This window comes from Carettochelys insculpta, chromosome 29 (assembly GCF_033958435.1).
Source record: "Carettochelys insculpta isolate YL-2023 chromosome 29, ASM3395843v1, whole genome shotgun sequence".
Classification (NCBI taxonomy): domain Eukaryota; kingdom Metazoa; phylum Chordata; order Testudines; family Carettochelyidae; genus Carettochelys; species Carettochelys insculpta.
In genome coordinates, this window is record NC_134165.1 from 5,454,532 (window position 1) to 5,593,889 (window position 139,358).

General features: G+C 52.4%; 5 protein-coding genes across 13 annotated transcripts in view; 3 read left to right on the forward strand and 2 right to left on the reverse strand.

Annotated features, from left to right (window-relative positions):
- Nucleotides 1-148, forward strand: part of LOC142003328 (volume-regulated anion channel subunit LRRC8D-like) — a 2,346-nt gene extending 2,198 nt beyond the window's left edge. Inside the window, exon 1 of the mRNA XM_074980197.1 lies at nucleotides 1-148. This exon is cut by the window's left edge and continues 2,198 nt beyond it. Within this exon, the coding sequence (XP_074836298.1) occupies nucleotides 1-148 (148 nt within the window).
- A 5,067-nt stretch (nucleotides 149-5,215) lies between these two features.
- On the forward strand, nucleotides 5,216-75,937 carry MAP2K7 (mitogen-activated protein kinase kinase 7). Of its 3 annotated transcripts, XR_012642743.1 has the most exons (14): nucleotides 5,216-5,356; nucleotides 22,269-22,316; nucleotides 40,542-40,686; nucleotides 41,264-41,330; nucleotides 41,943-42,056; nucleotides 42,598-42,717; nucleotides 42,970-43,077; nucleotides 43,600-43,779; nucleotides 45,467-45,547; nucleotides 47,721-47,863; nucleotides 50,126-50,171; nucleotides 51,800-51,933; nucleotides 73,842-74,064; nucleotides 75,816-75,937. XR_012642743.1 is itself a non-coding variant. In XM_074979425.1 (13 exons), exons 1-13 carry the CDS (start codon nucleotides 5,233-5,235, stop codon nucleotides 53,182-53,184), a joined length of 1,401 nt encoding a protein of 466 aa, XP_074835526.1. In that variant the 5' UTR covers nucleotides 5,216-5,232; the 3' UTR covers nucleotides 53,185-64,296. The 3 variants fall into 3 exon arrangements, 2 of the variants coding, with proteins under 2 accessions (XP_074835526.1, XP_074835527.1); XM_074979425.1 differs by lacking the exons at nucleotides 73,842-74,064; nucleotides 75,816-75,937 and adding an exon at nucleotides 53,094-64,296; XM_074979426.1 differs by lacking the exons at nucleotides 22,269-22,316; nucleotides 73,842-74,064; nucleotides 75,816-75,937 and having other exon boundaries at nucleotides 51,800-52,768.
- Nucleotides 75,880-86,612, forward strand: TGFBR3L (transforming growth factor beta receptor 3 like). Its single transcript, XM_074979423.1, has 17 exons — nucleotides 75,880-76,011; nucleotides 77,074-77,207; nucleotides 77,635-77,813; nucleotides 78,224-78,337; nucleotides 79,183-79,351; nucleotides 79,733-79,892; nucleotides 80,489-80,633; nucleotides 81,088-81,277; nucleotides 81,692-81,873; nucleotides 82,021-82,182; nucleotides 82,496-82,585; nucleotides 82,754-82,927; nucleotides 83,336-83,656; nucleotides 84,366-84,510; nucleotides 84,978-85,067; nucleotides 85,332-85,442; nucleotides 86,342-86,612. The coding sequence occupies exons 2-17, from the start codon at nucleotides 77,132-77,134 to the stop codon at nucleotides 86,494-86,496; spliced, it is 2,463 nt and encodes an 820-aa protein (XP_074835524.1). The 5' UTR covers nucleotides 75,880-76,011; nucleotides 77,074-77,131; the 3' UTR covers nucleotides 86,497-86,612.
- An 87-nt stretch (nucleotides 86,613-86,699) lies between these two features.
- LOC142003437 (uncharacterized) lies at nucleotides 86,700-91,280 on the reverse strand. Its single transcript, XM_074980395.1, has 6 exons — nucleotides 91,229-91,280; nucleotides 89,933-90,121; nucleotides 89,500-89,699; nucleotides 88,074-88,217; nucleotides 87,794-87,959; nucleotides 86,700-87,334 (listed from the first exon to the last, which is right to left on the reverse strand). The coding sequence occupies exons 1-6, from the start codon at nucleotides 91,278-91,280 to the stop codon at nucleotides 87,120-87,122; spliced, it is 966 nt and encodes a 321-aa protein (XP_074836496.1). The 3' UTR covers nucleotides 86,700-87,119.
- Nucleotides 91,281-103,165: 11,885 nt separating this feature from the next.
- Nucleotides 103,166-139,358, reverse strand: part of EVI5L (ecotropic viral integration site 5 like) — a 71,782-nt gene continuing 35,589 nt past the window's right edge. For all 7 annotated transcript variants that reach the window (XM_074979574.1, XM_074979575.1, XM_074979579.1 and 4 more), the window contains 8 exons: nucleotides 134,608-134,748; nucleotides 124,266-124,394; nucleotides 117,333-117,473; nucleotides 111,211-111,369; nucleotides 110,268-110,414; nucleotides 109,625-109,720; nucleotides 109,326-109,421; nucleotides 103,166-106,223 (listed from right to left, as the gene is read on the reverse strand). In XM_074979574.1, coding sequence (XP_074835675.1) covers nucleotides 105,900-106,223; nucleotides 109,326-109,421; nucleotides 109,625-109,720; nucleotides 110,268-110,414; nucleotides 111,211-111,369; nucleotides 117,333-117,473; nucleotides 124,266-124,394; nucleotides 134,608-134,748 — 1,233 coding nt within the window. In that variant the 3' untranslated portion in view covers nucleotides 103,166-105,899. The remainder of the gene's footprint in view (nucleotides 106,224-109,325; nucleotides 109,422-109,624; nucleotides 109,721-110,267; nucleotides 110,415-111,210; nucleotides 111,370-117,332; nucleotides 117,474-124,265; nucleotides 124,395-134,607; nucleotides 134,749-139,358) is intronic.

Below are 139,358 nucleotides of genomic sequence, written 5' to 3' on the forward strand. Positions count from 1 at the left end.
AAACCCCTTAGAGTGGCTCCCACGTGAGCTAGGCTGCTGCCCCCTGCTGAAGGAGCCAGGGCTGAGTGTGGAATGGGCTCTCTTTGAGACGCTGCCAGCCCATGTGAAGCAGAAACTCACCACACCTGTCTCTGTTCCGTCCCTGTGAGGCCTGGTGTGTGGATGGCTGGGGGGCCTGTTATGCCACTTCTCTAGCTCCAGGGCACAGAGCAGAGATCTCAGTAGCACTGAGTGGATGGAGTCCAGGCACCGAGTCTCTGGAGGACTTGCCAATATGCAGCCTCCTTGTCTGCGTGGCTGTGCCCATGTTGGGGCTGACAGGTGCTGCACCATACCCACAAACCAGAGTTTAGCCCCCACCCCAGCAGTGTGACTGGCCCACCCTCCTGGCTCCCCTGCGCACCTGAAGGGAGACAGGGCAGCCCAGGCTGGGGGGGATGAGCTCTCCCTGCAGAGCCCAGCTCCAGGACGCCTCTCTGGACAATGGGGCTTAGGAGGGGCAGGGAAGCCCCAGCTGGAAGAACAGCTGCCCTGTGCAGCCATAGCCAGGCATGCAGTAAACCCTCGACTTCACGGTCTAACCGGGGAGGGGTGCCCCTTCATGCCGAAAGCCCCGTAAATGCGAGGGTTTACTGTATGCACCCAAGTGCTGCCCCGGCCAGGCTTCCCCAGCACCCCCTCCCCAGAGCAAATAAATGAGCAACTCACCAAAGCCACCGCCATCACTGGAGCTGGTGCGGCCGGAGGAGCCACCAGGTGCACCCCCTACAGGGGCAGATGGCACCATGTACACGCCCCACCCCTGGTGTGGGGGAGCATGGGGGCGGCTCCCGTCACAGGGCGGCTCCACCCACAGCAGCGCCTGGTGAGTCCTGCTTTGCAGGGAGGGGTTCAGCAAACTTCAGAAACAACGTGGGGACTGGGGGGTTCCCAAAGTCCCCACATCGGGGCCTGCTATATCAGGGTTCCTGTACCTGTGGCCTGGAGGAGGAATGACCCCTTCCCCCAAACACCCTGGGCTCCCTGCCCCTGGATTTGAGGCTGCAGGGAGGATAGAACCCAAATCAGCACAGCCAAGCTCCTTACCCCTCTCACTCCATGGGACGCTGGGCCAGAGGAGGCTCCATTAACCAGTGTGGCCACCAGCCCCTCAACATCCACACAAAGAAGATAGGAAGTGCCAGACTGCATTGCAGCAACGGGTCCCTTCAGCTGGGCTCCTCCAGCAGCTGACATCAGAGGCTCAGACGTGCCCCTAGTGTAGACATAACCAGACCCCGCTAGAACTTTCTGTAGCTCCTCTGGAGGAGAGGCCATGTTTGTAATTAGCCCAATCAGACATTGCTGCATTCACACCTGCAGGCACTCGGCCAGCTGGGCCAGCTCAGGCAGGGCACAGACACCTCATTCCCATCCTGCTGAGTTCTGGATCCACTTTTTCCAGCATCACCTCCATCCCCTCTGCTGGAGGAAAGCACCACACTCATAAGAACATAAGAATGGCCATACTGGGTCAGACCAAAGGTCCATCCAGCCCAGCATCCCATCTGCCGACGGTGGCCAATGCCAGGTGCCCCAGAGAAGGAGAACAGAAGACAATGATCAAGTGATTTATCTCCTGCCATCCATCTCCTGCCCTTGTACTGAAGGCTAGGGGCACCATACTTTATCCTTGGCTAATAGCCATTTATGGACCTAACCTGCAAAAATTTATCAAGCTCTTTTTTAAACCCTAATAGAGTCCTGGCCTTCACAGCCTCCTCGGGCAAGGAGTTCCACAGGTTGACTGTGCGCTGTGTGAAGAAAAATTTCCTTTTATTAGTTTTGAACCTACTACCCATCAATTTCATTTGGTGTCCCCTAGTTCTTGTATTATGGGAAAAGGTAAATAATTTTTCTATATTCACTTTCTCCACACCATTCATGATTTTATACACCTCTGTCATATCGCCCCTCAATCGCCTCTTTTCCAAACTGAAAAGTCCCAGTCTCTCTAGCCTCTCCCCATATGGGACCCGTTCCAAGCCCCTAATCATCTTCGTTGCCCTTTTCTGAACCTTTTCTAATGCCAATATATCTTTTTTGAGGTGAGGAGACCACATCTGCACGCAGTACTCAAGATGTGGGCGTACCATAGTTTTATATAGGGGAAGTATGATATCTTTTGTCTTATTATCGATCCCTTTTTTAATAATTCCTAACATCCTATTTGCCTTACTAACTGCCGCTGCACACTGCGTGGATGTCTTCAGAGAACTATCCACTATAACTCCAAGATCCCTTTCCTGATCTGTCGTAGCTAAATTTGACCCCATCATGTAGTACGTGTAATTTGGGTTATTTTTTCCAACATGCATTACCTTACACTTACACTTACACTCACACCTAGCCTGCTCTGAGCCAAGGCTTACTATGCCCCAGCCCTTCTTAGCCTGGTCTTCTCCAGCCTGACCCTGGCTTTGTGGCCCTGGGACACAACCTGTCCCCCCCGCCATTATGCCAGGCTGTGACCTGCTGTCTCTGCATTCTGCTAGGCAGCAGTTCCCAACCTTTTCCAGACAGGGGCCCATTTTGACAATTCAGGAAGACTTGGTGACCCACGGCAATTCAAAATGGGTGAGGGGAGCAGTGCCGAAACAAGCTCATTTTGTGCCTGAAACAAGAAAACAAAATAGCACCCCCTCATGTTTATCTGTTCATAGTAGTTATTTCATAGACAAAGGGAAAATACATGAATAATAATAAAATAATAACACTACATTTATGAAAGTTAATTAGTATTTTATCATAGTTGATCTGAGCTGTGGTGGGGGAAATACCCTCATCCCCAAACTGCTCCCACCCCTGCTCCCCCAGCTGAAACCCCACTCAGAGGCTGGAGGTGGTCACATTCAAGGGTTGGGGGCAGACACACTCGGAGGCTGGGGGGGAGATACAAACAAAAAATGAAAACTGACAAGTCAGCTCCATGGAACAGAAAGGGGGGAAAAAGGGGGGAAGGCAGGAGGGGGCGTAAATTACTTACTGCAAGTGGCTTGCTTGGGATGACTATGAATATCGAAGGTGGAGAAGCTGCCTTTGTAATGTGTAATTGCTTCTCTATGGATGGAGATAGTGGCTGGAGGTGGCAGCGTTAAGGAGCTGCAAGTGACTTCTTCGAGAGCCACATGCAGCTCTGAGCTGCTGGCCACCCTTAACAAATCTAATTGTGAATCAGGAATAGTGACAGAGAGATAGCCGTGCTAGTCTGTATTCTATTAAAAGGAAAAAGCTGTCACGTAGCTTTGTTAGTCTTTAAAGTGCTACATGTCCGCTTTTTTGTTTTAATGTGACTCATGTTTGGGCCCTGACCCATAGGTTGTGAATCCCTGTGCTGGGGGTACATCAGGTTTCTTTGGAGCTCAGCTTCCTGACTCAGAGTAGCTAGGGAGGCCCATAAATTGCAGGACTTTTTAGGGATTCTCCAAGAGCCAGCAGGCTGGGGTGGTGATGGTGCAGAACTCACAGACCAGATGGGTGTTGGAGTGAGGCAAAGGTGCTAAACTGGGGAGTGCTGGGGGAGAAGCTAGGCCCCAGGGTGGCTGAGGAGGAAGATGGTGGAGGTGAGCTGGGTGCAAGTGGTGGGGAGGAGAGTGGGAAGGGCAAGTCCCCAGAATGGGAGAAGTGGAAGGAAGGAGCAGTGGTATATGTGTGTGTTGGGTGGGGGAATTCGGAGGAAGGAGCAGGGTTCCTAAAATGAGTGAGGAAGAAGGGGACAGGGGCAGGATCCCCAAACTGGTGGAGATGGAGGAAGATGCAGGGGAAAGGGCTGGGTCCCCAGTCTAGGGAAAGGAACAGGGTTGCAGGGGAAAAGCAGAAGGAGCAAGACCCTAGGCTGGAGGAAATTGTGATGGTGGGGAGGATATCCATGGTGGGGGAGGAACAGGGGAAAGAGCAAGGTCCCTAGGCTTGCAGGAGGAAGGATGGGGGAGGAAGAGAGGCACCTGGAGATTACAGTGGATGAGAGGCTGGATATGAGTCAATCGTGTGCCCTTTTAGCCAAGAAGGCTAACAGCTTTTGGAACAGCATTTCCAGAAGATCTAGAGAAGTTATTATTCCCCTCTACTGGGCACTGGTGAGGCCACATCTGGAGTATTGCATCCAGTTCCGGGCCCCCCAGTATAGAAAGGATGTGGATGCATTGGAGTGGTCCTGCGGAGGGCAAAGAAAACGATGAGGGGCCTGGAGCACATGACCTATAAGGAGAGAGATCTGGGCTTATTTAGTTTGCAGAAAAGGAGAGTGAGGGGTGATTTGAGAGCAGCCTTCAACTTCCTGAAAGGGGAGCTCTGAAGAGGGTGGAGAGAGGCTGTTCTCAGTGGTGAGGGACGGCAGAACAAGGTGCAATGGTCGGAAGTTACAGAGGGGGAGGTGTAGGTTGGTTTTTCGGAAAAACTCTTTCCCCAGGCGGGTGGTGCAGCACTGGGATGCGCTGCCTGGAAAGGGGGTGGAATCTCCATCCCTAGAGGTATTTTAGTCCCGGCTTGACAAGGCCCTGGCTGGGATGACTTAGTTGGGGTTGATGCTGCTCTGAGCAGGGACTGGACTCGATGACGTCCTGAGGTCCCTTCCAGTTCCATGAGATGTGTCTCTCTCTATTGTTATATCTATAAAAAGGGGCTGTTGGGAGAGTGGCAGGGCCCCCGGGCTAGGGAAGGGTGGGGGAGGGGCGCTCTCTCGGCGCGCGGTGGGGGATGGGAGGTTCATCCTGCAATTCCTCCGCCCAGCTAGCGAGGAGCGCGTGCGCATTAAGAGCTGCCCGGGACGCACCAGGCCTACCGAAATGCACGCGAACGGCCACAGGAGGGCTTCAAATCGCATGCGCAGTGGAGTCTTCGAAGGGCTCCCAGGGACGCGATGCGCATGTGCGGTACGTTTGAGCGGCACCTGCAACGCGAGTACTCTGCCAGCAGATGACGCTGCGTGATCATGGCAGTTCCTTGGCTGCCTGAGGGAGTCGATTCAACCGGCAGGGGGCGCTATCGAATAGCTGATCGAGAACGCATGCGTGCCAACGTACCTCCTAGGGTGGTGGGTGTATGGCGCGGTTACGGCGGCGCCGCGGGTTCAATTCTGCGCCTGCGCAGCTCAGCTCCGAAGGCGGTACGGCGGCTCGGCGGGCTCATTCTACGCCTGCGCAGTGTGGTGTTTGTGTATTCTGGCTGCGAGGCGGTGCTGGCTGCGGGGGGAAGATGGCGGCGTCCTCGCTGGAGCAGAAACTGTCCCGCCTGGAGGCTAAGCTGAAGCAGGAGAACCGGGAGGCCCGGCGGAAGATCGACCTGAACTTGGATATCAGCCCAGCCCGGGCCCGGCCTAGTAAGGGGGGGGGTCCTGGGGTGGAGCCTGAAGGGGGGAGGGGTCTGAGCTCTGGGGGGTGAGCTCGGCGGGGTCTGGGACGGGGAGGGCCCCGATGACAACAGTGCGAGCAGAGGAGCCTGAGGTTTAGGAGGCGGGGGATGGTGGGCTTGAACTTAGGGCGTGGAGCTTGCAGGGGAGGGGCCTAACGGGGGGCTGGGAGGAGCGGGGCTTGGGGAGTGAAGGGGCGGGGCTTGACCTGTGAGTAACAGTTGGGAGGGGTCTGGGGGGGTGACAGGTGTGGGTGTGCGAGAGGGTAGCCAGGTATCGCGGGGCGGTAGGAAGAGGAGGGGGTTGGAGGAGGTGTCAGAGGGTCCTGCGTTGGGGGGGAGTGCGAGAGCGTAGACAGGGGTCACAAGGGAAGAGGTGGGAAGAAGATGGGGTTGGAGAAGGTGTCAGAGGGTTTTTCGTGAGGAGGGGATGAGAATGGGAATCTGAGGAAGGGATGGTCCCTGGGGAAAGGGAGGGTTGAGGCTACATAGATTGGTTTTTGGACTCAAGCAGCACCATGGGTTGGAATAGAGAGGACTGGGGTGGGGACTAGTAGAGACCCCTCTCTTGGTGACTTAGTAGTTTTGTTTGCTAGGGAAGGAGAATAGGTGGGTGTGGAGTTTCAGTTTTCCCTGTTGGGTGGGGAGCAGGGAATGAGCGGTGGATGGATGATCTGCGGTGTCTCCATGTTCTGGGAGAATAGGGAAAAGTGAGGTGAAGGGTCTTCCCAAGGGGCTTAGGAATACGATAAGGCAGGATTGTTGTCTGCTGTATAGGCGGAAGAGGGAAAAGTGGGACTGGAGTGTTCAGCTAGAGATGACAAGAACCAGTGTTACCCTTTACCACCAGGTCTATACAAAAATGGGAAGGGAAAGACTGTTGGCTGTACAGGGTTAATAAAGAGAGAGTGAGTTGTTTGGGTTGTCTGGTAGGTGGCATCCAGTTTGTTTGGAGAGAGAGGATGCGACCAGTCAGGTCAACATTAATGAAGAAAGTGCATTTGGGCTGGTCATTTACTGAGGCCTTAGAATAGAGTTTGTGAAAACTGATGGGTGTGGGAATGGAATAGATGATACTTGATGGTGGTTATGGAGTCTGATGTTTAATGTTTTGAGTATGCAGTGATTTGGGTGGAAATTATGGTCTTTTGTCGTGTTGTCTAGCACCTCCACTAGGCTGATAGCATGTCGGGAATATCTGTTTGTGCTCCCATGTGTATGCAGGCTGATTTGCAACACACTTGAATCAACCAAAAGGCAGATGTCAGTCAGTCAGCACAATCATGGGATAGTTAGATGTGGAAATGTTTGTGTCTCCTTTCTGCCTTTGGTTCAGGCTAGTCACCTGCAGAGGAAAAGCAGTGTTTACCCCAGATGCCTAGTGTGTAGGAATGAGGGTAGGAAGCGTGTTCTAATAGGAAATAAGGCAAGTGTCCTGGACTTGAGGAGACCTGAGTTCAGTGACTGCATTAGGCACAGGCTTTAGTCTCTTTATGTACCCAGTGGCTCCGTTTCCCATCTGTAGTACGTGGATAGTACCACCTTATTTGACTGGGCTTCTGTGAGGATATAATCTCTTGTGTGAGTAGCTTAGATGTAATAGCAATGAGGGCTTTTTAAATAATTAGAGGATTATGTACTTGAATGGTTACAGGGTCATATAATTAGTCCCAACAAGCCTTGAGAGTGCTAGATTCTTCAGCTGGCTCAGCTACGTATCAGGTAATAATTTTTGGAGAAATTGCAGGCACTTGGCAGCTGCTTTACTTCTCTTCCACCATGGAACAGAATAGGTGTCTCACCTTACCAGTCAGTTTAGCAGTTACCACATTGAAACTGTCCATTGGGTGCTAATCTGAGTGCATTTTGTTTTAAGCAATAGATGAAAAGAATAACTTTAAGATTATCAATAACAGCCTCAGAAAATCATAATAGGAATTTACTATCTAATAATCCAACCTACTTGCCCAGCCTTATCGTGGTGATTGAAAATTCTATGTGCCCCTCAGCAAGAAGTTGATTTTTACAAGGCTGGTCTGTTTGCACTATATGTATGCTCTGTTTGAGAGAGAGATTTTAAAGCTTTTGCTAAGCTACAAAGGAACAAGGTAAAAAATTATAGATTTTCTGGTGCACATCCCTGACATATGAGACCTGATCTTGACATGGCAGTGAGCATCCTGGATTCCCATTGCTTCAGTGACAAGTAAAGGCACTTGTTACCTTGGAATCTCAGGCTTGTTGTTGGCAGTCGGCATAGAGTGGGGGTGTAGGCCATTCTAATGTCAGTAGGACAAGGATTCCTTGTTGTGGCAGGTTTTGAATTGTGTTTTCATTCCATATTGGAACACAAGCAAAGACTTTCCAATGTTTTTTTTGAAGGTGTCTGGTTTTCGATCAAAAATTGAGATTGTTTTATGCAGGGAAGTTTTTTAGCCCACAGCTCTGTAGGTTTAGGTGTAGAGGGGAGAAGCACGTATGTGTCTCGTGCTAGTTAGCCTGGTGGTTAGGGCATTGAGATGGAATGTGGGAGGCCTGAGTTCTCTTCCCTGCTCTACTTAGTAGAGAGTAGAGTCTTCATCTAAGATCTTTTTGAATGAGATAGAGTGAGGACTCGAACCTGGGTGTCCCAGACCAGTGCTCCAGTCAGCAGGTTATAGAGTGTGAGGGTCTCTGTCTTTCAAGTCCTGGGTCAAAAAACCTTACAGATGATTGTCAAAACCAGTACATCTCTGCAAACTATTTCAGCTTTGATGGCTGTTTGGTCAAAAATGGCTCCATTCTATTTGAGTTGGACCATCATCATTTCACCTCTTGTATAAAAGATCTGTGCTCTGGTGAAGTGGTAAATGAGATGATGTCTAAGATGTATATCTGCTTGGGGCACTGATGTCTAGGCATCTAGACCTAGGCCCCAAAAACTAAGGATTCCATGGTTCTAAATCTAGTTTTCTTTAAGGTAAGCTAGTCGCTTCTCCATACTTATTTATTTATTTTACTATTTTAGTGGAAGTAAGAGATGATCCTTTTTGTCAAGAGACATCTTTAGATGTCAGAATGCTCGGTAGAGAACATTGCTCAATTTTTTGAGACCACGGTTAGGGGAAAAGCTCATGAGCCTATAAAGGACTAGAAGGCCATAGGCACCAAGAAGAGGAATTATTTATGATGCTACAACTGGACATGACATGGAGGAATAGACTGAATGGTAAAGGATCTGTGAGCCTTTGCAACAGTCTCACCAAGGAAAATTGGTAGATTGACATTTACACTAGGTTGGAGAGAACCCTGCTAAACTTACTGTAGGAAGCAATCTTGCATTGGGACCGCACTGAGAAAAGATAAGCAGCACCCTATTGGGGCTTTTATCCTGCTTGGAGGAAGGACCAAAATCCTTTAGTGAAATCTGTGCTAGTTCTAACTACTTACTTTCTCTTTACTACCACCATTGTGTTCTGAAAGAAACAATCCACCAACTGCTTCCTCAGAGATATCTAGCCTTGCTGCCTGGGCTGCTACTTTCCTTTAATTTGTGCTGTTAGACTGCAAGAGCAGGGAGGCGTTGCTGTGTCCTGCTTTTTTGAAGCTCATAGGTGTGTTGTTTCCCTGGAGGACTTGGATATTCAAATATTCCGGCTCTATAGCCACCAGTTAATATGTCAGTTAATGGAACTTGCCAGGTATCCAAGTGCCAGATAACACGGTTTTTACTGTAATGTTGAGAAGTAGTGTAGGTGGGCTGTTAAGCTTAGGTTTTGATGCTGGCCAGCTGGTGCTTGTCTTCGATTCCTTGCCTTGTTATGTGAAGGAACTGGAAATGCTAAGATAGGAATTACTGCTGTAATTGTTCAAGAAGCTCAGCAGAAGGGTTTTCATGGAAATGTCTGAAGAGCTCTCACTAAGCTCACTTAACATAGGCAATGGGTGCATCCTTTTCTAGGCACTGTTGATTTGCTGTGATGGATCCACCATTCAAAAAAGCTTCATGTTCAGGGAGCTCTAGACCCCTGCCAGAATGCTGATCTTGAAGGGTTCCTAACCAGAACAGTTGTGCAGATTGGTTGTGGACGACAGCCATGATAGTGGGTTGAGCTGCCACAGTATCCAGGGAGAGTCTTGAAGGAATAAAGAAAACAGATTTGGTCCTTAATTCAGGTTCTGCAAAAATAATACAATTTTTGGCTTAAAATGCAGTGGTAACTCTATAAACGATTCATGTCTAAACATGAAATGTGTGCAACCCAAGCCTGAGAATCTGCTAGTAACACAGAATATAATTGCTTTTTCATTGCCCGCTTTGAGTTAAATACAAAAACAATCACCATAAATATTGACAAGTAAATTGGACATTTAAAAATCATCTCACTTGCTATAAGATCCAGTAATGTTAGTGACAAAGAAAGAAAGAAAGAAATTAGTTTATTTACCAAATACAATTTTTAGAGTATTACTTATATTTCAGTGGCACTTAAATCCCCTAACCCAGAAGGGGCCTCATTATGTTGGTTTCTGCTCATAAAAATAGCAAGTGACAGTTGTTGCCCTGAAGAGTTTATCATCTTAACAGTCAAAGGTAGATTGTGAAGCAGAAGCATGTAGAGGGTAAGTGACAGGGGCAAGGCCAATGGCAGAGCTACAAATAGCTAGGTGTTGTGATGGCCAGTCCATCCACTGTCCACTGCACCATACAGCCTGGCTGGATCATTTTGCATAGAGAATGTAATACTGCCTCCCGATGTGATATTTGAGAGTAGAAGGCCGTGTCTACGCTAGCCCCAAACTTTGAAATGGCCACGCAAATGGTCATTTTGAAGTTTACTAATGAAGTGCTGAAATACATATTCAGCACTTCATTAGCATGCGGGCGGCCGCGGGGCTTCGAAATTGATGCGGCTCACTGCCGCGTGGCTCGTCCCAACGGGGCTCCTTTTCGAAAGGACCCTGCCTACTTCGAAGTCCCCTTATTCCTATCTGCTCATGGGAATAAGGGGACTTCGAAGTAGCCGGGGTCCTTTCGAAAATGAGCCCCGTTGGAACGAGCCACGTCAATTTTGAAGCGCCACGGCTGCCCGCATGCTAACGAAGCGCTGAATATGCATTTCAGTGCTTCATTAGTAAACTTCGAAATGGCCATTTGTGTGGCCATTTCGAAGTTTGGGGCTAGTGTAGACGTAGCCTCAGACAGTAAAAAAAACTATGGTTCGGGTGGGCTTTGCGTATACACCAAACTCTTGTACTGCACACAGTTTTTAGACACACTTGTCAGTACTGGTGTTGAAGTATTTTTGGTGATTATAAGGAAAAAAAAGTTACAAAATCTGCTATTAAAGTGTGATAGTTTATTTTTAAATCAGAGAAGAGAGTTTTCCTTCCTTTTTGGGTAGCAAATATCAGGATGGTTCTTGCCTTACTCTTGTCCATTTAAATTTAACCAAATAATGTTCCTTTTGTAATGGACACAATGCCTGTGGTATCTTACAACCTGACCCATCAGAAAAAGACAAGAAAAGTTATTAGATGGAGCACATTCTGTATGAGAGAAGGTAAAAAAGACATGGCACGGGTCAACTCAGAAAAGAGCTGAGAAAAGAGGGATATGCAAGAGGTCTATAAGAGCAGGATTTGTGTGGAGAAAGTGACCAGAGAAGTGTATGCTTATCCCTTCATATAACACAAGAGTCGGGGTCAGCTGATGAAATTAATAAGCAGCAGTTTTATAACAAACATAAGAAGTACTTCTTCACACAAGGCAGAGCCAGCCTATGGAATGCATTTTCAGGAGGTATTCTGAAGGCAAAAGTATAAGTGAAGTCAGAAAAGAATTCTGTAAGTTCATGAAGGCCAGTCTCATCAATATCAGAGAGGTAGCCGAGTTAGTCTATATCTTCAGAAACAACAAGTTCTGTGGCAATGTATAGACTAAGCGATATTTTGGAGCATAAGCTTTCGTGGGTAAAGACTGAAAGACCATGGGCAAAGACCATGAAAGCTTATGCTCCAAAATATCTATTAGGTTCATCAATGTGTGTTAACCCAGAAGGGGAGGGACAGACCCCATGCTTGGGGTGTCTCGGAGTCTCTGACTTTCATAAGCTGGGGCTGAGTGAGAGGCATGGATCCCTCAGTAACTGCCCTGTTCAGTTTATTCCCTCTGAAGCATTTTGCATCAGCTTCTGTCAGAAGACAGGATACTAGGCTAAGTGGACCATTGGACTAACCCAATGTGGCCATTCTCAGGTTCTTGTAAAGATCGGTATGAGTAGACTCTTATGCCCCTGTAAAGTTTCTTGGATGGAACCAGTGCCTTAGAGAAGTAAGAGCCTACTCAGCTCACATATGGAAAATTTTCCAGCTCCCTAGGGAAGCCTGTGGAGGGTTGGTCCTTGTGGTATTTCGCTAATTTTAATTTACATATCTCAGATTTGGAGCTCTGCTCCTTTCCTCATGAACCTTGTGCAGTCTCATAATTCTTGTTGGGAAGTTGTCCCCCTCACCAGTCAAGCTAAGTTGTCTTCATTTTCATCTCATGGCTTCTGTCTACTATATTGAATTCCTCCTCTCCTCTGATGGGCAAACCATCTTTCCCCCTTCATTGTCTTGTAACTAGGCTTCCCTATTGAGTCCACTGGTGTGGATCGTGTGTATTTTCAACCTTTCTCTACTGTATGGAGTGTGGATCTCCTGATGGGATTATCTGGGCATGTCTCATGTAACTGATTCCCTGCCAGTGTAGTGTCCTCGATGGCGCCTTGGTTTTGCCTGGTCTCTGCCTTTGGCACACAACAGTTTTATCCTCTGAGAATGGAAATGATTCAGTCTAACCTAGGTTATCAAGTTCATACGGGGTAACTGGATAGAAATTAATGTCCTTTGATAATCGAGAGGCTCAAACGAGACTCAAACGGTCTCTCTCTCCTTAATCTCTATCTGTGACTCAAAGGAACATCCTATACACTCATCCTTCACTGTACGAGCATAATTGGTTCCCAGATTTCTGCTTGTAGGCAAAAACTCATAAGAGCGACACTAAATTCCCATTAAAATACATGTAAAAGTCTCTAATTCGTTCCGAGGCCTTGTAATTTGACATAACCAGTTGAATTTAGGTACTTTTCTGATGTATTTGAATAGTTTGGCACCAGAAATAGAATGTAGTGTACATATGTAGAGCAGGGGTTTCCAACTTATGGCTTGGAACCCAAACATGGGTCCAATTAGATTTGTTAAAGGTCACCAGCCTGCACGTGGCTGTTAAAGAAACCATTTTCAGTTTCTTAACACTGCTGCCTCAGGTGGATATCTATCAGTAGCAAAAACTGCTGGAGATGGCAGCTGTCTCTATCACTAGGGATAGCAATTGTGATATGCCTAGGTGCTGAAACCTTAACACTTGAGTTAATTTCTGGGAGCAGGAGGGCTGGGGGAGCTGTCCATCCTAGCAGCTCCAGTGAAGAGGCATGTCTAAGTCTGGAGCTGTTGAGAGATGTGGGGGCAGGGGGTGGTCTAAGACTGGGGGAAGTTTGGGGCTGCAGAAAGAGTCTAATACTGGGGGCGGTTTGGGGCTGCTGGTGGGGTGTAAGCCTTGGGGCAGCTAGGTGCTGCTGGGGGACTCTGTGGCTGGGTGTGGTTTGTGGCAGCTGGTGGGAGGGTCTAAGGCTGGAGGAGGTTTGGGGCTGCTGGGTGGGTTTAAGGCTGGAGGCAGTTTGGGAGTGTGGGGGGGGGCAGTTAAAACCTGACCGAGGGTGAGGTCTGCAGGGCGGGCAGGGGGTCTAATACAGTAAACCCTGGAGTTACTTAGGGGTTGTTCCTGCAACCCCTGCATAACTTGAATTTTCCTGCAAGAGGAGTGGAGCCAGGAACCACCAGGGCTGGTCAGTTTCCAGGCTCCCAGGGTGGCAGGAGCTGGGAACCAGGGGCAGACTGGTTCCAGATTCCCCATGGCTTGGGGGGCCAGGAAATTGATCAGCTCATGGCTGGTCAGTTTCACGTTCCCACCATTGCAAGCTAAGAGCCTTCTCCCTCTCTTCCCCCAGCTGAAGGGCTGTCAGACAGCGGCATGTCTGAGGGAAGGGAGGGAGAAGGCTTCAGTTGTGGGTCTCTCCACCCCCAGCCCAGGACCCCACAGCTGCAGCTGAGCCAGCAGCAGGGCATGGGTCTCCCTGCCCCCCAGCCAGGGACCCTGCTCATAAAAGCAGGGGAAGTTCACTCATATAGTGAATAAAAGTAGTGAATAAATATGTTCCTTGTTTTAGCGAGTACTCTTAAGTACTGAATGAAAAAAGATGGGTGTATCTACTTTGGGTTCAGCACACACAGTGCTTTAGAGTCCAACCCCAAGGATCTTCTGACAGATGTGGCACGGCATTATTTTGCTAGTCTTTAAAGTGCTACTTGACTGCTTTTTGTTTTGATAGCAAAGGGCTGTGTAGGAAAGAGTGAGGTGATGTTTACAGTCAATAAGGGGGAGCTGCTGGTGCACAGTAAACCCTGTTGGCTCTAGCCACACCTTAATATTAGACTAAATGAATTAGGGAGCATTATGAACAGCTTGTGAATGTCATCTGCCTCTCCCAAGAGAAGCTGGGCCTGCAATAGTTTGCACAATATTGATCAGTCTATAGTGGGTGGGCAAAATAAGAGTTCAGATCCAGCCCCCAAGCATTTTTCTCTGGCCTGCGCAGCTGATTAGCAGATCGTGCATGCTTATATTCTGTGCATCACACACAAAGTCACCCCCCCCCACTAACTCCAAAATTTGGGGAGTGACCCCTCTGCGAAAATTATTGCCCTCCCCTGATCTTTAACAACCTCCCCCAGAAATGACTCTGCTTTTCGGTCGCTCTGTTTGTTGTTGTCTTTTTTTCCTCAGACTGAGACTCTTGAAGTCTTGAGTCCCTGAGACTCTTGAAGAAATGCTAGATTTAATTGTATGCGCGATGGCGGGGGCTGGGGTAGGAGGCTGGCTGCTGCTGCAACCCACATCCTATAGCTTTAATTCTTTCCGGGCCAGCCTGTTGGGCTGCTAAGCTGTGTTGCCTGTGGAGCATGGTCTGTGCTTGAAAGTGAACAGAAGCATTTTGCTGGGCCTAATCCAGCAGCCTTCACTCTGGTGAGTAATCCCACTGAAGTCAGCAGGGTGGCCCCCTCAGTAAAGCGGGGTTTATAGGCTCAAGCTCACATCTTAATAGGATAGTAACAGAGAGAAAGCCGTGCTAGTCTATATACTATCAAAATAAAAAAACAATCAAGTAGCACTTTAAAGACTTAAAAATAATTTACTAGGTGAGCTTTTGTGGGACAGACCCCGCCCCCTTCTGCCCCGCTACTCTCTGATTTGCTCACCTTGATAATTTTTTTCTGATTTGTCCACCTTGATTCCTGTTTTTGGTTCTCTGTGCCTTAAATATTGAGTCTATTCTGGTATGGCTGTGGTCTGAAGGAGTGGGTCTGTCCCATGAAGGCTCACTTAATAAATTATTTTGTTAGTCTTTAAAGTGCTACTTGACTGCTTTTTTGTTTTGATCTTAATAGGATGGGTGTGTAAACTGCTGCATTTTAGAATCTATCAAAGGGCTTATTAAACCACCCATTGCTGAGTTCAGTTTTATATTTCTCCTTCCTCAGTTAGCTCTTTTTTAAAGCACCACAGCCCAAATTCTGCGACCCGGTGGTAGGTAGAGTGCCCCAGAGGACTTCTCCCTCCATGTAAATTCACAGTCTAAAACAGGCTCCTCACTGGGATAGTCCCTTCTGCTGTGGGGTTGAATTGAGTAAACCAGAGAGAAATGTGCTCTGGTGAAGAAACCGGAAAACAAAAACAAAATTCAGCCCAGGGAGTTGCTTGAGAATTTTACCTTTGTTTATTTTTTAACGTCATTTTCTCAGTGAAGTATTTTTCTGAACATAACATCAGTGAGGAAGGTATTATGAAACATCAGGTTCCGATTGTTTTAATCGCACAGCAATGCTAAAAGAAAGCTGTGAGAACATTAAGAGACTTGTTAGGTCTATTAAGAAACAAGTGGAGAATTAGCCAGCTGTCAAAAAGCATACAGGGGAAGGGAGAATGGGTGGAGCCTGTTGGTGGAATTGTTGGCTAGCGAGGAGCTGGGAGTGAACCGTTAGAGGATTTTGGTTTATTAGACTCTAGGAGCTGCAGGGAGGTAGGTTTGATATTGTGTCTTTCTTTATGAAGTTGGCCAGTTTATTTTACTTAGTCTGTGTTTTATTCATGTCAAGGGTGGTTTAGGAGCATAGGAGTGGAAGGATCCTCCTGGGTCAAGAAGTCCAGTCTTCTTCTGTTGCAAGCATATCACCCTGTTCATGAATGCATCAAGCTCCATCATAAATCTAATTAAGCAGTTAGCTCCCTCTACCCCTTTTGGAAGGCTGTTCCAGGCTGTCCTTATTTTGTCACAAGTGTGAAAGGCACTGATCAATGCTGCAAATGGCTGCTCTAGTGGTCACCATGAGTTTTTTTTCTGACTGGGCTGGCCTAGTGTTCAAGGGAAGGGTAGAAAGCAAGCAGTCAAAATGGGCTGAAATAACTAAATTATTCTTCTGAAGTAAAATGTGAACATTGCCAAGAGTTGTTAAGCAACAAGGGAAGAGGGATTGGAAAATTGGTTTCTCTGGATTTTAAGATCAAATGTCCTATTGAACAAAACTCTTGCTATGAAATGGAAGAACAGAAGGTGGATGAGCTTGATCCTTGAGCAAAACTTTGAGGCTGCTGGTATCAGGATGTAGCTACAATGCTTGTGTAAGTCCCTGCTCCCGTCATTCACAAGTGATTATACCTTGTAGTTTGGGACAAGGGAAAAGATCATTGTGACTGCGGCCTAGCAACTGTTGAACAGCAGGCAGTCTTTCTTTGTGCTATAGGTCAAACGTCTCTCCTCCGGCACCCTCAGAACCTGACCATTGGTGGACAGAAGAATTTGCCAGGCCACAGGTGGTCAGTATTGTCTAGCACTTTATCAAAACTTTCACTACTTACTGGGCTCTTAGAACACATTTAGTGGTAAAGTACAGCTAAATAACAGCACAGAACACAGAGCCAGGACTGGTGGCTGTAAACAAACCTTATGGGACCATGAGAAACTTGGCCACACCAATGATAAATGGTTGTCTGGCTAACTAAAATCATGCTGGATTATGAATGTTGCTGGATGAGAGAGTTCCAGATTCGAGAGATTCAGCTTGTAGTAATAGTGCCTGGACCTATAACAAAATGAGCAGGTCAAAGAAATGATTGAAACAGTTTGCCCTGGATATATGCTTTCTAAAGATGGAAAGTGGCAGGTTTGTTACTTGACCTTATGGGTGAGGAATCAGGGTAGGGGAGAGGGGACATGAGAGAAGGAGCTTAAAAATAGGTTGGAGCATAAGCATAAGCTTTTGTGGGCAAAGATCCGTTTCAGAAGCAGGTCTTTGCCCGTGAAACCTTATGCTCCAAAATATCTGTTGGTCTATAAGGTGCCACAGGACTTGTTGTTGTTCTCGAAGATACAGACTAACACGGCTCCCTCTCTGATAAAAATAGGTTGTGAACACTTCTTCCACAGTCTGTGCTCCTAGCCATGGAATATCCCCTTCAATAGTTTGCAAATCCTGTTTTACTTTTGATCCCTCCTTGAGATCCAGAGAGGCCTACAGGAAAATGCCAGCTCCTAGATTCAAGGAGCTTAGTCTGCTTACTTTAATAAAGAGAAGGTGAAGGGGTGACTTGATCACAGGCATTAAGTATTTACCTTGGGAATGGACAGTTGATAATAGGCTCTTCGAAATAGCAGACAAAGGTATGACATACATAAGGAGTAAATGTTTTTCAAATGTGAGGGTAATTAACCATTGAAACAGTTTACCAAGGGCTGTGGTGGAGTCTCCATCAATTTTTTCTTTTAATTACAGACCACCTTTGCGGACAGTGGGACCAGTACAGCTTGACCATTCATTCCAGTCCATGGCTTGCTTTTCCAAGCCTGGCCATGGTCCTGTGTGTACATTCTGTCATCTAGGGAGTGTTTGGCCTCTAAGTCAGGCTAAGGATGTTAACCAGTAAGCATGAGGCTTACCAGTTAATTGTTCCTTGTCTGTTAACTCTGCCTATGGTTAGCTGTGCTGAGCCAGAGCAGCCCTGGCCATGGAGGGGCTGGCAGGCTGGGTGGCAAGATGTAGGTTGAAATGGTAAACTGGTTTACAGCTATCATTTAACTGGTTAAGTTTTAACATTTCTAGGTCAGAGTGACCTTGCTTGGGTTTCCATTGTTTATTTTCTCCATGACTGGCAATTTCAAAATCAAGTTTGAATTTCATTTTTAAAGGATCAGTTCTACGTCAAAAGGAATTATTTGGGGGAATTTCTGTGGCCTGTGTTATACAGGAGCTCAGACCACATGATCACAGTGGTGCTTTCTGGCCTTGGAACCAGAAGACAGAAGGCCTTCAGAGATTTTTTTCTCTTGATTTGTATATTTCTTATTTACATATACAAGAAATCAAACCAACATAGAGCCTTCCAGCTGTGTGCGCATCTGGCCTAAGTTAACCCATGTTTATATTCCTGTTTTTTAGCTTGTGGGTTGTGGTCCTGCCTACCATAAGAATCATGGGCCTGCCCCACCCCCCAATCATGAGATTGGTGTAAAAAAATTTGAAATTTGGGGGAAAAATGATGTCGAGGCTTCTTATTTGCCTTTTGTTTCTTAAGCTGTTTGGGGGGTGTCACATTTTTCAGCCCCCCCCCCCCCCCGCAACTTATTTTCTTAAAAAGTGGGAGTGGAGGCTATCTGGAAAACACATGATTCAGGAGCAGAGCTTGACAGGACACTACAGGACAGTTACAGGATCGGCAAAGGTACATTTGTTGCATTGTGGACTGTAAGTTCTTTGGGGTCAGGGACTATTTTCACATTCTTAGTACAGCATCCAGCAGAATGGGACTTCGCACCAGTGTGAGAGCTCTACCTGCTACTGTAGTTTAGCGGTAGCTGCTCTACTGCAATTCTGACAAGCATGTCAGTTTCACTGTGTGGAAGCAGCAGAGGCTAATGTGGGGTGTTTGTACTAACCATACAGCTTCTGCTGCTCATGGTAGCAGGAGAAGCTTCTAGCCCACCCCCTTCCCCGGCTATGATTTTGGCCGAGACATTAAACAGCTGCTGACATCTACTTGGAGTACCACTGAGAAGTGACTGTTGCAGTTGTATTCAGACTCAGTAGTCTATAATCAGACATCCCTCCACCCCCTTTATTTTCAATGCTGCAGACTAAGCCTGGATTCTGAGAATAAACCTAGATCCATTCCTTCTTGGGCATCATCTCCAGACACACAAGACAAGTGACTCTAGTTGATTCCTGTCTGCTATGGGTTCCCATGGGGCTGCCACCTGGAGCTGGGTTATCCCCAAGCCCTCGACTGACCAGCCTGGGCTCCGTCTTGCACTGTGCTGGTGTGGCGCTTCCACCAGCATTCACATCGATAAGGAAATATCTAGGGGAACACCAGCTGGTGTATGTGAGCCAGCCGTAGAGAGATTATAGCCAAAATGTAATCATCAGCTTCCCCGCCAAGGACCCCAGAACAGTACTGTCCTGTCCAGTTCCAAACCCAGCCAGTATGAGTTTGCCTCCCCCTCATTTTTTGAAAAGAAATGGAACAGCCCCTCCTAGCTGAGGTTCTCATGTACTCCACTCAGGAGATTACCTAGTAAACAAGTGCAAACTAAGTTTAACTTACTAGAAAGATAAAATTTGAGTTAGCAATCACTTACCCTCCCCAATGACAAAAACAGGTTGCAGATTCCCCAGGCAGAAGCTACACTTGCTTTGCAGCTTGGCATCCCCAGGTGTTTCATGCACAGGCTAGCAATCACTTTAGCTTGGGCCTACCCGTATTCAATCTTTTCCTCATGTATTTTCATGAATGAGGAACAACAGATGACTTTACTTCCTGCCTTCTATAACTAGCATACAGCAGGAACCTTTTGTTTCAAAACTGAGTTCTTAGTCTGGTTTGTGGAAAAATACTCTACATGTCCTTGTAGAATGGTAGCAGTCATAGCTTACAGGCTGGCCAAAATCACTCACAGAAAAGTTAAACTATTCCATAGTCTTTGGTGATAGGCCATCAGCTCCAGGTGTCGTCTTTGCTGTTCCTGAGAGATTGGCTGTGGGTGTTTTCCAGAGGAAGGCCATTTGAAGTACAGACCCCCTAGACAGTCTTTGTATCTTCTCATATAAAAATGATACCTGCATACAAATAAGATAATCATATTTAACAAATCGTAATTTTTTCCAGTGGCACATTACATGGCCCATCTGGTACAAAATGCATTATAACTATGCCGTAATTACAACGTAAGGTAACTGAAGAATATGGGGTACAGTTTCACACTGTTCCCTTTGTGGTTTCCCAGGCATAACTGATTGGAACATCAACAATTCCCAGGCATAACTGATTGGAACATCAACAATCTTGGTGATGCATGAGAAGGAAGAGAATCCAGTTCTCTCTAGGGGCTAGGAGGAATAAAAAGCAGAATATTCTATTTCAGTTATTTCAGTCAGCAGATGGGACTCCAGCGCATCTACAGAAGGAGGCATGAGGAGCAAGTGAAGTTGCTCTTCAGAGCAGAGCTGTGCTTTGTGCCAACATGCACATCTGGTCTCTATTTCAGATTTTGTACAGTTCTCAACACTTCATTTAAATCTGCTTTTACAAGATGCTTGCTGAGCTGGGAAGTGAAAGGTGATGTGGGGTTGTGGAGGCCTTGTCTGCTCAGGGTAGGGCAGAAAGATCTGTGTCATAGGCCTTCTGGAGTTGTAATTTCAGTGAATGGTTTGAAAGATGCTGGTGAACATCTGTTGGAGAGAATCTCAAGCAAAATCTCCTAACCTGGTGAATTCAGTGATGAGCTATTGTCTCTTAATCCTGTCCAGCAACTTTACCACTGTAAGCTGCCAGAAATGGTGCTGAAGCTACACACGTCCCGTTTGGAAATAAGATGTACGCTTTACGCAGTGAGAGTCAGTAACCATTGGAACAGTTTATCGTCGGTTGGGGTGGAGTCTCCATCACTGACAGTTTTTAAATCAAGACTGAACGGTTTTCTAAAAGCTTATTGTAGGGTAGTTCTCTGACCTGTGTTATACAAAAGGCCAGACCAGATCATCACAGTGGTCCCTTCTAGCCTTGGAATCTATGAGATCTCTGCTGTTCTTTATGTAAGTAAAATGTTAGTACTGTGGGAAATCTGTGCAGCCCATATGAAAAGGATTGGAAACTGGCTAATTGTTAGCTCTCCAAAAGTAATTGTTAATGGAGAGTGGTCATCAGGTGGTTTGGCGTTGGTGGGGTCCCATTGGAATCTTGTCTTGGCCCAATGCTATTCAGTATATTCATCACTGATGTGGATGAAAGTATAAAATATGTGTTGGTAAAATTTGCAGCTGACAGGAAGGTCGGTTTAATAGTGAGTAGTGATAAGGACAGGTCAGTTATACTCAGGATCGTTTGGTGAGCTGGACTCATTGAAGCAGTACATGTTTTTAGTACAGCCTAATGGAAGAGCTACATCTAGGAACAAAGAATGTGTGTTATTGTTGCAGGATGGAGGACCGTATCCAGGAAAGCAGTGTCTCTCAAATGGGTCATGGGAAATAATCAGTTGAGCATGAGGTTTCAGTGATGCTGTGGCTGAGAGCTGTTGTGATGCATAGCTTTATAAATAGGAGAATGGCAGGCAGGAGCTGGGAGGGATAAACTCAGTGATTGGAGCACTGGCTTTGTAAACCTTGGGAGTTCAGTCCTCGAGGGGGCCTTTCAAGTACAGGGCAGAAAAGATTTAAAAAAAAAAAAGGACTCTCTCAGGGATGGTGATAGGTCCTGCTGCGAATGCTGGGGACCGGACTTGGTGACCTTTCAGTTCTATTATATATCCATGTTTCAAAAGGAGTAGGGAAATGGTGCTACCTCTGTGTATGACATTATAGAGATACTTCCAGTTTGGGTGTCCACACTTCAAAAAGGATGTTGAAACCTGAAAAGAGTTAGGAAGATGCGGGGTACAACCTCTCATATATTGTCAGAAAAGTTAGGCGATAGCTTGATCGTGGTCTGTAAGTGGGGAGATAAATTCTGACTGTAGTGGGCTCTTTAGTCTATCAGACAAAGGCATCACTTAATCCAGTGTCTGAAAGAGAGATTCAGATTAGGAATAAGTTGAAGGGGAATTAACCATTGGAAATATTTACCAAAGGTCGTTGTTGGTTCTCTGTCATGTGATATCTGTAATTTCAAGATTCAGCCTTTTTCTAAAAGATCCTACCTTGGCTTAACTAGAAGTTATTGGATGTGATGCAGGATTGGGTGGGTGAAATGTGGCCTCTGTGTTTGATCGCAGTGGTTCCTTCTGGACTTAGAATATCCCACAAACTCTACTGGGAAGGAGGTGGTGAAATCATGAGCCTCTCCAAGTTCTAAGTAGCCCAGACACCGTAGTGGGGCAGAGCACACCTGACTTAATGGGAGGGTGATGACAGGGATGGGAGCAGGGAGGTTGGAACACCAGTGTGGATCAATGGTATGGACTATACAGCATTTGCTTCAGTGGAGGGAAATGGGAAGGGAACAGCTGCTGCCTGCACATTTGAGACACTTGGGGGACAGCTGCCCAGGGCTTTGAGGTACTTCACTGTATGGTGCATCCCATTTTCACCTGTCTGTCACCCTCTGTTGGTTTCTCACCATTCTCCATCCCTCCCCCTGGAATCAGTCCCCCTCCCCCCACCCAGAATATGATTTGATTTCTTTTGATGACTTGATTGTTTCTGTTGTGATTTATCGTGTTGTTTTTTTTTTCTTCCTTTTCCCAATCCAGTTATTGTGATCACTCTAAGCCCTGCTCCCGCTCCGTCCCAACGAGCAGGTACCAAACTTTTTATCATCGCTGCTTGGATTTCCTGCATCATTTACTTAACGCTTCCTTCAGCTGCATAGAAATGCCACCTGTCTGACTTCCCTGCTGTCTGTCTCCTCCCCCTCCTTCCAACCATTCCCATATCCACTGGTTACCACCACCGTTGATTGAGCATACACAACCATTTACAGCTAAGAACAGCATTAGGTAAGGTCTCCCATAGGACTGTGGCTCTGCTCTCCCACTTGCTTTCCTGTCTCTCCACCGCTGGAATAGCTTGGACCCACTGCACCTGCCATCTGAGGCTCCTTAGTAGGTAAGTCTGAAATATGTGGACCCCAGACTATAGGTAGGCAATCGTCACCTCCACTTCTAGGCTGGACTTCAGCAGCCGTAGAACAGCACACGCCAGCAGTGAGCTCTCAGCATTATTAGCTAGCAAGTGAAGAAGAATCCTGTATCCAGTTGCAACTAGAGCAGGGATGTTAGGAAGGCAAAATGTAATTTTTCCATGTTTGGAATTTGGGCTGCTGTCCCTGTTCTCGGAGTGCTGTGCATGCCTTGGCAGTCACAAGGGGCTGGATTTTTAGCATGTGTCTTAACTATGTGGAAGATCAGCCTGGGGTTCGATTTTACACACCTAATAGGGATGCGTGAAACTGAACTGTCTGGAGTTGACAGTCAACCCCTGTACTCCTCAAAAATCACGAGGTGTAGGGAAGGTTGATAAGAGAGTTTCTCCCATTGACCTCTCTCCGGGAGGACAGCCAGGTAAGTCAATTGCAGATAAGTTGACTCTAGTTATGCAATTGGCTTATTTAGAATTGCATACCTACAGTTGACTTTAATGTCTAGTGTAGACCTAGCCTTAGATACTGTCAACTGCACAGCCATCCAGTAAGTATGATGGATGGCCACCAGGTGGCTTAACACACAAATGGGAGGTATTTTCATCTATCTTCCATAGCAGTGTGAAAGAAGTTATTGTCAACAGTTCACATATCCCTCAGGGAGTCCCCAGTGTCATGCCTTAAGCACACAATGCCCCTCCATCTGTATGGGCAGCCATATCACGCTGGGACTTCCCTGAGAGTCTCACTCAAAGTAGTCCTTCCTCATTTTGCATTGATATCATCCTGGGCTGGGCCTCTTTTGTATCTCCTTAGCTATGCAGAGCCAAACCAGGCTAGTACTTGGGGCAGCTTACTAGGGGCACTCTTCTTCTCAATGAGTCAGTTCTAACACCTTGTGCTTTCTCCATGTGCTGTGCTACCAGAGGGGCCATCTCTGTGGATGAAGGTGTGTCCCCAGCTCTTATGCTTTTATCCCAAGTCTCACAATATGATGTGTGTTTCTTAAAGCCTCAGCTCTTCGGATTGTGTGGTTCCATGAGCATCTCAGCTTTTTTCAAATACATTTTTAGCCTTTATGGCTGCAGACAGAAGCTGAGAAACCCAAATTCTAGAGGCTTATAAATCAGAAAGCAAATAAGATGTCTTTTTTTTTTCCTAACTAAAATTTAATTCAACATTAATCTCTTGATTTTCGGGACGAGACTTGTGGTGGTGGAACACTGAGGCTTGGCTACACAGAAGGGATTTTACAACTTCTTATGGTCATACAAGATTTCAATGACTCTCTGAGATTTGGGGTGTAACTCTGGTTTCCAGACTCCAACTCTGCTTGTTACACCCAGTCTGCCTAAATTCCCCTGGCAGTTAGCATTTGGGAACAGGATTCTTCACTTCCTACCCTAACCAGTTTCATTCTACCTCAGATTCAGTTGCATTTAACTTTTTTCAGTGAAGCAATTTCAACTTTGGCTTGTTTTATGGTGATTTTGCTTTGCTGTGCACTGTTAAGCAGCTGTTATGCTTTATCCCAGGAACAGTTGCATCTGAGTTATACGGCTGCTTAACCTAGTGTTCTGGGATCCTTCAGGATGAAAGATTTAGGTGAAATGCCCAGTCTGTTTTTTTTCTCCTGAGCTCTTGTGTCTCCCACACCTCAATGTCAAATAGTAACACTGAGCTGATAGACAAAACAAAAAAGCAGTCAAGTAGCACTTTAAAGACTAACAAAATAATTTATTAGGTGAGCTTTCATGACTTTTTAGATATGTTCTGCAGAATTTCCCAGTCAGTGAACTATGAAGCAGTATTTACTTTTATTTAAAAATTTTAATTCTCTTCTCTAGGCCAGAAAAAGAACAGGGTTTGTTGATTCCCATCCTTGAGTGTATTGCACTGAATTGTGCACTCCAGGTACTGTGCGGTGAACACATGATTTCATTGCAGTAGCAGTCAGAAAATCAGATGCCTTGGTGATTCCCACCCGCATTTCTGAGCTTTCTGTTGCTGACTGCCCTACTTTTGACACACTGTTTTTAAAGCATCTCTATAGAGGGTTCCATTTTCCCTCATTACAGCAGCAGACTGAGAATCCAGACACCTAGGGGTCTGTTCTTGGCTCAGCTCCTGCCTCTGGGTGACCTGGGCCAAGTCACTCACCTCCTTATGCCTCTTTTTGCAGCTCGCAAATGGAGGTGATGCTATGCTCTTTTGTTACGTAGATAAGAACCAATTGTAAAATGCTTTGCAATCCTCCAGTAGCTATTCATTTTTTTTATACAGTGATCTCTCTACTTTTTAGAAAGTTCCCTGTGCTAGCAAGACGCTCAGTAGCCCAGCAGTTGAGCCTTTTTTAAAACCTAAGTGATAGAAATAGAATCCAGGAATCCTAATTCCCAGGTGTCAGCCCTAACCATTAGGCAACACTCCCCTCCAAGAGCTGGGAATTAGTGTCCCTAGCTCCAAGAGCACACCCAGAGTCTCAGACCATGGTAAGACCAAGGCTCAAAAATGATCCCTTTAAATGTAAGCCTCTGTGCATTTTCCATGTAGCTTCATGCCTGGTGAGATTCATGCTCAACCCTCCCTACCGCCTTGTTCACAGTTATAGGGAGAACTGAAAAGCTTTGCAGTTGGTCAGGGTCAGGCTCATTGCGTCTGTTGCTGGAAAAACACAGAGCCGTCATGTGCCTTTAAGACAGGGAAACAGCTTAATTCCTGATATTGTTGGAGGGATGCCTGTGGTCACAGGAAATGCTGTACTTGGGTCTTGGCAAGTCTGCAAGAACCTGAACATTTACCAACAGCTGTATGGCAATGAATTCACAATCCTCCCACCAAGACAAAGAAAAATTTAATCACGTCTAAAAATAAACAAATCAGAAACAGGAGCAGTTTTGACTCTGAAAGCAAAAGCCAGAGACTCCCCTTTGCTGTTGCTGTGGATTTGATGTGGAAGGCACCCAGACAGTTTGGCTGGACAGCAGACTCAGCCCTTGAGGTAGATTTATAGGTGACATGTCTGCACCTTATGTTGCTACTGATTTGGTGGGGGGAGTCTATCTTCACAAAATGTTACTACTCGTTTTTAAATCCCAAACACGTTAGTTTTCTTTGTTAGGCAGGTGTTGAAATTCAGTGGAATTCTTTTACTTCAGGTTTCTTGGAAAATTCCAGCCTATTTGTATTACACTAGCACTTGCAGGCCCCCAGCAGAGACCAGAGGCTCATTGTAACTCAGAGGAAGAGAAAGTGCTTTTCCCTGAGAGCTAACAGTTGAAACAGAAAACAGAGACACAGCAATTTTTGGCCCTCCTTGGCCCCACCGCTTATCATCCAAGGATTTCAACGGAGTTCAGAAACATTCCCCAATTTAACAACCTGGTCCCTCTGAGAAGCAGGTGATGGATGTATTTTGATTATTTCATCCAGCATTGAAGTACTGCAGTGTTCAACTCCAGAAGTGGCAGCACTTGAACAGCATAATAGTTTGCAGGCCGATATTACATTATTGTATCCTGTTGAAAATTCAGGAGGAGGCTTTTTAAGTAGGCCACCTGCAACTACCTGAACTGAAATTTTGCTGTGACACTAGAGTTAAAACAAAGCCCCTCCCCAGGGAGTGCTATGGGATTTTTAAGGAGCTCCAGTGTTCAGGATGTTTTGAAATGACAGCAGCTCTTCCAGCACACCACCCTCACGCATTTAAGCTTGATACTGAGTACGTCTGTCACTGGGTCTTCTGCGGAAGGTCTCCCATCCGCATTCTGACCTAAACTGAGTTTGTTAGCTGGCTGTAGGTTTGTTTCAAAGCCGTTCAGTTGCTTCCTTAAAGCTTTAAGCAGGAAGTCGTTCATGCAAGATGATTGAATGTAATTCACTATTGAAATTCTTATTCATCAAATAGAGTTTCCAAAATGGTGAACATAAAATAGAGACAACCAGAGTCCTGCAGAAATGTTTATAACCCAGGTAATACATATCCCAGCCTTGTCAGACCAGACCACCCCAGTCAGCCTGTTCCTTGCTGACCTGTGGGGTGGGAGAGTCTGGTCTCACCAGTTTGGAGGACACAGTCAGGATTCCTGGCTTCTGTGGCTAGTCGTGTCAGTGATTTCTGTTCCTTCTGCTTCTGGATTCTGTTCCCAGCCTTGCCCCTGACTTGGGCAATTTGTTTTCATGTGCCTCAGTTTCCTTACCTGAAAAATTATAGGTATTTCCTTCACTTACCAGGGTAATGGTTGAAAATCACTTTGTGATCCTTGGGTACCATGCCCAATTTTAAAAGCCCTGAAAAGGGACAGTTGATTCTTGTGCAACTTCATAATAGGATTTTTAATGCATTTATAAAATGTCCCCGTGCCAAAATCTTTCACACACTGAGTGTATAGGTGAACTTTTACAACTGATTTGGAATTCTAGATTAAATTGAAGATGTTCCCATAACTAAAGGAACCTTAAGCTGTTCCTTTCCTCTGACCTGGGGGTTTGCATACATGTAACATTATATCCTCATAGCAGGGCATTTTTCATGCCCTGGAGAGATGTAGTTTTGCCATTGTTAGTTCCCTGTGTAGACCAGCCTTTGTTAGACACATTTTCAGTTGCCATGGGTTGGGGCTTAGTGCAGAAGTAATGGGGTAGAGGAAGAAAATTTTTCTGCTGTATACTTGCTTACTCTTGATCAGATGTCTTCAACTGGAGCAGGTTGGCAAAGTTAGGTCAGATCAGGTTCTCCAGAGACCCAGTCCCGGGAGGAGGTGCCATGGGAATTAAGCCGTGTCAGCTGGCATGGCTTTATTTGTGCCCAGACTGCTAGTCTTGCTGGAGAGACACCGCTGCCCATTGCCATGTTCATGAAATTGAAGTCTCTGGGTGCAGTACACACTTACACACCACTTTTTCCTCTGCTTGAAGCAGGTGGGAACTCCCCAGTCAATTTCATGTCACCTCTGCAGCTGCAGAAACGCAGCTTCGGCTGCCTGCTTGGCAGGTGCCAGCTGTGCCTAGCAGATGCCTCTTTAGGTGCAGTTTATAGTCCTGGTTGGATAACTGGACCCATGCAGCCGCAATGACTCTGATCCCAGCTCTCTTTAGCCTTCCTCTATCAGAGAGAGGTGCACCCATCCTGGTACTGGAAACCCTCAAAATGCGTGACTTCGAGTTGCACTTAACTCAAATTAACACAAGTTAAGTACCACTTAAAGCCGCTCTGTGGCTGTCTGCCCACCAGGCTCTTCCAGCTGGTGAAAGCCAGGTGGGCAGACAGCCACTGCCGCTGGGAATGGCCAGGGAGAAGTGGCACCTGGCTTCCAGAGTGGTGAGGAGTGGGGAACCTGCCACTCTTGGAGCCAGGAGCTAGGAGCTCTGGCAAGCCTGACGGAACTGGGAACCAGGCAGCAGGGGGTGGGGAGATGGGAGTCAGGCTGCGGCTTGTTTCCAAGCCCTCTCCCCACCCACTTGCAGGACCTGGGAAACTGACCAGCACATGGGGCTGGTCAGTTTCCCAGCTCCTGCAAGCCCAGGGTAGGTGGGAACCTGGCTGCCCTCTGGTTCCTTTCTCCCCCAACTTGAACAAAATTTGACTTACAGGGGGGTTGTGAGGAATGAAACCCCAATGTAACTCAGGGGTCTACTGTAATTAATGTCTCTTTTTACTCCTTGTTTGACCTCTGTTTTCTTTGTATGTTTCTTTATTGGTCCTTTTGCTAGTTGCTTCCTTTTCATGTTGATCTCATGGTCGAGGAGGTCTTAGATGGAGGCCCCAACAGAGTGCAGGCATCCCTCAGCACTGAGGTGGGGGAAGTACCAATATCTATCTTTTATCTTTTTCAGTTAAAATCCATCTTGAAACTTGCTAGCAAATACTCGACACATGGAGCACATCTCCCAGACTCTTAAGCTCTCATATCTGGTGATGGGTGCAGAAATTGCCTGATTCCTGAGGAAACTTAAATATAAATGCATGAAGATACACATCTCATAGAGCTGTAAGGGACCTCAGGAGGTCATCGACTCTAGTCCCTGCCCTTTTGGGCAAGACCAAGCACCTGCTTTTTTTTTGCCCTGGATCCCTAAATGTCTCTCTCAAGGATCAAGCTCACACCCCTGGGTTTGGCAGGCTGATGCTCAAACCACTGAGCTATCCCTCCCTTGTGACTTATGACTCATATCCCTCCCTTATAACTGCCTGATTCCTGAGAAAACTTGGGGCTGCTCACCTAGGACTGGAACCAGATCGTTGACAACGTGGACCCAAGAGGCCATCTGACTCTAGAATAGTAGCAGTGCAGGTGTGCTACAAACTATCTCCCTCTCAATTCCAATCAAGTCGTGAGGGATCCTGGCCAAGATCTTCCCAGGTGGCTGGTGATTTTGGGTGACTCCCTTTTTTGGGGGGAAAGGGTGTGGAGGGAGGAAAATCACCTTCAAAGGGCTTGAGGTTTTTTCATACAGGGCTGAGCAGTCTCCCTCCCTTCTGAGAACCAGGCTCCTTTCAGGGTCTTGGAAGTTGTTCACCAAAATCAGTTCTAACATCCATCATTCCTGATGTTTTGGTTTCAAAAGCAGCCTCAGATTTTGTGCCCCTGACAGCAGTGAGGGAGTCTCCTAGCGCCCGGCTGTCCATCCGTTTGGTTGTACCTGCAGAGCAGGCAGTGATGGCTGGGATTTTGAAGGATCCTGAAGGAAATTGGAAGCCAACTTTTACTGAATTCCAGTGGCATGTGGCCACTTCGCTCCTTTGGAAATCCAAGTCCACTCTCTGGAGAGCAGGGGTACTTGGCACAGTGGGGCCCTGGTCCATGTCTGGGCCTCCTGCATGGTACTGCAATATGCCTAATGCAATATGCCTCTCAGTCACTGATAATGGGGCCATAAATACGGGATTTCCTGGTGTTCTCTGATTGTCTTCCCTGCCTGCAAGGAAAGGAGAGGGGCTTCTCAGTGGCATTATGAGTCAGAATGTTTTGAGGAATTGCCTCAAAAGCCTAAGTGAGATACCTTAGGTTAATTCCTCCCCGCCAACCGCACACCCTCCTGGTACAGGACTGTTGCCTGCAGGGCACTTTGGACAGTCTGGTTTCAAACAGCCCAAGCAGAGTGTGGGGAAACAGGAGGCACCATTCACCGTTCCACATTGACTAGGCACAATGTGAGCAGCCATTTTTCTCAGCAGAACATAAATCCTTCCCTTATTACGTTTCATCCCGTTGCTTTTCCCTGGCCGTGCCCTGTGCTGCTCCACCAGTGTTGAAGACTTACCCTTGTACCAGACACCAGTGGGAACCCCTGGCTGGAAGCTTCAGAGGGCTGTGGTGCAACTTGACCTAGTTTCATGCTATGCTACTGCAAGCTGTGGCTTTACCAGCCTGCGCCAGTGGCCGGGCTGGGACAAATGAACAAGTGACCTGCAGAGAGACGGCTTGGCTTGACCTCCCCTGGCTGCCTCTCTATTGGTCGTCCTCACCCAGAGACCCTTTGTTTGGAACAGTGTCCAGCACCCGTCCTGTGCTTTGTGCACTCAGCCCAGCCCACGGGACAATTTCTGCAGGTCTGGGAGTCGCCTGTCACCTAAGTTACATGCAGCTGAAGCTACGCTCCGAAGCCTGTGCCAGAGTAGATGCCTAGCGTGGGTGCAGTGCACACTAACAGAGGAGTCTGTCTGCTTTTGTAGGCCCACCGTCTCTCCTACTACTGTTAGCTCTGTAGCCAGAAGCTCCCTTCTGTTGACATGGGTGCGTGCTGAGGGCTTTGTCAGCCTCCTGCTGCTGCTGGTTCACACCCTTGACCGACATAGCAATGCTGGTGTAAGATTTAAGTGTAGACCAGGCCTAAATGGTGGCTTTTCTCTCTGCCCTCCTGTTCCCTACACGCCCTCTTGATTTTGCGTTCACTAGCAGCCTCTCTGCACCCCTTCTGCCTTCTTTCTCTTCTGCCGCCACCCTCTCACCCCACTCCCCATTAATTTAACCCTTCCCAGTGTACACTGGAGTGGCTGACCTCTGCCTGCAGCATGTTTTCCCTTTCCTGCCTTGTTGGGTGTCCATATGACACACTGGGGAGCTGTTAGATTGCATGCCCAAACAGTAGAGTAGCATGCAGGCTTCTGGAATGGAGCGCATGAGCAAGGCGCGTGCTGCTGTAGAAATGGAATTGGGGGTAGGGGATGGTGGGAAGGGAAGCATCCGAGCTCGAATCCTGGGGTGGGGGTGGAGGTGGAGGTGGAGTTGGGATCAGTGTTGGGGTCTTGCGTGCTGAACCACGGTGCGAAGAGAAACTGGGTGGTAATAAAGCCTGTGCTGACAAAGATCAGAACTACAGACTAGCCTAACTACCTGGTATGGGCTGGGTGAAGTTGGCTGGCCCATGCCACTGCAGATGGTCAGTCAGATGACCACGGTGACCCCCTTCTGGCAGTGCGGTGCCTAAATGTAGGAGATCCTGTCGCCAGCCCTTGCTCTTGTTTTAACTCAGGTGAGTCAATCAGGAAAATGCCGATATGCTTGTAAATCCTGGTGGCTTTTCTCTCCATCACAGTTATGTGCGGTTGGATAGATGGGCAGGAGTGTGGGTTGTCACTCCTCTCTCCCCTGTTCCTATCCCCAAGCCCTGCTTGCCTTGCAGTTACGAGGAATGACAAGAATCAGGGGTAGCTGGGTCAGTCTGTATCCACAAAAACAATGAGGAGCCTTGCAGCACCATAAAAACTAACCGATTTATTTGAGCATAAGCTTTCATGAGCAAAAATCCACTTTATCGGATTTATCTGAGAAAGCTGGTATAGCCCACAAAAGCTTATGCCCAAGTAAATCTGCTTGTCTTTAAGAGACCACAGGACTCCTCGTTGTTTTCACTGGAGGTCTGGTTTTCTGACTGTAGAATAATCTCCCATGTATCTCTGACACACCCTGACCTGTTGTCCGTCTTTCATTTTCATCCTGTGAGTGTGTGCAGGAGTTACCTTTGATAATATGGGACTCCCATGCTCCATTCACGCAGATCCAAGGGACTAGAGTCCAGGAAGCAAAGAGCGGTGGAGGAGAAATTTGCTAGTGTACAAGGGGTTTAGGAGCACAGAAAGGGAAAGTAAAGTAGGAGCTGGGGCCTTAAATCTATGGGTACTTCAGAAAGTCTGTCGGAGAATCACCAATAATCATTGCACAGAAAAGTCCTTGCAACCTTGATTGGAAACCCACTTTGGGTGGCTAGAGGCTGTTGCTGTCTTTTATATTGAACTCGCCTTCCAAGAGCCAGATCCTGGATTGTGTAGAGTAACTACAACCCCCGGCGAAGGCCATTGGAAGTGGAGGGTGCTCAGCAGCGTACAGGAGGGGTTGAGCTGCTGGAACAGAATTCTCCTCTCCTGTCTGCACAGCAGCACTGGAGTTTCTGCTGTATGTGGGGAATTCCCACTGCTCTGCGTGGAACAGAAGCACAATAGCAGAGTCAAGTGCTGAAGAGACTTTGGTGCAGATTCTTGAGGTATGAACTGGGGTAGCTCTGTTGATTCCAGTGGCTGTACACCAACTAGCCCACTGCTTTCAGTGGAGTAACACCAGCTTGGGATCTGGTCCCTTTGACTTAGGGGAGTGATGCTGCTTTATGCCAGCTGGAGATTTGGCCCCATCAACTTCAGTAGGTTTGAGACCACTTCACACAAGTTGGAAATCTGCCCTTATTGATTCCAGGGGAGAGATTTCAGTTTGTATGAGCTGGAGACCTGGACTGAGTGACACCAATGGAAAGATGCCAGTTTACGTCTTCTGGGGATCCGGCCACATGAAGTCCAGTGGAGAGATGTTTGTTTACATTAGCGGGGGCTCTGGATGCTTGCCCACAATTTGGCAGTGGAGACCCCTCTCAAGCAAATACTGCTGCCTGCAGAGCACTGTGACCCTGGGGCTGTCTCCACTTGAAGTCCCTGGCAGAATGATTCTACTGGGGCAGGGCCAAACTTTAAGCTATGTTACGTGATTGTAACAGCAACGAAGGGTCCTGTGGCACCTTATAGACTAACAGAAAAGTTTTGAGCATGAGCTTTCGTGAGCACAGACTCACTTCATCAGATGCATCGTGAGTCTGTGCTCACGAAAGCTCATGCTCAGAACTTTTCTGTTAGTCCGTAAGGTGCCACAGGACCCTTTGTTGCTGTTACAGATCCAGACTAACGCGGCTACCCCTCCGATGCTTTACATGATTGTGTGAGTCTTGGGCCTTAGAGATTGTGCGGGGAATTGAGGCCTTAAATTTGTGCTTTGTGGGAAAAACTGAGGTTGAACAGTTGCTTTCACCTAAGGTTTTTCTTCTTAAAGTGTCAAGTAAGTTTAGGTTTCATACCCAGTTGTACTGAGTGAAATTCACTTTATGGGTCAGGTTGTACTATCCGGGCTTAAAACTGTTCCATACCTTTGGCTGAGGCACAGCAGCTTTGTGGTCTTAGCTCACAACCAGAAGGTGAAAGTGACTTAAAATAAAAATGCCATGTGAAACTGACTGGCGTATTTTCACTGTCCATGAGACACCAAAAGGAACATGGGCTGAATGGTGAAAAGCAAAATGAGGCTGAAAGTTACTTTGTTCTAATCCGTGTTTTGTTAACAACTGTCACACGGTTTTAAGAGGGCGGCCTGTTCCAGTAGCCTGCACTCATGCCTGCTTCCCATTGGGTTTTAGGCAGGCACCAGGTATCATAAATACAGGTGAGTGTTGGCAGATGCCTACAGACACTGGGAGCAGTAAAGGCTCCTGCATGGCCCTGTTGTAAGACCCCAATGCCGCCTCTTATGCTCAGTTAGGCAACAAGTATCAGTCCAGGTACACTGGATCTCACCCCCTCTTAAAGGGGCAATTGTGTCTTGTGACAATTACACCTGTCAGGGACCTGTGTCACACAGGAAGCCAAACTAGATGGTCATGTTGGTGCCCTGTGACTAAAAATCCATGTACCTTTAAGGAGAGTGTGTTGTGTTCTGCAGGAGTTCAGGCCTACAAGGTGTTGAGAACTACAGTGGCATTGCTAGCTGAGATCCAAAGTGCTCAGCTCTGGAGATGGGCAGGAAATGATTGTCTCATCATCTGAGAGTTTTCAAGGTTTTTACATTTCCAGTGTTTTTCAAAACCAGGTGAAAATTCAATCTGATAAATGTTCAGTGCTCCAGAGAAACCAAAATGTTTTGTTTTGATCAGTTCCACATGCTCAGTTGTGCTTTTGGATTTTTAAAGTCCTTTTGTAGTATAAATTAACTCAGATTCTGCGCAAGAACATCATTTTGAACTTAGAAAGGGAAGCTTTCATCTCCCCCTCCCACGACTGGTTTGAATCAGAGTATTCATTGACACCAAACTTTTCCCTTGGACTTTTTCAGTTGTGGTGACAAAAAACATTGTTAGAAAATTTTCAAGCTTTGTTTGGAACCTTGGAGCCAGGGTTGGGCCCCACAGGTCTCTACTGTTTTGTAACAGTATTCCCTAGAATGGTACATTGTGCCTTTATTAGAATGTGAGGTATGTTAATGGAGCACATTTTCCCTCTCCCCTCAAAAAAAAAAAAGAGAGAAAATTACTAAAGATGAAGGCATTCAGCCTGTCCTAGTGAAGGAGAGGATCTGCTAAAGGGACAAACCTAGGGCTACTAATGCTGCCCTGCTTAGAAAAATGGATGTTGGATACTCTACATTGTCCCTGGTTGTGTCTTTTTTCAGGGATCTGTTATTGCAGGGTCCAATACAGTCAGGCTGCGTGTGCAAGGGGAAAGCCTGCCCAGGTTGATGAATACGGCTCCTGTACCCTTTACAAACCTGGCCATGGAATGCATACCGTTGAACCAAGGGCTGGAGTTGCAGTGTAGTACAGCTCTTCCTTGAGCAAATCCAAAGGTTTGGGTGGGAGGCTGTGAAACCAGATTACTCAAGGCGTCAAATCCTCTTTGCTAAAGCCCCATTACAATAGCATAGCAGTGAGGTGTCTGGGTTTTCATCATGGCTTGCTTGATTCCTGAGGGATTTAGTTAGCAGCTTCCTCTGGTGTTTCCTTTATAAACAAGCGGAACAGAAGTTTTTTGCAGTAATGCCATTTGGCAAACATGCAAACCGCAGCTCTGGGCACTTGGGTTACCCTCGTTTTGCTGAGCTACCAATTCTGCAATCTACCCAAGAATATGCAGTCAGGCCAACTCTTGGCTAGCGGTTTTGGATGTTGACTTAGATTGAGGTCAGGGAGGGTTATTCTCATTCAACCATTGGAGCATAAGAACAGCCATACTGTGTCAGACTTATAGTCCCTCTTGCCCAGTATCCTGTCTTCCAACAGTAGACAATGCCAGGTGCCCCAAAGGGAATGAACAGAACAGGGAATCATCAAGTGATCCATTCCTGGTCACCCATTTCCAGCTGCTGGGGGACAGAGGCTAGTGACACCATGGAGAAGGGTAATTGTTCCATGGTCTTACATCAAGAAAATGGAATGCGAATCCTCTGCTCCAACCACTAGACATTGCTCCCCAGCCAGGAACAGAGCCTAGAAGTCCTGGCTCTCAGCTCCTCAGCTTGACCCTCCTGGGTCTTGTGGCTCTTCCCAGGACTGGTAGATAGAATCCAGAATACTGTGATACTAGCTGATTAGACAAATGGAGAGTCCAATAATTTGTGGGGCTCAAAACTGATTGATAGGCTGTAGCTCCTTGGGGAAAGGCCAGTCGTTGGGTTCTATTTGTACAGGGCCTAGCACGGTGACGTCCTGGTCCTTCACTGGTGCTGGTAGGTGCTGCAAAGAATAAAATATATGAGGCTCCACTGCTAGAGGTGCAGGTGCCTTTAGCTCCCTCAGACTCTAAGTGGAACACCTGAGAAAGGGGGGTGCTTAAGTCAGATCTTCAGATTTTGGCCACTTTCTGAGTTAGGCCTTTGACTTCAGCTCCTGGTTTCAGGCCTAACCTGCTACCCAGCATCACCCCTACCATGTTAGATCTGGCCAGACAGCCTGTGAGGTAGGTGTCTTCTCTCCTTTGGACAGCTGCAGGGGTGAGGATAAGGGACATGGTTTCAAACCTGCTGTGGGTTTAAGGACTTTTATTCAGTGGGGATTTCAGCTGTTAGGGGACAGCAGCCCAGCAAACCACTGATGCAGCCTCTACTTCCTCAGTGCCAGGCCAGGTTAACCTGGTGTGACGTGGGATGAGACAGTCACCACATTAGCACAGTAACTGGACCAAATCCACTGTCCTCCTGTCCCTAAGGCCTCCTGGGGAGATTTATGGCTCACCAGATCAGTCACTGCCCTGTGACTCAGGACACCTGGGTTTTCTTCCTGATGACTCCTCCAATGACCAATTACTTGTCTGTTCTGTGCCTCAGAGTCTCCTCTCTGTTAAACTGTTTTTGGGGGTCAGGCATAGTCTGTCCTTAGGTGTCTTTGTAGAACCCATCATGTGGGGACCCCGTTATTAATCAGGGAGCAACGGGAATCTGCAGTGCCTGGAACAATGGAACCCTGATCTTATGTGGGGACATGATCTTGGCCAGGACCTGTAGGTGCTGCCATGATACCAAGAAATAATAATTTTCCTGTTCTGTAAAAACAAACAAACAAACAACACTCTTCTGTTGTACATTGGAAGAACTCAGGCAAACGGTGGAAACTGACTCCGATGAAACTGAACATGTAGAAAACGATGGCAAATGTGCAAAGCAAACACAACCTGGAAAAAACAGAGAGCGTCATTTTTTCTCTCTGGTCTCATGCCCAGAGGGAGCCAGGGCTCTCCTTGCAAGTTACCACTTCTCAGAGAAATGCGATGTGTTTAACACTGGCCAGTAAAGCTTTAGGACTTGCCAACTGTTACCCAGCCTGTGAGTGGCAGAGCAGGTAGGAGTCTTGGCTGCCTGTCTCCTTCACTAGGCACTGGTAGTAGCACTCCCTTGGCCATCTGCACCAGGACCCACAGCCCTTCTGTGCTTGGTTTGGGGTGGATTTTTAGAAGTGTTGAATTTTGATCACCCTGGTTGCATTGGGAAGGAAGTGCAGCACCACCAGGCGTGAGCTGCAAAGGGTATGGTTTCTAGTCCTGTTTCTAGCCTTCTTTGTGCCCCTCTCCATTTCCCCATCTGTAACGTGGGCCCTCTCCTGTGAAGCACTTGGTGAGCTGCTGATGGAAAGTGCTGTGGAAGAGTATTAGTGGCTTAGAACTAGGGGGTAGTGTACTGCTGTCATTTTCTGTGAAGCTCAGTATTAATAATGAATACAGATTACAGTAGTGCCAAGAGGCTTTAGCTGAGATCGGTACCTCTTACGCTGGGCATTGCATGCAGAGTCAGAAAAAGACAGCCCCAGAGATGGTACAGTTTAACCAGACAAGACAGCTTAAGGAAGGGAAATGGATGCATAGAGAGGGAGAAGAGACTTGCCTAGGACCTTGCAGTAAACCCAAGGGAGGACTAGGAACAGAACTCAGATCTCCAGATGTCCTGGCTGCTGCACCAATTTCCATTCAAGTTGCTCTAAATGAATTGGACCTGGAATCAGATGCTAATGAAGTCCATGCAGTGTGATGCATCTTGGGTGAATCAGGCAGGGGAGGAAGTTGTTTGTTTGCATAGTTGGGGTGGGAACTACACACAAGTTCCAGGCAAAGGGAACATGCCAACTTTTGTTTAGCATTAAAATCAGTAGGCAGAGTCCTCAACCAGTCTAAACCAGCATGGTGTCTCTGATGTCAGTGGAACTCCCCTTATTTTCACCAATGGTAGGTGGGACCTTTCGAAGTAAGCCTAGAGTTGACAGATCCAGGAGGAACCAGATCAGTGCACCTGGGAGCCCAGCAGGTTCAAGTCCGGCTTGGGCAGTTTTCCATTCTAGTATTGCATCACTTGGGGTACAGGAGCAAACGTGGATGCAAAATTAAAAGGGTGCATTGACCTGTGCTTAGAACAATTTCAACAAAAGACTCTGAGCCAGAACTTCTGGGTTCCTCTGCTGGGATTGGCTTGAGCAAGTGTCTCCTGGGGGTCCCTTCTGTCTGAGGTGGGTAATACTTGGCTTGCCAGAGCTTATTTGCCAATGTGCTTTGAGATCCTCTGGGGGCAGGAGAGTTAAGACTCTTCAAACCATTGAAATTGACCAGATACAAGCTGCTTCAAGACAATGTGGAAAAATAGTTCTTTAATCTGCCTGTGGGAATTGGGTTCTGGTTCAGTTAGTGGGCATTAGAGGTTTTTGTATGAAAGGATTTGGGTCCATTCGCCAGCTCTCCTGTAACTACAGCCTCTCTCCCCTTGGCCTAACAGGCTTTGAACCCTCATCTAATGGCTCTGCAATACCAGGTTACAGGCTGCTGCAATTCCATAAGTGGCCTTGCCCTTGGGGCAACAAGTGTTCCCAGCCAAGGGTAGTTTGGCTTGGCCCTGAAAAGCTGGTCTGGGGAGTTTCTGGAAATGACTTGAGGTAGGTTGGGTTTAGCGGAGCAAAGCTGTAGTGACTTCACTGACCTCTCTGTGGGGATGCTTTTGGCAGAGTGAGGCCAGAATGTGGCAGCAACTTTCATTCAAGTCTATCATTAACCTCCCTACCTTTGACAAGGGCCAAGTCTATGGGTGGAGGAGGGACTACAGAGCCCAGCATGCAGTGCTCCACCAGACATAGCAGCATTGCATGGTGGGTTGTGTAGTCTTGAGGCCAGCTCCTCCCACTTGGGCAGTGAGCTGTGAACTGCAGGTGTGCTCTTGCACAAGGACATAGCTTGGGGTTTCTGGCTGGTGAGTGGGAAGAAGGTCAGAAAGGGGGTCCCACACGTTCTTCTGCTCTCTTTGCCTCTGCCCCAGGGCCTGAGGGCTGTTTTATTTGGGCCTGTGGGAGGATTCAGTGTTTCCTAGTTTCCAGTGTGATAAGGACCAGAGAACAACTGCGGCAACCTCCCTGCTCTTTCACAGATTTGCCACAGTAAAACTTTGCCTCAAGCTTCCAAGGGCAAACAATGGGCTTTGGTTTCTCTTCTCATTCTGATCACATCCTTTTGGGGGCAGAGCAGCCTCCCTTGTTAACGAGAGGAAGATCCCTTTATGCTGAAATTCAGCTGAGAAACTGACACCTGAAGAGGCTCCGTTTGTGGCCACTTCCTTAAATCTCATTAATGGACTCCTTACATTTGAGACATGCTCCATTGCTGAATTACAGCCAGCAACGCCGTGGCATAGCAGGGAGCATGGGTGGCAGCTGTGGGAGTCAGGGCTGAGAGTGCCAAAGTGACTAGGGGGATTTAGCTACACGATGCAGGCTGTGGGGTTAAATCTCAGGCCAGGGTGCTGGGGTTCTCCACCCAGTCGCCTCAAACAAATCACCCAGCTGCAGCTCTCTCTCTCTGGCAGTGCCCAGTCTACAAAGCCCACCAGGGTGAGCTGAGCTAGGGAAGTCTCAGGATCATTTGCAGCGACCAGTCTGTCAGACAAACCCTGCTGTCTCCTGTGTGTCCCTTGCACCTAGCGCCTGGGATTTCAGAACAGATTGTCCCACAGCTGGTAACCAGTTTGCCTGGAGTGAGCAACCCTAAAATGAGAGAGAGGAGCAAAGTTTTGCAGCCAAGTGGGACAGTCTGCTTCACTGAACCATGCAACTGAGTGCAGAGAGGATGCACTCCATCTTACCTGGCCAGTTGCCATGGCAGCCAGTTAATATAGTTCCCTACAATCTGTTCTTTATCCTGTTCAGTGGTTTTTAAGGGTAGGGGCTGGTGGTTAATACAAGGACCTTGCTCCTCTCCCGTGATTCTTTCCCAGCTCCTGATGCACCCCTGTTTAAAAATGGGGTCCCTCCTTTGGGTACCTGCAAACAACTCTTGTGTCTTTACCTTCCGAGGTCAAACCTGCTATATCTGCCCGTCCCCACCTCTTCCTCCACAGCTGGTTAGTGTAGGGCTCCCCACATCCCGAACTGGCTGAGTTGGGGCTTTAGCAATATTATAACCTCTGTGGACCTTTGGCCTGCTTTCTGCTTCTGTGAAATAGCCTAGGGTTCCTGTATGATGAAATTGGGCATGGGTGCCCCTTTGGGAGGGTGGCTTCAGTTGGTGCAGCTGGGGCGGGCATGGGAACATCATGCCAGTCTTGCATTCCCCCGCACCCCGGTGTGAATGGGGCTGTGCAGAAATTCAGAGAGATCAAAGTCTAACTGATCCCTTTGTGTGGCAGCCTCAGTGGAGAAGCCACAGAGTGAATGGGCCACAGAGGGAGGTACATCCTTTCCATGCACCCTAAGAAAGCATGGCTGGGTGGGAGCAACAGGTTAGAAGGGAGCAAATAAGCAGCAGGGCAGTGCCTATAGTAAGCTCCCCCTTGTATCTCTCTTTTGTGGCTGCACTCAGATACCGTCAGTCTCCAGGGTCCCCAGTCCAGGCTCCTTCCCAGGCCTGGAGGCATAGAATCCTAGAATCCTAGGGCTGGAAGGGACCTTTGGAGGTCATCTAGTCCAGCCCCCTGCCTGAAGCAGGATCAACCATGTCGTCTTGAAATAACAGGACAGAATTCCTTCCTTTGTGAGGGGTACAGTCCTTCCCCAGCTGGTGCCCCAGGGCCAGGCTGGAGACATGGTAGGAAGGGCCAGAGCTGTTTCCCCTCCCCATCCAAAGCAGGCCAGGCTGCAGGATGAGGGAAGGGTTGGTGCTGTGCATTCCAGCAGCTGGTGGCATGCACGCAGGGCTTTGCTCTCTGACAGGCACTGAGTCAGGGATGGGGCAAGACAGTGCTATCGCATTCTCCCTGCATCTAGGCCCCCCCAGGCCCATGCAGCGCAGAGGGATGTGGGGCCATCAGATGCAGCAGGCAGGTGTTTCTCCGGAGTGCAGTGTGGAAGGGGACCCAGGCATGCGAGTGTTTGACTCTCTCACTCCCTCCCACAGCCTTGCAGCTGCCTCTGGCAAACGATGGAAGCAGCCGCTCCTCTTCCTCGGAGAACTCACCCCAGCATCACACCCACCAGCCGCGCCCCCGCCACATGCTGGGCCTACCCCAGCCCCCTTTCCTCATGCCCAGGAGCATGGAGAGGTAAGCAGCAGTGTGGTGCTGGGGCTGAACTAAGGAACCCGCTAGAATCAGGCAGAAGGGGGCAGTGTGGGACAGAGGGAACCCAGGGCAAAGTCTCTGCAGTGAGGTTACCCTGAGGAGTTGCCCTGTCTCAGGGTGGTCTCCTTGGTCCTTGCATGTAGACATGGGTCTGCTGTAGGGCCTCTCAAATGACCTTGCCTGCTGAGAGCTCTGGGGCTGGCTCGCTGGCTCCCCCTGCAGGGGGCTGAGTGTAACGCAGCTGCTGCACCAAACGCGTCTTTTGTTTCTCTGCTGCGGCCCAACTCTGCTGGCCAATGAAGGAGAGCGGGACACTCGGCTTGGCCAATGAGGTGTGCAGACTCTCTAGCTTGACTGGTGAGATTTTCCCCACGGTATTCTTACTGGGAGCTAACCAGCTCTCTGGGCTAACCTAGCGCCGCAGGGCAGGCAGTGGCAGCGCTAGACCTGCCGTGCTGGCGGTTACAGGTGGGTTGGGGTCCTCGGGCAGTGCTGAGCTTGGAGCCCTCAGCCAGAGTCATCACTTCTCGGCATCCAAACTTTCTGCTCTTCTCTCTAGTATAGAGATAGATCAGAAGCTGCAGGAAATCATGAAGCAGACGGGTTACCTGACCATCGGAGGGCAGGTGAGTTGGAAGAAGTGCAGGGGATGCTATTCTCAGCGCTCCTCTGTCTTTGGTAATGTAGGTGGGCGCTAGTGCTGAGTGTCCCTGATTTGTACCCATTGTCCTGTGTGGCATTGTGCTTTTAAACGGCTGCCAAATGCCACCCCAGCGGGGGCTGCATTTCCCTGCTGGATGAGTGATCTCCATGCTTTACTGTGCGCTGCAGAGGAGGGGGTAGGGTAGAGGTGGAGCAATAGAAGGGAGGTGGTGCCTGTGTGGTGTTGGTGTGCAGCTATTAAGCAGCTCCTGTGCAGTGAACCAGAACTGGCTGCTATTCTGGGTTGAATTTGAGACAAAATCTTCTGCCCCTGAGCAGGCTGCGTGAAGCAAGCTCCCTGGCACCATGCCCATGCTGCCTCTTGGGATGCCTGTCCCTGCACTTTAGAGAACAAGCAGGAGGGGACAATGTGGGACCAGGAGACGATGCCAGTCAGGAAAGCCTGGTGCTCCACTGGCTGGCAGACCCACCAAGGAGGCTACCTTGCCTGCCTCAGGGTGGTCTCCTTGGTCCCTGCATATAGATATGCTTTGCTGTATGGCCCCTCTTATAACCCTGCCTGTGTCTCTCTGCAGCGGTACCAGGCAGAGATCAATGACCTGGAGAACTTGGGTGAGATTGGCAGCGGGACTTGTGGTCAGGTGTGGAAGATGCGGTTCAAGAAAACGGGACACATCATTGCCGTGAAGGTGAGTGTTGGGCAGGGCCTTAAAAATAGAATGAGAAAGTGCAGAATGGTTGGGTCGGGGAGAGAGCAGGTATTGTTGAATGGGCAGATTAGGGGACAGGGGGTCAGGACTCCTGAGCTCTGTTCCCAGCTCTGCTAGGGGGGTGGTGTCTAGTGATCAGAGCCAGGCAGTGCTACGTGTTAGGACTCGTGGCTCCTATTTCCAGGTCTGGGAGAGAAGTGGCACTTTGGTAGCAGGGCTGTGGCTGGCTGGTCCTCTGACTGGGGTGCGGGGCCTAGAAGTTGGAGGGTGGGGGCCTTAGAGTCAGATTCCTGGCTTCTGTTTTCAGCCCTGCCATTGACTCCATGTGGTCCTGGACAAGTCCCAACCCATTTCGGTGCCTGTCTCCCCACCTCTGAACTGCGGATAGTGCTGCTTTGCTTGGTGGGGAATCATCTACCTTAATTAGCAAAGGGCTCTGTGGCATGGTGGAGCCGAGCAGGTGTCAGTGTCAGCCCATCCAGCTGCTCTGAAATCCCCTCCTGTTGTCTGGTCTCCTCAGCAAATGCGTCGCTCAGGTAACAAGGAGGAGAACAAGAGGATCCTGATGGACCTGGATGTGGTGCTGAAAAGCCACGACTGCCCCTACATCGTCCAGTGCTTTGGGACCTTCATCACCAACGTAAGAGTGCCCTGTGCCCACACTGCTGCTCTCCATCTGCCCCTGGAGGCTGTGATCAGCTGCTTCTTCCAGCTCAGGCAGCCCAGGCTTCCGCTTTTAGAGTGCACTTGCTGCCAGTACCACCACCTCCGCTCTTGTGGGGGCACAGCGTGACCCAAAGCCACCACTTCCTCTGCATAGCTGTGTCTTTCGGTGGCTGGTCTAACACATTGCTCCTGGTGCTAACCTGGCCTTGGTCTCCCACCCCTGCAGACCGATGTCTTCATTGCCATGGAGCTGATGGGCACGTGTGCAGAGAAGCTGAAGAAACGGATCCAGGGGCCCATCCCGGAGAGGATCCTGGGGAAGATGACGGTGGCAGTGAGTTCTGATGCAGTGAGATGGGGGAAGGGCAAGGGGGGGTTGGATGTCACGTGACAGGCACCTGCCAAACTTTTCTCCCCTGCAGGAAGCAGATGCACCAGTGGCCTCTCCTGTCTGGCAGCTGGGGTGGCTTTGCACAGACTACGTCTTCTGGGAAAGGGGCTCCCAGAGTGAGATCTTGTGCCTCAGGGGCTTGTTCCCACTTCTCCCTACACACAACCCCATGCACGCTCAGGGACCTTGATCCTGCAAGCCCATCTCATTGGTGCGGGGGGGGTGGCTTCTCCCTTCTCCAGGACAGGAGTTCTGGGATTGGTGGGCCTAGAACTGAGCAGGGGTGTGACGTGTGCTCTCTGCAGAGCTGCGTGCAGAGCGGCTAAGCTCTCCCTGCTGCACGGGGAGCCTGGGAACTGTTGCCTCCCCTTGCTGATGCTCTGGGGTGATGCCAGGAGGCAGGTGGGTGTGATGGGCTGACTGGGAGGCGTTGTCTCTAACAGTACGGGGGGCATGGCCTTTCAGATCGTGAAGGCGCTCTACTACCTAAAGGAGAAGCATGGCGTCATCCACCGAGACGTCAAACCCTCCAACATCCTGCTAGACGAGAGGGGGCAGATCAAGCTGTGCGACTTCGGGATCAGCGGGAGGCTGGTGGACTCGAAGGCCAAGACCCGGAGTGCAGGCTGTGCAGCATACATGGCGGTGAGGGCTGGGCTGTATCACATCAGAACCCCTAAAGGGTCGGCAAGGGGGCATCTGGGCCTCAGGTTGCGGGTGGTACTTTGGGATGGAGCCTCCTTTGACCTTTCTTGCTGTGTGGGGTGAGGCTTGGTCAGTGCTGGGATGGGAGACCTGAGGAATGGCCAGTAACCAGCCCCCCGAGGGTGGCACTAGGACAGTGGGGTCCAATACAAATGTAACGATCACCACGGCCCCCAAGCCAGGCGTGCTCCCATCCCATGTAAAGTGCTGGCAACTCACCAGAGCTGCCGCTGGGGCTGGAACCACCCCTGCTCCGTGAGCCACCCCACAGCTGGAGCCATCCCCACTGCGCGAGCTGCCCTGTGGCTGGAGCCACTCCCTATGTGCGAGCCGCCCTGCAGCTAGGACCACTGCCTGAGCTGCCCCATGGGTGGAGCCACCAGCGCTGCATGAGCCATTCCACAGCTGGAGGTACCCCTGCTGCGTGAGCCAGCCTACAAGTGGGACTGCCCGGACAGTCGCCTGCAGCTAGAGCTGCTCCGTGCCTGGGATCACACCTGCCAAGGCCGCAGGACCCCGGGGCTCCAGGCCGGAGACGCACGTGGAGCCTCTGTCAGGCACTTGTCCCGCCAAGTGGTAGGGCGTGTGAACAGAGTGGGCAGAGGATGCTTCATGTGGGTGGCTCTAACAGGCCACAGTTTGCCACATGTGGAATATGGAAAGCATATTGGACACTATGGCACAAGGAGGTGCTGCCCTGCCTGAAATTAGATGTGTGAGCCAAGACCTGCGTACTTGTTACTGAACGCTCCTGTCGTGGATCCTCTGCTGGTGTAAATGGATACAGCTGTTTGGTTTCAGTGGCTCTGTGGTGATTTAGGCCAGCCAGAGATCTGTTCTTAATGGCTGTGTCTACACTTGCATTCCTCCTTCGAAAGACGAATGCAAATGAGGGAGACCGAAAATGCAAATGAGGCACTGGTTTACATATCTCGTGCTTCGTTTGCATAATTTCTTTTCGGAAGAGGCTCTTTCGAAAGAGCAAATGCAGTGGAGACGGGGCTCTTTGGAAAATAAACCCCATCTTTGAAAAAGCCCTTCTTCCTGAAACAAAATAGGAAGAAAGGTTCTTTTGAAGATGGGGTTTATTTGTGATAGGGACCTGTCTGTGCTGCTTTGTTTCTTTGGAAAGAATCTCTTCTGAAAATAAATTATGCAAATTAAACACAAAATATGCAAATCAGAGCCTCATTTGCATTTTCGATATTTCTCTCATTTGTATTCCTCTTTCTAAAGAGGAATGCAAGTGTAGACACAGCCAATGACTCCACGTCCCATTTCTGCTAGATGGGGTTCTGACCCGCTTCGGTAGCTCCAATGTGCTTGGCCTAATTTCAAGCAGGCAATTGCACCCTTTCCCTCAAAATATAAATTGTTTAAATGAGTCCTCTTGACTTCATTGGTAGGCACATTGGAAATCTGTAGGTAGATGAATTTTCTGTCCTACATTGTGGTATTGTTGTGTGACTGTTACACAGCTGCCTGCCTCTACCCCAGAGGTGGCTCCATATCAGTAGAGAAGAGCAGGATTCCACAACCTGAGTCTGGAATTGGGATGGGTTGGGCTTGGTGAATCTGACATCCTCGCTGCCGGTGAGCTGAGTGTGTACTGGTTTTTCTTTCGCAGCCTGAAAGGATAGACCCCCCTGATCCCACCAAACCAGACTACGATATCCGAGCGGATGTGTGGAGCCTGGGCATCTCCTTGGTGAGTGAAGCCTCGTTTTGACCTTCTCATGCAAAATGCTGCTTTGGACCCTGTTCCCAGATTTCCCAAGAGGGACTCAGTGGTAATGGGACACAAAGACCTAAGGTGTGTCCCTTGACCTTTTTCTGAGTCACTGCACAGTAAGGGCAGGGCTGATCAACTGCTGGCTTTTATCCCCAGCTCCTTGGCCAGGTTTCACCTGCAGATCGTGTCTGTCAGAAAATACTGATCCATCAAAATGGAAACGTCCCCACAGGTCGACGCATTTGCTCTTTAAGTGCCTCCCCTCCAAAAAGGGGACAAAACATTTTTGAAAATGGCAAAATCTTTCTGTCCAACTGGCGTTTTTGTTTCCCAATGTACGTTATGGGGTCTTAATTTTTTGAATATTTAAAAGGTCCTAAGCAAGTGAAGTATTTCAAAATTATTGAAGTGCAACTTTTCGATTGACCTGAAATTAATTTTTTCCTCCAGCTTTTTCAGTTTGTGAAATTTCTTGCAATTTTTGGCTTTTTTTTTCCACTTTAAGTTCAAAAAAGTCTCTGCCTTGTTGGCACAGGAAATTCTAACTCACCAGCCCTGCTTTTTCCTTAGCTTACTCAGTCTCTTTGTCTATTGAAGACGATATATGGACAAACCAAGAGCTGGTCTGTGTGGGTGAGCGATGCAGGTTTGCAGGCAGGCCTGGGATGCGCCATAAACTTTGGGCACTCTTGTTCTTAAAAGGAACTGCCCTGGTAAGAGGAATGCAGATGATAGGCTGGTCTTTGGGATACAGCACCATTCTGCGGCTCAAGGCTACGTCTACACTATCCTAAAACTTTGAAATGGCCATGCAAACGGCCATTTTGAAGTTTACTAAAAAGTGCTGAAATACACATTCAGCGCCTCATTAGAATGCCGGTGGCTGCGGCACTTTGAAATTGGCACAGGTCGCCACCGTGTGGCTCGTCCAGAGTGGGCTCCTTTTCAAAGGCCATTTCAAAGTTTTGGGATAGTGTAGACACGACCCAAGAATCCTGGATTCAAATTGCAGCTCTGCCACAGACTCCCTGCTTGATCTTGATCAAATCACACCATCCCTCTGGACCTTTGTTTCCCACCCATCATGGGTGTGTTGAGTGCTCGTTGGGGCAGGAACTCTCTCTCACTCTGTGTTTGTGCGGTGCCTGGCACAGTGGGGCCTCTAGGCACAACCACAGATTTCATATTAACATACTTGTTGAAGTGATGTCTTCAAGATAAAAAGTTCCCCTTGATCAATGAAGCCAGGGCACACAATGCCTTTGTCACTAGGGTCTTGGGGCCAGAGTACAAAACTAACAAGAAATAAAGAGGAACAGACTGGACTAGGGCCAGTGCCTGAGATGCAACAGGATGAGTTCATTTTATCCATATAGGGGAAAAACAAATATTCATATAATCTCAGGGGTCAAAATCGTGGATAGAAGCATTCACAGCAGGGTGTCTGAAGTTAGCCTGGCAGGAAGATACGTCCTACTTCAGGAGTGAGATCAGCCCTCTGAATCCAGGGCAATAAGTGAGTTAATACCAGACTTCTGTTTAGTTTAACAAAGAGAAAGGGTGACTTGGTCAGAGTTGCTAAGTCCCTGCACAGGGCACAGGGTGTAACAGTCATGAGCTCTTCCATTGAACAGACAAAGTTCTGACAAGATCCCCTGGCTGGGAGCTGAAGCAGGACAGATGCAGCCTGGAAGTAAGGCCTGTTTATAGCAGTGTGGGGAGATTAACCCTCTCAAGAGCTTGCCACAACCTGTGGTGGGTTCTCCATCACTGGCAATTTTAAAACCTCTGTTGGATGTTCTTGGGATCTGCACAGGATTGCTGTTTCTAACGGAGCTGCTCTAGCTCCAGCAGGGTTTACTCAGAGTCCTGTGGTTTTTTCATACACGTCAGACCAGATCATCACAAAAATTCCTTCTGGCCTTGAAATCTACAGACCTGTGAATTACACTCTGCCTCTGTCTGCAGCCTCAGGCACTTTTGTAATGTCCTCGTTGCCAGGATCCTAATTACCAGGGGTCTGAACACCCACAGATCTATCTCATTGCCTTTGATGGAAGTAGGTGGATGGAACACATCCACTGTCTCTAAGCTCCCTAATTCCATTTTCATCCTTGCTCTCTTCCCTCCCTCCCTCTCCCGCCCGCAGGTCGAGTTGGCAACCGGTCAGTTTCCCTACAAGAACTGTAAAACGGACTTTGAGGTCCTCACCAAGGTCTTGCAGGAAGATCCTCCCCTGCTCCCAAACAACATGGGCTTCTCCGTGGACTTCCAGTCCTTTGTTAAAGACTGGTGAGTGACCGTCACACTGATGGGAATCTGAGGTCCCATTCGTGGGCCCCTGAGCCCTGCTGGGGTGGAACCAAGCCACTGCATCTCTGGGGTAACACATCAGCTGCCATGCCATCATCAGAGCTTAAAATGTCTAGGACCCCTTGCTACTTCAATAGATGTGACTCGGTGCATGATCTCCTAAGCAGATAGCAGGAGGTCCCCATGCCCTGTGTGAGGTGCTGTTTAGGGTTCCTGTTCCTGACTGGGTCTGTACCACAGCAGAGCAGGGTTTTGCTAAGTGTACTCCAGTCCATCCCAACAGGTACCTCTATGGGCCAGCTCCAGGCTGCAGCCCGTTGGGCTCCCACTACCAGACCCTGTGCCCATTCTCTGAGGAGCAGTGTCCCCTTGGGCTGCATTTCATGGCAGGGGGCTGATCATGGAGCTGCAAGTGCTGGCTGGTGGCTGGTGGGAGGGCAGAAGAATGGCCTCCGTGGCTGGTTCTGGCAACCTACGGGCAGCAGCTGGAAATAGGGGCCAGCTGCCCGAGTGCCTGCAGGGCAGGGGCATGGGGAGGGGTTCCAAGAAGCTAGGGCCACAAGTGAATGCAGGGGCTAGAGGAGAAGGGACAGGGATGGGATTTGAGGAGAAGCGGGGTGCCTGGCCATCGGCACAGGCACTCAGTGCAGGAGTAGGACCATGTAAGCGAGCGTAGTGAAATATGCGAAGTGCTGTAAGGGTCTGGTTGGGTGGTTGGCTCACGATGGAGCTGTTGCCTTCCCAGACCCAGTGTCTAGCCCTGCACTGTGGGTTGTGTCATGGTCCCTAACCTGTGTGCAGAGCTGCACCTTGGCAGAGCAACGTCTCCAGCCTGGGGCCCAGACCTTCCCTGCACTGTGGGAGAGAGGGCACCTAGCGTTAAGGCTCTGATCAAAGTTGCTATTCACCAGTCGCCAGATTTCCTCACCAACAACTGAGCTGAACAAGGGGCTGAAAGGTTTAATAGCAGCCACAGGCTGTGTTAACCGGATTGCTCTACATTTACATATGCACTGACAATAGGCCTTTACGTGGTGTTTGTAGATGAGTTTTCTTTCTTCATATTGGAAATAGATGGAGTGCGCCTGTCGGCTGACTGCTCAGTTGTTATCTGCAAAAAGCCCTGGACTTTTCAGCGCATAAGTCACCCCTGGAAACATGGTTAAAGTTGCCCCTCCCCCCCCTCCCATCAGAAATTACATCCTGGCTCTGGCCACTAGATGCTCTAGGCTCAGCCCTCCTGGCCTTGCTGTTGAGCCCCTCCGCATGATTGCCTTCCAGGAGTCTGGGCAGTCCTCGCGCTGTGGTGGCCCAGCCTCCACGGCACAGCCATAGCGCACGCCTTGGGCCTCTGGGGCTACTCCATCTGGTGTGCACACAAAGGCCTGGTCAGTTGGGGGTCAGGGTTGGTAGCAGGTAAATCCCAGTCTCTGCGCTTGGCAGTGGGTCTTCCTGGCCAGACGTTTGGTTCGGGGCTAGAGCACTTGGCCTCGGCCCTGCAAAAGCCAGATTCAAGTTCCTGCTCTGGCCCAGCCTTGAGTCAGGTTCTTGGCCTATCCTGTGTCCCTAGATGATAACATTTCCTTCTTCCGTGGGGGAGAGTGAGGATAAAGGTGGTTAAAAAGGCTGTGAGGTGATCAGCCCCTGGGGTGAGGGGAGCAATGTAAGCGCTGGGCCTGGAGTAGGTGACAGCTGTGTACATCAGCACCAGGCTTGCAGCCCAGCCCCGGGGCCCGGAGCTCTGACTGCCACTGTTGCCAAAGTAGCAGTGTCTGGAGCTCTGAGCCCCTTTGAATTGCCTCAGCATCACGACTTGGGGGGGAAGGGGAAAACACCTGGTGCATGCCCCAGGCCATACCCTTTTCACCTTTCTGGGGTGGAGCCGGCTCCCCCTCCCACCTTCCCCAGGGCTCTTAGCGCTGCTGATCAGCACTGAATTCCAGCCTTGGGTGTGGGACGCTGTTATCTCCCAAATTCCCAGGTTCTTGGGTTCCCCTCCCTACCACCACCAAGCCATTGTTCTCATGCTCCAGAGCAGCCCTGCCTGGGTGGCTGTAGGGAGTGACAGCAAAAACCGAAGTGCTTGGGACAGGCCTAGGTGCTAGAGACCCCTCAGCTAACCTCTCCCGTGAGGAGACAAACCAGATGCATTGACCTCTAGCAGCCAAGTTCATAAATGCCCCCATACCCAGGGGCTTGTGTGTGGTGCTGTCCAAGAGTGTATGTTTCCTCTCTTTTCAGCCTTACTAAAGATCACAGGAAGAGACCAAAGTACAACAAGCTACTTGTGAGTATCTGGCACAGAAATCCAACCTCCCTCTGCCCAAGCTGCCGGGGGAAGCGCCCACCCAAGGCCCCAGCTGCCATCCCCCGGCCCCATTTCCTGCTGTGCCAGGCTGAGCCCAGCAACAGGCATACTGAAGGCCCTAGAGCTTCATACCAGGCGGGGAGAGGCCCTATGGGATCTTAGCCAGCCCTCATGCTGTGCTGAACCTGTCAGTCTAGTGAAGCCCATGTACCAGTGCCACCCCTCGGTGTCAGGCCCAATAAGCAGCAAATACGAAATTTTAGTATTTTCCACTCGAGTGGGACGAGAGCCTGGGGTTGGGAGTCAGGACTCCTCCTTTTGTGGGAGGAGAATGGGATCTAGCAGTTAGGGATGAGGGGTCTGGTTATTGGGGTTCCTAGGACCTGTCCCCAGTTCTGGGAAAGCAGTGATGCCTAGTGGTTGGGTGAGTGAGATTCAGGACTCTTGGGTCCACTCCCACTTCTGCCAGAGAGTTTCTGGAATGCCTTAGGCTAGCTCGTTCTCTTTGTCTTTGTTGGCATGGGTATGCATCCCCGATGGCAAGTCTCCAATGGGAGGGTGTATGTGTGTTTGTTACTAAGCCAGGGGGAGAGGTAGGTATGTTGGAGGGCAGGGATAAATTGGAGGATTTGGCCAAGAGAAATCCGATGAGGTTCAACAAGGAGCAGTGCAGACTCCTGCACTTGGGGCGGAAGAATCCCAAGCACTGTTACAGGCTGGGGATTCACTGGCTAAGTAGCAGTGCAGCAGAAAAGGACCGGGGGATTACAGGGGAAATGAGTCAACAGTGTGTCCTTGTAGCCAAGAAGACTAATGGCATATTGAGGTGCATTAGGAGGAGCATTGCCAGCAGATCTGGAGAAGTTATTATTCCCCTCTATTGGGCAATGGTAAGGCTGCATTTGGAATATTGAGTCTAGTTTTAGGCCCCCCAGTATAGAAAGGATGTGAATGCATTGGGTAGGGTCCAGCAGAGGGAAACAAATGATGAGGGGGCTGGAGCACATGACCTGTGGGAAGAGGCTGAAGGATTTGGGCCGATTTAGTTTGCAGAAGAGAAGAGTGAGGGGCGATTTAATAAAAGCCTTCAACTTCCTGAAGGGGGGCTCTAAAGAGAATGGAGGGAGGCTGTTCTCAGTGGTGATGGATGGCAGAACAAGGAGCAATGGTCTCAAGTTAGAGTGGAGAAGGAGTAGATTGGATATTAGGAAAAACTATTTCACGAGTAGGGTGGTGACGCACTGGAAAGCGTTACCTCCATCCCTAGAGGTCTTTAAGTCCCAGCTTTACAAAGTCCTGGCTGGGATGATTTAGTTGGGGTTGAGCCTGCTTTAGGCAGGAGGCCAGACTAGATGTCCTCCTAAGGTCTCTTCCAGCCTTAGGATTCTATGATTGTCTCCCACATCCATCTCCACAAATGGGTACTTGAGTGGTTTTGTCTCCATCTTCCCCATGGGGTAGGTTGCATGTCCCCCACACTCCATTTCTGCTAGCAGGTTGCATCTCTCCTCCAGTCCTGTCTGCCCAAGATGACCTGTCCCCCAGATCCCACCATTTCCTGTTCCCATGGCTGTTTGTGCTCAGTGTCTCTCTGCCTTCACTCCCAGGAACACAACTTCATCAAGCGTTATGAGACACTGGAGGTGGACGTAGCGTCCTGGTTCAAAGATGTCATGGCCAAGACAGAGTCGCCCCGCACAAGCAGCATCCTCAGCCAGCACCACCTGCCCTTCTTCACCAGGTAGCCCCGCAGCTAAAGTGATGAGTCGGGGAGGGGGCCACACCAGCGAGAGCTTCCAGCCAGTCACCGCCTCAGGGTGGGCATGGGGAGGAAACCCATGGCCGCCACCCCTCCACGCCTTTGCAAACAGCAACTCTTCTGACACTCGGTCGAACCATTCGTTTCACCCACCCTTCTCGCTCTCTCCTCCAGCATCGCCGGGGAAACCAGGGGGAGGGTTGCTTGTTTTCTCTGGAGTGTGGGTTTATTGCTTCCCTTCCGCTAGAGTCTTTGTGTCTCGGGCAGCCGCGAGCTGAAGAAGACCTGTCCCTTTCCACATCTGTCCCATGTTCTCTCAACGCCGGGAAAGCTCTTTCCAGCTCTGGCTCTGCATCTCCAGCTGGAGCAGAGGCGGCTTCTTCCAGCTGGGGCCTGGGTTTTGAGCCACACAGGAGAAAACCTGCTCCAACCCTGGTCCTGCACCATGAGGTGGATGAGGGAAGGTGATTTCCAGCCCTGCCTTGCATCTCCAGCAGGAGAAGATAGTGTTCTTCCTAGCCGTGTCCTGCAACCTCCTTCAGACGAGAAGGCTCCGCTGGGAAATTTACATCTCCCTTGGCCCTGAGAGGCACTGTGTCACCTGTTTAGGCCTCTCTCTTCCCCCACTGCCTCCCCAAGAGACTCAAATAATGGGGAAGGGAGCCTGGAACCCTCACTCGCGCACTGTGAACAAAGACACACTTTTTTTTTTTACTACTTATTTATTAAGTTTGGACTTTGCGGTGCTGTGGGCTTCCTGCCATGCCCGTCCGCCAGCCACCTGCGTCATGATATGCCTCTTGCTTTTCTCTTGTGTTTCGGGATTGTACTGGGGGGAGGGGAAGGCAGGGGGAGGGGCACGTGAGGAGTTGCTGCTTCAGACTTTCATTAGGAGCTCAGCCCTTGCTCTGTTTTCATTTCATTTTATTTTTCCTTGGAGGTGGGACAGGGGTGGGTTTGGGGATACTTCTCGCCGGAAGCAGCTCAGCTCAAGTGATTTATGCCGATGATTTTTTTTTTTTTTTTTTTTAATTCTGTTTTTGATCTCAGGGGTTTTCCTGTTTCCTTTCTTTCTTTCCTTCTTCCTTCCTTTTTTTCTTGAGTGCGAACAAAAGTTTTTTTTGTTTTTCTTCTGTCCACAGCTTTGTATTTACCAAAGTGATCGCTGGGCTGCTGAGCCTTGGGAGAACATGCCGACGGGTGGCCGCATGTTGTTTTTCTTTTGCTATTTGAAAGGAGGGAGCAAAAATGCAAAAGAAAAAAAAAAGTTAGTTCTAGGAGGTAGAAGTGTTTGCAGCCTGCGATTTCCTCCAACCGCGGCAGCTGCGGAATTGCAAAAATCAAAGACGCTAATGAAACTTGAAGTTGTTCTTTTCCCACATCATCCTTCCTAACTCTTGCCAGTGCCCTGGGTTTGTTCAGGCATGTCCTCAGCTGGGGTGAAAGGCAAAGTGGCCATCAATGGAAAATGCAGCTGCTGTAAGTCATCCCCTCCCTTCTTGCTATGCAGGTGTAGGTCAGCGGATCTGAATCAGGGCAGCCGTGACCTCAGTGGAGTTGGAGGAGGTCCACCTGGCTCCACAAGCCTCCCTGGTTTACATTTGCTGGGGATTGGGCTGGTAATTGATGGTGTGCCTCTTTGGAAGCCTGGGGGCGTTTTGGGAGCAGGAGGCTCTGCTCCGAGCTTTTCAGGGGGATTTGGGGGCAGGAGTTGAGTGTTTGATTTTTCACTTTCCCTCTGATTTGCTGGGGGAGGCAAGTGCCCTCAGCGCTTCAGGAAGCAGGAGCTGGGAGTAGAATTCTGAAAGTCTGTGTCACAAAGTCCAGTCTCCACCTCTCTTGGCTCAGCCTCCGAATGAGAGCAGGCGGTTCCCCAGGGCTGCTGTTGACATTTAGCCCATTTTTAGCAGAGCTCCCAGCTTTTTGCCTCCAGAAGGACTTGTCTTCGCTTCCTCTCCCAGCTGCTGGCTGGAACGTGGCATTGGCTCCCCCAGGGTGTTTGGGGTAAGCTCACCTTTTCCCAGCTCTGGGCAGGGTTGGGCTCTGCAGTCCTTGCTGCTGGTTGGAGGAGCTGTACCTTGCTCTGACAACGCCTGGTGCTCTGAGCCTACGATGATGGGCATGCAGACAAAGGTGCTTTACAAAACCCAACCAAAAAATCCTGACATGGAGAATTCAGGTGCTGAGGAGGTTTGGGCTGCAAAGTTCCCTGAGGTCCTGAGTCTGGCTGCAGCTGAGAACTGTATCGCACTGGTCCAGTGATAAACAGAAACCTCTTAGCAGGGCGGCCCATACACAGCGGGGTGGCACCACCCATCTTGACAGGCTTTTCTGTCCAGCACACTGAAGCCACTCAGTGCCCACCAATCTCAGAAAGGGAGGTGGAGCCTGGGTGGGTGGAAGCATGGACATAGCTGCCTGGCAGCATCTTGCACATTGCTACATTCTGCCCTGAATGGGGCAGTCCTGGGGCAGCAGTTAAGCAGCTGGGTGGTAGAGGAGAGTGGGTATATGAGAGGGTATGGGGTTGCTGCATTCAGGGCAGGAGGGTGGGTATAGAAATCAGCAAAGCGCCAGCTTTGTCTTGGGCATCAGGAGTGTTGTGCTTTCCTAGCAGGGATGGCAGGACAGGTGGACGGGAAGGATCTTCACACCCAAAAGCAAGTTCTGGTGTCCTTCCTTCCCTACAAACTAGAGCTGGGTGGGAGAGACACATCCTCTGTAACGCGGCAGCGAAGAAACCCATCTGGCCATTGGGAAGCGAGGAAGAGGAGTTGCTCTACCTTTCAAGGGCTCATTTCTCCTTCATGGATCTCCAGAGAGAGCTGACAGCTGTTTGGCTCATCAGCAGGTGGTGAGCTGTTAATAAAACAGGGGAGAAGCTGAGAGCACTTGGCCCAGGGAATAAGGAGAGACTTGAGCTTCCGACACAAGGAAATCAGACAAGTTGTCAAAGAAGCTCTAAACGCAGTGCAGGGTGAAGTGTGACCATTCTGTGCAGCTTTCTAGACACCCTGAAGCCCAAGACCTCCCTTGCCACCACCTCCCATCTCTCCACACTCACTGTGGACCCATCAGCTATAGCCATTCCACCACTCTGGGGGTCTGGAGCTTCTGGAATGGCACTGCCAGGCCTTCTGTTCTCCATCCATCAAAGAAAATAGCCCCTGGGGGCATTAAAGAGTTGTTGGCCTAGCCAATCTATTTCCCCTCACATCTCTCTAGCACCATTCTTAGCAGTCATAGCAGTGGACCTTTGCAGGAACATCTTGCAGCTATCTCTCTACAGTTTAACTCATGCTCACAGCGTGGCTGGAGATGGAGATTATGGGACCAGCTATTGGTTCTCAGCTGTGTCCTCAGAAGTCTTCCGTGCTAAGAGATGAATATTTTGGCTTCTTCTGTTTCTAAACGTGGACAAGGCCCTCAGTCCAAACAGTGAGAGCTTGGTTCCAGCGTGGATGCAGAATAGACTCAGCTGGGTCCCCACTGTAGGGCCCTGTCCTAAGCCTAGAGTTAGAGGAGGGCACCCTCTCGTGGCACTTTCAGAAGCTGCTGCAGACGGTGCGGAGTGTTATGAGATGTAAAGGGAAGGAGTTCTCCAGCCTCGAGGACTTGCAGCCTGTGGCAGACGAGATCGATGAGGTGAACCACAGGATGATGGCGAAAGGGAGGCCGGGAGACAATGTTGTTGAAGGAGAACGAGGGAGGATTTCCAGCACAGACGGTCAAAGGGGTTTGTTACTGTAGACATGAGGGTGCCATGCATGAGATGGGGAGGTTGTTGGTGAACTTGGAAGCAAAGTATGTTGGGGATGGTGGTGAGTTGTAGGGATGCTTGTTTGGAGGCAGAACAGGCGGGGCTGGACCTGAAGTCTAGACTTAGCGAGGAAGTTTCAAAAGTTCAAGAGCAAACTAGGCCAGAGAGGACTGTGCAAAAGGGAGATGAAACCAAGGCAGGGAGCAGAATCTTGTAGGGGAGCCCAGCAGGTCCCCAGTAGGAAGCTCTGGAATGTAAAGCCATGTTTTACTCTCCAAGGTTTGGGAGGCAATTGTGCCTTGCTCCAACTCTTTCCCAGTGACAATCAAACCACTTGTTTACCACAGCAGCTGATATTTCAAGTTGTGGGTTTGCGTGATGGAAGAGTTGAGTGGGGAACTCAGCATCATGGTTTGGTCAGTGTCTGCCACTCCCTGGCATTAGCATATTGCAGGGATTCACAGGAAGGTTATTGGTGAACAGTGGTTGTCCTTACCCCCTTGTGCTACCTGTACATAACTTTGATTTCATTGGCCACATGCTCCCAAGAGACCCCACCGAAGGCCACTCTGCAAAGGGGACATGTTTGCTTTTGATGTCAGGAGAAAGCTTTGGAGGGTCTTGCTGAGTGGGAGAACCTTAATAGGAGGGAAGAGGGTTTTCATGGACCAGCAGGACATATCGGCTGGAGGTCCATCTGCTATGGAACTGGAAAGCCCTGGATGGGTGTTTGGAGCAGAAGAGGTGGAGTTTTACAATGTGACTATCCTCCAGAGAATCCATCACGTTATCCACCTTGTGCATCCACCCTCCATGCCCACTAAATGGGAGGCGTAAAGAACTCCGTTTCACTAGCAGGGTGAGAAAAAGGTTAAGAGGTGGCTGATCACTGTCTGTACATACCTATTCAGGGAGAAGATTGCTCTGAAGAGAGGGCTCTTTAATCTAGCAAAGGCAGAACGAGATACCACACAGAATTCCAACTGGAAATCAAGGCCCCATTTTTTAATGGGGATGGGGAATAACCCATAGAACCGCTTCCAAGACCTGTGATAAATGCTCCCTGCCATCACTTGGAGTCTCTGCAGATTGGATATCCATCTAAAAGATGCACTCAAGAGGTCTCCCTGGTGAGGCTCTCTGTTGTATTTCTTGATGGTCTAATGATCCCATCGGGTCCTATAGTCTGAACAGCCAAAAGGAAAGTAGATTGCAAATGGCCAAGGATGGAGAGCCCAGCACATTGCCTTCCACTGGGTCAGTGGAGATATGTTGTGGCATGGCAAGGCATGTAGGGATGGGTGGGGAGAAGAGATTTAAGTTAGAATGTCAGTGACCTGTGGCCCAGTGGGGACAGAGTTGCTGGCACTTCATGGGGGGGGTAAAGGATGTGTCTGTCCAAGCTGTGGATGGTAGGATAAAGTGGAGATGGTGAGCAGAGGCAGAGGAGGGATTATCAGAGGAAAGGAGGTGTGGAGAAGGAATTGCAGTTGGCTCCTGCGGACACTGTTTAAAACACGTTGGCAGGAAGCTGTTGTAGAATAGTCTCTGTGGCTCTTCTTTAGTACCTCCAACTAGCTGAGCTCTCTGCTGTGGCTGTTCTTCCCAAGTCCAGCACTGGGGAAGTCTGTGCCTGTGTATGTAATGAAGTAGAAATTCTAGGCTTATGGTAGAGCTTTTCAGCAGGATCTGAGCAGAGGAGCAGCACTGTCAATGCTATAAGATCGCCTCTCAAGGAACTGGCACCATTGCCTTAAGAGTCCCCAGGCAGGGGTTCAAATATGAGGACCACCCAGAAAACAGCCACCTGATCTGATGAGGCAGAGGTTTTCAGGATGGTTTCTTGTTGTTCAAACTGCTATCGCTCTGTTTGATTAACAGCCACAGGTGGGTTGGCTCCACTCCACAGATGCTGAGAGTCAGTAGTCATTTACCAAGCAGCCCAAGAAGAGTTAAGCCCAGTGATCTTAGGCAAGGAAGGATTTGATTGTATGTGAATTTCAGCTGTCAGGGAGCCAAAGTCCACAATTGTCTCAATCCCAGATTTTCTAAGATGTGGATCAGGCCCTTCATAATTAGGAGACTATCTTAACAATCAGGAGATGATCATTTTGGGTTTCTTTTCATTTACGTTCTGGCTTTTGAGCCTTTTTGAGGGCTAAAAACTCAATGAAAGCAGAGAGGCTCCTATAATCACAGGACTCCAGGAGCTGGGGGCTTTAAGAAAGATACCAAATATTGTGATTAAAAAACAGGACTTTAAGACATTAATCTGACCCTCAGCCACATAAATCAGCATTAATCTGTTGACTTCACTGGAGTGATGCTGATTTACACCAGTGGGGAATGTGACCCCAGATGGCCATTTATACCATCTGGAGATTTGCCTGATTGACTGCAGTAGAGTGACTCCCATTTACACCAGTTAGGATCTGGCTGAATCCGTCCTCTTTAATTACCATGGGTCTGATTTTTTTTTCATGTGCTCAGCCCTGCAAAGCCAAGGTCAAGTCTTCATCAGAGCATCTCTGTGGGCATTTAACTGACATGACCACATGTTCATCTGGATGCTGTTGGGTGCTGAGACCTTTTGAACAGCCAACTGTTTCACTAAGGGCTGACATGAGAGCTGAGCCCTTTAAGAAAATGTGGCCTTTAATGTGGCCTTTTCAAAGAGTCCCTTGGCTTTCAGGTTTGGGGCCATTTTGCTAAATGCAGCACAGACACATAGCAAGAAACAGTTCCAAGGAGGGTGGGGAGGGCCAAGGACACAGCAGGTCAATGAGAGAGTGAGGGTATGTCTATATTACGTGGGTTTACCTGGTCAGGGTTGATCTTCTGGGGTTTGATTGAGCGCACCTGCTAAAGATGTGTGTAATTGAACTACCTGGGGTCGGCTATGGATCCCTGTACTCCGCAATACTGTGATGAGTGAGTTTTTCCCATCAACCTCCCTCTGTGAGGATGGCCGGATAAGTTGATTGCAGATCAGTTGATTCTAGCTATGCAGTTGCCATAGCTAGAACTGCATACTTGCAATCGACTTATGTGCCTTGTGTAGACCTCCCATCAGGAATAGACCCTGAATCCTACGCCTGTGCCCCCATTAGAACTGATCTTTCCCGTCCTATTCTTGGAGCTGACCCTGCCTCGTTGATGTGTGTGATTTCAGTGGGCCTGATAATATGAACCTCTCCTCCCCTGAACAGTTCAATGCCTGTTTGAATCTCCCTGGTTTTGCGCTGTGCAGAAATAGATCTTGATTAAGGGTCATTAGATCAAAGCCATTATGGGTTAAGCGCTGAGAATGGGTTGATCCAGAATTTTTTGAAGGGCATCGCAGTTTGGTGGCAGGCAGTAGGTGTGCGAAAGTACCAGCTTCTACTGAGGGGTTGTAACCTCAAGTGTTCAAAACTGCTTCTTATCTTCTTAGAATCTCAGACCAGTAGGGGCCGCAGTCCCACGACCTTTCACTTCAGCTGAGGTCAGGTCCTGCCTCTTAAAGGAAAGAGCCCCGCTTTTCACTCATTGTTTTTGACATTGCCTAAAGTGAACACAGACCCCATGTGGCGGGATAGGGCGTGCAGTGGTGGGACGCAAAGGCTTTTCCAATTCTTTTAACTTTGGGGTGGTTTTTTCAAGGAGAAAAATTGCTGGGAAGGGGGGAGGGTAAGAAAAATGCAGTTTTATTGCATTTTTTTAAATTATTTTTTTATGTTTTAATTTAGAACAAATCTCTGTTAATATTATTTGGATCTGGGCGGTTAAGTGTTTTTTAATTGCAGACCTGACATCTGCTCTTGTTATTTTATTATATTTTTCTGTGTGTGTGTCAGTGTGCGTGTGCCCGCGCGCGCGTGTATGTGAGCGTGCAGATGTGTGTGCATGCATTCAAATGGGGATTTTAAAGGGAAAAAAAAACAAAAGAAAAGAAAAAAGAGAGAAAAAAAATCATGCCAAAGGTAGGGCAGAGAATAGCTGGGTAGACAATTATATTCTAGGCATTAGCATTTCACTATATTATCTATATATTATATTATATTATATTATTATTATTATTATTATAAATTCGCATGTTAAAAATAATAGGTGTAACTTCTATCTTATATGGAAAGAGACTTTAGCTTTTGATCGCTTGTTCATATGGTCACTTATCTGTCTTGATTCTTAGAGAGCTGATCTGAGTCTAATAAGCTCTAGTAGTTTCCCCAAGGTGGAGCTACTGGCTTTGAATCTTTTAGTAGCCACCACAAAAATTGAAAAGAAAAAAACTTTGGGTGCAATTTTCCAAAGGACCTAAAAAAAAACCCAGGAGCCGAAGTCCTGTTTTCAAAAGTGACTTTGGCACTTAGAGGCCTTGTCATCAAAGCCCTAACTGGGATGATTTAGTTGGAGTTGGTCCTGCTTTGAGCAGGGGGTTGGACTCGATGACCTCCTGAGGTCCCTTCCAGCCCTGGAATTCTCTGATTCATTGAAGTCAGTGGGCTCCTAGGGCACTTTTGAAAATTGAACCTCTTGTCTTGAAAAGGTGTCATTTGGCCAAAGTTGTGTCGAGAGGTCTGGAAGCAGAGGGACTGGCAGGCCTAGCTCATGACAGCAAAAATTCTTTCAGGGTACTGTGGACACCACTGATCTGTGTCTTTCAGTTTCTTGCAGAGCTGGCCGATTCTTGCATCAAAATCCCCCCTTTAAAAGAGTTACAGCTGCATTGGGATTCTCACTAGCTGGCTGTTTAGCTTTAAGTTTGTTCACACACATCCCTTTGCCCTTCCCTCCTCACTGAGTAGTTGCAGTAAGTCAAAACCTTAAAAATTATTTATTGGCCAGCAGGAATTTTCTGCGTGTGTTTTATGTGTCCTTTACATGTATTGTATATTTTTTAAAAATCTCCACTTCCGTTTCCTTTTTGTGGGGTCTATTGATATTTACCTAGCTATGCATATATATTTTTGTTTAGAGCTGATATGTGGCGTGAGGAGTAGATCCGGGGAATTTTATTGGGGAAAACTGAGCATCTGTAAACTCGGGAGAAAGACTTCCCTCTCTCGTGTGAATTGGCAGCTCTACAAATAAAGTCAGATGGTTTCTTTTTATTCTCTTACTGCGCAGTGACATTTTAAGGAAATGATCCTCGTAGCTGGGAGCCAAAAATCTTTGCCTCTCGGAAGATTTGCCGAGATGCTGTGGATGGATGTGATGGTGCTCAAATGGAATGTGGCATCTGCCTGCCGACTGTCTGCGAGGCTTACAGCTTGAAGACTGGGAGGAAAGTGGCTGGGGAGCCAGCCTCCCAGTGAAAGTGATGGGCTTGGGGTCTGGTCGGAGGTGCATGGCTGGTATAGAAGGCCTTGAGGATTACCACGAAGTGGGAGGAGCAAGAGTGTGGAAGTAGGTGGAGCTGGGGTTTGTGGGCATGGCCAGGATGTGTGGGAAGAGCGAGATGAGGAGCCATTGTTTGTAGCAAACAGTGCAATCAATGTATCTAAGCAGGGAAAATTACATCCCCCAGCTGGGATTGTGACGAATGCGGAGAGTCAGGATCCAGCATCTAGGCTGGGGCGGGGGATCTGATGGGCTTTCCCCTTCTTTTATGTGGGGCAGGAAACGCCAGCTCCCGCTTCTGTTCTCTGGCAAGCCCAGCGTATATTCAGGGCTTTTTCAGCAATGTATCAAAATAATGTTGGGGTTTTGCTCACACCGGAGTTGAAAAAAGCCATTAAAATAGGGTTTGGGGTGGGGTTTAAGGTTTGTTTTGTTTCATTCTGTAGCATCTGAATGTGACAGCAATGCCAAAGTGTTTAAAGAGCTTAACAGGGTGTGTGGAGAAAGGAAGGTGGTGTATTGTCAGGGCATCACCTGGTTTATTAAAGCTGCTTTGGATTTTGTTTGTGCAATTTTCTCCACCTTCTACCTTCCCGGTTCTCCCTCCCTCTTGACAGAGGTGGGGGCAGGGGAAGAGAGTTAAACAGCACCTCCTGTCAGCTGAGAAGAGAGATGTTCTCAGGTGTGAATTGTCTCTGAGTGCTGGCCTAAGGGTTCACAATCACAGAAGACACACTTGACTCCATGTGTACTGGGAGTCAGGACTCCTGGATTCTGTTCCAAGCTCTGGGAGGGGAGTTAGGGAAGGGTCAAATGGTTAGAGCAGAGGAGTTTGGGGAGTCAGGAATCTTGGCTTCAATCCCCAGATCTGGGGCCTAGTGATTGCAGGTGGAAGGACTAAAAGTCAAGACTCCCGGGTTCTGTTCTCAGCTCTAGGATGGAGAGTGATGTCTAGTGGTTAGAGCACGATGCCTGTGAGTCAGGACTCCTAGGGTCTGTGTACACAGCAAAGTTATTTCGGAGTAACAGCTGTTATTTTGAAATAACTTTGCGAGCATCTGCACAACGCAACTGCTATTTTGAAACAGCGGGTAGCTGATTTTGAATTTGGTAAGCCTGATTACGGCTTGGTCGCGTGAGAAGAATGGGTGACAAACGTCTTCCCAAAGAAATCCTCTTCGGTGAACTGGCGTGTGAGTTGAGAACAAGAGGAAGACCAAAGCTAAGATTCAAGGATACATGAAAAAGTTCTACAAGGATCCAAATTCCTGGGAATCTACATCATCAGATTGAAATACCTGGTGATGACTGCTGCAACAGGGCACATCAGTCTTCGATAGTATACGTGCAAGAGAACTTCATCGTGGAAGGAAAAACTCTGACGCTGGAATTCGGACATAGACTGACCTGCGTTTATTGTAATCAACCATGCAAATCCAGTATTGGATGGGTAAGCCACGAGAGAAGCTGCAGACTCAAACACTGCACATAGATCCTCACCGCTGCTGCTAACCACCATCTCTTGAGATGAAAAGGGGCCGTAGAAGCCTGATTGTGTGTGGACTAGTGCCTATTCTGGAATAGCTCATTCTGAAATACTTCTGCTGTGTAGACATGGTACTTTGGATTAGAGCCCCGAGAATCAGTGCTCTAATCTGAAATAGGCTCTGTTGTGTAGACACGCTATTTTGACATAAATTTTGCTTATTCTGGGGCTTCCCTGCAGTGCAGATGCATTATTCTGGAATGTTTATTTTAGAGTAATAACTCCAGAATAAGCTATTACAGAATAACCTTGCTGCGTAGACAGGCCCCAGGTTCCATCCTTATGAGGCGCCTCGGCCGTGCGATGAGATCAGTTTCACTCTGCGTGTGTGTGTAGGTGTTAAGATGACGGCTTGGGATTTATGCAATGCTGAATTCTCCTAACTCTTGGGGTGTTGAAGGAGCAAACAGCCTGCAGCATTGAGTCATGCAACATTTATTCCCCTGTGTTTCATGAGTTTCCAAAGGGTGATTGATCATTGGTGAATCTGCTTCAAAGGGGCAAGAGAAGGATGGACTCTCCAGTGCAGACACTTAAAAAAGCATCTCTTGCTAAATTTCCTTCTGTTAGACTGCATCTTCCCTAAGAAACAAGGTGCATCTTAACCCATGCTGAATGAGATCCCAGCAGCTTGTAGTTTTCACATGCTGGCAGACTGAGAGGTTGCCTTGACCTTCTGCTTTGTGTGGAAACTATATGGTGCATTGTCTTCTCTAGGATCTTGTCTGAGAAGGGTAAGGTAAGAACACACCTTGCTTCCTTCTGAAGATACTGGCCGTTGTCAGAAGACAGGGTACTCAGCTAGATGAACCATTGGGCTGACTCAGTGTCGCCGTTCTTATGTTCTTAACTTAGGGAGCTCTTAGATGTATTAGACCATCGGAGCACCAGTTCCCAGCTTGGAAGGAGCACCCTCTCCCTATCAAATCCAAGAATCATGCTGACATTTTCATGAATTGTGCATGTTATTCCTGAGCATGGACATCTTACCTGGCTCTCCCACGGTGCCTGCAGTAACTTTAATGGTTCTTAATCCCCTTTTCTTTCTCAGTTGGAGTCAGGATGACATGCTAAGGTCATTGTCTCTCTGCTACCAACCAAGCCGGTCTGGTTAATCTGTGTGGGTTTCTTGGATTTAAAAATTTAAACAAACAAACAAACAAACCCCACAAAGTATTTTAAAAGGAAACTGTTGCTTATTTTAATAGTTTTTTTTTCTAAAACTCTGTTGTTTGTAGAAACCCTCTTAGAAGCTTGAAAATAAAATAAAAAAAAATGTGTCCCTAAGTGGTTGTCTTTTTCCACTCAGCAAATGTCTCCAGTATTAAACCTTTGGTTTCTGCAACCCTCTCTCTTCCCTAAGTGATTCCCATCGTGATCTCCTTGCCCAGTGGTAAAATGCAGCCACTTCTGGGTGGGATCCCACAGCTTTTTAATGGCACGCAGTGATGCTGCACATTGGACAGCACTGAAGGGCAGCCACCTCTCAGCTGAGATACAGCGGCTGTTTAATGGCAAGCAGGGATCACTCCTGTAGCACTGTGTGGGATGCTTCAGCTGTTTTAACAGTTGCTTAGCAACTGTATGCAAGTCAAAAAGTGAAGAATCATGGTTTGATTTGAAAATGGAAGTGTCGGGGGAGGGGGGAATTAGGTTGACAGAAGGCAATTGACTCATGTTGGCATTAACTCAGCCATCAGGATTAACTGAATCTTACTTAGGGTATCACCAATAGTTCCTTACTGACCCTAGGCAAAGGACCTTGGTTTTATGTTTCATTGGAGAGACTGAAGCCTATTCGTCAGGGAAATGATAATATTCTTCCTTTAGGTTTAAAAATAAAACCGTATCTGGAGAGGTGAGTTGAATGAAAGGTCAGATCTGATAAAATGCTCAAACAGAAAATCGCTTTTACCCAACAGGGCAGCTACATGGAATTTTGCTCCATTTCCAGAACTTGTTCTCTTTCCGAGGGTCTCGTCGTCAGTTAAAATGACAGCTCTGCTCATGAAAAAAATTAATATTCTGAGACCTGTTAGGATGTGATTTTTTTAAAATACATGCTTATTAACACAGAAATGGTGCAAAAACAAGAATTTACAATTTACCTAGCCAGTGCCCTGATTGGCAGTGGGAGTCTCTGATCCGGTGGATTAAATGTACAATTTTTACCTTTCTTATGCCTCTTCCTAAAGGGAGGGTGGAACCATCTGTTAGGGCATGGGTGGGTTCCATTCAGGGGTGGTCATTACTATGCCAATGTAAGTAAGTCACGTCGATGCTCTGTCCTCCCTTTCTGTCTTACGAACTATAAGAGGTCAAAAATAATGAGTCAGGTTCTCAAAAATCAGGTGGTTTATTTAAAAAGCAAGAGGTGGTTGTTGTGTTTAATAACAAATGTTGGGGAAGAGGTGAGGGGGGAAAGTTGGATTTGCCTTCTGGTTTTGAGCCAGCAAGGGGTCACAGTTTCAAGCTTTTTCTCCTCAAACACAAGAGCAAGAAACCATTTTTTGGGTAATGAAAGCAGAGACTCATGCAATCCCCTGACTCCTGGAGTTGGAGCTTTAAGAAAAACCCTGAATATTGCAAGTATCATGAGAAAATCCTGAGAATTTCAGCACAAGAGTTTCCAGTTTTGTTGGGGCTCTACAAAGGGCTGGATGGGTCATTTGGTAAAGCCCCAAGCTCTTGAGCTACAGCTGGGTTCTGGTTCCAGTTCTGCTTCAGTATGCAACTGTAGGTAAGTCCCCCTGCCTCTCCCTCTTGCTGAATTGGGCATGTGCAGGGGATGATGCTGATCTCTCTTGTTTAAATGGAGTTGTTCAGAACTTTACAAAAGTCTCCACAGTTGCAGCCAGTTTTTCCCACCCAGTGGGTACTCGGAACCTGTCACAATGGGAGCTGCTGGGGGATGTGAACCTTTGAAAATTCTTTACATTCCCAGTTGGGAGCTGAGCCCCGGACACGCCGCACCCTCTCCATCTATCCCACAAAAAGCCCTTTGCAGATAGAGATTCTTTGCAGATTCACTTGGGTGTCTGCCTCTCAACTCTCCCGTCAGCTGGGACCTCCCTCGTCAAACACACACAACAAGGTATCCGTTGTCGAGAATCCTGAGGTTTTGGTCGGTGGCAGCCGCTGCTGACCAGAGAGTACGTGGAGCAGCTTTGTAAGGGCTTAGATGAAACATTTGTTGCACTGATTTGTTTTGCTGGAGGAATTGAATGCAGTCTTTTCAGCAGGGCCTGATCAAGTACTTAGTCTCTCTCAGGATCAGCTCCTGGAATAGCCCTGGGACAACATCCATAATTTTAAAACTGTCCCAAACTGGCTGTCTTTCTCTGGCGTCGCAGCTTCAGTGCAGGTGGCCACTTTTTAAAATTGGAGAGGCTGTCGAGGAGAGCTGCCAAAGCCATCTGATGGGTGGCAAAGAATAACCCCTTTTGGTGGAGGCATTAAAGAGCCAGGTTAGCTCACTGAAAAAGAGCAGGAAGTGACTCGATTATGGGGGAGCCTTCACAAAGAAAAATCCTGGCTCTAGAGAGTTCTTTAGTCTCATGACGGAAGGCCAAACAAGAAGCTAAAGCAAGACACATTCCAAATAGAAGCAGGGCAGGTTTTTCTGAGGGATGGCGACGGACCAGGAAAACAAATTTCCAAGCGAAGAGGTAGATTTGATATCTCACCAAGTTGTCAAATCCAGAGCAGCTGCCTTGTTTCATCAATATCTTCATCAGTGAGTTAGGTAAGGGCATAGAAAGTACACTGATAAAGTTTGAGGACAATACCAAGCTGGGAAAGGGCACAAGTTCTTTGGAGGATAGAATTATAATTCAAAATGATCAAGACAAACTGGAGAAATGCTCTGAGGTAAATACAATGAAATTCAATAAGGAGAAATGCAAAGTCCTCCAGGAAGGCACAATCAGGTGCACAGATACAAAATGGGAGATGACTGTCTAGGAAGCACTGCAGAAAGGGATCTAGGCAATGTGCACTCTCATTTTGTCCATCCATGGGCAGAATAAATTTTGTTATGCGCACCAAGGCGTGCAGATGTGCGCCACCAGTAGAAACACACGCTGCTGGCTGTGGGTGCTCTGCTAGTCAGCTGGGCAGCACCTGGATGTCTGCTGGGCAGAACACTGGATCTGGGGGTCATAGTGGGCTACAAGCTAAATGTGAGTCAGCAGTGTGCTTCTGCTGCAAAAAACCCAACCAAAAGTAAACATCATTCTGGGCTGTGATAACCGGAGTGTTGTAAGCAGGACGTGAGAGGTAATTCTTCTGCTCTGCTCTGTGCTGATTAGGCCTCAGCTGGATTATTGTTTCCAGTTCTGGTGGCACATTTCAGGAAAAAGGGGAACAAATTGGAGAAGGTCCAGAGAAGAGCAATGGAAATGATGGAAGGTCCTAGAGAACGTGAGTTAGGAAAATGTTGAAGAAACTGCATTTGTTCAGTCTGGAGAAGGCTGAGAGGGGACATGGCAAGTTTCATGTATTGAAAAAGAGGGAGGGAGGAGAAGGGAGAAAAAATATTCTCCTTAATTCCTGGTGACAGAATAAGAAGCAATAGGCTTAATTGCAGGAAGGGAGGTTTAGGCTGGACATTAGGAGAAGCTTCCTATGTTTCAGGGTGGGTAAGCACTGGGATGAATTGCCTAGGGAGGTTGTGGAATCTCCAGCGCCAGAGGTTTTTAAGAGCAAATGAAACAAACATCTGGCCAGGGGGGTTAGCTCAGTGGGTCCCAACCTTTTCACTAGTGTAGACTCCCAAACACCCCCCAAACTCTTCGTCAATTCTAGCCGCTGTGTACACTTCATTCAACAAAAAAGGAATCCACAACATAGATTCTTCTTTGAGTGATTGCTCATGTCTGTTCCAAACTGGGTGTGCGTTGGGACACTCCCAGCTGCCGGAAAGATTTTTGCCCTAGCCGGTAGCCATCAGGTTGGTGCGGAATCCCCTGGAGTGGCACCATTATGAAGACCAACATATACGCTGCTTACCCCGCCCCGGCTCCTTTCCTTTTCGGTCCACTGAGTTGCTGGAGCTCCCTATTTCTCTTACTCATTGCTGGAAGCCTTTGGTGGTGGCGTAAATAGTTTAATTAGTTGTGAATAGTTCTTAACAAGTTCCAGTTGTTAGTTATTGTTCGAAGGCAGGGGGCTGGACTAGATGACCTCCTGAGGTCCTTCCAGCCCTAGAATTCTATGATTCTATGATACTGGGAAGGGACTTTTCCATCCCTTTTGGTACTGGGGGATGCCTGGCTCCTTGGCCTCAAGAACTGCACAGCGTGTGGCAAGTATATGCCCAAGTCTGACCCGCCCATTGCTGTCTCCGTTGTCTGGCCGAAGACCACCAAGGAGACCGTTGTGCAATCTGCAGGACGGAGCACAGAGGCTTAATGTTCTCTTCGTGAAGGCGGCTTTGCAGCCAGATGTTTCCCACTCTGGAGAACTCAGCGCAGCCTCCTCGGTACAGAGTGCGCCGGCGCAGGCATCGGAGTCGGTGTGGATGAAAGAGGCTCAGCCCTGGGAGGAGGAGCCGAGCTCCCTTCGTGCAAGGCAGCATGGGAGCCGCCGATCCCTGGTGCCCAAGACAAGGAAGCATGATAGAGCTTACTCCCATTTGACGTCTAAGCATCGGGGGACCCCAAGATACCTGCTCTGCAGCACCCAGAGCATGGGCCAGAGGCTCGTGTGTTGATGCCAGTACAAGGCCAGGACCCACACACATCAGAGCTTCACTTGATGCCAGCAGTGTGTAGAGTGGCACAGGATCTCTTGCAGACTATGGCACCTTCTGCCTTGCCGCCAAGGGAGAGGTGCAGCGACCAAGCATCAAAGGGGCCGCAGGTGGTTCCCCCTCTCACCTTGCTTCCCACGGCATTGACGCTGAGCCTCTCCGTGCCACAAGCTTCGTCAGCAATGGCGCTGCCCCCATCTGCACCGCCAGGCCAGTTTCACCTTCCTCAGGTGCCCATTGCAAAGGCTGTCTCTGATGGCACCAATGCAAGCACTGGGCATCAGGCTCTGTTTCAGCTGAGACCCATAGCACCACCTTTGTCTTTGGCTTCGGACATGTCAGAGTTGGAGTCCTACTATTGAAGCTCCAGAAGAAGTAGAAGTACCCAGTCTGTGTCCTACCGCAGCAGACGCAGCCATCATAGCTGGCACTTGGACGGAGCCAGGGGGCTGTCAATGCGCCAAGCAGCTACCCAATGGCCCTTCTGGACTCCATGGGTTTTCATGAATCTCAGAGCAGTTTACAGGGCCATCTAGGATGCCCTTGGCAGCAGCATTCCTGAGGACTCCCCCAGTGCCTCGGTTGGCTCTGTTAGCTTTGTTCGGTGCACCATTGTGGGACCATACCCAGGACTCCCCTGCGGTCTCCGAAGCGGTGTGCTCGGTGCCGTCAAGTTCCCTGCACCGATGGCATCGGGGCCAGGCATCAGAACCAGATTCAGCAGTTTGGCCACTTCCGCTGCCCAGGGCACGGTTCATTTCAGCACCGGCTAGTCTGGCTCAGGGCCAGGCGCCCCTAAATCAGTTAATGACTCAGGCGCCCTTGATTTCGATGCCTGCTGAGCTACAGCCTACCCAGGGACCAGGCACCAGGAAGCTTGATCTTTGCAGGGACCCCAGGCAGGGTCATCAGGCCCTCTCACCCCAATGTCGCAACCCAACCTGGAGAGTATCTCTTCCTCTTCCTCACCCGGTGAGGCGGTGGCTGGGTCTTCGGCGTCCCCGGTTTTGGAAAATGGCTGGGTGTTCCAACAGCTCCTGCGCCGAGTCGCCCAAGGGCTGGGGGCTCAAGCAGAGAAGGATCCAGGATCACACAGACCCAGTCATGGACATTTTATCCTCCTCGGCCCCTGCAAGAGCGGCTTTGCCCTTCATTAAAACTATTGCCAATACAGCAAAGACTGTGGCAAACCCTGGCCTTGGGCTTGCCAATGGCAATTAAAAATGAATGCTGTTACTTTGTTCCCTCCCAGGGTAATGAACATCTTTTTACCCACCCTCCCCCTGACTCCCTGGTGGTTGATGCCACAAACCACGGGGAGAAGCAGGGGCTTCAGGGGCCCTCACCGTGAAAAAGAGGTGAAGCATTTGTCCTCTGCGGCGGGAAAGTTTATTCAGCAGGGGGTTTACAATTAAGAATTGCCCCTCAGCAGGCCCTGGTTAGTAGATACATGTACAATGCAGCCAAGTCCTTCTCTATGTTCGCAGAGTCAGTCCCTCCAGACTCTGCACCTGAATTCACAGCCCTGGTTGAGGAGAACAAACTCATTTCTAGAGCGGCTCTCCAGGCTGCATCGGATGCAGCCACCCAAGTCTTGGCCTCAGGAGTGGCGATGCAACGGGGGGCCTGGCTGCAAGTTTCTGGCCTTCCCCTGAGGTCCATCAAACCATTTGGGACCTTCCTTTCGAAGGCCCCACGCTAGTTTTGGAAATGACTGACAAAAGGCTACAGAGGATTTGAGGGCCACGTTGCGCTCCCTGGGCCCGCACACGCTGGCGACTCAGCACAGGCGTTTTCCTCCCCACCGTCCCACCAGACAATTTCTCCAACATCAGTGGGATCACAATAGGCGCAGGAGTCGCACTGGCAGGAGGGGCCCAACTCGGCAGGGCCAAGGGCAGGGTCACCCCAAGCCACCACTGGGCCCTAAGCAGGCGTTTGGCAGGTCAGTTGAAAGCACCACACCAAGTCCCAACCAAGGTCCAGCACATCCCGTTTTCCTTTCGCCTGTCCCCTTTCTGCCCTGCCAGATGCCGTATCACTTCGGACCAGTGGGTGCCGCGCACGGTAGAAAGGGGACATGCCATCCAATTTACCTCCTACCCCTGCCAACCCCCTCCCAGTCCTTCTTCAGGGACCCCTCTCATGAGGGTCTGCTCAAGCAGCAGGTACTCTCCCTCCTTCAATGGGGGGTTGTAGAGGAGGTCGCTTGCCAGTTTCAGGAGCAGGGGTTCTATTCTCCTTATTTCCTAATCCTGAAGTCAAAAAGGGGGCTTGAGGCCCATCCTGGAACCTTCAGAACCTTGTCCCTGGGTCTTCCTATCTCACTGCTGGAGCTGGGGGTTTGGTTTGCTGCTCCAACGTACAGGACGCTTATTTTCACACAGCAATTTATCCCCCTCACAGGAGGCTTCTGCGAGTTGTAGCGACCGGCGAGCACTACCGATTCACGGTCCTTCCCTTCAGCCTTACCAGAGCTGAAGCCTGGGGTCCTGGGCAGGCACATGCAGCATTTCCTGGATGGGCCCGCTGCTGTATGCCTTTTATCCTGCTCGTCCACCGGGTCCTCCTCAAGATACGGTCAGATGGGGCATCTGTCATCCTGGTGGCACATGTGTGGCACTGGGACTCAGTTCTGCTCGACCTGCCAGTATGCAATCCGATATTGCTCCCGTTACGCCAGGCCCTTTTGACACAGGAAGAGGGGAGAGCGTAACACCCCGTTCTTCTTTGAGTGGTCCCCGTGAATGCTCCACATTAGGTGATGGGCTTGCCCCGGCACCGCAGATCGGAAATTTCCAGCTGTGTCTCGTTGGGTTGCGCATGCGCCGACGTGTGTCGGTCCTTCACATGCTTCGGTCACGTGCGCGATCCAGTCCACTCCAGTTCCTCGATCAGCCGCCCCAGATGCTCCTGAAAGACACAAAGCAGAACTCTGAAGCGGGGAGGAACGGGTGGGTAGCGGAGCACCCACGGGGACACATCTCTGGCAGTGTAGGTAAGCTAATACTACCACAAGCGTCTTGGTAAAGACCCTGGGTGCTGAAGAAAGACCGAAGGGGAGGACCTGGATTGAAAGTGCTCCATGCCCACTTTAAAGCGAAGAAAGCGCCTGTGTGCTGGGTGGATTGTTATATGGAAATACGCATCTTGTAAGTCGAGGGCTGCGAACCAATCTCCATCGTCCAGTGCCGTGACTGTGGAGGCAACTAGTCATCTTGAAGCGCTGTCACCTAACATGGAGCACCCATGGGGACACATCTCAAAGAACCATGGTTACTACACAAGTGAGTAACTTCTCTATCTCCAGTCCCTGCACCTCACAGCCTGGAAGCTCCATGGCTAAGGGCTGTGGAGCTTTCATGCTCAGATCTAGTGAGGGAGGTGCTGGTGAACAGTAGGAAACCTTCCACAAAGTGGCCTATGTGGCCAAGTGGAAAAGGTTTTCCATCTGATGAAGTGGGTCTTTGCCCACAAAAGCTTATGCTCAAAATATCTCTGTCTAGAAGGTGCCACAGGACTTCTTGTTGTTTTTGAAGATACAGACTAAGGCCTTGATGCCCTTGAACTTAAGACTACTTATGGCATTTAAGTCAGGAGGGGCTGGCCTCCATGAAAGTTCACCCAGCAGTTATTTCAGCCTTTTACCCTGGCCCCGGGTTATATTCAGTTTTCTCAGCCCCAGTGATTAAAAGGTTTATGAGGGGCCTCAAGAAGGTCAAACCACAGGTGTTGGCCCCTCTGCCTGCATGGGACCTTACTCTGGTGCTATCAAAACTGACGGGCACCCCCTTCAGGCCCCTTGCCTTCTGTTCCCTGCTGTTTCTAAGTTACAGAACAGCTTTCTTCGTTGCCGCCACCTCAGCCAGGAGGGTATCAGAGTTGAGGGCTCTGACCATGGACCCAATCTATACAGTATTCCACAAGGACTAGGTTAGGTTGAGACCCCATCTGGGTTCTCCTCTTTCCATGTCAACCAAAAGATTTCCTTACCGTTTTTTTCCCCTGAAGCCTCATGCCTCCCCGAGGGAACTGAGTTTACATACCTTGGGTGTTCGAAGGGCTCTGGCCTCCTATATGGACAGGACCAAGCCATTCAGAAAGTTGCAAGAGCTTTTTGCTGGGGTGGCAGACATAATGAAATGTCTTCTGGTCTCCTCCCAGCAGATTTCCTCCTGGACAGTGACTTATATTAAGGAATGTTACAGGTTGGCGGGAATCTCCCCCCCCTCAACTCCTACCAGGGCCCATTCTACCAGAGTGCAAGCATCCTCTGCAGCATTCTTGGCCCATGTCTCTAGCCGCGATATCTGCAGAGTAGCCACCTGGTCCTCAATACATGCATTCCCCACTCATTATGTGCTCACACAGCAGCCTCAAGAGGACGCTACAGTGAGGCGGGTTGTACTACAGTCATTTCCGGACTCCAATCCCATCTCCTCGGCACTGGCTTGTATTTCCCCCGACTTGGAATGCACATGAGCAATCACTCAAAGAGGAAAAGACAGTTACCTGTTTCATAATTGGTGTTCTCCGAGATGTGTTGCTCAAGTCCATTCCAAAACCCTCCCGCCTTTCCCTCGGTCGGAGTAGCTGGGAAGAAAGAACTGAGCAGGGAGCAGGGCGGGTGGCATGTATATTGGTCGCCATATCGGTGCCACTCCAAGGGCTGCCGCTCCAAGCTGATGGCTACCAGCTAGGTCAAAAAGCTTTCCGGCGACTTGGCATGCACCAGTGCACACCCAGTTGGGAATGGACATGAGCAATCACCAAAAATCACCAGGTCCAGAACTTTTTTTTGGACAGCAATGAATAATATTATTGGAAGAGATTTAACTTAATCATTGATCGTAACTTCGCAATTTACCTAAACTTTATTTTCCATGATCATTTTATCTTCTTATTCTTTTCCCCAGACCTCCTGCAATATGCCAGTGGTCCGTGGACCCCAGCTTGGGAACCACTGGTCTAGATGGTGCTTGGTTCTGCCATACGTGCAGGAGACTGTGGATTTGAGCTCTTGAGGTTCCTTCCAGTTCTAGTATTCTGTGCTGAACACAAGCTCTTGGGCTTAGCGGGAAGTGGGATGGAATGCGGTGGCATCTCAGCCAAGCCAATATTATGATCCATTCTGCTTTAACTCCTGTGAATTCCTCCTGCTTTGTTCTGCTAGACTATTTCCCATTCCAGAGGCTTCTGCAGCTGTCCTGTTGCAGGAAACAGACTGGGACCCGAGTCGGTGAGTCTGTTGGCAGGATTGCGAACGGAGATTGACTGAGCCCTCACTCCCTTTGCTGGATCGCTCTTTCCTCCTCCTCCTCCTCCGTGGGTGAGATCCGGGGCTGTCTGACAGCAATGCTCCCAATTTGAGATTTGCCAGCAGTAGCAGAAGTAGCTGCAGATCCAGCAGGGCTGGCTTCACTTGGAGACAGTTAGATGGCGCACGACGGACGGGTGTTCCCCTCCAATTCAAGCTCCAGGGACAGCTGGTTTCCTTCTCCCTCCTCTAGTGTTAACCGCCATGGCACTGGTGCTGCACAGAGACACCCCCTTCTAACTCCTGTCCGTGCGCGCGGCGAGCCAGGTCTGCTGCAGGACAGCCAGTGGTGGGAGTCCGGTCCTGCCATTGCCCTGGATAACAGCGGAGCATGCAGGGCTTACTGAGAGCATCACTGGAGCCTGTGAGGTGCTGGCAGGGGGCAGTGGAACTGTGGCTGCTGGGCAGTTACTGAGGTTAGCGACTGGGTTCCTGGTGCTGCAGAGAAGCTTTTAATAAGGAAAATTTTGAGTTTGATTTCTTATTCTTGCTGGGTTTGAAAATCCTCCTCTTTAATCAAACGGCTGTGGGGCCCTACGCTCAGCAGCCCCAGGGCGCAGCTCAGTGAGGGCAGCAAGAGGCAGGCAGTGCTAAAGCACAGGGCTGGGGGCCAGGCCGGGCCGGGGGATAGGCTTGCAGACAGGACCCTGGCAGGGCAGTCTGGTCTAGGAGTGAGCTGGCTGAGCCAGGGCTTCCGCCGCCTGTTCCCAGCCGTGTGTGGAGCACAGGAGTCCTGGCAGTGGAGTAAATGGGCTTCCAAATGTACCGCTCTTGAGGACCTAACTGGGAAAGTGGATGAAAGTTCACAAGTGTCACAACAACCTCTAACAACAAAGGCTGGTGGGCAAAGACGCAGAAGGGAGACAGGCTGACCCCATTACTCCAAACAAAGCGCCCTCCTGATACCACTCAAGGCCTGTGTTACAATCGTGGTCAATAAACAGCGGGTGAGCGGGACCAGACATCAGTGAATTAGAAAGTGCTGGGTCAGAGATGAGGCCTCGTCAAGGAGCGAGATCCTCGAGGGCTGGGCTAGGCCAGGCCATGCCCATACAGTGAATTTTGAGGGGAGGCTACAGTCGTAGAGGAGGGAGCTGGTGTGCGGGTGCTGAAGAGGAGGAGGGAACTTGCTCATTATGGCTGTTCTCCGAGGTGCACCATGACATCCCTGGGCCTTCATTGTCCTGCTCCCCAGACCAGGGCGGCTGAGAGAGGGGGACTGAGTCAGGACTCCTGGGTTCTAGTCCCAGCCCTCCCAGTGACTCCCTATGTGACCTCTGCCAAGGTCTTTAAGCCTTCTCCTGGGGGCAGCCCACACCTGCTTGTAGGGCTGGTGCCAGTGACAAGCCCTGGCAGATGCCCTGACCGGGTGGAGCTGACGTCACAGGCACAGACTGCTGGGAAAGTTGTGGGTATCTCCATCTGTTCCTTCGTCGTCCTAGCAGCGATCACTGAAAGCCGCTACGTGTTAGCTGTTTCACCCTGCCAGCCCAGCCCTTGTCCCCTGCCACGTAGGTGGCAGCAGGTCACGGCAACCTAGGCTTTGGCTGGGGGGGATTAGGGCGTGGCCCAGAACCCAGTGCTTCTCTGGCCCTGACTTAATCACCAATGCACCTGTCCCCGGGGTGACCAAAGTACCCTCCTGGCCCCCACCTGGGGCAAGAATGACCTGGGAGATCAGGGCCTCCCACCTCCTGGCACTCGACAGCTAGGGCGACATGAGTGCAACCGTGCTCAGCCTGCCCAGACGTTCACCCTCTGGTTCCAGAGGGGCAGATGACCAGAGTGAAGCTGGGGAGGCCAAGCGTGGGAGGTTGCAGCCAGCTCTGGGATAAGGCACATCAAGACTGGCTGGGGGAGGGAGGGAGTTCCCTCTGTTGATAAAGAGCAGCTCTCTGTGCCCAGCCAGGTGCTGCCGTCATTCCTGCTGGGTTGGAGTGGGGAGAAAGGGGCTGGCAGATTAGCCTCCTGGCTCCTATTCCCATTTTTGCGGGAGAGGCTTGGGATCCAGAACGCTTCGGTTCTACTCCCTTAAAAACAACCTGAGGCCATCTGATCCCTCCCTCCCCGGCTTGCTGGTAACCTGACCCTGGGGGGGAGTTATTTTTAAACTTCCCATTGACCCAGATTACTTGTATTCTTCCAATTATTTTTAACTTCCCTCCAGGGAGCGATGAATCCAGCAGGAGCAAAGGGACCCAATGGCCATGGGGACCCACCGCTTCCTGCACTGGCATAAGAGAGCCAAGATCCCTTTGCATCCTGCCTCCACAACAACCTGGAGCCCAGGGGTGCTGGCCCCCCACGGCGGCCCCCACCCCCGGAAACCTCTTTGCTGCTCTGAGATCAACCACAGCTGTGAGGTAAAGGTGCCCCCTGCATCCTGCTTGTGGGGTGGGGTGGGGCTGGCCATGGCCCCGTGCCACAGGAATGTGGCCTGTGCTGAATGGGAGCGGGGAGTGGATTGGGATGTACGCCCCACACCCATCCTGCCTGCGAGTCTGATCCCCTCTCATTTGCATCCCTCTCTGCATCCATCCTGGATCCATGGGGCACCGGCTCGCACAGTGTTCCCCCAGGGCCGTGAGAGCCAGCCTCTCGAGGGCGGGGGTTGGTGGGTACAGCTGTGTCCGGTGCCTGTCAGGGTGGGGCTGGGGTGGCTGGACTGTGGGACCGAGGTGTGGGGGGTACAGTGCTCCATGGACCTAGACTGAAGGAGGACTGGGAGGTAGGACTGTCTCTGAGAGGGGAGTGACGCCTAGTGGCTAAAGGTGCGTGCAGGACTGGGAATCATGATTCCTGTGTTCTTCACCATCTATGGAAAGGAAGGCAGGATCTAGAGGGGGGCTGGAGCTCAGTGGGTCCATGGCTAGCTGCTCTCTGCCTCAGTTTCCCTCCCTGGGGGAGTTTGGCGGCAAAATGAATCTCTGTAAACTGCTCTGGTGGGGGCAGGATGCAGGATGGTGGATCTGGGTCAGGGTTGTGGGAGAAATCCCCTCACCCCACCCCCCTATTCCCAAGCTGACTGGGGGGGTAGGGGGGGCTGTGGCAGGAGTCTGGGAGCAGGAGAGTGGGGCGCCCTCCCTGGGAGTCCTGTACTCTCATCATTGTCTCCTTAGAACAGTGCCCTGACCCCTGTGTCACTTGGGGGGATCAAGCCTGGGGAGGGTCTCATACTTCCGCAACCCCCTTGCTCTGGAGTCTTGGCCCAGGTGGGGAGGATCCCAGGCCTCAGCCAGGGACTAACACAGACCCCCCCCCACCCGGGGGGGTGGAGGGAGGTACATACTGCACCCCAGGCCCAGTGAGCTGGACCCCCCCTGCACTGTTGCCCCCCCCCACCTCCCGCTGTGGGTCCCAGCACCCCCCCCTTCCTCCCCCAACGCATCCCTGGAACTCACCATGTTACCCTTCTCCCTCCCCAGGAGCAGCTGTCTGCCCCCCCGTGGGATCAGGGAGCCCCACACACGAGGACAGCCAAGGATGGCAGCAGCTTGGAGCCAGATCCTCCTCCCCTGCCTGCTGCTGCTGCTGCTGCTGCTGCGGGGGCCGTTGGCAGGTGGGTGCCAGGGGCACCGGGAGGCCAGCCTGGCCCCATGGGGAAATCAGTGGCGGGAGAAGGCGAGTCTTCAGGTGGCTTTTGTGGGTCCCTGTGTCCCGTGAAGCACGAGACCGGCGGGTTTGGAACGGCTGGGCCTGGTGACATGCAGCTCTCCCAAGTGCACCCCCTTATCCATGGGGGAGGCGGTAATTTAACTGGGGCTCAACCTGCCTGTCACCCACCCCTCCCAGAGCCAGGAGGGAACCCAGGTGTCCTGGTGGCTGTTGTCCACGATCTTCTGCTCCCCACATCCTATTTATTTGGGGGGTGGGGGTGGGGGGGGAGTCAGGCGGTTCCCCTTCTGGGCACAGCCCAGCTGCCGCTGTGGGCTCTGCTCCCCCAGGCCTGGCTCTTCTGACCAGGACCCCATCTCTCTTCCCTTCAGCTGCCTGGCACTGGGCCCCGTGCCAGCCTGGCCCGCCCCCTGCTCGCCACCCAGTGCTGGGCTTCTGGGAGCGGCTCCACACCGGGATGGGCTGTGCCAGCCAGGGGCGCGCAGCCTCCGGCCAGGAGGTGCATGTGCTCCTCTTGCGAGGGCCAGCCCAGAGGATGGGGGCCAGGCAGGTAGGTGGGAGGGGGTGTCCCTGCCCCCCCAGCCCTCTTGTTCTCTGCCCTGTGCCCCCCAACCTGCCCCTTCCCTCTGGGCCACCCCCTCACTCCCTGACCTTCATCTTGTACCACACCTTGCCCCTCCGCAGCCTGGTCCCCTGCCCTGCCTCCTGCAAGACCCCTCCCTCAGCACTACCCCATTCTTGCTTTTACCCCCCTCCTCCATCCCAGCCCCAGGCCTAGGCCCACTGTGCCCCTTTACCCCACCCCCACTGCGCCCCATATCCCTCACAGCTCTCTCATCCCTGGTGCCCTCAGCCCCTTGGCCAGGTCACATTCCTCCCCTCCCCCCCCACATCACCCTTCCTTGCACCCCACCCCCAAGAGCCTGCACCCCTAAAGCACAGCCCTGTTCTCCCACTCAGGTGAATCTGCAGCTGGGCCCAGCCCCCCCTGGCAGAGCCCCCATCCTTGTGCTCAGCTCCCCAGCACCTGTGGTCTGGAGCCTCCAAACGACCAAGGAGCAATGGACTTTCCAGGCGAGGCTTGGGGGGTGGGTTGTGGGGCTGGGGTGAAGTCGGCTGAAGGGGGGAGGGGTCCTGGGAGGGCGGGGAAGGCAGGGCAGCTGAGGGGAGGAGGGGCGAGTATGGGAGGAGCAGAGCTGACATGGGGGCAGGGTGGGGAAGTGTGGGGCCAGCAATGGGGATGAGAGGAGGCGAGGGCCATGGTGGTGGGAGCAGGTTGCAGGTGTCAGGGTGGGACGGAGGGCTGGAGGTCAGTCACTGGGCTGGAGCAGGAGCAGGGCCCCTGGGTGGGGCAGTGGGCCAAGGGGGTGGGATGCAGAGGGGCTAGGTGGGGGATGGGCTTGGGGACATTTGGAGGGAGAGGAGCAGGGGCCTGGGGCACTGCAGAGCGGTCCAAGAACAGGAAGAGCTAAGAGGGAGGGGGGGGGCTCCCTGGGAGCCCCAGAACAGGGCTGGAGTCTAAACAGCTGGAGAGAAATCTCACTACTGACAAGTGGAAGAGCCCTCCCACCTGTGTGCAGCTGGGAGATGGGATGAGGGGGGTCCTGGATCCCTATGCCAGTAGGGGGAGGAGTTCTGGGGGGCTGGGGATTGGATCCCTATGTCGGGGAGCAGGGCGCAGACCCAGGGCGGTGGGGGGCGGGGCTCGGGGCCAGGGGCAGAGTGGGGGTGTGGGTTCTGGCCTGGGGCAGTGAGGTGGGCGCACGGGGGGGAGGCTCAGGTACTGGTGCTTGGAGGACAGTTTCCCCTGGGGGCTAGGAGGGGTGAGGAGCCCAGGAGTGCTGGGAGGGGGGATGAAGAGCTGCCAGGGGAGTGGGGGGAGGTTCCTCAGGTGCCCCCTCACTCCTGTGTGCCCACAGGTCTCCCCAGGCTCCAAAGTCTCGGCCCCAGGGAGTGTCATTGTCGCTGAGACCCAGATGCCCCACACCCCCCGAGGGCTCCTGCGCTGGGCACATGAGGAGCACGGCGGGGTCAGCTCCCTGGTGGCGTATCGGGGGGTCAACATGGTCTATGTGCGCCACGGAGATGGTACGGGGGGCTGGATCCCTGGGTCAGTGGGGGAGTGGCTTGGGGTGGGGGCTGGATCCCTGGGTCAGTGGGAGAGGGGCTCTGGGGGGGGGGCTGGATCCCTGGGTCAGTTGGGGAGGGGCTATGGGGGGGCTGGATCCCTGGGTCAGTGGGGGAGGGGCTCGGGGGGGGCTGGAGTCTGGACCCTTTGTGGCATTGAGGGAGGGGACCCTGGGGTTCTGGGTATTGGCCCCCACGTCAGTGGGGAAGGGGACCCTGGGGTTGGACCCAAGCCCTGTGCATGTGAAGGAGGGACTCCCATGGAGAGCGTGAGTGATATCACCCAGGACCCTTGGGGTTAACTCCCCACACTCCCCAGCCTCTCTGCGTTCTCACTTCCAGATGGGGCCTCCCCAGGCACCTGCAAACTTCGTCGGAACTTCCTCTCTCCGACCCATTTCGCCTCTGACCTCCGCCCGCGGCCCCTGCAGGGCTGCCTGACCTCTGAGCCCCCTGGGGACCCTGAAGTCCATGTCATCTTCTCCAAAGGAGCCGGCCCCCAGTATGAACCGTACTTCAGAGTGTCTGCCAGGCAGGGCTATGGGGTGGGAAGTGGAGGGCATGGGGAGGGAGCTGCAACACCCCCAGGTTTTCCACCCGGTGGCTGGGGGGCCCTGGGCTGGCAGCAGGACCCAGAGCAGTGACGCAGACTCCAGGGGTTGGTGATGGTGGAACCCCAGTGAGCCTCAAAGCCAGTGGGGCCAGCGGGACCCCGGAGGCTGGGACATGGACTGGCAGAGCAAGCAGTGGGGACAGCCCCTGGGCATGGAAAAGCAGGGCAGAAAACCTGGGGGTGCTGTAGCCCACACTGGGCAGAGCTGGGGTAGCAGGAGCCTTTGGGCTGGGAGAGTTGTGGGGAGCCCAGGGCTGGGATAGAGGCAGGGTGTGGGAACTAGGGACACCAGAGGAGCTGGGGAGCATGTGGTGGGAGCGCGTGGCTAGGACAGAAGAGGATGTATGTTGGAATAGAGGGGTCCATGCAGAGCTGGGGGGAGCAGGGTTTCAATCCCTTTTGCTGCAGCCACATGGCGGGAATGCCCACCTCTGACCCCAGCTCCTCCAGCTGACGGGGGACAAGGTGCTGTCCTGTGCCTCCAGGCCCCCAGCGCATCTCACCATGGAGCTCCAAGTGCCAGGAGGCTGCTGCTCCCGCCAACGGGAGTTGGTTGTGGTGCTGAAGAGTGAGGGTGCCACCAGCTGGCTGGTTCGAGCCCACCACATGGCTGGGTCCCTGCGCGTGCTGGTAAGGGGAGGGGCTCCCTGGGGATGGGCTACAGGTGGCAGGAATAACCCCTCTATTCACAACTCCTCCATGCCCAGGGGCTGCTCCCCTGGGACCCACCTCCCCACATTCAACCCCTATTCTTGGTGACTCCCCTCCAGTCATTCACTCCCATGGCATCTGCTGAACCCTCATGACCTTTAACTCCGATATGGTTGCTCCCCCAGGCCCCTCTCGCCTGGTGCCCCTTTGCCAAGGGGAACACAAGAGTCCTGGCACCCAGCCCCTGGCTCCCGCTCAGCAGCTGGCATGGCACTTCCCAGCCGCTCCTTGTCCTGGCTCCTTGCTCACCTGGAGCTGCTCATTTGCATAGCATTACCCATGATGGCCCACTCAGCCTAGTCTACCAGAGCTGGAGCAGGGTGTGGGTTGCCGTAGGCCCTGGCACTGTGGTTTGTTCTTTGTGTATTTGCAGGCGTCCCACAAGGTCTCAGTCAGCAACACAGATGTGGGGCTGGGCCTGTCTGTGAGTAGCAACGTGTCCCTGGGCCTGGCCTATGCCAGTGACCCCTTGGCCTGGGCAATGGAGCAGGGGCTGCCTGGGGTCACGTCCTACACGGAGGCCAAGCGGGTGAACTGGTTCCTGATCGCTGTGGGGCTGGATGGTAGGTGACGACTTAGGGGGCAACAAATGAGCACAGGGGCCAGTGTTACGGGATAGCCTTGAGGTAGCCCCTCAGCACCATGTGAGGACCACTCGTGGGCCAACCTGACTCAGACGCTGCCCTGCCCCCAGTGTTGGGGGCAACTGGGGGCCATAGCGGTGGGGGAGGCTCATGCCCCACACAGAGCCCTCAGGGCTGGCACGTCTGTCCCGCCCATGGCACGCTCTTGTCCAAGCCCCGGTGCCATGGTGATGGGTGCAGGCTATGGGGACTAGGACACACAGCTTGGCAGTTCTCAGTCCAGCCAGCAGGGGGCAGGCTCGAGCGCTCGCTCTCTTACCCTCTCCCCCGTTCAGCCAGCTACCCACCCGGTTTCCTTCCACCCCTCTGCCCCCTCCTGTCTTTTCTTGCTAGGAGAGCCCAAGGCCCCTCACCCCTCCCTCCGACCCCCTGGAGACACAGAGCTCTCCGCGCTGGGCTGGGAAGGAGGGCAGGTGGGGCCAGGAGGTGCGAGCACTGTGGGGCTGGCTGGAGCTCTGTCTGTGGCTTGTTTGAGTGAGAGGGTGGAAGCTCGTGTCAGCAAGGACGTGCTCCAGGTGAGGAATTCCGTTGTGTGAGCAGAGCCTTCTGCGTGGCACTGGGGGCGTGTGCTGCCAGAGTGAGATGGGGGCTTGGCAGGGGGCGCCCCCCTCACAGTCACAGCTGGACTGGTCAGTCTCCCTCACCCCATTGTTCTGGGCCAGGCTGCTGGACTTTCCCCAGCCCGAGTGACCCTGCGGGACCCCACCTGTGAAGCCCAGTCCAACGGCACCCACTTCCTGCTGGAGTCGCCCTTGGCCAGCTGCGGATCCCGGCACGTCCCAGCCCTGGGCCCCATCTCAGGCGTTGAATGGTACCAGCATACGGTGAGCTGGGCATGTGGGGGAGATGGGATGTGCAAGAGCCTAGGAGGGTCTGCAAAGGGGCTAGTGTGTGGGGAGCCGAGAGGACTGAGACAGGGCCAGGTGGGGCTGGAGAAGAGGGTGACGCAGGATGGCTGGAACTGGGAAGGCATGAGGACGGGGAAGGCTGAGGTCAGTGGAAGGACTGGGGGAACCGGAACGCTGTGGGGTTCGGAGATGGGGGCAGGCTTTGGGGTTGGTGTCTTGGCCGATGTGCTGCCATTTCTCATTGTATTAGTTGCTCCTCAACCCACCGCCTATTCCCTCTGCCCCCCAGGTAGTGCTCTGGGGCCTCAGGCCAGTGGCAGCACCCAGGGGTCCCTCATTCCCAGTGGGACAGGCCAAAGACAGCTTGGACTCCATTGAGGTGAGCAAAGAGGGGAATGGGGCAGTTCTGGAGCTGCTGTGGGCCATGTCTCTCAGTGGGGAGGACCTTAGGGCTGGGGATAACTGGGGAATCTCCGGGCCCAAGGCTATGGGGGTGTCTGGTCCCCATGTGCCCCACGCATCCCACAGCCTCTTTTCTCTCCCACAGTTCTCCTGCCCCTCCCCAGCCCCTCCCCATCCATCCCGCTCGGCCAAGCCCATCCCGGATCTGCCCTTCCGCCTGGGCCGTGTCCTGCTCAGCCTGGAGGCCTACAGCTCAGAAGCCTTCACCAAGGCCCAGGGACCCTGCACAGTGCCAGCCAATAGCCGCGTCTTTGTGGAGGTAGATGTAGGGGGGAGGTGCTATCCAGCCCCATGGCACTGGGATCCCCCCCAGTTATGAGGGCTTCCCCACCCTGGAGAGGGCAGGTGTCTGAGGGACAGTGCTAGCCAGAGCCCCCCACCAGGCTGGAGCTGTGGGGTCCTCTTCCCAAGGGCCCTTGCCCACTCAGAGGGGGGTCACACCGGTCTCTGGTGGCACAATATTATTACTGTGGCAGGAGGTCAGATTGGTGGTGGTAGAACAGGGGCTGGGTGTCAGGACTCCTGGGTTCTGTTCCTGGTGGGTGAGGATGAAGGAGTAGAGTGGGAGGGGAGCAGGACGTCTGGGTTCCATGCTTGGGGCCCAGGTCCTGTTTGTCGGGTGAGACCCAGCTGGGGCTCCTGATCCCTCCCCCAACCCTCTGTGCAGGCTGCTCTGGCTGCCTTTGATCCCCAGCTCAGCTTCAGCATCTGCCTCTGCTTCCTCTCGCCAAGCTCCTCCTCCTCATTGGACTCGCCCTACATCCTGGTGCAGGGGGGCTGCCCAGCCCGCCCTGATGTCTCCCTGCACCCGCCTCACAAGGGGACTGCAGGCTGGCCATTGCCCCCCGGCTCCCAGGAGCTGCAACGCCTCAGCTTCCTGCTTCGGCCCCTCTACAACGACTCCATCCAATTCCTGCACTGCCGCCTGGCCCTGTGCACCCAGGTGCCCCAGGGCCAGGATGGGCCCTATGGGGGGGCCCTCCCCAAGGTCTGTACCACAGCACCGCAGCCTTCACTGGGGTACTGGGTAGGGATTCTGCCCCCTGCTGGTTGGAAACCAGCCTGCAGCAGCATGTGTGGGGCTCTAGCCTGTAGGCCATAGGCCAGGTAAAAGTCCAGCTATTGCTGGGATGGAGCAGGGGGGAAGGAGGTGTCCTTAGCTCAGGTGGCAGAGCTTGCGCTTTGAAGTGTGCTGGCCCCAGTTCCAGCCTGGCCTCCAGGGGCTGTGTCCCAGGCTGGAGTTCTACCCTGGGCAGCTGGGAGTGCCTGGCTGGGCTGCCAGCTGGCAGACGGAGCTGTCCCCTAGGCTGCTACACTGGCCCCTCCTTGGAGAGAGGAGTGCAAGGGGTCAGCTCTACCTGTGGGGGGGTCAGTGCTGATGGGGCTGCTTTGGAAGGAGAACCAGGCCAGTGTTTACAGGGCCAGGCCTCCTGGGGGGTGGGGGACTAGCACCAGCCCTGGGAGGGGAGTCAGGGCTCAGTCACAACTGGGGTGTCCGACTTGCTCTGACAGTGCTACATAAAGCTATACCAGGTTAAAAACCATGGCTGGGTTCAGGATGGGGCATTGCCTAGGGCTGGGAACAGTGTGTATGGGGTGGGGGCAGGGGCTGGGCTAGGGAAGGTGTGGAGTGGGGGTTGGGGGGGTGAGCAGCTAGTACTGGACTCAGCTACTTGTCTGAGCCTTGTGCGTTTCAGTGCGGGCCTCGAGCGCGGGCTTGCACCGGCAGCAGCAGCAGCGTGGGGGAGCCGGGCAGTGGGCCATTCCAGTACACGTTCACCAAACCCATCATCGTCACGGTGGCCAATCCGGCCAGAGCCACCCCGCCCAGCCCGGGAACAGGTGAGCCCTGGGCTGGGTGGGGGTGGGGGCGGGGGCTGGTTATAGGAACTGGCAGAGAACCACGTCAAGTCCCCGCTGTGATCTCGCTGCAGAGCACCGGGCGGGGAACGGGGCTCAGCACTGCTTGCGGGGGCGCATCCCCGATGCACAGCGCGCCCTAGTGCTGCACCGGGGTGCTGCAGCGGGCGCTGCCTGCGGGGGCGCATCCCCCGATGCACAGCGCTCCCTAGTGCTGCACCGCGGTGCTGCAGCGGGCGCTGCCTGTGGGGGCGAGCACCCCGATGCACAGCGCCCCCTTGTGCTGCAGAGGGGTACTGCCGTCAGCACAGCGTGCAGGAGTGAGCGCCTGGTGTACAGCGCCCCCTAGTGCTAGATTGGCTTACTGCAGTCACCGCTGCCTGCAGGGGTGAGCACACTATGGGGCTTGGGGAGATGGCTCCAGCGTTGTCTTTGTCTTCTCTCACCAGATCCCTTCCCGGTGCCCTTCCCTCTGGTTGGCAGGATGGGGAAGCCGCTGAAGGAGGCAGCCCGGCCAGAGCAGAGGGAGACACCCCTTGGTAAGAGATGCCCCGGCCCACTTGCCCTGCAGGCTGCAGAGAGCACATTACTTCCTTGTTTTCACTGGGAGCCTGATGGGCATCACGCCCTGCGGTCTGTTCCCTGCTCCAAGAGGGGGCTGGAGGCTGACAGAGCTGGGGTTGGAGGCTGGGCGCTCATACCCCAGGTTCTGTTCCCACTGGCACAGCGCCCACCACTGTGCGGGCTCAGCATCTGCTCCTTGGCCGTGGCTGTGGGGACCTCACTCTCCCCTTTGCCCACAGCCCGCCCACCCCAGGGCCTGGAGCTGCCCACCATAGTGGGCATCGTCTTCTCAGCCTTTGTCATCGGTGTCTCGCTCACTGGGGGTCTCTGGCTCATTCACTCCACGACAGGTAGGTGAGGGGGGTCAGGCAGTGCCTCCCTGAGCCCTGTGTGACCCTGATTGCCTCCAAGTTCATGTACTGGGCCTGTGGCTCCTTCCTGGGCAATTTTGGAGAAGGGGGTGGGCTTGTCATGTGTCACATGTGTGGGGGGGAGCAGGACACTCCACAGGACTTCCCTTCGGTACCCTGAAACCTGAAGTTTCCCCAGAGCTCCAGGGGAAAACCCTACAACTGGGAGGGGAGGGGGCACTCACAACCAGGATGCTGCAGCTGGTACTGACACTAGGGCAGGGGGCCAAGAGATGCAGTAGGGTGGGCTTTGGAGGCTAGGGCACACACTGGGGTGAGGCAGCGGACAGGGGGAAGCACTTGGCCAGAGCAGGGGCCAAGGGACACAAGGCATCAGGATGGGGCTGAGGATGCACCAGGATAGGGCTGGGGCTAGGGGATGCATGGGGGCAGGGCTGAGGGGCACACTAGGGAGCTGGGGCACAGGGGCACACTAAGGTTGGGCTGGCACCAGGAGATGCACAGGGGCAGGGCAGGGACCAGGGGAAGCACTTGGACAGAGCTGAAGCCAGGGCCACACTGGGGCGGGGCAGTCACTGGAAACTGAAGGGTGCAGGCTAATGCTCAACCCACCCGGCCGGCTGCCTGGGAAAGGGCGCCCCCAGTGGATGACGGCAGTAATGCAGGTGTGGTGCTGGGGCCCTAGATAGGGACGTTTCTGGTGTCGATGGGATTCCCGGCAGCCAGGAAGGAGTTCTAGGCCCTCTGGCTGGAGGTGAGGGTTCAAGGTGAGCTGCAGGGGATGGGCGGAATTAAACTGTGGTACTGGGTGAAGCTGGGGAGCAGCTGGTGCATGGAGAGGGCAGCTGCCCTCACTGATGTCTGTCTCCCTCTGGCAGCTCACAGGGCCTCCCCTGACCCCATTTGTGGGGACCTGCTGGCACCAGCCCTGCCCTCCCCACCTGCAGGTGCTCAACTCTGCAGCTCCTGGGATCAGCAGCCAACTGGACTCTGCTCGGCGCAGTCAGAGAAGGGCCTCCCCTCATCTCCATGATTGGCAGGCAGTGAGGGCCAGGCTCTAGGGCTGGCTGCGAGGCAGTGGAGCTAGGATGCCAGCTGGTTATTGCCCGCTGCAGCAAGTGTTCAACTGTTCCGGTTATAAAAGTGAAGGCAGGGGCTGTGCTGGCGCTGCCCGTGTGTTATTGCTGTTAGTGCCTGCTGCCTGGGGCGGGGATGCAGGCTGGCGTTTGCTCACACCCTTTAATTCTTGGCCAGGGTCTGAGGGAGGGTTACAGCAACAGGCCAAGGAACCATCTCTGTCCGCTGGGGCACAGGACCCCTCTCAGCTCTGATCTGCATCTGGGTCTGGGGCAGAGCCCCACAGCTCCGCCCTGTGGGGACACGCCGACAGTCACTCCCAGAGAAGTTCCAGGGCAACTGAGCCAATGCTTGCCCTTCCCCTCAGCCATGCCCTGCTTGTTGCACTGTGTCTGCCTTCAGCCAAGTGGTCCCAGGGCCTGGCTGGCAGGAGGAGCCTGGACAGGGCCAGTTTCTGAGTCCTGCTGGCTCTGTCATATGGCTACGGCTCCCAGCAGCATTTGTCAGAGGGTGGGGGTGGCACAATGTCTCCTCCCAGTTCCCCTGGCAGGCCCTGTGTCCTGCACCTCGCCCCAGCCCCTAGGAGAGCACGCCCAGCGCCTGGCTGCCCCCTGGGCGGTGGAAGAGCCTGTGGGTCTCCTGGTGGCGCCGCAGGTCCACCTTGCGCTGGAAGCCCTTGGGGCACAGGGTGCAGGTGAAGGGCTTGTGCCCCGAGTGCTTGCGGCTGTGGGTGATGAGGTTGGAGCTCTGGCTGAAGGCTTTACCGCACACCTGGCATTTGTGGGGCTTCTCACCTGCGGGGGTGAGAGAGAGAGGTGAGGAGCAGGGGTTGCAGGCAGGGCCCGGCTCCCTCAGCCCCCGGAGGACCAACCGCCCAGGGCACAGCAGCGCCTCAGCCAGGGGCCTGCCGCACTAGATGGCCCTGCCGCCAACTTCTCCCCCAGTGAGCGAGCCGGCCACTAGCCCCTTGCCCCGCCCGCCCTGGGCCCAGCCCGGCCGGCACGTGTGGCCAGGGCTTCCTGCCATTCCCCCAGGCGCGCACCAGGGGGCGCTGTTTCTCCACGGAGGTGCGGGGGGAGGGGCCAGCTTGGCCAGAGCCCCCCATCCCGCCCCATGGGCCCGCCCCCAGCTCGCCCCGTGCCCCCCCCATACCGCCCCACGGCCCCGCCCCCAGCTCGCCCCGTGTCCCCCCAATCCCGCCCCACGGCCCCGCCCCCAGCTCGCCCCGTGCCCCCCCCAGCCCCGACCCTCACCGGTGTGGATGAAGGTGTGTTTCTTCATGTCGGACTTCTGGTGGAAGCGCTTCCCGCAGAAGGGGCAGGGGAAGGGCCGCGTGTCCGAGTGGATGAGCAGGTGCGTGGCCAGCGTGGACGAGCGCTTGAACTGCTTCCCGCAGATCCGGCAGGGGAAGCTCCTGGCCTGCGGGGCGGACCCGTCAGCTGGGCCCTGCGCAGCGCCCGCCTCCCCCTCCCCCCGGCCCTCCCTCATTCACCCCAATGCCCCCAAGCCCCCCCCCCCTCCGGCCTCACCCACCTCTGGCTTCCCTCGGTCCGGGCAGGGCGGGGCAGACGGGTGCTGCAGGCTGCCTTGGTGTCCGCACGCCCCCCAGGGGGCCAGCTGGCCGTAGGGCGATGGGCCCTTCAGGTGGCTGCCTGGGCTCGGCGCTGCAGGACGGCCCTGGTGGGGCGGGGGTCAGTAGCAGGAGTCAACCCACATGTACAGGCTGGAATTGGAGTGGGGGGGGGCACACAGGGCCGAGCGGGGACCAACGTTCCGGCTCTGTTTTTCCCCAGCCAAGGGCGGAATAAGTTTTGCTGTGTGCACCGGAGCATGGGGGACGTGCACCACCCTAGGAATACCAGCTGCGGGCGCGCGGATGAGCAGCTGGGCAGCATCTGAATCGCTGCTGGGTGGCTGCCCCCGCGCTCAGCGTCCAAGCAACACTGGCTGAGGCCGCCCCAACTCATCACAGCAATGGCACAGCCCGGCCCCGCCCCGCCTCCTCCAGTGCCTGGACAGCATTTGCGCGGCCATCCCGCGTCACTGGGCTTGGTTGTACAACCGCCCTGACACGGGAACCCCGCCCCCACACAGGAACTGCCTGGGCTCAGTCATCTACCAGCCCCGCCAACCAAGCTCGTGCGTTTCCACCTCACAAGCACTGGAGTCCCCGGAGCCCCCGCTGGGGAGCGAGTCACCATCACACTGAGCCCCGCGCAGGCGGGAACCCTCCCTTGTTACACCCTAAGCAGACTCGGTGGGAGGAAGGAAAAACTCATCCAAGCGGCTCAGAGAACCCTGGTGCCCATCTGATGTTTTGCCCACTAGGCCGTGCTGCCACCCGTGCCTGGCCCCGAGAGGTCTCCCGGCCGCGGGCCTGGCCTGCAGCCCCCTAGCACCTGGGGCTGTTACAATGCGCGGGATCCGCAGGGGGCCGCCGGGATGACGGGGTTGCACAGAGAAGGGGGCTGAGACCTGCCCCAAACTCATGACACACCCGGGGGGCCAGCAACTGGGCTCAGCTCACAGCCCCGACGCTGAGCGTGAGCGGAGCTCGGCGCGCCCTGGCCGTGGGCTCAGAGCCGGCGCTGCGGCGGGACACGCTCGGGCTGCGCTTGCTTTGACCGAGACACAGCAGGGGCCTCACTAGAGCAGGGGCGCTGCGCACCGGGCGGGAACAGCTGGGCAGCACCAGAGCCTGGCATAGGCCTGCCGAGCGGGCACGGGGCCTGTCCCTCCCAGGGCTGCAGGCCCCGTGGGGCGGAGAGTGGGGCCTGGGGCCTTTCCCCCCGGGGCGCTGGCTAGCTCCGGCCCCGGCCCCCTGCTGGCAGGGACAGGGGGTGGGTTCTTCAGCCCGTTCCCAGAGCAGGCACCTCCAAGCAGCCCCGGGGGAGGCTGAGCGCCGGAGGGGGTCGTGCGGGGAGGCCGGAGCCCCCAGAGCCAGCGGGAGGGGCGTTACCTGGTCACAGTGGCTGCACCGGCGCGGCGGCTGGGAGAGGAGCAGGAGCGATCCCAGGTGGCCGGGGGTCCCCTCCGCTTCCCCAGCCAGCTGCCTGCCGGAGCCCGGCGGCAGGACACCCTGCACCAGCTGCTGCAGCGCGGAGCTGCGGGGGCTGCTCCAGAGGGGCTTGAACGGCACGTCTGGGGGGCTGCTCACACCTACCGGGAACAAGGCACGGCTTGGGACACGGGCCGTCGCCCCGGGGCGCCGGCTCCCCGGCCGGGGGGCGCGGAACGGGACATACCAGTTGCCATTGGGTAAGCTGGGTTGGCGGGTTTCCAGGGGGCAGCCCCCCCCGTCCCCGGGGCAAGGCCAGACCAGACCGCGGGGGCCTGAACCCCGAGAGCTGGGGGAGGGGCTCCCCGGGAGGACGGGGCTGGGGGGCACTTACTGGGCAGCGGCGGCCAGGCCCAGCTCTGGCTGAAGTTCGCCTGGGAGGGGGGTCTGGGTTGCAGCTGGCCGGCTGCCCCCTCCCCGTCCGGTGCCGCCCAGCACGCCCAGGGCCGGGGACTGGCTCTGGTCCAGTCCTCTGCCCCCTGGCCCAGCCCCCGGTCGGCTCTGTGGGCGCCCCCGCCTGGTGCTGGAAGGAGGATTTGCGAGTCAGGCATCCGGGTCACCACGTTCGCTCACGGCACAGAACTGAGCAGCCCTCGGCTGCCCCCACCCCGCACTCGCGCCCCACGCTCACTTGCGCTGGGCAGGGTGTGGGGGGGTCTGAAGTCTGGGGCAGGATCTGGGATGAAGGGGGTGGGGCTGTGGAGTGGAGCCAGGGATGAGAGGGTGGGAGGGGTCTGGGGCAGAAGCTGAGATGAGTGGGGGTGGGGGCAGTCGAGGGGAGTCAGGGATGAGAGGGCTGGGGCAGGAGCTGGGATGAAGGGGACGTGGGGGCTGGAGGTGGAGCCAGGGATGAGGGGGTTGAGTGTGGGAGGGGCCTGGGGCAAGAGCTGGGATGGGGGGGTAGAGCTGGAGTCAGGGTGCAAGGGCTCATGGCTAGGGGTAGGGGTAGGAGTGTGCGGGGTCCCAGGGGCACTTACAGTGATTCCCGGGAAGTGGCTGCCAGGTCCCTGCTGCCCCGAGGTGCCCCAGGGCCAGAGACACTCCCTGCTCAGCCCTCTTGCCTGCCGACTCCACCCCCTCCACTTCCCGCTGATTGAGTTCTCAGCCAATGGGAGCTGAGGAGGCAGCCCTTGGCAGGTGCAGCACACGGAGCCTCCCGGATCAGCTGCACTTAGCGGCTGCAGGGACCTGGCAGCTTCTCCCAGAAGCTGGGCAGAGCTGGGGGCGGGGGCTGGGCACCTGCCTTAGTCCTGGGCCCTGCTGTGCCACAACCATCCTTTGACCCCTCGGTTGGCAGTGCCAGCCGGAGCCACCAGGGCCCCTTTTCCACTGGGCAAACATCAGGCACCCAGCAGCTCTCCCCACTTCCCCCACTGGGCAGGGGGACCTCAGGTGACATCCTGGGGGTTAGGAGGGGATGTTCTCCCCACATTCTCCCTGAGGCCACACCTTTCCCCTGCCCTGCCCCCTGCTCTGCAGTAGAGAGCGCCCCTCCCCCCTCGCCTGCCCCTCACTCCCCTTTGAGGGCCGCCTCCCCCTCCCCCCCCGACTCCCACTCACCACCAAGCCCCAGGGGCCCCGGCTCCTCTGGCCACTGTCCCGGGTGGTTTGCACCTCTCTTGCTTCTCACCAGGAAGGAGCGCGGCATCCTGGCAGCTGCAGGCCGGGGAGATCTTCATCATCGTCATCATCATCAACCGTGGGCTCAGCGCCCGCTGGTGTCCAATGCCTCCCTCACTGTTTCCTTCCATCTTTCCCTGTCCAGTGCGCTGCGGCCTAGTTTCTGTAGACTAGCTCTGCACCAATCTACCGTATCATCTCCCCATTTCCCGTGGGGTCTGCCTCTCCTACTCCGGCCCTCCAGTATGTCCAGTACCAGGGGCTTGACTTTTCGCTGGTGGTTCGTTCTGCAGATAGGCCCAAATACTTGTAACTTCCGCTGTACAACTTTCTGCAGCGGGTTCTCTTTCGGCTGCAGCTGCCTGTGTAATTCCTCCTTGGTGACCTTCTGCAGCCATCCTATTCTCAGGCTCTTTCTATAACAACTCCTCTTGAATGCCAATATCCTTTTGGTCCAGTCCTTCGTGGTCGCCCACATCTCCCATCCACACAACATGCTGCTGAATACACATGTTTCCAAGATGCCCAGCTTCCTTCCTAAGCTAATCGCTTTGCTTTTCCAGATCTCACCCATCGCCTTCCAACTGGCTCTTGCTTTTGCTTGTCTAGTCACTCTTTCCTTCTTACAGCTCGTGTCATGTTGCTCCCCAGATAGGTGAACTTCTCTATGGTTGCTAGTTCCACCCCTGTCTATACTGATCTTCCTTCGTATTTCTTTATTGTCACCATGTGGCGGCTGGGCCTGGTCCCAGGGGGCCTGCTGGGGGCCGCTGAGCCAGTTCAGAATGGCCTAGAGAAGGCTCCCAGCTTTTCGCCCCAGCAGTGACTCCAAATGACCCCTCTGGCCTCTTGCTCCTCAGCCATTCCCCACCGCAGGCGGGACGAGAGTCAGGTCGCCTGGTTCTGTGTCTGTTTCTGCCTCGATGTGTGACCCTGAGCAAGTCCCGTTCTTGCCCCCATGACTCAGTTTCCCCTTTTGCTATGTACCCTCTGTGAAATGCTTCAGTTCACAGTTCCAGCTGCCCTTTCCTGCCCTGGCCCTGACAGTGCTGAGGACAGGGAGCAGGTCACAGGTGTATGTCAGCCCCAGGCACAAGGGCTCACAAGGAACCCTGGGGCTGACACACCTTGTCCCCAGCAGCATCCAGGTGTTTTTTCATGTGACTTGGAACAATTCCCCCTCCCCCCCTCCCCCGGAGAGGCAGGGCAGGGCAGGGCAGGGCAGGGCAGCCCCACCTAACTGATGGTGAAGAGATGTGTTTTGAGGTCCTGCACCTAATAGGTACTGGAAGCCAGGAGTCCTGGCCCCCAGCCCTGGCTCTAACCACTAGCCCTCACTCCCCGCTCAGGGGTGGGAAAAGAGCCGGAGTGCTGGTTCCCCGCCCCGCTCCCTGCTGTAACCACGAGCCCTTGTTCTCCACACAGAACTGGGGATAAAACTCCGGCATCCTGACACCCGGCCCCACTCCCTCCCTTGACTGGAAATAAGAGGCTGACAGCAACCGCAGAGCTGCTGGAGAAACAGGCCAACACCTCGGTTGGTGCAAACCAACCAGTAGCCAAATGCAAACGTTGGATTTTTCACGCTGGGGCTCTGGGCCCAGTGACACCAGTTTACACGAGCGGAGGGCTGGGCCAAGGTACTGCAGGAAGCTGCTCCTGCACAGCCAGCCCAGAGCCCAGTGAGCAACTCGGGCCCCCAGGGAGCTGGGGACAGTCCCTCGGGCTGTCCCTGGGGCTGCGGGGCAGGACGCAGCAGTCAGCACCCTGCGGAGCGCCAGGGGCAGAGTGCGGGAGGGGAGACAGCTGTCTGCTCTGGCTGGCAGGGGAGAAGGAACTGGCCCGGGTTTACAGCTATGGGAAGGGCGCGGGTTGAAGCTCTGCAGAGCTGGGCGCCCGGAGTCCATCCCCTGCTCCGGGAGGGGAGTGGGGTCTAGTAGTTACAGGGGACTGGGAGTCAGGCCGCCCGCGTTCTGTTCTTAGCTGGGAGGGGAGTGGGGTGGTTACTGGTGGGGGGTGGAGCTGGGGCCAGGACTCCTGGGTCTTGTTCCCGGTACCCATCCCCCCGAGGTGCCCTGCCTCGCCGCTGTTCCCTGCCCTGTGGCAGCGCCCCCCCGCCGTGCCCGCGCTGGGCGGACTCAGGCCCCTGGCAGGAAGGCGGCCGTGGCCAGGCGCTCGCACCCCGCAGGGTTCACTCACCTGCAGCCTCTGTGCCGGGCGGGCGCTTCTGCTCGGGGCTGCCTCAGCCCCTCTGCCATCTCAGCCCCGGCGCCAGGCCCGGGCAGCGCGCCCCGGGTGACGTGTAGCCAATCAGGGTGCTGGCCCGGAGCGAACGCGCCCCCCTGCAAACCACAGCGGGCTCCCTGCTGGATCCCGCTGCGCTGCAGACGCCGCCGGCTGGGGCTGTGACCCAGCCCTGCAATTCGCTAGGGCCGTGGCCGCAGCGCCTTAGCCCAGCTGGGCTCCTTCTTCACCCCGTCCGGGCAGTGGGCTCCCCCTCATCCCAGCCGGCAAGCAGCGCACACGCGGCGGCTGCAGCTGCCAGCCCGGGCAGGAAGCCGTGCTCGGGACGCGCCGGCCCTTCCTTGCAGGGCCAGCAGGAGGCATTGCTTGGGGGGAGGGGGGGGGGCCTGCAGCCTCCTCCGGCGGGAGCGTGGCGCACGTCCAACTCCATCACTGCGCTGGACAGGCCCCCCCCCGCAGGCCCCCGCGGGTGCTGCCCTGCCCCCCAGCGAGACTGGATCCCCCTCGCACTGGGTGCTGCACAGACACCTTGTGAGACAGGCAGTTCCCGGGGGGGGGGGGGCACGCTGAGGGGCACCCGCCACAGCCGGCTCCGAAGGACGCCCCCGGATCACTCCGGCCAGGCACTGGGCAGGTTCAATCTCCCGCTGCCGGAGAAGAGGGAGGATTTGACCAAGGGTCCCTCACCTCCCAGCTCAGCGCTCAAGCCCCCGGGCTAAAGGTGGCAGCACCACGCCGTACCACTCATGCGCACAGCACCTTTCGGATCGGCACCGGCGCCAGCCCCCAGCGCAGGGATCCCGGGCCTGGCTCACCAGCAGAGCCTAAGGCAGCCTGGATTTGACAGGCCCAGGCCCAGGCATCCTATGGGTGGGAGGGAGAGGGTCATGGTGGGGTCAGTGCTCCCCGCCTCCCTCCCCACAGAGGTAGGGGGGAGCCTGGCCGCCTGCTCCCCCCCCCCGCCGCACTGCCCTCCTGGCCCGCTGTGTGGAGCAGGCTGCTGAGCTCCCGCCCACCACGTGGTGCGGGGCAGGGATCCTGCTGCCGTGGCACCAGGCTCCCTAAGCCCCCCCGGCAGCGTTGCCCAGGGGATGGGGCAGAGGGGGCAAGGCTGGGGGTTGCCCTTGGCCCCGCACTTGCGCCGAGGATTGCCCCAGACTCCCACCGCCCCCTGGCGTCAGCCCTGTGCATTGCAGATGTCCTCGGGGAGGAGGCTTCCGACGCTCCCCTCTCGTCAGCATTGCCCATTGGCTACTTCAGCCAGCTCCTCCCTTATGGGCTGGGCTCTGTGGATCCTATTTGCTGGCTCCGCAATGGGAGGGGATGGATGGCCCACATGGACGGGGTGCGGGGAGGACAGGAGCAGCGGGGCATGGCCCAGCCCCGCCTCGGATGGGAACGGGCCGTACGGCTGGTGGGAGGGGAGCGTGCGCCTGAGTTGTTGCCTGTTCTAAGTCTCCAGAGCTGGAAATACAGAGCGGGCAGAAAGGCAGCAGCGACCCTCACCCCCACCCACCACAACTGGCGCGGCCGAAGTACTGTTGGAATGCAGCCACCTCTGGGGTGGAGTTACCAGCCTGAATCGCAGCATGGGAGGTTCCAGCTGGGACACATACTGCTGTTACAAAGGCATCTTTAAGACCCGTGCACAGGCAGCCAGGGCTTGGAACTCTGGATCGAATGCCCCACCAGCAGCCACCTGCTCTGACCCACCCCCTGCCTGGATGATAGCTGACCCGCATGGGGCATCGCTGGCTCCAGCTCTCAGCCTCTTCAGCAGCTCCTGCACTGCATGCCCCTGAGCGCCCTCTCCAACCTGTCGCCATATGCCGGTTTCACTCCCTTGCTGTCTGGTTCTGTTCTGACTCACGGGAGTCCTGATTCCTCTGCCCACTTCCTGCCTCAGCCAGGAGGCTGTTTGCACGGCTCTCGCTCTGGGCTGGGCAGGCGGGTTTGGTGCACGGGCAGTGGGGACGGTGCTTTCTGTGTTGCTCAACCCTTCCCCTGAGCAGCAAATCACAAGCGTCTGGTGCACGTGTAACCCACATGCCTAGGTGTGGTTCACTGTCCCATGTAGTGCATCGGAGGGGGAGCCGTGCTAGTCTGGATCTGTAACAGCAACGAAGGGTCCTGTGGCACCTTATAGACTGACAGAAAAGTTTTGAGCATGAGCTTTCGTGAGCACAGACCCACTTAATCAGATGCAGCCAGATGCTACAGGACCCTTCATTGCTGTCCCATGTAATGGCACCTATACCATTTGCACAGAGGAAGAGTGAGTCTCCTCTGCAAGGTTAGCTGATAGGTAGCTGGCTTTTAGCTCAATTGTAGAGGCTTGTGCAGTAAGCGCCAGAGGTGCAGGTTTGAGTGCACCTATGGGCAGTTACACATGCAGCAGCCAGGTCCATCACCCATTGTCGTGTGCCCCACGCAGCTGCCGGCATGGGTCCGCCCCGCCCATCTAACCCGCCAGCAGGGCCAGCTACAGCTGATGCCTCCTAGTAGATACAATGGGGTAACCTGCTCTGAAGGGTACTTGCTACCTAACCATTAGCTAATGACTGGCTCGTGCCCTCACAGTCTGGGGCAACCAACTCGTCAGCAGCCACCCAATCATTGTGGGAGGACAACTCATCTTCACTAGATGGACCAGCCTTGAACAGCTGAGATGGCGCCCTTGCTGGGCCAGTGGGAAACACTGATTCACCACTGTGGGCTCCTGCTGTTCACAGCTTGGCCCCTCCCTCTAGAGTGGAAGATAGTTAATGGCAATGGCAAGGAAGAGGAGAGCAGGGTCGCACAGGGGAGAAGAGTGGGAGTTCCAGAAGGAATTGTGGCTGAATTCAGGAGCCCCTTGGCAAGGAGCAAAGAGACATCAGGCCAGGGTCACCTGGCCAACAACCTGCATTTGGCGACAGGATAAGGCAAACAGAGTGAGCAGCCAAGGTGAGGCTTTGAATCTCCCCTAAGCATGAGTCATTCTTAGGGGTGAGTGAAGCATAGATCAAGCCTGGAAAAAGGGGCAGACTGAGTCCTGCAGAGAGAGAGCCTCTCCTGCCAGCATGTGGGATGCATACCTTACTAGCCTTTATGGTGCATTCAGTGGTGGCTCTGGGGCCCACCAGCTGCCATGGACACCAGCACTACAAGAACTGAGACTCAGTGCCACGAGAGCCCTGAGCTGCATGTCTGAACCAGTAACCGAGAGGGCAAAGCTCAAATCTGGATCCGGAGATGTTGTAAATCAGAATTGTTCCATTAATGTCAGCAGAGTGATGCTGATTTACACCAGCTAAAGATCTGGCCCTCTATGTTCCTTCACCATAGCCCTCTCCTCCTGCATAGAATTTAAGCCCAGAAGGGCCCACTGTGCTCAGAATCTGATCTTCACTGCAAGACTGGAGCATCACACCCAGGCTAGAGCATCATGCCCAGGACTTCCAGCCCTCAGCCCACGTCTTGCGCTTGAGCTACCACAGCTCTTTGAATCTCACTTCTCAAGAGCTGAAGAACCCATCCTGCTCCACCGTCAGTTTGGACAGTGAGTCTCCCCTCCCTGAAATGTTCGCTCCTTATTTTCAGTCTAAATTTGGCTTTCAGGTCCAGCCTTTGGATTGGCTGATGCCATTGGCTGCTAGTTGTAAGAGCAGCCTTCTCTCCTCCCTGTGATCATCCGACCCCCCAGCTGCAAAGGTAGAAAATATCTGAAGCCAGATAAAGTCAGGGTGGAAATAAGATGCACATTGTAATAGAGAAGGAAATAAACTGCTGTTTCCCAAGAGCCACAGTGGATTCTCCATCACTAACTGAAAAGTGGCTGAATCTTTCTCTCTCAGCAAATGTGCTCTAGCTCAACCACAAGACCTGGGCTGGTAGCACAAGGCACTGGGCGAGGTTCTGCATTGGCTTATGTGATATCAGCCAGACTAGATGTTCACAATGCTCTTTTTAGGTTAACCTGTGAATATTTTTCACACACTGAAGCTTTCCAGCTGCATTCAGGAAGAGGGGGCTGACCTGCCACTCTTAGAATGATAGAATCCTAGGGTGGAAGAGAGCTCAAGAGATCATCAAGTCCAGCCCCCCGCCCAAAGCAAGATCAACCCCAACTAAATCATCCCAGCCAGGACTTTGTCAAGCTGGGACTTAAAAACCTCTAGAGCTGGAGACTCCACCACCTCTCTAGGTAACGCATTCCGGTGCTTCACCATTCTGCTGAATTAATTTTTTGTAATATTCATCTACATCCACCTGCTCTGTAACTTCAGCCCATTGCTCCTTGTTCTGCTGTCAGTCACCACAGAGAGCAGCCTCTCTCCATCCTCTTTAGAGCCCTCCCCTTCAGGAAGCTGAAGGCTTCTCTCAAATTGCCCCTCACTCTCTTCTGCAAACTAACTAAGCCCAATCCCTAAGGCTCACCTCTTTGGTCATGTGTTCCAGCTCCCTAATAATTTTTCCCTCTGCTGGACCCTCGCCAATGCAACCACAACCCTTCTAACCTGGGGGGCCCAGACCTGGACACAGTACACCAGATGTGCTCTCACAAGTGTCCAATAGAGGGGCATAACGTCTCTAGATCTGCTGGAAATGCTCCTCCTAATGCACCCAAAATGCCTTCCCTGGGACAGAGGTGCCCCCCAGAGCTCAGAGTTAGTAATATAGTGTAAATAGTTTATTGTTTTTGCACAAATCAGTTTCTTAAAATGGGCATGGGCTGAGGAAGACAAAGGGTACAGAGAAGAGGAGGGTCACCGCTACATGGATACACCAGACACACGAGTTTGGGAATGGTTCGCCCATCGTGGGCACTTACAGTACTGCCCAAATGAACAAAAAGTCACTGCACCCTGAGTGTGCTTCTTGGGTATGGAGCCAAATAGGTTTCCCCATGGCTGAGCAACGCACACCTGGCAGAAAGGCAGCATCCACATGAGGAGCTGGCACCTGACAGGCGTTTTCACGTGGATTGCCTGGGAGGGAAGCACAATGTGTGTTGGATTCCTTGGGGGTGGGAGGTTGATAATGTCTCTCTCCCTTGGTGGGAAACCCAGCCAGGTCCTCCCCTCAGTCTCATTCACGTCACTGTCTTCCCCGGAGAGCTGGAGAAATGGGAGCACATCCACAGCTGCGGGAATTTTGGAATTCCCAGGGGCCTGCAGAGCACACCACCCGGGGAACCTGCCCACTGACTCCTACAAAGCAATACCGATTTACACCTGCAGGAGATCTGGCCCTTTGACTCCAACGGAGTGACACCGATTTGCATCAGCCAGGGATTGGGCCCACGCTTGCTGATCCATAATGGGGACACAACCCCTCTGTGTGGCTGAGTACAGACCAACAACGCCCAGTTTAACCTCACCTGGTGTTCCCTGTGTCCCCAAGGAGTTATCTGTCAGCCTTGATGATTACAAGGGTTCCCTCTGCTCTTCGAATTACAAACCCATAAGTCCTCACATTCTCCTCCATTCAGCCTGCTACGCTCTCTACTTCCTGGCCTCCACAAGCTCCCATTCAGCTCCATCAGCCTGGCTCTGATGGAGCGATTCTAGCTGTATCCTGCTCTGGTGGCCAGGTGGGGAGATTGAACCTGTGTCAGTCCATGTGACAGCAGAACCCTAGGACACAAGTCTTGCCTGGTCCTGGTCCTTCTGTGAGCCTGTTCTGTCTGGGTCTGCCCTCCGGGGGACACTCGGCTAAGGAATGGGGCAGAACTGGTGAGGGCTGGGTGGGAGCTGTTGATACCCTAACAGCCCAGTGGCTTTGCAGGCTCGATGAGAGAGCAGGTTGATGGCATAAGATGGACAGGCAGGAGACCCTGAGTGCGAGAAACTGACCATTTTTGCTCTTAAATGTAGAGGGTTCCCCAGCTTCAGGGTGTTCACCAGGTGCATTTTCTAGAGGTGGATTTGAAGCCAAGCCTTAGCTCTACAAGCCCCAAATTGGGCGAGTTCAAGCTGAACTTTAAGGTCCTAACTTTGCTCCTACGTCACTGTTTCTCTCCAAGTCCCAAGCTCAATAAACTAGTGGCAGAATAAAGCCCATTGTAAACACCACCATGGGGTGACCTAGGGCAAGTTCCTTCCCTGCAGTGGGCTCTCTAGCCTGTAAGCTCTCTGGCGCAAGGACTGTCTCCTACTCAGGGCATGTCTACACTGCTGCTTTACTACACTGTGCCTTCCTCACTCAGGGGCACTGGGATGCAGTCAACTGGCTCTGCACTTCCTGGAGGTGGGTCATCTAGAGCACTGGGAGAACCATAACCACACGTCCATGCTGGCACTGCTGTGATAGACAAAGCCTGGGTGTGTCCATGCAGCACCCTGCAGCCCTGGTCTGTTAGGGCCCGTTGGGACTGCCATAATGCTCCTATTCACTCCTCCCACACATCCCACAGTGTTTTGCAATCATAACAAGTTAACCACCATGACACTAGATGGGGAAACTGAGGCAGAGGCCGTGACAATCTGGAGCCAGAGTGGGGATTAGAACACAGGAAACCCTAGGCTCTCAGTCCCATAATTGAGTCGCTAGGCTGGGCCTCTCCATCCCACAAGGAAGAATTCAGGTGAAGCCCCCAGCAGCTTACCCACACCTTAACTCTGCCTCCTCATCAGTGCTGTGCACAGCCTTGGCTGTGATGAACCAAGGGCCTGCCAACGTGCTTGAGCCCCACGGTCCACTATCCTGCCTTCAACCAGCCAGTCCTCGCCACGTCAGGGGGCAGGCAGGGGAAGAAGCAGTGAAGGGAGCAAGGCAGCCAGGGAAAGGAAAGGGAAAGGGCTGGCTGAGGTTAGCTCATGGAGTGATGGGCTGTACTTACACTATTGCTAGACGTACAAGTTAATGCACAGGCATACCCTGCCATCCTGGTTCTGCGCAGCTGCAGCCTACTATGGAGCACACAGCAGCTCACACTTGGCCCCTTGTTTTAGTCGCTACTCAAAAAATCATTCAGGAAAATAAAAAGCAAACCAGCCTGAACCCCCGAGTGCTCAAGAATGAACCCGGCCAGCGCTGTGGCTAATGGGGGAGGCAGTGGTTCTTCCCCTTTAAATTCAGCTCAATTTGCTTTAGTCACAATCCCAAAAACCCTTCCATAAGCCATAATAACTGGCACTGCAGGGGGGATTTACAAGCTCTGTCTGTGTAATGGAGCTGATAGCAACACATCCTTAAACAGGCAACCTCCCCCCCCAGGCAAGGGGAACATTCTGCCCCCCACCTTCCCTGATGCCTTGACCATGCAACACTTGGAAGCGTACAAGAGCCACTCCAGTTTTCAATGCCTCGCTTGCAGGGAAGGAACCTGTAGCTGAACTGGTCCTATCTGGTGAATAGAAGCCAGCCAGAGCCTTCCCACTAAGTCTATCCCACAATGCACAGCATGGTCACTTGAACTACATGCTCCCAAGCCACACGGTCAGGGTGCTATGGAGCAGCAGCCCCAGGGTGTATTGCTACTGGCAGCACAGAGTAGGGAAGTGTCAAATGCTGCAGGGCGAGGGACTTGCCGCTCGCTAACAATGCAACCACGTATCAACCTGCAGCAGTGTCCAAGACTGCGCAGGAGTATGGACACTATTCTGCTCTGATGCCCTCTGGCCGGGCACTTTCACTGAGAGCACTGGGGGCAGAATGCAGTGGACAGCCACCCCTTGCAGTTCTCCAAGTCCAGCCCCAGGGGCAGGGTAGTCAATGAGTAACCCCAGGCCCTGCTGTACCCAGCTGACCTGGAATCCGTCCTGTGGTTATACCATGCAGCCCCACCCATTTGAGAGACATTATCAGCGATGGTCAGATCTGGCTCTCCAATCACGCACGTCGCTGCGGTTCTAACTTGGGCCAGGACCTCCCTATGGGCTGCAGGCAGCTGCCCTCTCAAAGGAGTCTCTCCCCTTCCAGCTGAGCAAGAACGGGTGCTAAAAGTGGGGAGTCAGTTCCTGGCATCTCCTGGGGGTGGGGTTTCCAGGGAGGATGTTAATTCCTGCCCTCAGGGCCCAGCACCTCTGTGGTTGGGATGATGCGCTTGGGAGGATCTAGGCCTTCCAGGGGATGGGAACAGGCAGGGAGCTGTCTTCAGTACCTGACTGTCCACAGGGAACTGTGGAAGTGGACAGCAGGAGGAAAGGGAGCATGTGATCAGGCATCTGCCCCACACTGGCTTAGCAAGGGTTAAACCCAGCTCAGTCTTGGAGAGGGTTGAGAGCACGGAGCTTGCCAAGGAGGGCCCAGCCAAGGGCTGTATAAAAGAGGGTGCCTGGAAGGGAGGAGAGAAGACTCTTGCTGCAGCTGTGGAGCAGGAGGCACCTGGTTGTCAGGAAACAACAGGCTCTGGCCAGGCAGGCTGCAGGACCTGAGACAAGGCTTGAGGGTACTGGGTTGCAGGGAGGCAGCCAGGGCAGGTGAGGGCAGCAGGTCTGACCCGTTGCCAATGGTGAGTGGCCACTGCAGACAGCAGTTTGCCGCTGAGGTCAGATGCTTGGCAGTGAGTCCCTGAGGCAAGGTGGCTATGGGGGTTTGGGGCCACGGGTCCCTAGGAGGGAAGAACCCCAGAGGGTGGGACATTGCACCAGGGCACTAGCTTGAGGGAAGGGCACTGTGGAGTGGTGGGATGCTGGTGGAGAACAGACAACCAGGTGACGGGGAGAGACACCTGCCTGAGGAGGGCACTCTGGAAGCGCTAATTCCCAAGTGACCAGCAGGAGGCACCATGGCAGCGAGTCCCATCCTGTTACAAGGCATCTAGGGGACATTCTACCATTACCGGCTCCAGTACGATCTCATGGTGTGGGTGCTACTGTCTGCTTCCAGCGGCAGGATCACACCCCATTGCCAGGGGTGAGGTCTCTGCTGGAAGGTGAGAAACTCATCCTCGGGGCCTGTCTGCTCCAAACCGGTTGACAATAAGGGTCTGATTCTGAGATCCTGACGAAAGCAAAACTCCCAGGAAGTCGGAGACCCAAAGCCCAAATGTTTACTCAGAACTTACACAACAAAGCCCTCGCTGACTTTGAAGACATTTTGCCTGAGTACTGAGGGCCAGATCTCCAGCTGGTGTAAATTAGCATCACTCTGCTGGAGCAATCGGCTGACTCCTTAGCATGTGCATTGGGGTCAGTGGGGTTATGCTGATTTGCACTAGCTATGGATCTGGTGCAGATATGCTGCTCTTGCCAGAGATGTGGTATGGTATCCTCCTCTGTGGCCACAGCACTTCTCTGAGCTGCAGCACTTTGGGACCATGTGGCAGAGGCCTTTAATGAGAGCCAAAGCTCTCGGACCCTAGACTTGGTAAGGCCCAGGTGAACACCGTGTACAGGAAGGATTACAGGACAGATCCTGCTGTTATGCCAGTGTTAGTCCGAAGCAATTCCACTGAAACCAAAGGGAAAAGGAGCTCCAAAGGAATCCCTCTATTTCCAGAAGGGCCCCTGCCTTCAGCCCACACTCTGAGGCTCCTAGGCCTTGGCTGGCGATATACACAATTAAACAAACACCAAGGTGTGTGCACAACTGGGAAATGAACTCGCAAGCCATCTGCTACTGTAAACAGATCCCCCCAGTGCAGGGAAGTGGCACCTGGCCGGCTAATGGTGATGGCAGAGAAAGCCCTGGGTGTGAATAACCACCCATTCATGGGGGGTGCTGCGGCTCTCTGGAGACAGGGCGTAACACAAGAATTTGGCAATACAGTGCAGCATGTATGTATAGCTCATATATATATTAAAATATACAGATTATAAATACCCAACCAATGCCTCTCCCAGGCCTATTTATATACTTATACATAATACTTCAGCCCAGCGATGTGGTGGAATGGCAAGGGGCTCTGACCAAGCCTTCAGGTCCACAGGGGCTGTTGTTTTCCATCTCAGAAAGGGAAGGGTTAGCATATGGGGGAAGGTTCTGGCAGGGTAGGAGATCCAAAGGCGTCCCTCCTTTGGAACAGACCAAGTGAACTGAAGACACCACTGGGGCAGAGTTATGGAAATACCTATTGGCAGGGAGGCTGGAGGTGTACACTGCATTGAAATTAATGCTTGCAGTTGGCCAGAGAAGGCCTTCAGCAATCAGGCAGTCACCCAGGGGTTCACTGACTTCAGAGAGCAGATGGGAAATCAGAGGAGGGTGAAAGGAGGAGCAGGGTGGGACAGAAAGGCCCAGAGTAAATAAAATCAGTTCATAAGGGAGCAAGCCAGATAACCTCCGCAGGGACTGCTGGGTCACGTTAGCTAGTTCCACAAGCCTTCCATCATTCTGCTTCTCCCAGGCTGAGCAGGTCTGTGCATGGGCTGCTACGGATGGTTGGTGGTCTCCATAAACAGAACAAAGAAGCTCTTCAAAGTCCTTGGGACCTAGCAGCATTGACAACTTCCCTAAAAGGACACTAGGGCCACGTCCCAGCTCCGCATGAACTCTGGTCCTGAGGCCCCTCATTCAAGCGCCTGAGAAATTGGTCTTCATCCCAGCCACCTGAGATCTTCCTTCCCTGCTGTCTTGGGGATCTCGGTGCTCCCTGAAGGATGTTAGAATGGAGCCGTGTTGCTGCTGCACAGGGGGTGGAGGAGAACCTCTGATGCTTGCCGCTCCACATCGCTCTGCCACCAGGAAGTAATGTCAAGCCCCAAAGCAGGAAGTGATAAAAGACCTGGGCTGTGTCACAAATAAATGGAAGCACAATCTGAATGGTTTTGCAGTGATGGGAGCAGAGCCAGACAGGTCCCTTCGCACACTGGTGATTCAGAATCAGGGCAGTGCTGGTGTACGTTGGCGTAATGCAATTCCTTCAGGAGAGCTCAGGCATTTTGCATCACCTGAGGAGCTGGCCCACTTACCATCTTGGGTGAAGGACTCTGGTGGTCCCTCAGGCCCATCTGAGCCTGGCCAACTCTTCCTTGCAAATGACACTTTATGGCTGCAGCTACCAAGAACGATGCCACTTTCTCAGGTGGGGAGCAGCACATGCAGCACTTTGTTGGAAAATCCCTCGCATTTGCAGACTGGTTCCATCCCAAGGAAGCTGCTTCACTTGCTGCCTGATGACCAGGATGGGTTTTGAAGTAGTGAATGGGTCAGCAAGTCTGGCCCAGGGTGGCCCGTTTGGAGACAAGTAGCTTGGGTGTCTGTCTGACTCGGTGCTGAGCAGTCTATAAGGGCTATTCCAAGGGGCTGGCATTTCCAACCAGGGCTCACTGGGCAGTGCATGCCCTCCCTCCTTTGCGCCAAATCTTACTGTCTCATGGGACTACCAAAACATTATAGGCACACGTGGAACACAGGCCAGGCTGGCTGAAGGAGGTGAAGCCCCATTACACATACAAGCAAGCCTCCAAAGGAGTCTGAGCTGGGGACTTTTCTCTGTGCCCCTCCTCAAACCACTCCAGCTTAGGAGGTACCTTGGTCAGACAGATGGCGGGAGGGAGACAAGGTTTAATATCTCTATCTCCGTGAAGTGAAGGAAGGTTCTCCAATGGGAACTGCATCCACACAGCCCTCACCTAACAGGGCAGTTAGGAATTTAGTTGGAAACTCTGCCATTTGCCATATGGAGCAGAAGAGAAAGGCAGGAGCTACACCTCCCTCTGGAGAACTTCAGATTGTGGGAGATCGGGAGTGCAGCTCCATGAGGATGGAGACCAGGAGGTGGCAGGGCAGAATGCTGCTCCCCCATATTCCTTTATGACATAGCAATGGTCAGTGTCATGTCTTAGAACGTAAAGCTTAGTGTGGAGCTCCCTGAAAGCCCCATTGGCATCATAACATTTTAAATAAATAACATCTGGAGAACAAAAATAAAATCTCTCTCACGTCACCAGGCTCCTCGAGCCACAGTCCCCCACACCGGACCCTTCCCATCTTGAGCCAAGCTCTCTTGGGATAAGGGGTCCCATGGCCTCCAACTCTCCCCTCTCCGAGCAGATGCTTTGGGGATCATTGGGGACACCCATTTAAACACACACAAGAGGGACCCACTTTCCTGCCCTCTGAGTGCAGAGGGGAGCAACTGGTTGCCCACAGTGCTCTGACCCTGTGGATGGTCACTGGGCCCAGCAGCCTTCCACTTCGCTCTTCACCGTGCTTAGCTGAGTTCTTAAGTGTGCAAACGTTTGGAGGTGGGCAAACCGAGGAGGCGGCACTGGGGGAGAGGGATGGGGCAAAGGAGGGTGACTACTTGGAGTGTAACTACTGGTGACAAAAGAGCTGGAGAAAGGCAGTGCAGACAACAATCAAGGTAGATGTTCTGTATAACGCAGGCCGGCTGGAGAGTTGTCCCCACAGGGCAGCAGATGCAATGCTCTCTGAGCCCAGCCGTGGGGCTGGGTCTTTGATTTCCCCCACCTGCTGCTGCAGCCGGGAGAGGAGTCTCCTAGCTCAGGGCAGCTGCTCAGTGCTGTTCGGTGGAGGGGAGGATCCCCTGGCAACAGCCTTTCCTCTCACTTGCTGAGGGTCTCTCCGAAGATGATCTGTGGCTCCAGCTCGCTGTCGGCCTCCACCGTGCAGGCAGGGTCCTCGGGCTCACTGTCCGTGGAGCCGTCGCTCTCCTTGCCGGAGCTCTCTGTGCCCCGCAGGAAGCGGGCGTTGCAGGGGGAGAGCGGATACAGCACGTCCTGCAGGGCACCCACAACCATGGGGTTGGTCAGCAGCTCCTCATCTGAGGAGTGCAGCGAGTCCTCGTCCACCGCCAGGTGGCTCACAATGTGGATGCCATCAAAGCCCATGGAGTCCTCAAAGGGCTTCTGGCCCTTCATCAGCCGGATCTGGAGGGCACAGAGCACCAGAGGTGAGGAACAGCAATGACAGGACTGGCACATGCACCCTCGCCAGCCCTGCCTGTCTGGGCTGCACAGGGAATGCCAGAGCTCAGAAGCCCACTGAGGGGACTGACCTTCCAACCTCTCGAAGGGCCCAAAGACATGGAGACAGCCTGGTATGGAGCAGAGAGAGCTCTGGGGAATGGGAGGGTCAGAGCTGGCCCCACCCAACACAGGGCAGAGATCGCTCCCCAGTGTGGGGCGCAGGGGACTTGGGGGAAGGCAGGAAGAGACAGAGGCAGCCCCTCGAATGGAGGGATGGGGGTACGCCACAGGCAGCACAGTCCCTGGGGGATCTGCCAGGCTGCCTCTGAAAATTCCCTCTGTGACCCCTGTGGCCCCTTCGAACACAATGACTCTATGCCCCCTCCCCTTCCCCTGGCCACCCTGATTGGAACTGCTTGGGGTGGGCTCCGCGCTGGATCCCAAATGCAAAGGTCTCTGCTGCCATCTTGCGAGGACATCCTGCCTGGGGCTGCTGGTTCCCAGCTCTCAGCCCAGATGGCTGAGCTCCAGCCAAAAGAGATGGAAACAAAAGCCTTGGCCCCTCTGCCAGGGCCAGGGCAGTGTGACCCTGGGCTGGGAGACACTGGGAAATCCTCTCTGCCCAGCAGGGATCTCTGTTTCCCTTCTCCAGTGACTCCTGGGGCTGACACCAAAAGCCCAACTGCACTTGCACTGGAGGGGCCGGAAGGGCACAGGTGCTGGGACAGCTCAGGGCCCTGCAGAGGGGGCGTGGCTGCTTGCCCCTCCTGTGGCTGAGGAAAAGGACCGAAAGTCAGAATTCCTTGGCCCTGTTTGTTGACAGCTGGGGGCAAGTCTCAGTCCCTCTCTGTGCCTCAGTTTCTCTGCTTGTGCAGGAGTTAATAACACTGGTCCACCTCACAGGCTGGAGTTGTGGGGCTTGGACTCAGATCCCCAACAGCGACAAGAGCTGCCTTCCTGATTAAACAGGTACAGCCCAATCCCCAGCTGGCACAAACTGGCAGAGTGACATGGCGGACCATAAATGATCCCCAGGTGGTGTAAACAGGCAGAGCAACATGAGAATCGGTGGGCCAGATCCCCACTGGTGTAAATCAGCATGGCTGTACTGGAGTCAGTGGGGCTAGACCAGCTGAGGATCTGGCCCAGTGCAGTCAGGTAACCTCTGTCATCTGGGAAATAGGCAATTCAGCATACAAAGCACCCCACTGGGTGACGCTGCAGCAGACAACCGACCCCGAGCGGTGACTCCTGCAAGCCTTCAGAGCCCCACCGCAGCAGAGCAATCCAGCAGAGGTTAACAGAGCATCAGCGAACTCAGACAACGAGCATGGCCCAGCAGGCTGGCCGGGCACCACACGAGGGGCCAGGAGACAGCTGAGGTGTTTGAATTACGGTGGCGTTAGAGGACTCAACTACAGCTGCATAATCCCCGAGAAAGTCTGAGATCTCTTCCCTCGTGCTGGGCACTGTGCAGACCCTGCCTGAGATCAGGGCCCCACTGTCCTGGGTGTTGCACAGAACTGGTGACCTTCCTGTTCTAGCACCTGAGATCAAGGCCTTGTCATGCAGCGCACTGCTAGACTTTGCCTGAGATGGGAGCCCTGGCATGCCCTTATCGGAGATCAGGGTCCTGTTGTTCTGGGCACTGCACAGGTCCTGCCTGAGACTGGGTCCCTGTCATGCCAGGGGCTGGCAGACCACAACCTCTCAAGATCTGTGCATGACAGAGGCACTGCTAGCGTCTCTGCTGAGCCCAGCTCCCGCTCTGGGCTTGGCCTGAGTGCTGCTCCAGGCACTGGCTGGCTGACTCAGAAGCACATCTCTGATCTCTATCAGCTCCCCCGAAAATCAGTGACTAGGAAGCCTCAGTCATAGGCTGTTCCTAAACTAGACGTTGCCATGCGTAGGTGGCTGTGGTTTGCCACAAAGACGCCAGTACGAGAGCTAATACACACTGCATTCTCCCCCACCCAGCCCTCGGGTTCTGATCACTCACCACAGCCCAGCACCAAGGACATGCACAGAAGAGACCTCAGGAAGTCATCGAGTCCAAAGCAGGACCAACTGCATCTAGATCATCCCAGCAAGGGCTTTGTCAAGCCAGGTGTTGAATTGCTTCTTGTTCTATCAAACCCCACTATCTGCAGGCGGGGGCGGGGGGGGCACCAGCGGTGACATGTCTACCCCGCCCTCAGCAGGGCATCTCAGTGACTGGCTGCCCCATCCATGGCAGCAGTGACAGCCTCACCACAGCCTCTTGCCTGTAGAGATGAATGAGCAGCCAGGCCTGAGGATGTGGGGTGGGTGTCTGGCTTTTCCTATGGTCCCCTCATCATACTGTCTGAGCACCTCACACACATACCCAAACACCAGCCTGTGAGGTGGGACAGGCCTCAGCCCTACTGTACAGGCAAGGAAACGGAGGCAACTAAGCAACTTATCCAACATCACCCGGGTGTGTGTGGCAGAGCCAGGAACTGAACACAAGTCTCCCAAGTGCCTAACCTTGATGCCATTCCCGTCCTGGCCCTACCGATGGTCATCAGCAGAGAGGGTGCTCGCAGGGCCAGGTCTGAGCTAGACGCAATGCCTGCCCCCAGCCCTGCCAAAACTCTCTGCTTCAGGGCACAGAAGCCTGAGTATCTGTGGGATTGATGCCTTATGTATGCATGTGAAGAGGCAGAGATAGAGGAGTGGTTACAACATGGGCTGCAGAGGGGCCCAGGTCCCAATGCCTCCAGAGCCAGAGCTGGGTCCATGTAAAAATTTGCCAACAGTCCACACATCCTGTGGGCCAGCCCATAAGCCTGGATCTGCACTGACCCTCTGTGCTCAAGAGGGATCAGCCGGCAGGAAGCTGGGTCGGGCACACCTGCTGCCCCTTTTGTGGGGGAAGAGGTTTCAGGGACCCTGAAAGAAGGGACGCAGCGATTCACTCCTAGCTCTAAATTCGGGTGCAGGGAGTGAGATGGCCTTGCTGGACCCTGGCCCGGGGGGACCTGGCGAGATGCTCCCCGCTCCCATCGTGCACACAGCTCTGTGGGTGGGAACTGCACTCACCTCCGCCTTGAGCTCGTCAATCTGGTCCTTGAGCTCCCGGATGTATTGAGAAGAGTCAGAGTTGTTCAGCTGGCCCTGGATCATCCCTTCTTCTCTCTGTGGGGAGCAGAGAGAGAAACAGGCTTGGTCTCCAGGAGACAGCAAACAAGCAGGGATGCCAAGGCAATGGCTGTTTCCTGCTCCCAGCTCACACAGAGCCCATCCTGACCCCAGCTGGGACTGGGACAGGCCCTGAGCAGGAGTGTGAGTTTTTTGCCCCTGGATACACGCACCTGGGTTAGCTGGCTACTTCCCCTCACCTGAATCTCCAGCTCAGCAATCCGCTGCCGCATCTCTGCCACAGCTGCCATACTGTCGGCCTCCCGCAGCCGCACCGCCATCACCTCCTCTTTGCTCTGCGGGGGTTAAACATGCAGAATGAGGCCAGCGCAGCAGTGAGACTCAGCAAGGGCAGGGCTCATGGATATACCCTGCCCCTGCTGAGGGCACCATGACCCCTGATGTGTCACATAGCTGCAGTGACCATGTATATTCTGCTGCCTGGAGATTTTATCTGTGTCAGTTTGGGGTACAGAGAGAAACCACAGGGCAGCCCCTTTACCAGCATACAGGCTGCATCACTCCTGTGTCTGTCCTGCAGGGACCAGGTCTACACAGGCAATGTCATGTTCAACACAGGTGGGGGAGTCTAGATATGGGCTACCTGATCCCTGCTCACAAGGCCCTCCCCAGAGCAGGAAGTGGCAGGGGCGTGGGGGGGGATTTCTGTACCAGCTGCTGTACAGGGTGGGTTATCTTTGCTGTCCAGAGGCCATACCTGGGGCCGACGGTGCTGCTTCTTTGCAGCCAGGTGAATTGCACCTAGCACCACGCAGAGCTGAGCTGGCTGGGGTAGTGCAGGCACCATGGGCTGGCACAAGCTGTCCCCAGGCTAGCACCTACCTTGCACTCGGACTCCGCATGCTTGCGCTTGGTTTCGCTCAGCTGTGTCTGCAGCCCTTTGTTCTGGGCCGTGACATACTGCAGCTTCTCCTGCAGCCCCAGGCACTCCTGCTCCGTCCGGTTCAGCAGATTACTGTGAATCTGATCCTGGGTGCCAAGGGGGACAGACAGGGAAGAGAGCTCCAGAGACTGGTCATCCTACCATGGCCACTCACAGCGCACATGGGTTGGAACCCTGTTGCTCCCCCAGTGTGGTGTGTGCACCCCAATGTGTGTGTGCAAACGAACAGTGCAGCCCCACTCCCACCCTGCAAACATGCACATCTGTAGACTACACCCCCTGCTCTATAACTGAGCTCCATGTGTGTGCAACGGACACCCACAGCTCACAAGTGCACCCCCCAAAATACAGCAGCCCTCCCCACTCAACTGCTGTTCCTCACCTCCGGTTTTCTGTGCCCTCTGGATCTGACTGCTGCTCATGCCTTGCAAAACTGCCCCCCAGACACACCCTGTTCCTGTCCCACACAACGCACTGCACACCCCTTGTATATATCACTGCCCCCTCAACACGCTGCATGTGCCCTGTGCACATCCCCGCACCCCCAACACGCTGCGTACCCCCCCCCACCTCTGCACCCCCCAGGAGCTGTGCATGCCCCATGCAAATCTCTGCACCCCAAAGCACCGTGTATGCCCTGCACAGCACTGGATGCACCCCACACACGTCCATGCCCCAACATGCTACCCCCACCACACCGCACTGTGTGCCATGCCCATGTCCCCCCCACATTGCCCACGTTCTGCCCACATCCCCCCACACCTCCCACCCCAACTGCAGCCCATCTGCACACCTCCATCACCCATGCCTCTCCCCACCGCTCCCTCCTCCTCCTCCCCGCACTTCCCAGGAGAACGCTCCAGCTTCTGCCAACTGCCTCACCTGTGTTTCAAGCTCCACCAGCCGCTGCCGCAGCTCCCGGAGGTCAGCCTGCGCCTGGGCCTCCCGCAGGCGGATGGTCATCAGCTCATCCTGGAGGTCGTTCATCGTGTTTTTGCGTGGGGAGTCCTTCCAGCGCCCGCCTGCCCGTGACAGGTGAGCCTACGGGGTGGAGGGGCCACAGAGAGTGAGTGCGCCTTCCACACCAGCACACCAGAGCCCTCTGCTCCTCATCTGGCCAGGCTCCTTGGTACTGTACAGCTGCAGCTGGGCTATGCTAAGAGCCACCCAGGCAGCTGTGGGTAGCCACAGATCCTCCACCTGGCCTGGGTGGGGGTAGGGAAATAGGGCTGCTTCCGGGCCCCCTCACCCTGGTCACATGGCAAATCCATCACTCTCTGACATGGGGCGGACTTCCCCTCTAGCTGGGGGGTGGTGATGGTGATGCTTGATCCCCACCTCGCCCCCATTTCCACTCCTTCCCCTTCCCCACCAAGTGCCCTTTCCCTGTTCCTCTCCCTCCCTTCTGGAGCATCCTGCATGCCACAAAATGACTCTGGGTGGGGGGATGCACTGGGAGGGAGGAGGAAAGTGTTGATCAGCAGAGCTGCAGGTGGGCAAGAGATGCTGATAGCAGGGGAGCTAGGCAGCTGCTGGGTGCTGCCCTGGAGGGAAAAGAGGAGCCAGGGGCCAGCCCATGGAAAAAATGGACAGCCAGGTCCCCTGGCCCCCCATTCCTGAACCTCCCATAGTGGTGTGTAGGCAGATGGACAGAGCTGACACTGCAGTTTAGTCTATATGGCTTTGCTGCAGAATCTGAATTGATCTGAGGTTTACATGAAAAGGTTTTGGGTAATGAAAAGACCCCGGGGGGACCTAAATGGAAACCAGCCCCCGATGGGAGACTCTTTCCACAAACAGGGCAGAGGCGCAGGGTCCCTCCTGCACCTCTGGCATACAGTGGATCTGCTGTTCTGTGGTGTGTAGGGAGGGCAGGAGCAGGGATTAGGCACACTTGCAGAGGGGGTGGGAAGAGCCAGAAAGAGGCTGGGAAGGGGAGAAAGGAGTTGGGGGGCGTCTCGCAGGAAGGGGTGGCACGGGGACGGGGTAAAGGCTGGAGTAGGAAGGGGTGGGCTGGGGGCAGGGCGTGAGCAGTAACCGAGAACCTCCTGGAAAATTGGAAGCCAGCATCGCTGCTCAGAGTATCAGCTTTGACTCCCTTTGGGAAGGATCCCAGCCAGAATCCAGCCCCTCCTTCTGTGATGGTCAAAGATCTGAACCCAGGAAGTGAGAAGGTGGAGACCGACAGGCTCACTGAATCCGCAGATAGCTCAGCAGCAGCAAGGAGGGACTTCTCCTCTCTGCCTGGAAACACCAAGGAAGAGCTGCTAAGACACCTGTCTGCCTAACCAGACCCTTGTATCTAAAATGAGAGCCCCACAGACGTGCCCACGTTAAGGCCCAGGGACCAACAAAGAGGAAAGGACACCTGAGACTGCAGCCAAGGCGGCTGACCCATGGAGGAATGTGGACTCCTGGCACTCCTCATTCCCTGGGAAACAAGGGGAGCAGCAGGACCCCATCCCAGATTCAGTCCCAAAGACTGTGGGGTGGCAAAAGGGCACAGGCTTCGTGGAAGCATCTCACGTGTCCCCTGCCTGTGCCATTGAACGGACCACACCTCTGGAAGGTTGTGAAACTGCTCCAAACTTTTAGTTCAATCTCAAAAGGAGAAGAGAAGCATCGGAGTGGAGATTTTTGGTAACATTTTGTACAGCTACTGGGTGTGTGCCTCAGTTTCCCCACATGCTGCACAGTTACCGGGAATGGAGATGGGCAGTTTATTCTCAGACAGGTTTTCACACAACTGGAGCCTGGCTGGCTGTGGCCTGGGACCAGCAACTAACAACCATAGATAACCCATTCCCTCCCCAGGAAACCAGCTGCAGAACAAAGGACTGTGGAGGGGCCAGGAGGAACTGAGCAAAGACTTTACACAAGGAGAGGTGTGCAGAACCCACGGGTGGGTGCAGCTTGGCTGAGGCACAGCTTGGCTGAGGTGCAGGGCTGACCAAGACGGACCAAGCTTGTTCCAGACATCTAAGAAACCCAACAGCTTCTTCAGTGCTGGCTAAGTCAGTGCAGCTGCTGGGGGTGCGGGCACTTTTCCTTTTGGGGGTACAAATCTCTCTCAGGTGATACTCTCATGGGAATTGCTGAAGAATGATGATGATTGGGAGCAGCAGTGCTGAAGTCTAAGGAGATAGTGAGGCCAAGTACAGAGGCAACATGTGAAGGGGGTGGCTGAGGGAATAAGGCAGGGGAAGAGAACATGCGTGGAGGGGGGCAGCAGAGGCCAGGGACCAGGGTGGAGTGGGGGCTGTCCCAGCCCTCCCCTGGGCTAGGGTTGGCATGGGGAAGAGTCACAGAGCTTGCCCCATTCACGTCCTTACTCATCAGTTGCCCACCCTGGTGAAAGAGTGAGGTCCTATAGGGGTTTGGCACACTGAGGCTACATCTACACGTGCACGCTACATTGAAATAGCTTATTTCGATGTAGCAACATCGAAATAGTCTATTTCGATGAATAACGTCTACACGTCTTCCAGGGCTGGCAACGTCGATGTTCAACTTCGACGTTGGGCAGCACCACATCGAAATAGGCGCTGCGAGGGAACGTCTACACGCCAAAGTAGCACACATCGAAATAAGGGTGCCAGGAACAGCTGCAGACAGGGTCACAGGGCGGACTCAACAGCAAGCTGCTTCCTTAAAGGGCCCCTCCCAGACACAGTTGCACTGAACAACACAAGATCCACAGAGCCAACAACTGGTTGCAGACCCTGTGCATGCAGCATGGATCCCCAGCTGCAGCAGCAGCAGCCAAAAGCCCTGGGCTAAGGGCTGCTGCACACGGTGACCATAGAGCCCCGCAGGTGCTGGAGACAGAGCGTCTCTCAATCCCTCAGCTGATGGCCGCCATGGCGGACCCCGCTATTTCGATGTTGCGGGACGCGGATCGGCTACACGTGCCCTACTTCGACGTTCAACTTCGAAGTAGGGCGCTATTCCCATCCCCTCATGGGGTTAGTGGCTTCGACGTCTCGCCGCCTAACGTTGATTTCAACTTCGAAATAGCACCCAACACGTGTAGCCGTGACGGGTGCTATTTCGAAGTTGGCGCCGCTACTTCGAAGTAGCCGGCACGTGTAGACACGGCCTGAGAGAGGAAGAGACTTGCAAAAGGTTGCTCTGTGAGCCAGGGATAGAACCCAGGTGTCCGGACTCCCCGGCCCAGCTGTTCTTCAGATCATCCCAGGCTAGCTGAAAGATCTCATACTGAAGTACAGATCTGCTCTCCCCCTAGCTCTGAGCTTTGCGGCTGAGTTGATTGGTCTGTGACCCTGCAAACCAGCTGATGTGGAGCCTGATACACCAGGAAGAAAACTCATGACAAACGAGGTTGAGGATGTTCTTCACTGGAGGTTTTTAAAAGGGGGCCAGGTAGCCATCTGTCTGGGAGGGTTTAACTACAACAAATCTTGCATCTTAGAAGAGGTGTTAGACTAGGTGACCCTAGCAGTCCCTTCTCATTCTATGATTCTAGCTCACTGCCATGGTCCTGTTCCAGGCTGAGATGGAGGACAGTTCTGAGGTGATTCAAGCAGTAAAAAGTGCGAGTGGGGCAGATCTGAGGATTGCAGAATCACAGACCTACCTACAGTTCTGAAAGGGACCTTGAGAGGCCCCACACTAGGGCAGGACCAAGAAAGCTAGACCATTCCTGAAAGGCATTTGTCCCACCTGTCCTTAGAAGCCTTTAATGACAGAAATTTTACAACCCACTTTGGAAGCTTATTCCTGAGCTTAAATCTCCCTTGTTGAAGATTAAGATGATAACTTCTTGTCCTACCTGCAGTGAACTTGTAGAACAGCTGATCATTGTCCGCTTCACAACAACATTTAACACATTTGAAGACTGTTACTTTGTGTCTCTACTTTCCACACCATCATTTTCTTTTCTCAAGACTAAACATGCTTAGGTTTTAATCTTCCAGTACAGGTGAAGTTTTCTAAACCTTTGATTTGTTGGTTGCCCCTCAACTCTCTCCAATTTGTCCACATCTGTCCTGGTGTGTCATGTTGAAACCAGGGACACAGGACTACCTGTGAAGTCCCAGCTGGACTGAGCAAAAGAGGACAATTACTTCCCATATCTTATCTGCAACACTCCTATAAGTACTTGTGAGAATGATGAGAGCTTTGTTTAGTAACAGCATCACATTAGATTCATACAGTAGACTCAGAATTTGAAGTCAGAAGGGACTATCATAATGATCTAATGTCTGACCTATGCATCACAGGCTACAAATCACCACCCATCGACTCCTGTAATACACCTTTGGCTGAGCCAGCCTCAAAGTGACTCATAGTCAATTTGTGATCCACTATAATGGCCAGAGCCTTTTCAGCAGTGCTAGTTCTTAGGATTATGAGCAGGACAAGAGACAGCCATCAACGAGGCATTCCGTGGACACTTCAAGCAGCTAGGAGACATTGATTTTGCTGATGATGTCACCCTCTTTTTACTCCGCCATGAAAGCATGGAAGAAAAGGTCGCAACACTAGACAAAACTGCCTTAGTAACTGAACTGAGCATTAACAAGGGAAAGACTAAGACAATGAGGATCAGCCAGTCCAACACCACCACCATCACACTGGGAGGGGATGACCTGGAAGATATGGAGCAGTTCACCTGTTTGGGGAGTATTATGGCCAGAGACGGAGGAACAGATAAGGATATCAATACTAGAATAGGGAAAGCAACAGTTGCATTCAAACTATGTCCCATAAGGAGTTCACGAATAATATGTGAAGACAAAACTGTGGATCTTCAACACAAATGTGAAGCGTGTGCTCTCATATGAATGCGAGACCTGGCGTACTAAAAAGTCTTCAAATCACGTGCTACAGACATTCATAAACAGATGCCTGAGGTATATCCTTTGCATCAAATGGCAAGACTTTGTCACAAATGAGGAGCTTTGAAACAGACCAGGACAAGAACCACTTGATGTTCAAATCAAGAGAAGAAAGTGGGGATGGCTAGGCCACATTCTCAGAAAACCATCATCCAGCATAGTCTGTCAAGCTCTCAAATGGAACCTGCAAGGAAAAGACAAACGAGGAAGACCTCGGACAATGTGGAAAAGATCTACTGAGACTGAAGGACAACAATTTGGGTACTTCTGGAGTCAGCTAGAAGTTTTTTCCCAAGACAGGGTGAAATGGAGGAGACTTGTAGATGACCTATGCTCCCCTCGGAGTACAAGGGTTTGAGTCAAGTAAGTCAAGTCACCTTTTAGGTAATTATTTCCTATTTTCTATTTATACATTTGATTTTCCTTTCACAAACTCTTTTCTTTGAACTTGACTTGCTGGATTTCAACAAATTTATCAAGATCATTTTCAATGCTAATCCTGTCCCAAAGTGCATGCATCACTCCCCAGCTTGGCGACTTCTATAAGCTCTATATTCTCCAATCCATTATCCAGATGAGTAATGAAAATACCGACTAGTACGGGAGCCATGACTGGTCCCCCTGTCCTCCCAGCTTGACAGTGAACTCTGAGTTATAGTCTTTCAACTATTTGTGTGTCCACCTTACAGCAATTTCCTTCAGACCACACTTTTCCAGTTTGCTCAGGAGAATGGCTCACAAGATTGTCAGAAAGTCTTATTTAAAATCAAGACATATTATGTCTACCGCTTTTCCTTATCTATGAAGCCAGTAACCCTGCCAAAGAAGGATGTGAAGTTGGTTTAGCATGATTTGTTGGTTATTATTTATTACCCTGTTTTGTGTTAGGGGCTTATAAATTGATGGTTAAATTATTTGTTCCATTATCTTTCCAGGTACCAAAGTTAGACTGAACTATCATTCCTGGGGTCCTCTTATCTTCTTTTAAAGGCAGGTTCTGTTCGCCCTTCTCCAGTGCTCTGTCATCTCACCCATCCTTCACAACTTCTCAAAGATAATCACGAATAGTTCCAATGGGTGCCTCAGCCTGGACATAAGGGAGGCAGATAGTTGGTCTGGTGGTAAGAGGGAAATGGACTTTACCTGCCAGCTCTCGTTGAGCTCCTTCACCTGCACCTGCAGTTCCTTGAGCGAGGTCAAGGCCTCCGCCTCGCGCACCTTCAGTGCCTTGAGCTCCTCCTGCAAACGGGCCACATTGTTCTCGTCAGGCAGCGAGCTGTTCTTCTGCAGGGAGGTGGAGACAGGGTGTCAGACGGTGGTTCTGCAGCATAAGTTTCTCTGTTCTGACCACTGCCCCGTACTGTCCACCTTTTCACATCCAGGCTCTGTGGGCCCAGGGTGGACGTAGGTAGGGAATAAACTCTCACAGAGATAAATTTGGGGCAAAGATTGGACCCTTTGAAAGTGCTGCCAGGGTGCAGAGCAACACGTGACACTGTGTACCCACTAACTTACTTCCTGGAAGCAGCTTCCTGGGACCCCAAGCCCAACCCCTCCAGTATTCAGGGCCCACTCACACCCTTGTTCTAAGCAGAGGGCAAAGGGCAGCCAGGACTCTGTCAAGTCATGACTTAAAAACCTCCAGGGATGGAGGTTCTGCCACCTCTCTGGGTAACGCATTCCAATGCTTCACCACCCTACTAGTAAAACAGTTTTTCCTAATATCCAACCTACACCGCCCCATTTGCAACTTTAGACTTGCCCCTTGTTCTGCCATCAATCACTACTGACAACAGTCTCTCTCCATCTTCTTTAAAGCGCCCCCCCCACTTCAGGAAGCTGAAGGCTGCTGTCAAAACGCCCCTCACTCTTGTTTTCTGCAAACTAAATAAACCTCAGCCTCTCCTCATAGATCATGTGCTCCAGCCCCCTAATTTTCATTGTCTTCTGCTGGACATGCTCCAATGCATCCACAACCAAGTGGTTTTTCTACCACACACTAGAGAGCAGTGAGCTGAGGCTTCATCTACACTAGGATTTCAGCCTTGGAGGAGCTGCCCTAGTCGTGATCACAAGGCCAGACAGGGTTTGAGCAGCTGCAGCTTGTATTGGGTTCACATCAGGTGAACTGCACTGGTAGAAACTTCCATGAGGCTGGCTTTGTAGCAGGGGCAGATCCCTGGCTGGTGCAAATCAATACTGCTCCATGAGAGTCAATAGAGCTGTGTCTATTTACAGCCGCTGAGGCTCTGGCTGCCAGTGCAGATCAAGCTACCCAGGGAGCTCTGGGACTGATGAGTGATTCATACACATAGCACAGGCAGGGGGAGGCCTACAGTGGGTTTCAGACATCGCCCTCACATTCAGCAGGAAAGCAATCAGATGAGGTGTTATCTCACCCCTGCAGGAGCAGAAATCACATGTTTGCAGCTGCAGGGGAGCCAGGGTGAAGTTTGGGGATTATGAGTTCATCTCTCCTACACTGGTGCTGGGGTCAGGGACCCTGAGAGTCCTATCACATTAGGAGACAATCACAACTGCCCCCTTCATCAGCCTGGGTAAGTCAACTCTTAGCAGCCCCATGGCTCATGCTGCTAATTATAACTACCTCAAGGGTCACTAGGTGTCCCCTTGTCTCTCTGTATCTATCTGCCATCCCTCATCTTATACTTAAATGGCAAATTCCCTGGAGCAGGGGCAGGTATTATATTATGGTAGCACCTAGTAGCCCCAGGCATGGAGCAGAACCCCACAGTGCTAGGTGCTGTATGCCAGTGGGGCCCTCATCTATTGCAGCCTGTGGGTCAAACCATAGTATTAATCAACAGTGAGAAAACATCGCCCAGCCGCCAACTCCGTGCAGCAAGATCTGCTTCTCCCTTTGCTTCTTGGGATTATCGGGAGAGAGGACAGAAAGGTGGGTGCAATGAGGGGGAAAGTGGTGACCCTGCTTGGAACAGAGCAATCACACATTTGCTGCAACATCCGGTAGCCAAATAAATGCTGTGCACGTCTCCTTCATAGGACAAATGGGAACCCAGCAGTGGTGTCACATGCAAACACATGCAACTGTGCGTGGCTCAGCTTTTCCTCACCCCACCCCTCGGGGGCATTTGCACTAATATGGTAGGTGGAGGACGAGGCCTTGAGTCATCCTTCCAGCTCTCAAGCCCCCATGGGCTTTCTCATACACTGATCATGTGTGGTTGCAGCAGTGCGAGCTGAAGCAGGAAGGGCTGGTTTGGGGTCTGTACGGGTGTTAAAAGGGTGGGAGACCTGATTCTCACAGCTGTGATCAACTAAGATGAGGCTCTTGGGCGTAAGGTCATCCTGAATTAGAGAAGCCAGGGGTTAGATTCAAGGTGCAGACAAACCACCTGGCAAAACGGCTGGGGATGAGGCTTTCAGGTCAGCCTGTTCAGAGGACAGGGTTCCTTTGCATCATTTAGACCCAGGTTCGTGATCAGATTTCAAAGACCCTCCTGTTTGGAAGTGGTCCAACCTCTGGCTAGATCAGAACAAGGCTGCACGGCAGAGAGAAAGGACGGTCCTACAAGTAAGGTGCTAGACTGACACTTTGACCTCAGTCTTTGGGGCAGGGATTGTCTTTTTATTCTGTGTTTGTGTAGCACCTGGCACAACACAATCCTGGGCCACGACTAGGCTGCAAGCACCTCCGTACTATGCTTAATAAATAACAACAGAAATGCCAATTTCCAGCTTTCCCTGGGTGACCTTGGGCAATCTGGATGATGATCCTTCCCTGCCATGCTGGAAGGAGGACATCATAAGAGAACTGCGATGTGCTCAAATTGGGGTCCTGATGTTGTCTTGATGGATGAGTCCTGCTGTGTCCAGGAGGAGGGGAACCTTCGGCCCTTGGGCTGTGACCCCGGGCTCTCTTGTGAGTGCATCTGTGGCACACAGTCTCACCAGCACAAGTCCCATGTACAGGACAGGACTGAACCCACTGAGCTGCGATGGCTTCGATTTATTAAGCAGGTGCTGAGGAGAGCACTGCTTGCTTTTCCCCCTTCCCGCTAACTTGCAAGTTTCCACATCCTGAACTCAGCCCTGCTGTTCCCTTCAAAGGAGACCTGAGCACACCTGGGAGCTGAGCAGCAGCTCTGAATTCTGCAGCACTCACAGACCTCCTGGACTTGGGAGGCTGCAACCTGAATCTGGACATCAGAACTGGCAGAGGACTGTAGCACATTCCAGCCTGACCATCCCAGTTCCACTCCCACCAGCTCCTCTCCCCTTCAGTGAGCCCACTGGAGAGAACATATCCCTAGCCAGGAATTAGAACCTTTGGGTAATCAACTCCTTCCTCTCTACACCCCTCACTCTCAGCTGACTCAGACCAGCACCAGCAAACAGCTGGGATGTACACATTCTACCAGGTCTCTCAGACTGGCAGCCAGGCCAGGCTTGGCCCCAACACAGTGAACAGACCACAGTGTAACTGGTGACCACTACGAAAGGGGAGCTCTGGCTTCCTGGCCCTTTGGCTCTTGGCCTTTTTTCTGAGGCTGTCTGAGAGGGAGCAGGTTAGTCCCAACAGGGGGGCTTGTGATATAAACTGGATTTGCACCAATCTCTGATTAAGCCTGTTGGCTTTGGTTCAGGACTGCTATGTGAGAGTTCCACCAGAATCACGTGCACCCTCTAAGCTGCCCCTCACCTGCTCCAATAGGATTGCTGTCCAAGCCTGAAATTGATTCAGCAGGAGGGTGCATAGCCCTCCCTTTGGTAGGCTTTGCTGACAGGCCTGGTCTTTTTTTGCAAAGCACAAAAGTGCGCTGACATGCAACTCACAACCCTGCAGGAAGGAAATGGTTACAAGGCAAGGCCTTCTCTGGAAGGGGGTTTATCTAGCTGCTTTTATTTTTAATCATGCGCTGATAACCATCTTCAGAGGTTTTCAAATCTAATCCCAGTAGCGACCGCAAAGGAAAAAATAAATCAAATGTACAATCACTTATTGCAGGATGGTCAAGGAGCAAGAAACCTGAGCAGAAAATCTTGTCTTCATGAGACACTGTCTGGATGCTATGCAGGATGGGGAGCCTTCATAATATGAGCCCCAAACAGTCCAAGAGGGGTGTGTGATATACCCCTAATCCTGTTCTTCGTAGAGGATTCAGGCTGAGCAAAAAGGGCCACCAATTATTCATTTATTTGATAGCAGCAAGCATCCAGATGCCTTGACTGAATTCAGTGAAATAGAGAGGCAAAGTGGCTTGCCCAAGGCCAGACAGCAAGCTAGTGGCAGGACTGAGAAAAGGCTCCAGGTTCCTGACTCCTCCCATGCTTGGCCTACACTGGCTCTCACTGCAAATGGAGATATACAAATTTCATAGAACTGGAAGGGACCTCGAGAGGCCATCAAGTCCAGGCCCCTGCACTCACAGCAGGACTATCACCTTCCCTGACAGATCTCTTTTTTAAATCTAACCTGCCCCACATCCTTGAAAGGCCCCTCAAGGGCTGAGCTCACAACCCTGAGTTTACAAGGCCAATGCTCTAACCACTGAGCTATCCCTTGAAATGGATTCAATGGAAGAGGTACTAAAGATACCTGTAGACTGAGTGAGGCAAATAAAGTAAGAGTCACAAACAGCCGGCACGATCAGCTGCGTCACACCTCAGAAGTCAAGCAGCATTAGCACAACTTTGCATGTGAACAGGAAATCACCATGAAAAACCCAGGGTGCTGCAGGACTTTTCACGGTGTAAGTTAGTACTGAAGTGGAGCTTACCATGGCACCGGGCCCCTGTGCCAGTGCAAGCATTGCCTTTCAGTAGGATGGGAGCTGCAGAGCTTAGCTGAGATCAGGGCTCCACCGTGGCAGGTGCTGCACAGACCATGACTGAGATCCTCCTTCACTTCCTGTCCTAAATCTTCTCTGAGCATTGCTTGGTGCCATTGAACAAATGCTCCACCCTCAAAGGGTGGCTGCACTTCAGTGAGGTAGGGGTGATTTCTGCACATAAGGTTCCTTTGGGGTGAGAGAGACTCGGGGAATGCAGCTAATCTCCAATTCTCCATGCAAGAGCTTGACGCTCCCCCACTTTGGTCACTCGGCTACGCACAGCAGCTGCTATCAATTCCTTTCAGGCCCAGCCACAAGGAAGGCTGAGTCTGGCTCAGGACTTCTTTGCTGAGGATTGTGAGCTACAGGTTGAACTTCTCTAGTTTGGCACCCCTGGGACCTGACTAGTGCCGGATGAGAGCATCTTCCAGACCGCAGGTAGTCAATATTGTGTCACAGCATTACCAACACTTCCACCGCTTACTGGGCTCTTAGGAGATATTTAGGGGGTGAATTAGAGCTAAATAACAGCCCAGAACACTGGGAGCCGGATTGGTGGTCGGAAAGAAACTTTCTGGGACTGCAGGAAACTTGGCCACACCATGATAAATGGACAGTCAGGTAACTACAATCATGATGGACAATAGATGGTGCCAGACCAGAGAGGTTCAACCTGTACAACTAAACATCAGGAGTGCTCTTCTCCAGCTTAAATCCACAAATCAGAAGCATCACAGTGGCTATGTCATACCAGATCCCCAAATGGTGTCAGCTGGAACAGCTCCACTTAAGTCAATGGCACTAAGCTGATTTATACCAGCTGAGCATCTGATTCCTGGTACTGTTCATCGTGAAAGACTCTGATGCACTCTGCAAACTACACACTGTTCACTTAACTCCCTACTTACATACATCTACTTCTAGGACACAGCGGCTACGTCTACACGTGCACGCTACATCGAAATAGTCTATTTCGATGAGTAACGTCTACACGTCCTCCAGGGCTGGCAACGTCGACGTTCAACTTCGACGTTGGGCAGCACCACATCGAAATAGGCGCTGCGAGGGAACGTCTACACGCCAAAGTAGCACACATCGAAATAAGGGTGCCAGGCACAGCTGCAGACAGGGTCACAGGGCGGACTCAACAGCAAGCTGCTCCCTTAAAGGGCCCCTCCCAGACACAGTTGCACTAAACAGCACAAGATCCACAGAGCTGACAACTGGTTGCAGACCCTGTGCATGCAGCATGGATCCCCAGCTGCCGCAGCAGCAGCCAGAAGCTGTGGGCTAAGGGCTGCTGCACACGGTGACCACAGAACCCCGCAGGGGCTGGAGAGAGAGCATCTCTCAACCCCTCAGCTGATGGCTGCCATGGTGGACCCCGCTATTTCGATGTTGTGGGACGCGGATCGTCTACACGTGCCTTACTTCAACGTTCAACTTCGAAGTAGGGCGCTATTCCCATCCCCTCATGGGGTTAGCGACTTCGACGTCTCACCGCCTAACGTCGATTTCAACTTCGAAATAGCGCCCAACACGTGTAGCCGTGACAGGCGCTATTTCGAAGTTGGCACCGCTACTTCGAAATAGCGTGCACGTGTAGACGCGGCCAGCAGCTGTTTAGCTACATGTCAGATTAGAATGGAAAATCCTACATCCAGCTGAAACTACAGAGAGGGTTTAAGCAGGCAGATTCCTTCTATGCAATTACCAGCAATGCTGGGCTAATAGCCCCATTTTTATGGAAAGCATCACAGGATCTTTGACACAGAAGCCGTTGAAGGCCTCAGTTTTACTCTCCATGATATAAAACTAGCAGACTCACAGCTAAGTTCCCTGAAAGCTGCACGGCTGTGTAGCTGCCTAGGTAGTGATGTGAAGGATGGCTGCTCACCCCCAACTTAGCCTCCATCCTGGTGGCTGGAAGAGGATGGCCTGAACCAGACACCATTCCCCCAGCCTGAAGGCAACTGTGGACCTGCCCCCACCCTCCACCCCCATGGCCTCCCACCTGCTGCAGCTTGGCTCTGGAGCTCTCCTGCTGTGGCCAGAGTGGCCTAGGCTTGAAGTTCACCTGCTGCAGTGGAGTGGACTGGCCCCACCCCCCGGCCACAGCTTGGCCCTGGTTCACCCCCCTCCCCATCGCAGCCTGGCTTGGGCCTCCCCCTGCCAAGCTCATGGCTGCTCCCCCATCGACGCCCACTGTCAGCATGTTTAAATTATATTAGAGCAGGGATTTCTCCCTCTCCACACACACCTTTTCCATGTCCAGCACCTTGTCCTGCATCTCCTTCAGTGCGCTCAGTGTCTCTGTCTCCCTCAGGCGTGACTGCTCCAGCTCTGTTTCCAGGTGATTCACAAATTCCTCCGTGAACCGGGGGTTTCCCTGTCAGGGAGCAAAAACCCACAAACCAGGCATGGTCAACGGGGAGGGGATCTTCAGCACTGCAACCCCACGCCTCAGACAAGAAAGGAACTCCTTTAGCAAGAACAAAACTGTTCTCCTTGAAGAGTCCAGCCTGTAGGGGGAGCCATGCTCAAGGGCACCTGGCCAATGTGCACCCACAAGTGCACCCCCATATTTAATGCAGAGTGATCCAGAGAGACCACTGGAAGGGACCACCCCCCCACTTGTACTCCTGTAGGGCCAGGCTGAGGAACCATTGCTGAATGGGGGTGGGGGAAGGACTACAGATGCAGCTCTGTACGCTGGGGATCCTGCACCCGCAATCTCCCCATGATTTGATAGCTCTGTTGACCTTCCCTGCCTCTCCTGGAGACACCCCCAATCAGCTACTCACTTCCTACAGACTCTCTCCAAAGTGACCACTGTGCCAATCACAATGCAGCAGCTCTGGCGTGGTACATGGCACTGGGGAACAGCTGTGGAATGCTGAAGCTGAAGAGTGCAAGAGGCGAATGAAGCATTAGTCTGGCTGGGCACCAGGGTCAGCACCCTCACCTTTGCAGAAAGGGCCAGGAGATCGTTAATGTCCACAACCCTTAAAGGCCTTCATCTTGTGTCTCATCCAAGAATCCCAGTGAGTGAAGGCCAGAACGATGTCCTCGAGCAGCACACTCTGAGATTTCCCTGTAAGGCCTTGCATTGGACCAAACTGCTCATGACTCAGCCTCTGGGGCCCATTAACAAGATATGTGGTCAGCTGGGAAACTCCTAAAAACCAAGTGACTGCTGCCTTGTCAGTCCTTGCTGACCTGTGGGACAAATGAACCCAAGTCCCATCACAGGACAGCGCACTGCCTGATGGGGTTAGACACCCAGCACCTGAGTGTACTGGCTGGTCAGAATCTCATTCTGAACCTTTCCTCCAGTGGCTGTGCTCCTGGGGGGGGCCTAGGCTACTCCAAGGAAGAGGCAGGCCATGAGACCGCTTACACCATATCCTGAGAATCCCATAAGGGTAGCTGGGCCAGGATACCACTGCAGGCTGCTGTTGACTCACCCATAGCAGGAGCCAGCTGGCTCCTCAATCTGTCTCCTCACCCCACCCAATATGAGCAGAGTGCTACTCGCCAGAGCAGGCCTCAACCACAGCAACCTCCGCCGGGGTGGAAGGCCGGGGGAGCGCTGGCACAGCTCCTACCCGCTGTAACCGTTTGTGCTATCGCAGCTGGTGGCAGTTCATCAGATAAACACCACCTTGCTTTCTGGGGGAGAATGAAAGGCAATCCCACCCAGCCCGTGGGGGAGGAGGGGAGACTCCTCCTTGCAACCAGATGCAACCGCCAACACAGCATCTTCTGAATTCTGGAGCACCTTGGACTGGAGCCTCCCATTCTAAACCAGCCCCCTCAGATGTGATTTTAGTTGGGACCCAAACCCAAAAGGAGACTAACTTCCAGTTCTGCTTTGGTTGGGACAGGAGACTTGTGCCAGCCGGGTGAAAGCTCTCAACACTCCTGAACCGGCGATTCAGGAGCCAGAATTCCAGCTAGTGCAAATCACCATCACTCTGTAGGACTCAAAGCGGCTGGATCCTTGGCTGGTGCGTAAACCTGCATTGCTCCACTAGAATCCCCAGCTGGTGGGATGCTGAATCAGTCAGTGGCCACTTACATCAGTTGAGATCTCTAGCCCTGGTCCCCGTTTGGCTCAAACCTTAACCCAGATCCAAGCCAACCCTACCTAGCACCAAGGCTGCATAGGAGAACGGTCATCTCCCATCAGTGAAGAACCTTCCTCAATCAGATCTCCCTTCTCCGAGCTGAGCGAGCACAGCTGCAATGAGAGCACCCTGCAGGAGACGAACATGCTGCCAGGATGCAGGTGTGGGGACGACCATCACTACCCAGGGGACCATGCTCTGGGGTGGGGACCTTGGTCCCTGCCCTGGCTTCTATGTGTGGATGGACAAAGTGGGCCACCAGGAGGGCTAGACTGTCTCTGAACCCTGTGCTCACTCTGCATGTTGGCAGTCAGTGGGAGGGGACTGAGTTGGATGCCAGAGCTGGTTTAAAGGCAAGTTGGAGAGTTTTGCAGCCGGTGCCACGTGAACGGAGACACCGGGGTCTATCAGATCGCAGGCGGGGAACACACACAGATTGCCAGTACTGCTCAGGAAGGAATCTCTCACCACGACCCATCTGCAGCATTGTGGAAATAACCAGGTGCACTGAGGAGGAAAGAGGCAGCAGGCATGGAGAGTGAGACTGTTCCGCTTTCCATGAAGCTGTGGTTCTCCAGTTCTTTCAGGCTCCTGAGACCCAGCTCTGCATTGCCAGCCCTGCTCTCACCCTCACCTGGATCTCAAAAGAACTGCCAGGAAGGGCAGTCACTGCCAATGGTCCTAAAAGCAACCTATGCCACCTTGTGTCGGGGCCTCTACCGCAAGAGATGGATCAAAGTTCTGACCTGGGGTGGCAAAACCCTGTGTTCTCAGCAGCTGAACTCAGAGCCTGGGTATTTCCCCACTTAAAGATCGAACAGGCCAGATGCGTCACAGCTTCTCCTCCTCTCCTGGATGTACTGGTGCTTTGCTGGCCTAGGGTTTAGCAGATTGGGTTGTTCTTGGAGCTACCCAAGAGAGCTTTTTGCAGTGCCCAGGTCAGGTGGGAGAGGACTCCTTCATTTCACTCAGCCCGTTTGCAACAGACTTCTCATAATGGACAGTCCATGTGAACTGGCAGCTTGGTTGATGCCCTGAGGCTATCAGTTATCTCCTTTAGCTATTGGCTCCCTACTTTGGGGTCTGCCTCTGTAGGGCTGGACCTCTGGAGTGAGTTACTTGAATATGGAATGGAAAAACCATTTCCAGTGTACCCTTGTGCTTCCAACATGCTCCCCCTTTAACTGCAACCTCTGTCTGCCACGCACTTATCTCCATACATTAACTTATCATTACAATGCCCCCGCTGCACAGAGGTCTGTTACCTTCATTTGCAGCTGTGGAAACTGAGGCAGACAGAGGTGCTGAGATTTGTCTGAGGTCACACAGCCAGTGGCAAAACCAAACCCCCCAGGCCTCTTCAAACCCAGTAGAGCTCACTCCCCGCCCAAGAGTCCTGACCCCCAGGTCTGTGCCTTGACCAGAAGACCAGACTTCCCTGTCCATTTTGGACACATGTATGGAAACCCTGTATGTTCCTATTTTCTGCCCATCTTACACAGGCCTGCTTTCTGGGCACTGCTGTTCTCTCTGTAACCATTTCCTGCTGGAGGGCTTTCCCTTGGGCTCTTTCAGCATTGTTTTAAACACTCTTTGTTAGCGCTCTCTTTTTGGAGGGTGTAAAATAGCAGGGGCTTCAGTTGCAGAAGGGGAGCAGGGGCAGGATTCAAAGCAAAACCAAGCTGCTGCTTGGCCGTTTTTCCCACTTGCAGGGACACCTGCGAGATTCAGAAGAAACCTCTGACCACACTGCCACCTGTTGCCTGCCTTTGGCAGAAGCTAAGAGAATGGGCCTTGGGCGATGCACACATAGTAACCTTTACATGGGAGTGTGAGTGTGTGAGATCATCACAACCACCAACTGCCCCTCCCACACACATAGCTTTTGCTTTGCTTTTGATTTCATCTCTGTAACTTCAAACAAGTGGCTCAGCCCTTACTTCACGGCAGCTCTAACACCTACAGCTGTCAACAGTACAAGTCCCAAGTTATTTCAGCAGCCATTAAAAAGTGCAGTCAAGATCAGAGCCTCAGAGCTGCACAGGGACAGAATGAGAGACAGCCCATACCCCAAAGTGCTCACAGATTCAACACACAAAGGAAGAAAGCATTGTTATCCACCTTTTACAGGTGGGGAACTGGGGCCCAGAAACATTCAGGGACTCGTCCAAGCTCTCACACAGAGTCCGCAAAGCTAAGACCGGAATCCAGGTCTGAATCCCAGTCCGGGCTTTAACTACAAGGCCATCCTGTATTCTACCTCCCCAGCTATTGTCACAGTATGGATATTAGCAAGCGTTGCCACAGAAAGGGGGCTCTCTGCTGAAGGACACACGCTACGTGTTGGTTAGGGCAAGATTTGAAGAATTCAATGCAAGTAACTTGTGCAGCAAACTGCTCCTCGAGTGCAAACTACCAAAGCCACCTTTGCAGATTGCAGGAGGGTATGAATGATGCAGCAATATCACCTCAACCCCTCCTCGCCAGGAGTGAAGGTTAACTATGGACAACAGTGACCAACGCGGATCCAGCAGAGGCACCATCAGTGATTATTATTTGTTAAAAATCAAAAGCAATGGACTTTCCAAAATGTGGTTTTAGTTTAAAGTACATATTTTTCCTTTTTAAAAATGAACCTGTTTAAAATTAAATTTGAAGTTCTGACAATGTATATTAAGGCCTTATTTATTAAAGCAGTTTAAATTAAATTAAATATTTAATTTTGAGCAACACTTGTTTGCTGCTGAAGATTTAAAGGAAGTCAGATCACTCATGGAGAAAACAGGCTCAGCACCTGCAACCAGAGTTTGTTGAAGTGCTAAATGAGTTTCTGACAGCAGCATATGCTACAGGTGCAAAGAAAATATTTTCTTGATTTCAGTTTACTCAAACTACTTCTGTTCAATAGTAACAGAGAGGAAGCTGTGCCAGTCTATACACCATCAAAACAAAAAGCAGTCAAGTAGCACTTTAAAGACTAGCAAAATAGTTTATTAGGTGAGCTTTCGTGGGACAGACCCACTTCTTCAGACCATAGCCAGACCAGAACAGACTCAATATTTAAGGCACAGAGAACCAAAAACAGGAAGCAAGGAGGACAAATCAGAAAAAGATAATCAAGGTGAGCAAATCAGAAAGTGGAGGGGTGGGGAGGAAGATCAAGAATTAGATTGAGTTAAGTATGCAGACGAGCCCCTGTAGTGACTCAGAAAGTTCACATCACGATTTAAACCATGTGTTAATGTTCCAAATTTGAATATAAATGTCAATTTGTCCACTTCCCTTTCTACAAAGGAGCGATAATTTCTTTTCAGTAACACACATACCTTGAGGTCATTGACAGAATGGCCCATTCCATTAAAATGTTGACTGACTGGTTTGTGGATCTGGAGTGTTTTGATGTCTGTTTTGTGCCCATTGACCCTTTGTCTAAGGGAGTTAGAAGTCTGTTTTTTTTTTTTTTTTTACTTCTGTTCAATTTCGAGTTCATTGAAAGATAAGAAACCAACTGTGAGTTGAAAAGGGAAGAAAACTTCTTCTCCTTTTCCAATCTATGAACAATAACTAGATGTAAGAGGATGGATCTATTAGTTCTAAAATCTTGACAGGTAGGTGATATGATCTATTTTACTGGACCAGCTACTGTTGGCGAGGGAAACAAGCTTTACATACACTACATATTAAAACCTGAAAGGACATTTTTACCAGAAACAATTAGTTCAGCAATGTCAGATAATACATCTTTTGTGTAATAAAGTGGCAAATTTTAAATGCAAAATGTGTTTTGATTAACTTGTTTCTTACACATCCACCTTTAAGGTGATTTTATTTACCTAAGATTTTTTAACATGATTTTTTGCACCTTTTTCATTAAACTCCAGTTTCCATCCAAATGGAGCTTGATGAAAATCACAAGTAAAATATTAATCATGTAGTAAATAAATGCATCTTTTACCATTTTCTAACATTAGAAAAGAGACAAATATTAAAGGCTGTCTCAACACTAGCTCCCAACTTCAAAGGGAGCATGGCAAGTAGGGTGTTGGGAGATTACTAATGAAGTGCTGAGGTGTATATGCAGCACTTCATTAAGCTAATTCTCCCCCACGGCAACTTTGAAGCGGCAAACTTCGAAGTGCTGGCTTGTGTGTAGCCGCGGCTAACCTGATGGTACTTCGAAGTGCCTGGGCTACTTCTAAGTCCCTTTACTCCTCAAAAGTTTGTGGGGGAGAATTAGCTTAATGAAGTGCTGCATATGAATCTCAGCACTTCATTAGTAATCTCCCGATACCCTACTTACCATGCTCCCTTTGAAATTGGGAGCTAATGTAGACACAGCCATTAAGACTCTGAATAAATGTGTTTTAAACTCCATAATTGTGTAAATAAATGTGTGTAGTGTATACTGTTCCTTAGCAAAAAAGAAGTTCCAAGTAAAAATCTTCTTGTATGGTGCAAACCAACACGTTTTAATTATTACCTGTCCACAAGTATCAACACTTCTTTAGAAAAACAATGAAAAAGTGCAAACTCAAAACAAGATTAAAATCAGTGATTTATATCCAGGAAACCTCCTGCTTGATGATTTAAATCACTTTGATTTAAATCAATCCACCATAGACCTTTTCCAGAGACCAAGGATGGTCTGGGGCTTTACGGGCTGGATTAGTAGTAGTAGTAGAAGTAGGCATCCTTCAGTCTGCATAGACTATGGATCGCGCCCTTTAAAGTTTCAATCGAGGACTTCATTTACAGCGTCTATTGTGACTATGAAGACCCACATGAGAGTGACAGTCCTTGCTGCATCTCTTGCAGATGTAATGGGTGTCTGGCAAGTCCTTATTGTGCTTTTTGTGTGCTCGCTTCTCCTCTGCTAGCTGTCTGATCTTCATCTCGCCCTTCTGAAGGCCCTTGTGTAACCCCTGCCTCCATCTGCTGTGGTCATCTGCTAGTTCTTCCCAGTTGTCCAGCTTGATGTCTACCTCTCTGAGGTCTCTCTTGCAGACATCTTTGTAGTGCAACTGGGGGCGTCCGGGAGGTCTTTTGCTGGAGGCTAGCTCACCATACAGGATGTCTTTTGGAATCCTTCCATCATTCATCCTGTGGACGTGGCCAAGCCAGCGGAGTCGACGCTGCCTGAGGAGGGTGTGCATGGTTGGGATTCCAGCTTGGTCAAGGACGGCGGTGTTGGTCACTCTGTCCTTCCATGATTTTCCAAGGATGCGCCTGAGGCAGTGCAAGTGGAAGACGTTCAGCCTCTTTTCCTGGCGGGCATACAGGGTCCAAGTCTCGCTGCCATAAAGGAGGGTGCTGAGGATGCAGGCTCTGTAGACTTGCATTTTGGTGTGAGTGTACAGCTGGACGCGTGAGACTTAAGGTTCCTGAACTTGACAAGTGACTGAAATTTGGGCACCAGGCAAACAAATAAGAAAATCAACAAGAAATGAGAAACATCAACAATTTAAGCTTGCTTGCTGGAATGTGCGGACCATGCTGACCGGGTTGACTGAAGATCTTCAGGCCATCAGTGACACCCGAAAGACCGCTGTCATCAACGAGGAACTGAAGAGGCTCAGAGTTGATATCGCTGCACTGCAAGAGACGCGACTCGCAGATTTGGGATCTCTAAAGGAAAAGGACTACACCTTTTTCTGGCAGGGTAAAGCCCAAGAAGAACCCAGAGAGCATGGTGTTGGCTTTGCTGTCAGAAACACCCTTCTACAAATGGTTGATTTAGTCATGGGCGGATCAGAAAGACTTCTTCAGATCACGCTTCAAACTTGCACCGGTCCCGTCCACCTGATCAGCGCTTATGCTCCAACCCTGTATGCCACACCAGAAGTAAAAGACAAGTTCTGTGATGTGCTTAGTCCTGCTGTAGTGCAAATACCTGCTCGTGAACGACTGTACATCTTGGGTGACTTCAATGCAAGAGTTGGAGCTGATTGGGCCTCATGGTCTTCCTGCTTAGGACACTTCGGTGTGGGAAAAATGAATGACAATGGACAGTGTCTCTTTGAACTGTGCACGTACCACAATCTGTGCATCACAAACACATTCTTCCAAACGAAGCCACAGCACAGAGTGTCGTGGAGACACCCGCGCTTGAAGCACTGGCATCAACTAGATGTGGTCATCACTAAGGCTACGTCTACACGTGCACCCAACTTCGAAATAGCTTATTTCGATGTTGCGACATCGAAATAGGCTATTTCGATGAATAACGTCTACACGTCCTCCAGGGCTGGCAACGTCGATGTTCAACTTCGACGTTGCTCAGCCCAACATCGAAATAGGCACAGCGAGGGAACGTCTACACGGCAAAGTAGCACACATCGAAATAAGGGAGCCAGGCACAGCTGCAGACAGGGTCACGGGGCGGACTCAACAGCAAGTCGCTCCCTTAAAGGGCCCCTCCCAGACACACTTTCATTAAACAGTGCAAGATACACAGAGCCAACAACTAGTTGCAGACCCTGTATATGCAGCACGGACCCCCAGCTGCAGCAGCAGCAGCCAGAAGCCCTGGGCTAAGGGCTGCTGCACACGGTGACCACAGAGCCCCGCAAGGGCTGGAGAGAGAGTATCTCTCAACCCCCCAGCTGATGGCCGCCATGGAGGACCCCGCTATTTCGATGTTGCGGGACGCGGATCGTCTACACGTCCCTACTTCGATGTTGAACGTCGAAGTAGGGCGCTATTCCCATCCGCTCATGGGGTTAGCGACTTCGACGTCTCGCCGCCTAACGTCGATTTCAACTTCGAAATAGCGCCCAACACGTGTAGACGTGACGGGCGCTATTTCGAAGTTACTGCCGCTACTTCGAAGTAGCGTGCACGTGTAGACGCAGCCTAAGAGTAATAACCTCAAAAACGTCCTTCTGACACGCAGCTATCATAGTGCTGACTGTAATACAGATCACTCGCTAGTTTGCTCCAAGCTCAAGCTGAGACCCAAGAAGCTGTACCGCTCTCAACCTGCTGGAAGGCCCTGCATTGACGCCAGAAAGACGGCAAACTCGGAGAAAGCTGAAAAGTTGAGAGAGACCCTCCAGGAAAATCTGCGCAGCGGCCCTGGGGGCGTCGATGCGACATCCAAATGGCAACATCTGAGGGATACAGTTTACAACACGGCCTTGTCAGTGTTTGGAAGAAGAGCTAGAAACACGAACGACTGGTTCAAAGCTAACTCCGATGAGATGATTCCAGTCATTGAAAAGAAGCGCGCTGCACTCCTGGAGTACAAACGCTCACCGAGCCAGAGTACCCAGCAAGCACTTAGAGAGGCCAGAAGAACAGTACAGCAGACAGCCAGGCACTGTGCCAACAACCACTGGCTCCAGCTATGCAGCAACATCCAGACCTGTGCTGACTTTGGTAATCTCAGAGGAATGTACGAGGGTATGAGGAAGGCATTAGGACCCACCCAGAACAAGATGGCACCTCTGAAATCCAAATGTGGTGAAGTCATTGCTGACAAAGCCAAACAGATGGAGCGCTGGGTTGAGCACTACTCCGAGCTGTACTCACGCGAAAACGTTGTGGTTGACGCAGCCCTTGATGCCGTCGAGCTCCTGCCAGTAATGGACGAACTGGATCAAGAACCGACTGTGGATGAACTGAAGAGAGCCATCTACAGCATTGCAGCAGGAAAGGCCCCTGGTCAGGATGGTATACCACCAGAGGTAATCAAATGTGCCACGGACACACTCCTGGAACCCCTACATGAGCTACTGTGCCTGTGCTGGAAAGAGGGTGAGGTTCCACAGGATATGTGCGACGCTAGCATTGTAACCTTGTATAAGAACAAAGGAGACAGAAGCGACTGCAACAACTACCGTGGAATCTCCCTCCTAAGCGTCACTGGTAAACTGTTCGCTCGTGCCATCCTTGGCAGACTCCAGAAGATTGCTGAGAGGGTGTACCCCGAATCGCAGTGCAGATTCCGCGCAGAGAGGTCTACCGTTAACAAGGGCTGGATTAACACTCAGGAGAAATAAGCTTGATTCCTAGTTCCACCACAGGCTTTCCATGCCTCAGCTTCCCTACGTATAAAATGGGGCTACTGATGCCTCCTTCACGTCATTAGAGTGTAAGTTCAAGGGCAGGGCGTGGCTGGTACAACAGGGCCCAGTTTTAGTTGAGTTCTCTAGGCGCTACCCTAATAAAATATTACAGTCTCTTGCTTGAGGTAAATGGCAGCTCTGTGACTGGGGTGCGGGATGCCATCATGTGGCTATAGAATAACCAGCCAGATGGGTGGCTGCACTAGCATGGGCAGGCCCAGCTACTATCTGCATGAGGATAAACTGCACTGGTGAACATCAGAGCTTACAGCTGCTTTGCCCATCTAGTCCAGGGGTTCAAGGACAGCAGGGCAAATTTCTGCATTTTTAGTACCACCTGGCACCCTGCGTCACTTGCCCATCCTATGGTCCCTCATGAGCATTGCCCCTTAGCCTGCGTCCTCACCTGTTGGTCCTGCAGCTGCCGGATGGTGCTCTGGGCCTTCTGCAGGTTCTCTGTGGCCGAGCTGCACTGCTGTTTCACCACCGCAAGCTCTCGTTTGATGATGTAATTCTCTTCGGCCTCCTGGGCTCGGGTGACTTGGCCCTGAGGAGGAAGAGGAGAGGGAAAGAGAAGGTCAGAGGAAATGCCTTCCATGTGCTCTGTGTGCATCTGCATGGGAAGTCTCTCTCTGGGCTGCATGTAATGGCTGGGATCACAGCCCAGGGGGATCGGATTTACTGGTCAGTCGGAAGGGAATTCCAGAGGACTGCCTATCTCTCAGGCAGCTCTATCAGCAGCTGTACAACCTTCCAGTGTCAATGCTCCAGGGCCAGTTACCCCTTCTGTGTGTAAGGTTACCACTTAGCACGTGGTTTTGCAGCTAAAGTATGCGGAACTGGAAGTCAGGGTTCAACTCTCAGCTCTGGAAGAGAAGTATGCTGACAAGCTTGGAAGGATGGGCTTCAGGAATCTGTCTTATAATCTCAGAACTTGCAGGGGTGCATGGTCCAAGGGAAGGGGGCTGGGTATAAGGACCCCTGAGGTTTCATACTGTGACATTGGGACAAATGCTTGCTTTACAAGGAGGCATTCAAAATATTAATGCTCATTCCTTGTGGACAAATTTTCATGCACAAGCCATAAAGTGCTTTAGAATAGTGGGTAAACGGCATCATCCTTATTTTACAGATGGGGAAGCTGAGGCACAGAAAGGCCAGGCAAGAGACTGGCTTAAACTCACGAGTCAGTGGAAAGCCCAGGATTAGAAGGCACAGGCGGCCTGACACTTAGCATCTTGCCCTATCCACTGAGTCACAATGCCTAACTTACTCACTGATGTACATGGACAAAACACCTTCTCCAAAAAACCCCCTTACCGATCATACTGGTCTGGGAACACTGCCAGGAAGAGGATGAGTGCCCCAGGCAGACAGGACTCTAGCATGGGGAGCCAATGTCTTTACTGGTGAGAGTAGGGAGTATAACACCTGAAAGTGTACTTATTGTATGGGGGTGTGGGGACAGCACAGTGCAGAGCTTAGAGTGGGAGGAAGGACTGGGAATCAGGCTCCTGGCTCTCCCATTGATCCCTCTGTCACCAGATTGGAGGATTCCCTGTCCTACAGATCCTAAGAACGAGCATCAGATATTGGTGTCTTTCTGATGGGTGTGGAACTGAAAGCTCCCAGCACAGGTTCGGGAAGTACAGGTAGGTGGTGCCCACCCTGCTGTTGGCTCCTCCAGCTTTGGGTCTCAACCTCCAGGCAGTACCCCCTCCCGCCCCCAGGTCCTACTGTGAGCATCCCGCTGTGGGCTCTGCTGCTCCCCTAGAGTCTCACCACCCGCCTGCCCCACTAGGGGCTCTGCGGCCATGCCCGTCTTGGGGTCCTGCTGCCAGCCCAGGACTCTGCAGCTGTACCCCACTGTGAGCCCAGTGGTGAAGGCTGCTCACTGTCCCAGACTGGATGTCATTTGCAGCAATGGAGTCCAGTCCATCGGTTTGGGGAGAGTTGGCAACCCAATATATGTATGTATGTATATGTGTGTGTGCGCGCGCGCGCACGTGCTCAGCACCCCCATGCCGAAAGCAGTTCCAGCCCCACCGGGCCCCAGCATCCTCTAACAGTAAAGAGGACTGGTAATGTGCACAAAAGGTCACTTACCCTGTGGGGGTTTGTGCACATGTGCATGGTACCTTGTCAAATGCAGGTCATAAGGCCTGTGTATGCATGTGCATAGGCCCTTTACTCTGCATGGCCATTTCTGGGTGTGTACATCCCCTAGCACACTGCCAGAGGGGGTCATTTACTCTGCATGGGCGTCGATGCAGTGCCTAGCACAAGGAACAAGGGAGAATGGGCTCCAGGTACTAAGACCATGTAAATGTTAAACAAACATCCTGATGGTGCTGAGAGCCAGCAGGGCCCACCCCAGGGAGGATGAGCTCTGTGTGCTCCCTAGAAGCCGCAGCTTTCAGCTCCGCAGGCTGCATTAGCCCCATTTCTCTGAGAGGAATCAGGTTCTCTTGCATTCACCAGGGTACTCAGCCGATAGGTGGGGTCCTGACAGCTGGGCCTCCCAGGTGCGGAAAGCCAGAGTGGAGCAACATTTTGATCTCCCTCCAATCAAGGCAGGTCCTGAGCAGGACCTGGATGAGGCAGTGGAGGATTCTGCACTGGGGCCAGAGGCCTGTAATTCAAGAGTCCTTCTGGTTGGGTTTGTTTTATTTCATTGAGACCCACTGAACAGGAAACCTGTCCTGGGGCTTTCATCTTCCTCTGGCGCAGAGCCAAACTTTTCACGCTCTGACTTAAAAGAGTCCATGACCCTGTCGCCCATCTCCGCTGAGGGTGGCTCTGTGGTCTCATGAGAGACTACGCCCCCGGTTGTGCTACCCCCCAGGGGGAAGAGTTTTTAGTCAAGGAGAACCTATAGCGCTGCACACTGACCTGGCAGGGGGAAGCACGTGCACAACAGGAGGCATAGAGAGGATGCTGGAGTAAATGAGAACGTGGGCTTGAGACTGGCTCTGTGCATCCAAAATTCAGCAGGATCATTGCAGCGAGTGCCCTTGGGCTCTCCCATTCTGGCCCTTTTGCTTGGGAGCAGTTTTTTGTAAAAGTCCACAAAGCTGCCTTGCTGCCCTCCTTGAAACTCTCCTTTGCCAGGGCTTTATGACACCCTGGACACTGGTGTGGTGGGGTGCTGAGCCTGCTGCCTAGCGAGGTGACCAACACTGGCTCGCTGCTTCTTTATACTAATTCACTTGGCTTGTAATCACCTGTGGACTGGGGTCTTAGACTGGAGGGCCTCAAACTGTGGCCAAACATTCAGAGAAGGCTGGGGGTGGGGGGTCAGAGAAGGCTGTGGGGGTCAGGCCAGCCCCACCCCCAGCTGCAGTTGTGGCTTCCAGCCCATACCTGAGCCCGGCCCCAGCTTCAACATAGCTCCTGCCTCCCCCAAAACCTGGCTTCATTCCCAGCCACACTCAGCCCCTGGCCCCTACTCTGAACCCAGTGCCAGCCCCCTTACTCTTATCCACTCCCATCCTCCTGCAGCTGCAGCCGCAGCCCTGCTAATGGCTTCAGAGGCACATGGGCAGGGGATTGCGGGGTCGGGGATCTCAACCTTCCAAAGTCTGGGGACCACTCTTTTAAATGGGGCACCCTCTGAGGCAGGGACCATTGTTCTGTTGGGTGTTTGTACAGCAACTAGCAAAATGAGAGCCTGAGCTATGACTGGGGCTCCAAGCTATTAACTAATGCAAATAACTAAATCAATGTAGCTGCATCAGTGCAACTAGTAATGATATGCAGCACTGGTTAAGCTGCACTATATCTCAATAGAGGTGTACAGTGACTTAATTACAGTTGCTTAGTTACACAGGGGCAAGTTTCTTTAATTCAGCCAGGGCCAATAATTCCTGCCTTGTCCTTCCCCTGACTTTGTTTCCAGCTTGAGATTGCATCTTTTTTGCACTAAGACTACATCTAGGCTACCAAGTTTTGTTGCCAAAACAGCCTTTAGGCAGGAAAACAGTGAGAGCGGACACCCTGCAATGCCACTTTTGTGAGGAAACAGACCCAGTTTCCGCAACAAAAAGCTTCCATCCATATAAAAGACTTTTCCTCCCCCTACTTTTGTTGTTGACAAAGAGCCAGTTAGACACTGCTGTTGGTTTTGTTGACAGAGCGGGCTTCTGCCAGCATCCCATAATGCCTGTCCGGGTGACCCTGCTCGTGTTTTGACCTCTGCTGCCCTGTAATCATGCTCCCTTCCTCTTTTCTAAGGTCGGGAACTATCGGAGCGTGGTGCTGAGAGAGCTGCTCTGTCTGGGCAGCAAACAAAGTGTCAATCATTAGAGTGCTCCTGTTCTGCCCTGCCCTAGGAACACAGCACAGGCAGTCTGCTATTTTGCTTTGGCATTCCTCAGCACAGAGAGCTCACAGAGCTACTCGTGATGCTGCTCCCCTCCCAGCAGCTGAAGTAGAAAACCCAGGATGGGCAGGGCTCAGCTCTGCCTTCTCACAACAAAGCACAATGGGACACATACCCACAGTGCATTGCTCACACTGTCAATGAAGGTGCCCCCCATGCGGACCTCACCTCTGGACAGAGGGAGCAAGAATTAACACCTGCTGATGATTTTTATTTTGTCAGCTTTTGGGTGTTGACATAAGTTTTGTCGACAAATCTTGGTGATTTAGATGTATCCTATGGTCATCACTTGCCTAGCATGAAAAGCTCCACACTGTCGTCCCTGCTCCCAGGAGAGAAATGAACCTTCCTCACAGTTGCACCAATTTCACTAAAACCACCTTAGTTAAATCAGTGCAAACCAGTTACACAGCCACTCAAAACTCAATCCCAACCTGAAAACCTGTACGTAAACCTGGCTTGTAACTACTTGAAATGTCTGCATGGCTTTGCATGGCTTCAATATCATCCCTTCAGTTAACCTTCCACAGCAACTAAGCAGTTATAGTTTAACTCTATGCCTTTGGCTTAGACAATGCACTTAACACACATAAATGGTTGTGTTAATCGCAATGCTGCCTTCAATGCTTGTCTGTTTCCGAGGCTCTCGCTAATGGCCTCCCTGGAAGCAGCAAAGCTAGGAGCTGCAATCCAGCTGGTAAGGTTGCTCTCAAATGTCCATGATGGTAGCCTGCAGCTTCCACAGGCCTAGATACTGACTTCAGGGCCTGCAGATC

Excerpts from the sequence above, each read along its gene's own strand:
- MAP2K7 (XM_074979425.1), top strand. The coding sequence starts at position 5,233 with ATGGCGGCGTCCTCGCTGGAGCAGAAACTGTCCCGCCTGGAGGCTAAG. Across the intron at positions 47,864-50,125 it reads CAGTCCTTTGTTAAAGACTG|CCTTACTAAAGATCACAGGA; the intron begins GTGAGTGACCGT and ends CTCTCTTTTCAG. Across the intron at positions 50,172-51,799 it reads CAAAGTACAACAAGCTACTT|GAACACAACTTCATCAAGCG; the intron begins GTGAGTATCTGG and ends CTTCACTCCCAG.
- TGFBR3L (XM_074979423.1), top strand. The coding sequence starts at position 77,132 with ATGGCAGCAGCTTGGAGCCAGATCCTCCTCCCCTGCCTGCTGCTGCTG. Across the intron at positions 77,208-77,634 it reads GCTGCGGGGGCCGTTGGCAG|CTGCCTGGCACTGGGCCCCG; the intron begins GTGGGTGCCAGG and ends TCTTCCCTTCAG. Across the intron at positions 78,338-79,182 it reads AGGAGCAATGGACTTTCCAG|GTCTCCCCAGGCTCCAAAGT; the intron begins GCGAGGCTTGGG and ends GTGTGCCCACAG.
- LOC142003437 (XM_074980395.1), bottom strand. The coding sequence starts at position 91,280 with ATGATGAAGATCTCCCCGGCCTGCAGCTGCCAGGATGCCGCGCTCCTT. Across the intron at positions 90,122-91,228 it reads GGATGCCGCGCTCCTTCCTG|CACCAGGCGGGGGCGCCCAC; the intron begins GTGAGAAGCAAG and ends TCCTCCTTCCAG. Across the intron at positions 87,960-88,073 it reads CGGACCGAGGGAAGCCAGAG|GCCAGGAGCTTCCCCTGCCG; the intron begins GTGGGTGAGGCC and ends TCCGCCCCGCAG.